General features: G+C 45.1%; 3 protein-coding genes across 10 annotated transcripts; 2 read left to right on the forward strand and 1 right to left on the reverse strand.

The window, feature by feature from the left end:
- Positions 1-8131: 8131 nt before the first annotated feature.
- TBCC (tubulin folding cofactor C) lies at positions 8132-14569 on the reverse strand. Its single transcript, XM_048219703.2, has one exon. The coding sequence runs from the start codon at positions 9475-9477 to the stop codon at positions 8314-8316; it is 1164 nt and encodes a 387-aa protein (XP_048075660.1). The 5' UTR covers positions 9478-14569; the 3' UTR covers positions 8132-8313.
- On the forward strand, positions 9560-106323 carry BICRAL (BICRA like chromatin remodeling complex associated protein). Of its 5 annotated transcripts, none has more exons than XM_044387220.3 (13): positions 9560-9634; positions 19188-19275; positions 70756-70801; positions 71339-71387; positions 71478-71546; positions 74202-75881; positions 91712-91817; positions 92639-92739; positions 94208-94269; positions 95326-95471; positions 96754-96848; positions 98457-98559; positions 102429-106323. In XM_044387220.3, exons 3-13 carry the CDS (start codon positions 70761-70763, stop codon positions 103214-103216), a joined length of 3240 nt encoding a protein of 1079 aa, XP_044243155.2. In that variant the 5' UTR covers positions 9560-9634; positions 19188-19275; positions 70756-70760; the 3' UTR covers positions 103217-106323. The 5 variants fall into 5 exon arrangements, with proteins under 5 accessions (XP_044243155.2, XP_048075659.1, XP_044243156.2 ...); XM_048219702.2 differs by lacking the exon at positions 92639-92739 and adding an exon at positions 92515-92582 and having other exon boundaries at positions 9581-9634; XM_044387221.3 differs by lacking the exons at positions 9560-9634; positions 19188-19275; positions 92639-92739 and adding exons at positions 33983-34089; positions 92515-92582.
- A 6175-nt stretch (positions 106324-112498) lies between these two features.
- Positions 112499-119336, forward strand: RPL7L1 (ribosomal protein L7 like 1). Of its 4 annotated transcripts, none has more exons than XM_026507429.4 (7): positions 112499-113055; positions 113683-113791; positions 114463-114626; positions 115692-115829; positions 116732-116841; positions 117038-117252; positions 117685-119336. In XM_026507429.4, exons 1-6 carry the CDS (start codon positions 113015-113017, stop codon positions 117244-117246), a joined length of 771 nt encoding a protein of 256 aa, XP_026363214.1. In that variant the 5' UTR covers positions 112499-113014; the 3' UTR covers positions 117247-117252; positions 117685-119336. The 4 variants fall into 4 exon arrangements, with proteins under 4 accessions (XP_026363214.1, XP_026363215.1, XP_048075657.1 ...); XM_026507430.4 differs by having other exon boundaries at positions 112671-113055; positions 117781-119336; XM_048219700.2 differs by having other exon boundaries at positions 112786-113055; positions 114466-114626; positions 117781-119336.
- Positions 119337-124309: the final 4973 nt, after the last annotated feature.

Here is a 124309-nt window from a genome sequence, read left to right on the forward strand (position 1 = left end):
ATCTCTGTCAAATAAATAAATAAAATCTTAAAAAAAAAAAAAAGAAATTCAAGGGCAAAAGAGAAGTCTCACTTTTATGGATAAAGCACAGATATACATAATAAATGGTAAAGCACAGCACGGAACAAATCTACAGTGGTCTATCTGTGGTCTTAAAATTATATAGACGGGATTTTATAGGGGATTAGGGAAAAAAGTGTCTAAAAAGTTTCCTTAAGGGGAAAGAAACGCTGAGAAACACCACCTTAAAGCCAAGATCTGAGAGAAAGTTCACGTGACACCAGTGGGAAGGGGAAGACGTGATACGGGAGGGAAGGCCGCCGATAGGGAGTGTGCTGTCAGCCAGCTTCCACGGGGAAATCCGGAGGGCGACACCTCTGAGTCATCCCGTCTACGCTGAGGGAGCCCAGGCAACTACTGAGTAACTCCTGGCCAGCTTTCATGGAGGACAGCTCCCAGGGAGTAGCTCCTCGGCTCCTCTGGCTCGCCACGCAAGACAGCCACGTGGCTCTGAACAGTCTTGGGAACCAGAACCCTGGGACACCAACGATTGGCAACATCCTGCAGCAGTCCCCTGGGGCACAAGACAAAGTCCAAGAGATATGGGTGGCCAGTGCCCCCTGTTACACTATTGTCACTTCAAATAATAGGAAGTGCTATTAGGAGGAAATTTCTGGTATGAATAATCAGAAGCAGCACTTTTTATAAAGCCCCCGGGGGCATATCTGTCAGGTAGGTGCTGCCGGATCGAACAAGTCAGTTCCGTATTGTCAGTCACACATCATCAGGCCGCTTCGAGTCTAACCCATCTTTCCTAGAGATGCGATGTTATAAATTAGGTTTCCTTTTTTTTTCTTTTAAGATTTTATCTAAAGTAATCCCTGCAGCCAATGTGGGACTCGAACTCACAACCCTGAGATCAAGAGTAGCATGCTCTACCCACAGAGCCCGCCAGGTGCCCCGTAAATTGTGTTTTCAATGCAGGAAACACATTTAATACCATAAAAACACCAAAATTGCAGATGAAGAGAAATGAAAATCAAGTAGGCTGCAAATATATAATAAAGATAAACTAAATATGTATGCGGCCAAAAAGCTAAATTGTCACTGTTTTTGTGGGGGAAACTTCGTGCACAAGCTGAATTTACTAAGGGTTCTTGTCCTATAGCTTCGGGGCGCCTGGGTGGCTCAGATGGTTAAGCGTCTGCCTTCGGCTCAGGTCATGATCTTCAGGTCATGGGATCGAGCCCCCACGTCCGCCTCCCAGCTCAGCGGGGAGTCTGCTTCTCCCTCTCCCTCTGCCTCACCCCTGCTCATGCTCTCTTTCTCTCTGTCTCAAATGAATAAATAAAATCTTTAAGGAAAAAAAAAAAGCAACTACAGCTTCAGTGGAATGTTCTTGGTAAATGTCCATAAGCATTCTCATTGCTCAATGACCTTAAAAGTCATCGACATTCCCGTCATCTTTGTCAGAAATTTCCAACTGATGGCATGTACACGAATGCCTCTCCTCTCCTTTCCTGTAAGCTCTACGTCCAATGTCGGGCTTCAACTCACGGGCCCGGAGGTCAAGAGTCACTCGCTCCGACTGAGCCAGCCGGACGCCCCACCGGCTCTTTTCTTGTAGAGCTCATTCTGTGGTCTCTCTGAGAAGCGTTGCCTCTGACGTCTCATCTTTTCTTGAACGTTTCCAAAGGACAATGACTTTGCAGAAATCATTTCTGGAGTTGGAGGCATACTGGATTCTCTGTGTCTGATCATGTGACACGCATTCGGAAGTGTTCCCATCACAGGAATGTTGGCTGAATTGGCCTACACTCCCCACTCCCCACTTTCTTCGAATCTTTCTTTCCCTCAAAACGTGTGCCCACCAGAGAATGCAACCTGACCTCAGGAAGTTAGCTCATTCACTGTTTTTTGCCCTATAATCTTAAAATATCATGCTTCCTTTTCAAAGAAACTGGGAAATCCCGGAAAGCTTCCCAAAGGAGGTGACCTTTGGCTTGTGCAAAATTTTGGCAAGTGTACATGGACTCAGGCGTGGGAACTGCTTGAGAAAAGGCCAGGAAGTATGGCAGGTGTTTGGACTGAATATCTTCCATTGGTTCCTCCAAATCCATTCTTCACTTTTCTCCACCCTGCTCTGCGTCCTGGGAGATGACCGTTAGGGACTGCTCCAGAGACTTCCTTGCCTGACAGTTTCCGGTTGGGCTCAGCCAATGGAAGGCACCGGCAGAAGAGAGTGGCATTTTTTCATTCCCACTGTGGCGGCATCCCTCCACCAAAGGCCACAGCTCCTGTCGGGTAGCGTTCTCTCCCTCTGGGTTCCGGTCGCTAGTTTTGTCCCTTGAGCCCTAGCAGTGCTAACAGGTATCACACCATCTCTTACTGCTCTTCCTAAACTCTACCCACAGCTTTGAAACAGCTCCCGTATTAAGCTCTTCTCAAATTATCCATTTGAGTGTGCCATCTGTTTCCTGCCAGGTCCCTGATTGATACAGTGTGTTTGATTAATGGGTATTAGTTCAGACTAGTTGGAGCATGAAGTGCGTGGGATGAAACAGCAAAACATCATGTAGGAACAGGAAGCCGAGAGCAGAGGGTGAAGGGGCTTGCCTCCCAGGCCGGGGAGTGCAGCGGACGATGGGAACCTCAGAGGTTTTAGACCAGAAGGGACATGCTTTAAGAAAACTAATTTGGCAGCTGCATGTAGGAGGATTCAGCAATCAGAGATGGGAAGACAAGTTAGGAGATGATTACAACTGCTATCACTTTGTAATTATCAGATTGGCAAAGTGCCAAAGATCTGATAGCACAGCACGTTGATAAGGATGTGGAGCCACAGCGTTCTCAGACATCGCTAGTGAGGGCACCGATTGAAACACCTCTCCGAAAGGCGATTGGATAGTATCTCTCAATATTGTCAATGATCATAAGCTATCGATCCAGCAAGTCCTCATCTAGGTACTTAACCTACAGATAATATTGCACGTATGCTAAATAATTTATGTGTGACATTTTTCTAATGGCTCAGTATTGGAACAACCTAAATGTCCATCAATTAGAGACTGTAAACAAGTATAGCCCAGTCCATGGAATGCAATACTATGCAGCAGTTAAAGAACAAAATGACTGTATGTACTCACATGGGAAGATCTCCAAGGATAATGTTAATGACAAAGGTAAGGTGCCTAACAGTTTACATAATATGCTTCTATTTGGGTGGGAGGATAAAAGGATATTTTGCACTTAAGTTTGTAAATGCAAAAACCAGAAGAAAGGAAACAAGGACAGGATTGTTGCTTTCTGAAGAGAACTGAATGGCTGGGATCAAAGGAAGGGAGATATACTTTTTATTCTAATCGTTTTGTACCTGTGCATAAATTATCTATGTTTAAAAAATCCACTGCACTGCAGTCTCAGACTTCTACCTTGATGTCAGTTTTTTGTGTTTTTTTTAAGATTTTATTTATTTGACAGAGAGAGAGACAGCCAGCGAGAGAGGGAACACAAGCAGGGGGAGTGGGAGAGGAAGAAGCAGGCTCCCAGCGGAGGAGCCCGATGTGGGGCTCGATCCCAGAACGCCGGGATCACGCCCTGAGCCGAAGGCAGACACTCAATGACTGCGCCACCCAGGCGCCCCCTCGATGTCAGTATAGCTTTCTTGGTGAACTAACACAACTGAAAGATATTCAACTAAAAAAAAAAAAAAAAAATCTTCATAATAAAGCATTTGAATTCCTGAGCAGAATGTTGAGCTTGTGGGGCGCCTGGGTAGCGCAGTCGTTAAAGCGTCTGCCTTCGGCTCAGGGCGTGATCCCGGCGTTCTGGGATCGAGCCCCACATCGGGCTCCTCCGCTAGGAGCCTGCTTCTTCCTCTCTCACTCCCCCTGCTGTGTTCCCTCTCTCGCTGGCTGTCTCTCTGTCACATAAATAAATAAAATCTTTAAAAAAAAAAAAAAGAATGTTGAGCTTGTTTACCAGGTAAGTAAATGGCCTTGAGTTGTCTTGCTCAGTCTTGTCAGTTCTTCAAGTTCAGAGTAAATGCAGGATCTGAAAAATTGGAAGGCAGGTCTTAGAAGCGTCACTGCATCCTCCTGGGCCTGTTGCTAATCCAAGTAGGTGGTGGGTAGAGCCGTCATTCAGGGAGTTCAGCCCCTGGGTGGGTGGTTAGTACAGATGCCTTACTTAACGTCTTTTCTAACCGGGAGAAGGTTATAAGGCAGCGGCCCTTTCAGAGCTCTCGGAATTTCTCTATCGGGATTGTTCTTTCATTCATGTTCATCTAGACTGTACCGTCCATAAAGGAAGACCACATGCTTGCTTGTCATCCCGTTCTTAGTGCCCAGCACTGAACAGGTGCATGTAGGTGCTCAAATATTTGCTCAGCTGAATTGAACATGGCTTTCTAGGTCAGATGGCACCTGCGCTTCCTGAAACTTACGCTTGGTAAATAATTGGCCCTTCATCTCCCTTCATCTTTTTTTTTTTTTTTTAAGATTTTATTTATTTATTTGACAGAGAGAGACAGCAAGAGAGGGAACAGAAGCAGGGGGAGTGTGAGAGGGAGAAGCAGGCTTCCCGCCGAGCAGGGAGCCCGATGCGGGGCTCGATCCTAGGACCCTGGGATCATGACCTGAGCCGAAGGCAGACGCTTAACAGCTCAGCCACCCAGGCACTGCTTCATCTTAATTGCAATGGCCAATTTATTTTCTTGGTAAGAGAAGAAAATAGTCAAGTAGTGTGACCAAGTTTTCAAGTTGGTGATGAGACTTTTGAATTAAATGCAATTTAGTCGTCTAATTTCTGTGATACTAGAGTAATTGCATGATGTTTTCTAAAACGCTGTATTACCTTGTAACATTACCCACAGAAAGTTCAGTCTTCACATCTTGCTGCTTTAGTTCATTTCCTAGTTAATACAATTAAAACTTTTTTTTTGGCGGGGTGCCTGGGTGGCTCAGTCGTTGGGCGTCTGCCTTCAGTTCAGGGCGTGATCCCAGGGTTCTGGGATCAAGCCCCGCATCAGGCTCTTCCGCTGGGAGCCTGCTTCTTTCTCTCCCACTCCCCCCGCTTGTGTTCCCTCTCTCGCTGGCTGTCTCTCTCTCTGTTAAAATAAATAAATAAAAAATCTTAAAAAAAAAAAAACTTTTTGGCAATAACTCTTGCATTGCAATCAGAACTTCAGGATTAAAATTTATATGTAAATTGGCCATTTCTCTTATTCATATGGGGTTGAGACTCTGGAGTGATGCTTTACAATTATGTGATACTGTACTTGTGTCTAACATAGCCAATCCTAAATGAAGTTTAATAAACTGCTTGACTAATGTGCAATTTTATTGCTTCCCTACAGTTGATTTTTAATTCTTGAAAATTTATTTATTTTAGAGAGAGATAGCGGGGGGGGGGGGTGGCAGAGGGAGAGGGAGAGAGAGAGAATCTCAAGCTGACTCCCTGCTGAGCGAGAAGCCTGACATGTAGCTCCATCCCAAGACCCTGAGATCATGACCTGAGCCAAAATCAAGAGTCGGAGCTTAACCCACTGAATCACCCATGCACCTCCCAGTGTTGATTTTTTGTGAAAATATATGGTTATTACATTTATTGGTACAATATGCTCTCATTGTAATGAGCATTATTATTAAATTTGCTTAATAAAAACTTACTAAAATAACTCTAATCAGTGCTTTTTAAAGTTATCTCTATGCAGGGGTCTTAAACTCACAACCTGAGATCAAGAGCGGCATGAGCCAGCCAGGCTCCCCTCCAATCAATGCTTTTAATTCAGGGGTGTGACTTTATTTTCCCCAAAAAATTCCCATCACAATTTAGGTCTAGGGAAAACATAATAATGTCTAAATTTCTGAAATGGCAGAAAGACTTGAGAGGACAGGAGGAAGAGGCAAGATCTGCTGAGGGCAGAACTGACGTGATTTGGAAGTCTGAGGTTACAAACTGGCCGGCTCAGGGACCAGATGCAGACCGCAAAAAAACGTTTTGCCAGGCTTGTACGTTTTTAAAATGCTTAAATTTGGGGGCTCCTGGGTGGCTCAGTTGTTAAGAGTCTGCCTTTGGCTCAGGGCGTGATCCCGGAGTCCTGGGATCGAGCCCCACATCGGGCTCCTCCGCTGGGAGGCTGCTTCTTCCTCTCCCACTCCCCCTGCTTGTGTTCCCTCTCTCGCTGTCAAATAAATAAAATCTTTTAAAAAAAAATGCTTAAATTTGTCTGCCAAGTCACCTGGTCCCCCACTCCCTAACGACTTTCTCCCAACAGCCTAACTGATGTTACCTGCTTGGCCATCGTAAGCATCAAATGCCTGGAGAAGACTGACAGCATTGAAAGAAATATGGAAGTTGGGAGGGAAAGAAGTGAAATGGAGATTTTACGAATACGTGAACTTGACAGGCAGGTGAGCCCACTGACCTAGGACTGGACACCGAGGTTCAGAGTTATGGCTCTGGAGAACATGTATACGAAGAAGCTTGGGCATCACGCACATTTAATTGCTGTTGAGTCACTGGAATCATTAACGAAAGGGGAAAAACTGTCCTAAGAGAAACAGGATAGAGCAAGGCTATGGAGGTCGGGAAGAGAAAACTTCAAGATAGAGGAGAGCTCAGCTGAGATTAGCATCAACTGTGGTGCAAACTGCCATGATTTTGTGGTTTTATTAGCTACTACAAATTGTAGGGATTCTTTTGGACGCAACTACTTAACTGTCCTGTGAAAGCTCAGTCCACAAAGAGGAATTGCAAGCCTAGCAGTGCCATAGGCATGGTTTTTCCTGAAGTGTTTTTCCTGGGTGTTAAGCTATCAGTCTTCAGGAGCCCAACCTTACAATACTAGTCCTGGTTTCTTATGTGAACACATGGTTGAGAATTGCATTACATGTTGTCTCTTTTTATTACCAGAATTCATTCTCCTAAGCAATAGATTTTTACCCCTTTTCTTTGTAGATGTTGCAAACTGTGAAATGATTAGGATTGTTTCAAGTCAGCCAACAGCTGAGGGGAAAAAATTCCAGATTCACCTCCAGCTAAGGAATAGAGTTTGGCACGCCACATTTTTTACTGGCCTCTATGCCTGGGTGACTCCACCCTTGTTCACATATCCTAAAAGCCCAATTACGTGGTTTTTGGAACAAGATAGAACATAGAAATACTTAGGGTACCACAAGCACTTTAATTCTTGTGGTCATTATTAAAATCATGTCTGCAGATACAAGGTCACTAGACCCAAATTTGAAACTCTTAGAACTTTCCATTTAAGAATAATGGGTGGTAACAGAGCAGAACGCCAAATTTGTAATAGTAGAAAATTACAGCAAAATGAGTGGAAAAAACTAAGATTCAGCTAGATGTCTTTGTGTGAGGATATGTAGCATATTTATTCCTGAGAATTTAGGAAAAGCAATTTGCCCTCTTCAATGACTTTGGACGCTCTCTGTCCAACTCAACTAACACTATTCGAAATCACTACGTTATAGTGGTTACGAAGGTGGGCCCTGGAGCCAGACTACCTGGTTGCAAATCCCAGCCCTCTTTAGCTGTGTGACTCAGGTGACTCACCTCCCTCACCTGAAAAATGGTGCTAACAGAATCTACCTCATAAGATTTTTCTGGACTTAGTCATGTTTACATGAGTAAGGTGCTTAGAACAGTGTCTATGACCTTTTAAGGGCACAAAAAACTGGTACCTATAATTATTTTGGCTTTACAGTAGGTAAGACTCATGAGCCTCCTGGGGTCGATGCCAAAACTTTGGATCCAAACAAGTCGATGAGTAGCTGGATTCCAGAAGCCTAAGCTAACGTGTACCTGAAGACCAGAGTCTTTCCACGGCCCTGCTGAGTAATACCTATGGAGTCAAACCTTCAATTCACGAGCTCTCAATTCCTAGTGTTTTGACAGGTCTGAGACCGTACTTCATATTAACTGGCTCCTACCAGAGCACTACTAAATTCACTTATTAAATATTTACTGAGGGCCTACTTTATCATTAAGTTTTAAATACCACAAATCACTAATAACCAACACACACACCCACACTTTTCCTCTTACTGCTTCAAACTATCATAGTGGAATCAAAGCTACTACACGTTACCAAAATAGCAAAAATGCTTCAAAGTGTTAGACCTGCCGTGAATTTAATGGAAATCACAAGTAGGAGCCTATCACAATCTCATCTTAAAATACTGAAACCATACATACAAGGTATGAAAACAGTAAGTAAACTTTGAGGTCCCATTAGCAGGAGTCGGTCCCACATGGACAGTATTTGGTAAGAGTGAAGAACACAGTAACAACTGCTTAGTCCCAATGGATCATTCGCTCTTCTTCAGGAAGAATACTCCAGTTTGGGGAGGCCATATCCCGGGCCAGCCAGTTGAAATCGTCGACGTTGTTCCAGTTATTTTTGCTCCTATCTAAACCAGAGCCCTCGAAGTCCTTGTCGATGCCCGGGTAGCTCCAGGTATAAGGGGCGAACTGGATCCCGCTGCAGTCCTCCACGATGGCCCTGCTAGTCACGTGCAAGAAGATGCGGGTGTCTCTCGTAGTGTGTACGCGGAGCTGTTGGCAGGCCACGGCCAGCACGCAATCACTGCAGTCCTCCAGGAATACAGAGGTGGACACAGGGCCGCAAAGCAGCGTGCAACTTCGGGCTTTGGCCAGCCGCAGGGTGTTGGGATTGCCATACAGTTTGATCGTGCATTTGCTCAGTTCGGTCAAAAGGACATCGCGCTGGTGCAGCTCCTCCGCTCGCTTCTCCAAGACTTGGGACTCTACATTGGAGAAGCCGAAGACAAAGCTGGAGCCGATGCCTCCCTCCTCCTTCGGTGGCGGCGGAGAGGGCAGGATGCCTTCCGCGGCCGGGGCGCCAGGGGCTGCGTCGACTTTGGTGGCCGAAGCAGCGTCCTTCCTCCGGGTCTTGAAAGCGAAACGCTTCTTGGGCTGCAGCTCCTGGCGCCGCTCGGCCAGTGTCGCCTGCAGCCGCGTCAGCGCCTCCTGTCCCTGCCGCAGGTCGTAGGCGGCCAGGAACAAAACCGAGTCGTTGAGAAGTTTCTGCAGGCCCTGGAGCCGAGCGGCCGCCTCCTCCAGCTGCTCCATGGATTCCCCGCTCTCCAGAAGCTCTTCCACGGCCGCTCGCTCCCGAGCGAAGGCGGCGGCGAAAAAGTCGCTCTTCTCCTCCTCCACCTCCTGGTCCTGCCGCTTTTGCTTCCGCCTTTCCACCTCCAGTTGCCGCTCTTGTTCTCGTCTCTGAAGCCGTTCAGGCACCAGACTCCGGTCCCGCTGCGAACCCACGGCCCCATTTGCCGCAGCGGCAGAGCAATTAGCACTCTCCATCTTGACTTCAAGCTTCCTTTCTCCTACCTTGCTTCCTCCGGGCGCGCCCTCCGTGAGGCCTCCCACCAACGCGTCCTCTGATTGGCCGGACACGCTTACGTCAGCCCCGGCCTTATTTTCTTCGCCCATTGGTTCCTCCGTGTTGGAGAGGGCGGGGATATGAGGCGGGGCCGACTGACAAGGGGGGTGGGGAGACAAAGGTCCTTGTGGATGGGTGGGGTGGGAGACAGGAGGGGGAAGCTTTTTTTCCTCTTAAAGGGGCAGGACTTATATCCGGGATTGTGGGGTGAGTTGCAGCAGCGGCAGCTGCACATGTGGGTTTGTTTATAAGAACAAGGTTAGAAACTCGCAGGCCTCCCCCTCCCCCCCAGCTCCTCCCTACTACCCCCTTACAGGCCGGAGATCCCTTACTGGTGGGGGGAATGTGTGCGTATGGTGGGTGGGGGGACAGGTAGTGGTGAGAAAGATGGAGGGGGGGAATGTTGCACCGCCCGGCCCGCGCCGGAGGAAGCGGCAGCTGGAACAGCTGGCTAGGGAGCCGCTTGCATGCCTCTGGTTTTTTCTTTTCCCTTCCACCACCCCCTCCCCCAGCCCATTCCTGCCGCCCCCAAACCCTCTTTCTACCCGCCATCCCCTCTCAGCCACTGCAGTTCGGCGTGGCCTGGGGTCTCCTGGATTCCCGCAGGCACTTACGGGGGCGGGAGTAGGCGAGGGGCACGGTTGTGGGAGAGACTGAGTTTCTCACTGCAACCGGGTTCCGGGGGCCCAGGGGCAGTCTAAAAACGGATTATTTTTTTGGCCAATTGCTGCAGTCGGAGGGGTGGGGGCGGGGGAGGGTGAGATTCCACACCCCCTTCCTCTTCCTCCCACGTCCTCTCCCCCCTTCGCGGTCACTCCCTCCGCAGCTGCGCGCCGCTGGCGGGGTGAGACCCCAGCCCCGGGCTCTGCGGCTCTCCGTGGGGCCGTCGGTCTTTAGGAAAGCCTTGGGGAAAATGTTACATTATTTCTAGAGGTGGTGGGAGGGATTTGTCACCGGAAGTGAATGAGTCTAGCCTAAAGTCGGGACCAGCCGGAGGTGTGAGTGGGCAGCCAAGTCGGCGCAGTCACTAGCAAAACGCCGGGCAAGCGGCCGGCCCAGAGCCGAGACGCCGCCGGCTGCGGGCGCGCGACAACCTCGCGTGCTCGGTGCAGCCGGCCGAGCGCGGGGCGCGTCTTTGACCCCGCCCGCCCTGCCAGGCTTCGGTTTCACCCTGCTCCGCACCCCGTGCCCAGCCTCCACCGTTTCTAATTGGGGTATTTGCCCAAGAAACTGTCACTTGAAATTTCACTCATACATCTGCATTTTGGTGCAGAGAAAGATGGGAGGAAACGAGAGAATGAAGACTCCTTTCCGGTTTTTCACGCCCCACTCTCCTCCTCTTCCCATTTAAAACAACGAAACACAACACATAAATTCCTGTATTTCGCCGCTGAAAGCAAGCACACATCACACCGCTCGGCAAATTGCGCTGGGGTGGGGGTCCTGTGTGTATGTGTGTGCCGCGAATGGGAACCGGGAACTGGGTGGTGAAAATTTTCTGTGCTTATACTTGTAGTAATATTCTTCGTTTTTGTTCACTTTGTTTCATCTGCAAGCTGGATGAGGCTTTTTGCTTTTTGTGAGGTTGGGTTCTGAGGCTGGAGAAGGAAATATGGGTGGTTATCTTGTCTAAGTCATATGGGGGAATGCAATAGCTGCTTTATTTTACTAAGTTGATTTAACCAAGGAAGTGTTTAAAGAAGATTTATTTTGCTAGGGAAACAAAAAACAAAAACCTGACCTGTCTGCCCTAAGTTTTTCAGCAATTGAACCTGTCCCACTCAAAATTAGGAAAGTTTGCAGCCAAACGAGATGTACTGGAGCTGCAGGTGCGGGGGAGGCAACATTTCTGTATTAGCCATAGTGAATCTATGGGTGGCAGTTAGTGTCTGTATCAGAAGCGGAATGGAACGTCGTTAAACCTTCCCAAGAACTTCATTTCTTCCCCAAAACAGGTTTTGGCATACAGGCCAGGAGACTTTGGAAGTTTCTGAATATTTTAAGTTGGGTGGTTCAAACTTGTATGAGAAAGAAGAGGTAAAGGACAGAAACAGCAGGTCAACCTGTTGACCCCGTGTGTTGAAGGCAGCGTCAAAGACTGATGTGGAGCTTGAGTGGGAATGGGCAGGGGTCAGTGACGTGGTCCTCATGAAGCGTTGGCTTGACAGTTCTCCACAGCCCCCAGCACAGCCACAAGCCAAGGTGGGTGGTCAGGCTATGAATGTAAAGTTACCTTTCTACGTTCAAGAGCAATAGGAGGGCTGGAAAGCCTCTAGCAGCGCCAGACTGTATTTGTGTCTTTTCTCTGACATTTGAGGGCAGTCAATTCAGTGTGCATCCTTGAGAGGGATCGGCTCCTGGGAGGGAAGCACCTTTTCCAATGCAAGGAGAGAGGGTGACAACAATGTGACCTGTGGCAAAAGGCAAGCAGTGCGAGAGCTCTGAATTTCAAAGAGCTCGTGAGTCAAGTACTCCTGCTCTCTTTTAGACATCTTGAAAGAATTCTAAGGTGTTCCAGACTTTAAAAATTATTTAACAAACAGGTACGGCTTATGGTTCTGTTTGTGAGACTGACTTTTGAACATCTTCAAAATTTCAAACATAGTAAAGGGGACGGTGAAGGCGATGGGTACTCCTCACCCAAGCTTCAACAGTTACCAACTGACAGTCTGGTTTCTTCTGAAACTCTGGCCACTTACACACCCCATCACCCTGATTGTTTTACAGCAAGTCCAGACATTGCATTATTTCATGTTTTACAATCTATACATATTTCAATATGTCTCAAAAGGATGAAGACTGCCTTTTTAAAACAGGACCACGTCCTATTACCACATTCTAAAAAAGTAGTGAGACTTCCTTATTATCATCAGAGTTCCAGTCTATCTTCATATTTCTTTGATTATCCTTTAATTTCCTCCCTTTTTAAGTTATTTATTAAGGATCCAAAAAATTTCCACACGATGTGTCTAGTTGATCTGTTCCTTCAATGGCTTTAATCACTTTTAAGTCCACCCCACCCCCGCCCCGGCAATTGTTTAGTTGGCGAAACCTGACCATTTGTTCGGGAGATGTTTCCCACAGTCTGGATTTTGCTGGTCGCATCTCCATACTGTATCAGATGTTAACGATTTGTTGTATTCATTTGATCTTTTAATGTCATAAGTGAATGTTTATGTATTAGTATGCCACAGGAAATGAAAGCATTTCAGCACAGAAAACAGTCTTTGGGTATGGCCAGACAGCCAGGAATAAGGCCTTTTGCCGTTCTGTGGAGTTTATCAGAGACCCTGTGTGGATGGGCGATACCAGGCAAATACGGAGGTCCAGGCCCCTGTTTTCTAGTAGCTCCGTTCCAAAAAGGAGGTGGCGTCTTTCAGCAAACATTGACTATAGAGTGGATTTAAAGCATTCATTAAAGAGCTCTACATGCCAAGTATCTAACGTTAGGCAAATTTTCCAACTTAGTTGCTGACTTTTCTGACCCCCGAAAGATGAAGCGTGAAGGCATGCGCCGTCCTTGCAAAGGCTCCAGGTTGGTCTGGCAAGCAGGACGGGAGCAGCCCCTTCCTTCCACCTTTGCCCCCGGCTCTCCTCCCCTTAAACCCCCTTCAACTTTCTGGAATGATTTTCATCATTGTACACCTAATGCCATTTATGAATCTAGCATCAGTTTATGAAGCACTGGCTGTGCCCCCCACTGAGCCCACAGACGCCCACAGGCTGCCAAAGTGAATAAAGACAGTATCCCTTTCCTCCTTGGGGAGGGCTAACTGGGACAGTAATGGCACAAACACGTAAAATTGTAACAGTGACGACTTCAATAGTACAGAAGGAAGAGGAACCGTGAGTGCCGCCAGGGGGAGGTTTGACCTTCTTGGGGAGGTCAGTGAAGACTTCCGTGGGGGTTGAGCCGAGGCTGGAAGGGTGAGTAAGAATCAGTAAGGAGAAGTGAGTGAACACTGACAAGTGTGTTCTAGGTGTATGGGCTCGTGGAGTCACTGATGACTTTCTGGAGAAAATGCCAGAGGACTGCTGTGGGCAGGAGGCAGACAGCTGGGGTGTGAGGAAGATAGGGCTGGAGTGGGGTAATGGAGCCAGTGACAGACACAGATAACTCTTTGGAGAAGTTTGACTGTGAAGGGGAAGGGATAGCAACTGGGGGATAGGAAGAGGCCGGTGAGAGGTTTTCATTTTTTACGAAGAAACATAAGGTTCCTAGTAGAAGGGTCCTGAAAAGGCTGGGGGGAGTTGGCCCCAAAGCACAGGTGCAAGGATCAGCCTTAGAGCAGTTCTCTATTGCGATGTTGTTGTTTAAACTTTTTATTGTGCACGTTTTCCACATACACAAACTTTTCGACCTCTCCCCACAGTAACAGATGCATGGGAATTGAAACAGAAGCTGTCAGAAACAGTAAATACTCTTACGATGTGCACTAGATCCTATTTTCTGTTCTACTTACTGCAGTTCAGAAATACTGACCAAGGGCCCTAAATTAACCTGCGGCTTAAAAATGCCAGGTGTAGGTAAGTTTGTACATTTGGTAATTGGCGGATGAGTCGGATGGTTTCTGTTCTCTGTAAAGTAGGCGGCGAGGTCTTCTGCTGGGTTTGGGAGGAAGGGATGGGGTTGTCTGCAAGTGTGGGAAGGTTTGAAAGCTCTGTGGGAAGAGGAGCAAACGGTACGTTGCCCAGAGAAGTGGGGCTGGGTGGTGCGGATGTTCAGCACACACTTGGAGAGTGAGAACCTCCCAGAGACCAGCTCAGGGGAGGGTCGGGGTCTGGGGCAGGCCGGAGGAAAGAAGCTGCAGTTGAGAGCCTGACCCTCAGAAGGCAGGGAGTCCGCATGAGGCAAGCTCTCCAGAAGAGTCCGAGGCTTGCGGCCTGCAGTCCCTCGTGCATTTCCTACAGGACTCTTCAGAAACTTCTATCATGGGGCGCCTGGGTGGCTCCGCTGGTTAAGTGTCTGATTTCAGCTAAGGTCTTGACCAGGGGTCCCAGGATCCAGCCTGCCTCAGGCTCCCTGCTCAGCGAGGAATCGGCTTCTCGCTCTCCCTCTGCCCCCTTCCCGTGCTCGTGTGCGCTCACTCTCTCTCTCTCTCTCCCTCTCTCAAATAAATGACATCTTAAAAAAAAGAAAAAGAAAGTTCTGTCATTTCCCAGGAGCCCGACTGCCTGTCAGCACATGAGCTGATGTCCTCTTCACCGAGGACAAGCCCCCCAAGGGGAACCTGAACTTGCCCCCCACCTCACTTAGTTTGTGAACATCCACCTCTTTGTCTTTCCTTCCTCGCCCAAAGCGGAGCTGTGCACCTGAGTTCTGTGTCCCTTCCCTCTCCTGTTCCTAGGACCTCCAGCCGCACGCATCCTCTCTTCCTTCAGGATCTTTCCTCTTCTTCAGCATCTCCTCCCAGCAAGTAGGTTCCCTCAAAACAACGTTCCCTTTGTCCCATGATCCACCTAGGTGCACGCTCTAACTTTCCTCCTTAACAGACCTTTTACACTATTCTGTTTTTTTAGTGTTTTCTTTTTTTAGAGAGAGCGTGCGAGAGCGAGCGCGTGCGCACAAGGTTGGGGGGAGGGGCAGAGGGAGAGAGAGGCTCTTAAGCAGGCTCCACACCCAGCTCAGAGCCTGAGGCGGGGCTCAATCTCATGACCCTGAGATCGTGACCTGAGCTGATCAAGAGTTGGGTGCTTAACCAACTGAGCCACCCAGGCGACCCTACACTATTCTATTTTTTAAAAATAATTTTAGGGGTATAGGTAATTAGGTTTATTCCCCCCCCAGCTTTATTGACGTTTAATTCGATATATAACACTGCGTGAGTTTAAGATCTACAACGTGATAGTTTGATATACATGTATGTGTCTTGCAAAGTGACCGCCACAAGAGTTAGTTAATATATCCAGGTTAGTTAATATATCCAGGTTAGTTAATATATCCAGGTTAGTTAATATATCCATCACCTCGCATAGTTACCTTTTGTGTTTGTGTCTGGCGAGAACTTTTAAGATCTGCTCTCATAGTGACTTTCAATACACAATACCGTATTGTTAACTATAGTCACCGTGCAGTATATCACATCTCCAGAACCTATTCGTCTTATAACCGGAAGTTTGTACCCTTTGACCACCTTCACCCATCCGTCTGCCTCCCCGCCCCTGGCAGCCACCAGTCTACTCCCCGTTTCTATGAATTTGGTTTTAACCGCAGACTTTTTAAACCGTAATCTACATTTGCTATGTCTCGTTTCTCAATTATCATCCCTCCTTAGCCCCTTCTCCTATGACTTCTGCCTCTGCCACTTTATTTGAAAGTGAGATTGCTGTCTTCCCTCCTAACTTCAAACTCGTTGCTGTTTGTAGCTCGAAGAGCTTGAGTACCCCTTCTCGAAGCACAGCTCCCTGGTTCTTAGTTCTCTGTCCATCCCTGGTCATCACTGCTTCTTGTCTCCTTCCCAGACTTCTCTCTGCCCACCCCTTAAATACCCGTGAGGCCAGGATTCTGTCCCAGTACCTCTCTTCTCATTCCTCTCGCCTTCTTGGCCAGCTTACCTTCTCCTGGGACTCCTGCCCGTGTGCTGACCACCTCTCCAATCCCTGCCTCCTCCTCCACCTCTCTCCTGAGCACGACCCTGAACTGCCCACACCTCTCTAGCTATTGCCAAGTAACTCTTTACTATCCTTGGAACTATCTTCTATCTAAAATACCTCATCTTAAAAACACAAAAATACCCCATCTGAAGTAGATGGCCTAAAATGAAATCCTTATGAAATGAATGAAATCCTTATGAAATGAAATGAAATCCAGTGATGTCCTTTTTCTCCTATATGTAAGTTTCAATCCTTTGTTGCTGCATAACCATCCCAAAACTTACCGGTTTAAAATAGCAATAATTTATTATGTCTCACAATTCTGTGAGCTCCGCTGGGGCTGGAGCCTCCAAGACGCCTCACTCACATGTCTGGGGCCTTCGTGCTGGCTGTTGCCTGGTGCAGCTAGCTTCTCCTCCTGGTGGCCTCTCTCATGCTTGGTCTCCTAGCTTGTGGCGCTTGAACTTAAGCTCTGCATGGTGCATGGTTTCCAAAGGGGCATAAGCAGAATTTGCTATGTGCATTATGACCTTCTCGGAAAGGGCCCTTTAATGTCCAGCCTTTCTGCAATTCTGGGGGATATCTGGGCAAATTATACGTGTAAGTAGTGCTGCAAAAGAAAACCAGAGAATCCTAGAAAGAGACCTGGGCAAGCTCTGACGAACCCTGTAATACCAGGACAAAACCTGGCTTATAGTTTAAGGAAAAAATAAGGATATGTGGTGAATTTTTTTTTTCATGACAATTTTCAGCTCAAAGAATTCTATTAAGAAATCATATTTTTCTTTTCCTTTTTTTTAAGTGTTTTTTTAATGACAGCCTTTCTATCTGTGAAATCTTAACCTTGGGGAACCACTGATCTAATCTTACCTGACTTTACAGATAAGGGAGTGTAAAACAGTGGTATGTTATGTAATATTATGGAATGTGCCATATTTTCTCAAAGACTAAGCTCTTTGACTGTGGACACCATAAGGGCTGTGGTTGTGTCTACTATTTTTTGGACCCCATAATCCCAGAATCTGGCATCATGCCTGGCATGGGAGGCTCACATAATTATCCGTTGGAGGAATAAATGACTTGTTCAGCCCAGGCACTCTAGAATTCTAGGGTTTTTTTGTTTTTTTTCAAGGTCCAAAAACCAATTTATTTGTTTTTATTGTATATGTATATAAAGTTACAATTTAAATTCTATTTAGTTAGCATATAGTGTAATATTAGTTTCAAGTGTACCATATAGTGATTCAACACTTCCGTACAACAGCGGACACCCAGCACTCATCACAACACATGCCCTCCTTAATCCCCATCACCTGTTTCCCCCATCCCCCCACCCACCTCCCCTCTGGTGGCCATCAGTGTGTTCTCTGTAGTTAAGAGTCCATTTCTTGGTTTGCCTCTCTGTCTCTCTCTTTTTTTATTTTTCGTCCCTTTGCTCATTCATTTTGTTTCTTAAATTCCACATATGAGCGAAATCATGTAGTATTTGCCTTTCTCTGCCTGACTTACGTCACTTAGCATAATACTCTCTAGCTCCATCCATGCCGCTGCAAATGGCAAGATTACATTTTTTTTGGCTGAGTAATATTCCATTGTATATACACCACATCTTCCATTCATCAATTGACGTACACGTGGGCTATTCCCGTAAATTTGGCTGTCGTAGATAACGCTGCTACAAATGTCAGCGTGCACGTATCCCTTTGAATTAGTATTTTTGTATCTTTGGGTAAATACCTAGTAGTGCAACTGCTGGATCACAGTGTAGTTCTATTTTTAACTTTTTAAAAAAAGATTTATTTGTTCATTTTAGAGAGAGAGAAAGGGGGAGCGCACATGAGAGGGAGGGTCAGAAGGAGAGGGAGAGAGAATCTCAAGCTGACTCCCCACTGAGCATGGAACCCAACTCGAGGCTCTGTCCCACGACCCTGAGATCATGACCTGAGCCCAAATCAAGAGTTGGGAGCTTAACCCACTGGGCCACCCAGGCGTCCCTTTATTTTTAACTTTTTGAGAAGCCTCCATCCTGTTTTCCAGAATGGCTGCACCAGTTTGCATAGAATCCTAGTTGTTAATGATATTTGCTTTTATTAACGGAGGCAGTAGACTCCTTGAGGGACTCTCTTCTCTACTGCCCAGCAGGGCAGGTGCTCAGCGCGTGAGCCCGCTGGCCATGCAGAGATCAGACATATCCAAGAAAAGATAACCCAAGAACCTGAATGATAGCAAGAGCCACCATGTACTTCTCTTCTATTACCTCCTTTAATCTCCATGGTAACTTTGCCAGGCCCCAGTTGTGCTGCATGTTATAATTTGAAACAACAACAATTTTAAGATTCTTTAAAAGATATTGCTGAATTTTAATTCCCGAACAGGTGTGAGTTTTTAATACAGACTTGCCGGGGAGGGGGGGAGGCTGTGGAGGTAACTTTTCTGCTTCAGTTTCTTCTTCAGTGTAAAGGGAATAGTGTGACCCACAGGGTTTTGAGGTCATTTAAAGGCTTTTGTTGAAATGCTCATTTATTAAGATCAAATGCTTTTAAAGTGTCCTGGCAGTTGAAAGTTAAATAAGAAGCAAAAATTTACTCCTTTTCAGCTCTTCTGCCTAAAATTTTTAAGGTCCTCTTCTTTAGGTAGGATTTCATTATTTGCCGTAAAATGCCACTTTTCTGTGAAATACTATAAACTACTGTTTTCACGCCATAAGTTCCAATGGAATAAGGTCATGAAATCCATTTAGTGGATGGCAGTCTTTTAAAAATGGCAAAAAAGGGGCGCCCGCCTGGCTCAGTTGGTAGACCTTGTGACTCTTGATCTTGGGTTATAAGATCGAGCCCCATGTTGGGTGTAGAGATGACTAAAAAAATAAAATCTTTTAAAAAAATGTTAGGTACTTGGGTGGCTCAGTTGGTTAAGCGTCTGCCTTCAGCTCAGGTCATGATCCTGGGATCGAATCCCGTGTCAGGCTCTCTGCTGATCAGGGAGTGTGCTTCTCCCTCTACCCCTCCCCCCTGCTTATGGTCTCTCAAATAAATAAATAAATAATCTTTAAAAAAAATGTCAAAAAGATGTCAGAATACATTGTGTTGCATAAATGAGCTTATATGTATATGTTTTATGGAGACACATACATGACTTACAAGATAAAAGGTATTTCTTTTTATAGGTTACGGCCAAAAAGTTTGGAAAGATGGTTTTGTTGGGGCACCTGGCTGACTCAGTTGGTAGACCTTGCGACCCCTGATCTTGCGGTGGTGAGTTCAAGCCCCATGTTGGGTGTGGAGCCTTTAAAAGAAAACAAATTTTAAAAAAAGAAAAGAAAAAATGGTTTTGTGAATGATGCCTTGACATTATGGTATTCAAATTATACACCGGCATGGATGAAGGGACGTTTTTTGTGTCATTATGAAGAGAGAGCAGTAAGGAAAAGTGGATGCAGAGCTAATTCCTGCGAAACGTCAGGTGGGAACGTGTTTGTGCTGCCCCACACTTTTCTACTCCTGTTTCATTTGTGACAATACTGCAAGGCTCGCTCATAAGAAGTGAAAAATTTGGGGTGCCTGGGTGGCTTAGTCGGTTAAGCGTCTGCCTTCGGCTCGGGTCATGATCCCAGGGTCCTGGGATCGAGCCCCGCATTGGGCTCCTTGCTCAGTGGGGAGCCTGCTTCTCCCTCTGCCTCTGTCTGCCTCTCTGCCTGCTTGTGCTCTCTCTCTCTGTCAAATAAGTAAATTAAATCTTTTTTTAAAAAAATGAAAATTTGGAGAAGGAAACAATGGCACATAAAATTTAGGAATGTGCGTGTGTAACAGGCTACAGTGTGAAGCATTTATGCCTCTAACAGTTGTGGGTTCTGCTTTCTGGAAGGCGCCCCAGTAGTCCTAGTCGTGTAGTAACTTGAAATGTGCTGAGGCACAAATCTGAGTACATCCTAGTTGGCCTGTGAGTAGGGAAACAGTCCTTTAGCTCATGAGTGAGCCATGCCCCCCCTGCCATCCATCTCCATTTTTTCTATACTTTGGGTTTTTGTTTTTGTTTTTTTTTTAAAGATTTTATTTATTTATTTGTCAGAGAGAGAGCACAAGCAAGAGGAGCAGCAGGCAGAGGGAGAAGCAGGCTTCCCGCTGAGTGGGGAGCCCGATGTGGGACTCGATTCCAGGACCCTGGGATCATGACATGAGCTGAAGGCAGATGCTTAGCTGCCTGAGCCACCCAGGTGTCCCTACACTTTGGGTTTTTTTTTTTAAGATTTATTTTTATTTTATGGGGGGAAAGACAGAAGGAGAGAATCTAAAGCAGACTCCCCACTGAGCGAGAAGCCTAACGTGGGACTCGAACCCGATACCCTGAGATCATGATCTGAGCCGAAACGAGAGTCAGACGCTTCACCGACTGAGCCATCCAGGTGCCCCTCTATTCTTTGTTTTAAGAGCATATCTCCCGTAAGGCAATAAAAAGTTCGTTCCCATCTGAAGAATGACCATGAAGTAAGAGGTAAAGCTTGGGTATAACTGGTGATGTGAAGACACGCCAGGAAAGACAGCTTCTTGGCAAAGGTGTGATTCCCCAGAAAGCCAAAGTCGCTGCAGGTACCCTTATGTTCCACAAGCTGGCGATTCCTAGAGGTCTCTGAAGGTCGCTCTGGCGGTGGTCAGGGGTCTGTGCCCTATGCTTTGCTGCCTTTTTAGAGCCTGTGGGGTGAGCTTTGATTTGAGGCAGTATTCATTTACTGTATACCCTCTGAAAGACAGAAACTTAGTGTGTAGACATTTTCATTGCTTGTTTAAAAAGCGGAGAAATGATACGTTCTATCTACGGGCTGTGTTTTGTTTTTTTGTTTGTTTGTTTTTAAAGATTTTTTATTTATTTGACAGAGATAGAGACAGCCAGCGAGAGAGGGAACACAAGCAGGGGGAGTGGGAGAGGAAGAAGCAGGCTCATAGCGGAAGAGCCTGATGTGGGGCTCGATCCCACAATGCCAGGATCACGCCCTGAGCCGAAGGCAGACGCTTAACCGCTGTGCCACCCAGGCGCCCCTGTGTTTTGGTTTTTGCTTATGGATTAGTGCTTCTTCACCGGCGGCTTTGGGCATGACTGTGTAAAGTTCTCTGAGATTACCTGAAGTGCTTCTGCTCTTTAGGATTCCGTGTTGTCCGTCTCCAGTTTGCTGGGAGCTGAGGCCTTCGCACAACTCTGGAGGGGAGAGGAACAGTTGGGGACAGGACAGGGGTTGTCAATGGACAAATCAGGACCAGAATCTGCTTCCACTTTCACATGTGGATGCTGACTCTTTTGAAAGGATTACAATAAAGTCACTGATGGATTGACTCATGTGCCCTTTCTCTAAAACACATAAACTGGATAGCTGGACGGGGAAGGGTTCACCCCTCCCCATTCTCCAGTGCTTTTGACCTGAAGCGAGCATTTTGTAACAGGCCTGCGAGTCACAGTTGCCATGTAGAAACAGGAGGAAAAGGGGAGAAGCATGTTAGCTTATCAGGGTATGCGAAATTGTGCCTCGGTTTTATTTCACAAAAAAGTTGGGCTGGGATTCATGCATTGATTGCTGCACCCCAGATGTCACCAGGAGCCTGCCTCTGCTTTCTCAGCTCTGCACAGCCGGGGCTAGGTGGGCGCCTCACCTAAATGTGATTAGGTCCAGGGAGAACTTGTCCATACTACCCCGACCAACTGTGATCAATTTGGTGGCCATTCGTCGAGTGTCTGCTCCCTCCCGACACCAGCCAGGCGCCTTGATACAGTAAACAGTAAATATTCCTTTGGCATATCAGTGCAAGATGCTATGTTGGTCCTGGGGTGAGGGGGGCTATAAAAATGAACGAAGCATAGTCCTCGCCTCCTTGAGGCTCATGACCCAGGGATAGAAATGCAGATGACTAATTATAAGTCAAGCCCTGCGGTGTGTGTTACAAAGGAGGGAGCAAGTTCTTTGGATGTACAAGGGGAAAAGGGAATGGGCCAAAGAGGGTGCTGAGGGAAAGTGAGCAGGAAGGGGAGGTACCCGGGGAAAGGAATGCTGGGCCCTGGCAAGAACATGAGCAGAGCTGGGGAGGCACCAGTAGAATTTGAGGAACTTGGAGTAACACCATGTGGGAAGAGCGCAACAGAAAGGGATGAGGTAGGCAATGGGCTGGAGCCCACCGTCGTCGTTCCGAAGGCACTGGGGCCCCATCAAAGGTTTTGAGCAGGGAGCGAGGCACTGGATTCGTGTATTGGAAGAGGAGTTGAAGAGAATGGATTGGAGCCGGGGAGGTTCCCTTCCGGAGGCCGCCGCCATGGTTCATTGGCTAAGTGACAGGGCTTGACCGAGGCCAGTGGAAATGAAGTGGAGGTTACTCAAGAATGATTTGTACCGAGAGCCAGTCTGTGAATTTATAATAGGCATGAACCTACCCAACCACTGGAGTGATGAGGTCAGCTGGCCAGAACATAACTTTTAAAATTGACGCACATTAATAATCAAAGGATTACTTGGTGAAAATTGAGCTAAGGCAAAAGGAGTTGGATGGGCGGGAAGTACCTTTTACTCAATCTGTGGCTTTATTGTGCGGCAGTAATAATAAGGCTTCGTCTCTGGTGGGATACTTGGCCTGCCGCAGCCGCTCCCCTGGCCAGTGCTATAGAGGCTGGTGGGCAACATATTCGAGGCTCTTTTGGTTGCAAGAGAGAGAACTCACTCATAGGAGAGCGAGTAAAATGGGGAATCATTCTAAGGAAGGAGAGTCTTCCAATCCAAGTGCTAGAAAGGCAGCCAGGCCTCATGGGGCTTAGAATATCATCAGGCACTTTCTCCACCCCTCTTCCCTCCCTCCGCACCCAATGAGAATCTCTTCTCCCTGACACACTGCCTTCTTGTTCCTACCCACTTGCATGGGCCCCATTATAACTGCTCCAAAATGGCAGCCTTCACCCTTAATCTTTGCAGCCATACTGTCTGCTCCCCACAGCTGAGCCAGTGTCTGTGGCCCAAGTGCTAACATGAGCAGAGAGGATCCGATTGGTCCAGGTTGGGTCATTGGCCTTTCCATAATCTAGTTAGGCTGAAGATGTGAGGTGATAGATTGTTTGAGAAAAAACGAAATGATGGTAAGCAACGGATAACTCTAGTATGCTGGTATTAATGGTCAGCTCTTCCAGACTTTATGAATAACCCAGTGTATTAGTCGTGCATGGCTGTATAACAAAGTGCCTCAAAATTTAGCAGTTTGAGACACCTGGGTGGCTCAGTCTGTTAAGTGTCTGCCTTAGGCTCAGGTCATGATCCCTGGGGTCCTCAGATCGAGTCCCATATTGGGCTCGTTGCTCAGCAGGGAGTCTGCTTCTCCCTCTGCCTGCTGCTCCCGCTGCTTGTGCTACTCACTCTTGCGTGCTGTCTCTGACAAATAAATAAAGAAGATCTTTTTTTAAAAAAGTTAACAGTTTAATTTTTTAAAAAAGATCTTATTTATTTAATTGGCAGAGAGAGAGCACGCCTGCACGAGCAAGGGGAGGGGCAGAGGGAGAGGGAGAAGCAGACTTCCCCTGAGCAGGGACTCGATATGGGACTCGATTCCGGGACCTTGGGTCCTGGGATCATGACCCGAGCTGAAGGAAGATGCTTAACTGACTAGGCCACCCAGGTGCCCCTAGCAGTTGAATTTTTATTTATTTTTTAAGTAATCTCTACACCCAATGTGGGGCTCAAACTCACAACCCTTAGATCAAGAGTCACACACTCTACCTGCTGAACCAGCCAGGACGCCCAAAATTTAGCAGTTTAAAGCAACAAGCAGTTATGTGGGTCGGGAACCCAGGAACAGTTTAGCTGGGAGTTTCTGCCTTGGGGTCTCTCAGGAGGTTGTAATCCAGCTGTTCTCTGGGTTTGCAGGTGATGTGCTTACACAATAGGCAGAAAGGCTCAGGGCCTCTCTGACCGTTGGCTAGAGACCTCAGTTCCTGGCCTCACGGGTCTCTGTACAGACCCAGTGTCCTTAGGTCGGGGCAGCTGGCTTCCCCCAGAGTGAGTGATCCAGAGACAGCCCCTCAGATAGAATCTGCAGCCTTTATAGACTACCCTCAGAAGTGGTCGGCAATCACTTCTGCCATGTTCTGTTAGCCACAGACCACCCGTGGTACCCGGTGGGAGAGGGGTAAACAGAGGTGAATACGAAGGGGTGAGGCTCCTGGGAGTCATCTCGAAGATTAGCCATACTCGGGACTCACCATACTCAGTCAAGCATTTGTTTAGTGCCTACTTGTGTGCGGGTGCTAGGAATTCAGAGCTATGTGACCGGGTTTCTGTCCTTGAGGGGCTCCCTGTCTAGTGAGGGGAAGCCTTACAAAAACACACCGCCATGTGTCCCCTGAGCTTTCTTTCACCTCTGTGCAGCCATCTTTCACACTACCACCACACTTATCCTCGTAAAATTCGAATCTGTTCGTAGCAGTCTTTTATTTAAAATGGCACCCTGGGGCGCCTGGGTGGCTCAGTCGTTAAAAGTCTGCCTTCGGCTCAGGGCGTCATCCCGGCGTTCCGGGGTCGAGCCCCACATCAGGCTCCTCCGCTATGAGCCTGCTTCTTCCTCTCCCACTCCCCCTGCTTGTGTTCCCTCTCTCGCTGGCTGTCTCTATCTCTGTCAAATAAATAAATAAAATCTTTAAAAAAAATAAAAAATAATATAATAAAATAATAAAATGGCACCCCTTTTTTGCCTAGACAGGTGTTTGGGGGGGTTGTTTGTTTTTGTTTCTTAAGATTTTACTTATTTATTTGAGAAAGAGAGAGAGACAGAGAAAGAGAAAGAGAAGGAATAGGGGGAGGGGCAGAGGGAGAGGGAGAGGGAGAAGCAGACTCCCCACTGAGACTCCTCCCCATCCCAGGACCCTAAGATCATGACCTGAGCCGAAGGCAGACACTCAACCAACTGAGCCTCCCAGGCTCCCCTGTTTGTTTGTTTTTTAATTTTAATCGCCACCACAGGAAGAAATACATTTTTTTTTTTACTTAAGCGTAGACAAAATACCATATGATTTCACTTATGTGTGGAATCTAAAAAAATGAAACAAATGAATAAACAAACAAAAAGCAGAAACAGAACCCTAAATACAGAGAACAAACCAGTGGTTGCAGAGGGGAGGAGGTGGGGGATGGGCAAAATGGGTGAAGAAGAACAGGAGATACTGGCTTCCAGGGGTGCCTGGGTGGCTCAGTCATTAAGCGTCTGCCTTCGGGTCAGGGCGTGATCCCAGAGTCCTGGGATCGAGCCCCACATCAGGCTCCTCCGCTGGGAGCCTGCTTCTTCCTCTCCCACTCCCCCTGCTTGTGTTCCCTCTCTTACTGGCTGTATCTCTCTCTCTCAAAAAAATAAGTAAAATCTTAAAAAAAAAAAAAAAAAAAAAAAAGGAGATACTGGCTTCCAGTTATGGAAAGACTTAGTCACAGGGATGAAAGGCGCAGCGTAGGGCATATAGTCAGTGGTATTGTGCTAATAGAGTGTGGTGACAGATGGCAGCTACACTTGTGGTGAGCACAGCATAACATAGACGGTTGTTGAATCACGGTGGTGTACACCTAAAATTAATGTAACATTGTGTGTCAATCATATTGCGATAAAAATAATGAAAAATTTTTAAAAATTTAATCACCACCGCAGTAAGAAATACACACACACACACACACACATTTAATTGAAGTGTAGTTGACATATGGTATTATATTAGTTTCAGGTGTACAAGACAATGATTCAACATTTATATACATTATGAAGCGATCACCAGCATAAATCTCGCTACAATCTGCCAGCAGAGAAGGTTGTTACATAGTATTAATTATATTCCTATGCTGTACATTGTATCCTCCTGTCTTATTTATCTTACATCACAAACCAGCACACAGGTATAGACACGTTTATAATGAAAACAAATTTCACAAAAAAGTTTACACTACCTTACTACCTGTGATATAGTCAGATATTTTCTGTTCTAGGCTCTTTCATTTTTTGTGAAAGCTGTTCACAATCTCAGGAATTTTACAACCTATTGAATTGTGACCTATAGTATGAAAAGCAACAGCCTAAAGAATCATCCAGACTCCCTGCCATGCGCTACAAAGCCCCACATAAAGTTCCTCTACCTGGAGCTCTCTCCTCTCTTTCCCCACATTATTTAAAGAACTCTTATGCGTCCTTTAAAGCCCAGCTTTAAAGTGTCTCCTCTTCCCCTCTCTTCTGGCATAGAATTACCCGCCTTCTCTTGGCCCTCAGAGCATTTCACTTGGTGACTGTCCCTCCTCCTTCCAGCCTGCTCTAGGGCCAGCTCCCGGAGTCCCCAGTACATTTTCATCAAGTCTCTCCAAATATGTTTACCAAGACGTGGAGCAAATTGGCATCACACACATGACAGGTGCTGCAAACCAGCGGTGTGTAGGTGGGGGGTGTCCTTGCACGTGGGTTTCCTGTTGCTGGAGCCACGTGCTGCAGAAACAGGATCCCTCCCCCTGCGGGCCACTGTCTCACCCCTGCATGCAGCTCAGGTACTCTTCGCCCTGGAACTCATCACCCAGGTTCTTTCCCGCCGTTCGTTGTAGCTGTTCTGGTTTCTTTCTTTCTTTCTTTCTTTTTTTTTTTTCTACTTTTGTCATTCGTTCGTTTTGTTGGGGACATCCTAGTGAGAAACGGAAAGCTTCGGGCAGCACAGATAGAAAGGTCTGTGGGTCCCGCCCCCGGGAGGGGGGGTTCCTTTCTGAAGTGGTATGGAAGGAGGGTTTTGAGGTTTTTGAATATTTGCTGCTAAGTATCTAAGAAAGAGATTTGTTTGCCCACATTTGCACTATCTTGGCAGGCTAGCAACCTGACAAAATATTTTCTGGTTTTCTGCCTCTCTGTGGTTTTTATTTTTCAGGGGGAGAAGAAGTGACACCTTGGTTCAATGGTGCTGAAATACAATGGCTGTTTCCTTTTAACTTAAGAATTGATGCTAATGTGATTCCTAGGCCCAGCCTCTTGGGAGTTGCTGATAGACTATGCTGTGAGCCCTAACCAGAAAATGGGAGGGAAAAAAAAACAATTAAATTATTCCTTCTCCAGTATGCTCATTTCTGCATCTGTCAACGGCTGTGTCACTGCCCAAGGATATGTTGACTTGGTTGTGGTGTGTGCATATTTGGGGGAGGAAAAGGAGGGGTGAAGACAGACTGTAAACAGATAATTACTGCGGAATATGATAAATAGTATGATAGAGGTATGTATTGCATGCATAGAGAAAGGAGGCATTCATTCCCTTCAAGCGGTATTTTTCAAATGAGGGTCACCCCCATTAGTGGATCATGAAATCCATTTACAAGGTGGCTTAATAGCACTTCTGAAAGTGAGATAGAATAGACAGAAATACAGTTGCCCCTTGAACAACATGGGGGTTAGGGACCTCAACTCCCCCACACCCTCTACTGCTTAGTCAAAAATCCATGCATAACTCGACTCCCCCAAAACTAAGAGCCTACTGTTGACTGGAAGCCTTACTGATAACATAAACAGTCGATTAGCACATGATATGTCATATGTATTATATGCTGTATTCTTTTTCTTTTTTTAAGCCTTTATTTATTTATTTATTTATTTGAGAGAGGGAGAGAGAGAGAGCGAGCACAAGCAGGGGGAGGGGCAGAGGGAGAGAGAGAAGCAGACTCCGCGCTGAGCGGGGAACCTGACGATGGGGGGCTCGATCCCGGAACCCTGAGATCATGACCTGAGCCAAAGGTAGACGCTTAACCGACCGAGCCACCCAGGTGCCCGTATATGCTGTGTTCTTACAATAAAGTAAACTTGAGAAAAGAAAATGTTACTAAGAAATTCATAAGGAAGAGAAAATACATTTAAAGTGTTATAAGAAAATCTGCATGTAGGAGACCCTCGCAGTTCAAACCCATGTTGTTCAGGGGTCAGGTGGATCTCAAGTTGCAACCTCCATAGTAAGTGTAGGTATCGTTTTCTGAAACCTTTGTTTTAGTTGTATATTTGTTGTATGGTAATGTGAAATCTGTTTCTTGGGAGTGAGTCTCAGGCAAAGTTGTCTGAAAGCCACTTGTAGGGGATGGAGGAAGGCACCCCAGAGGAGGTGGCATTTGAGCTGGGTTTTGGAGAATGGTGAACTTGCCCCAGAGAAGGAAGGGCATTCAAAGCAGAGGGAAAATCTTATGCCTGCATTGGGCAGGTTTGTTCAGGGGCAGGCTGTCCTCCGTGATTTCACTGCAGGGTACTGGGAGAGGAGCCACTGGAGGTGCTCCTGGGGGAGGGGGCAGGTGGAGTAATTCATGGGCCATTTGAAAATATAAGTGTTGGCACCTCAGCTCTCCGCAGAAATGCCAAGCCTCCGGTAATGGGTTTGGCATTGGGAATCTGTATTTCTGATAAGCTTCCCTGGGCAGTGAGGTGCTAACGGAGGTGTGACACAACTAGCTGCTGGGGTTGTGCAAGGTGATTTTTGCAGTAATTTAGATAGAAGATGGAATGGGGAGGCCAGGCAAGAGAGAGATGAGGACCTGAAGTGAGGGGAAGGCAGTTGGAGAAGAGGGACTGGATTTGAGGGAGGTTTGGGAGGTGGGCTGTGTGGGCTAAGGGAAGTAAGAGAATGAGAAGGAATTGTAGAGGACCCTAAAATATCTAGGGGGTTGGTCTGTGAACACAGAGACTAGAGGGAAGACCAAAGTCCGAAGGGGAGAGGATTACTTGAGTTTGGGTTTTTACCCTAGGACAGGGCAGGAATAACTCCTCAAGCTTTCACCATGCCCCACGTGAACGATACCTCCAGAGCGTACGTTTCCTTTGCTCAGATTGCCCATCTCTGAACCACCTCCTAATTGTCTTAGACCTGACTGCAGTTCATCTAACTCCCAAGAGATTGATTCATACACCCACCTGCTAGCTGACTGGTGTGTGAGGGGATACACAGTGAGGGGATAGAGAAACCTTTTCAGGTGCAAGAGTACTTACCTCTTCGCTCAGGGTGTCACCTTCTTGGTATCAGAATCCCTGGGAATGGAAGCGGTCGTAGGAAGACGTAGGTGAGAGAGAATTGTATGGTCTGAGGGGTGTCGCATGTGGGCTCTAAACATGCCTGATTAGCTTTCCTGTGTTCAAATAAGAATGTGGCTCTTCAATGATCAGAATACTTGTGGAGGTTACAGTGTCTACACTCCCTCGGTATTTTCTTCCACGTTGAGGACGTATCTCAGTGCCTGTTGAGTGCCTCCTGATTTCTTTGTCTTCAGCTGGTATATACAAGTCATCTTTTAGGGGTGGTTCCTTATCAGATGTCTGACCTCTTAGTAGTTTCATTTTCAGAAAGGACGCTGACCTTTATTGGACGCTTTACATGGGACTCCTATCTTAGAGGCTGACTTTCTCAGCAAAGCCTGAGGGCGCTTTATACTAGCAGCCTGAAGCCTAGGAGAGCCCGGTTCTGCTCCTGGGCATGGTGGTGGGGAAGGCGTGCTCTGTGTGGGACAGGTTAGGAGTTCTGGCAGAGCATCAGAGGGGCTGGGGAGTTGGTGAGTGACACCTCCCAGCCGTGCCTTCCAGCCTCGCTGACATGTGGTGTCATGATAACCTGATGACTGTCCTCCCCCTCTCATACTCGGTGGGGAAGCAGGCTAGACGTGTAAGACAGCAAGGCCGGTGGGAGTGCTGACTGCCTCTTTTTTTTTTTTTTTCTTTTTTTCTTTCTTTTCTTTTCTTTTTTTTTTTTTTTTAACAGTTCTGTTATACTCTTTATCCTTGTACTAGAAGCTTGTGGGAGTTCAGACTTTTTTAAAATCTGTCAAGGAAAATAACCAACTTGAAATATGTCATGACTAGAATAGCCTTAGTCTCTACAAAGATGATTTAAAGTGTTTCTATTCATCTATCAAATAATGGAGGCAAGGTTTTGAAAACAGTTGTAATCACTCCAATAAACTGCTTGTTTACCATTGGTTTGAAAACAAGTACTTCTAATGATAGTATTAACAGTCACAACAGCAAGGGTAACTATTATTGGATATTTACTATATATCCGGTTCTAAAGCAAGGATTTTGTATACTTAATGTCATTTAACTCTCCCTCCACCAACCTGAGATACAGGTATTATTACCTTTGTGTTACAGATAAGGAAACAGAGGTGAGAGAAGTTTGAAAAGTGGGCAAAGAGACCACAGGGCTAAAAAATGGCAAGGACAGAACTCTGGCGAGAGAGGGTGGGGCGTAGGGGGAGGGGGAGGAAGAACTCCAAACCATGAGCCTCTTGTGCCGGCTATCCATTGGGCAATGGTTTTATGTGGTTCTGGGAGACTTACTGCACTCCCTTCATGTACAGGGCTCTAGATATAGGTTGATTTCTTGTGTTCTCATGCATCTTGTGGACTGGGCTGTTTTTCTTTTATCCCACAAGTACTGACTGAGAGCTAACTCTATACAGAGTACTCTGCTAGGCCCGGAGAGAATAGAAAGCCCTTGAGGAGCTCTCTATCTGGGAGGGAACATAAGAGAGAGATAATTAGGTTGAATCATATGAGATTGCCATTGGGAAATTACAAGGGACATGCTAAAATAAATTACTGATGCATAACTAAAATAAGACAATATAATATTAGCTAAATACTGTGACCTGTCCTGTTTCAGGTACCTTGCTAAACATTTTGCATGCACTAGTTCCTGAATCCTTAAAATAACTCAAGCATAATTATAATTACCCCGATTTATAGATGAGGAAGTTGAGGCTCTGAAGGGTAAAGTGAGTTGCCCAAAGCCACACACCTGGTTGTGACAAAGATGGGATTTGAACCCAGGTCAGCCTGCGTACAGAGCTAGTGCACTTAAACCCCAGAGTGTAAGTACCTCCAGAGTACGAATAAAGGTATATACCTTCTTTATGCACATTGGCGATTTTTCCATTTTTATTTCACATACACTATACAGAGCATTTACTAACTCATCTGGTATATTTTGGTGTTTCTGTGATGGGGGCACATCTGGTCACGTGCATCACCACTTAATCTCAGCATCTGCTTTCCTCCCTGTCCGAGAATGGCCCACCAACCAAGGGGAACTTACGGAGGGAAAAGACAGAAAACAGATATATTTCGACTGGTGTTATGTAGTCATTGGGCCTGTTTATTTGGACGCCCAAACACATGCTAGAACATTTCAATTATAATTTAATTACTTCCTTTTTTGTGTGTATGTGTGTCCGCTTGCCCTTCTTTCGTTCTGAGTCACACACGCAGATGGGAACCATAGGAATGACCATTTCAATCGTACATAATTAAATTACAGGCAATACTATTAAAGTTACTTGTGTACAATCAAACCATTTTAAGACGTTTCCTCTTAAAAAGTTTCCTGATCTCGTATTCGGATACCAAAATCCTGTTTAGGTAAACCATAATTTTAAATTTTATGTACAAAGGCATATCCCTTATTTAAAAAATTTTTTTAATCACATGGGAAAAAATAAAGCAGCTTTTGTTTTGTTATAGTATTAAGTAATGTCAGTTTTGATGGTGTCTGGTGAATCTGCGGTTCTCCCCACTGCTGTCCCAGGATTTTGCAACACGCCCCAAAATTTAAAATTAGATTCGGCAGCTGGCATTCTCAAAGTAGGTCGTCACAAATTAGACAGTTGTCCCGTCTGCCTAGCCACAGTACTGAACTCTGTTTATATTAAAACAGGGAGGACTGCTTGTTCCCAAGATCCTTTTCAGGCCTTGAAGAGGGTGAGTTTTAGCATCAACCTGACTTGGGCTCCCTCACCACCCCGTATTAGACTGATGACATCAGGCAAATTACCGAAACCATGGGGAGCCTCAGCTGCAAAGTCAGTCTGATTAAACCTTATTCTACCGGTTTGTGGGAAGGTTCATCCGATAACATATATAAGCACCTAGGTGGTTAGTAGGCATCCAGGAAATGTCAGTGCTCTTATATTTGGACATTCTTTTAAAAATCCTGCAATGCCCTATACTCTTTATTATAAGTATATAAATTCAGTTTTGTTTGGTGATCTGTCAAAGTCAAATTTGTGTGTCTTTGGGGTTTTGGGTGACTTGGGAGAATAGCTTTCTGAAAACCATTAATATTTCATTGGAGCTGTGAAACAACAGCTGTATAACTTGCTTGGTAGGTCCTAATTGCAATGAATAATCCATGAACTCTTTTGAAATGTAATTCTTCGAAATGGGTATTATAATTAAATTTCAGCCAATCCAAGAGCACTTTAAAACATGTTTAAAAATTTCCCAAGCCAATTAGAAAACTGGTTGGTCCAACTGTCAAGTGTGGAGAAATATGTTAATTTATGCAAAGACTACTGTTCCAGGAAGGCCTTGGCTGAATGTGAAGCACATTTTCTGAGAAAACACCTCGATGATACTATGTGATACTAAATCACTGAATATATTTTTAAGGCATGTCCAAATACAAAGCGTACATTGTGAATGACAGAGCAGCTGTTACTAGAGCAAGATATGGTTTGTTTTTTAAAAAGATTTTCTATCTTGAATATGACAACATTGTATGCCAACCTTGACATACTTATCTTGGGCAATACAGTATAGTTACAGTATCCTTATAAAAGCAAACAAGGTGTACCACTATTGTGTTTTTTAGATCTAAGGGGATATAGAAACTAAACAATTTCACTTTAATAATTTAAATCTAGAGATAATTTGATTTAAAACTCACCAAATACCTGGGGGACATGGGTCTGAACATGCTGTTTATCAGCAGGACTCCCACTGCTGTATGTATTACAAACTAATTTAAAATAATTTTAGAAGATTTCTGGAGCTTACATATGTAGTTTTTTAAAATCTGAGTCACATTCTTATACAATTCATCTTTTACCTGCCCTTGGTGTTTATTTAAAAGATAACAAGACCCTCACTATATTTTCTTGGGCATTTACAGGAAAAGTAAATACAATTAACCTAGACACAAAGGCACCCCTCCCAATCCACACTATGGTAATTAACGTTTACATAAGCGCTCTGAGGGCTAGATGGTTTATGGAGACCTCTCAACAATTTGAGATTTGAGATTAAAACCGGGTGGTAATTATATGCTTGCATCAAAGAGTGTTAAAAGATTGGGTAGCTCCCTTTTTGAGACTGGGGATCACGTGATGAAATTCCACATATTTGGAATATTGGTGGTGATAAAGGATATCTACATAAAGAGAAGGCAATAGGAATTGGATGTTTCCAGTGACTTAATCAGCTCCTCACCTTCATCTTGGCCGCTAAAGTTGTGTTTTGTTTTGTTTTCTGTTCTTTTTAGTGCTGACTTACAGATGTCACAGATAAGGTTTCACAGCATTCTGGAATGGAAAGAGAGGGTGTTGCAAAGGAAAGCCTAGTACATTTAAAAGTTAGCATGAATCAGTTATTTGCCAAATAACTAAGTAAAAGTGTTGTTTTACTTTTAAAAAAAGCATATGCAAAAAAGGTATTTACTGATTCTAATCAGAGTTCTAAACAAATACTGTGTTTTTTGTTTTTAACCCCCGGCGCCCCATCCCCCGTCGAGATAAAACTGGAGTGTGTGTGTGTGTGTGTGTGTGTGTATACAGGGCGCCTGCAGAGAATAGAACGCATCTTGTAGACCTTAAAAAAAAAAAAAAAAAGCCAAATAAACCTGTTTCTTGAATAAACCAGTACATTTCTGAAGTTAAAAAGAATCCCAAAGGAAACAGAATTGACAGCTTGGGAGCTTGATTTTTGAAAAAAAAAATTTTTTTTTTAATTAAAAAAACCCTAATCTCCACATTTTTTGCTAGGCGAGAACCGAAGTTTGGAGGTAGACGAGCAGGCGAGCGGTTTGCCCGGGCGCAGAGCATGAAGGCCGGGCGGGCGCGGGGAGCGGGCGCCCGCCGCCCGGCGCGGGGGTGAGCGAGAGAGAGAGCGGAGCGCGTGTGGCCGGCGCCGCTCGGCCGGGAGCTCCCGCGCCCGCGCCCCGCGCCCCGCGCCCGCCGCCGCCGCCGCCGCCGCCCCTGGTGCGATGGCGCAGAAACCCCGTTGACAAGGCACTGCTTTTTCATGACGGTGAGTTTCCCTTTGAGTGTATTATAATTTTGTGATAAAAATTTCAAGGAGAAAAAAAAAACACACACAACCTCCTTCCTCTGCCTCTTTCCTTCGGGGAGGGGAAAAGCGAGGGAGGGGGGGCTGGAGATCTATCTCCAGACAGACAGAAAAGAAAGAGGAGCAAATTAAACACCGAGTTGCCAAAACCAGGATATTAGGTTTCAGCCCAGAGAGCTATTGGCTAAGGCTGTGTTTTTTTTTGGGGGGGGGGTGGGTTTGTGGGTGGGTGATGGTGGTGGTGGGTGGATGTTTAATGGACACGGAGAAAAGGGGAATCGAGTGTTTATGCCTTTCCCAGCGCCGCCCGGGCCCCGGGAAGACCAAGTTCAGTGTCTGGGGCGGGGGCGCGGGCGGGCAGGGGGCGGCGGGGCCGGGCTGGGGGCGCCTCGGCGGGGTGGGGGCCCCGGCGCCTTTTTTTTTTTTTTTTTTTTTTCCCTTTTCCGCGGATGCAAATTTCTGGAGCGGGGAGAGGGAGAGCCTGGGAAGGGGGGTGGCGTGGCGGTGGGTGGTGGGGAGGAGAGGGGAGGGAAGCCTTTTAATGACTCATTGATTGAGCCGGTTTAAAATTAGTTGTGTGAGCGAGTGTGAGTGTGTTTTCCGCCCCCCGGAGCCGCCGGGAGCCGGGAAGGAGGGAGCGGGGCTCGGCGAGGGGAGGACGGCGCGGCAAGGCCGCGAGCAGGGGGCAGGGAGGGCCAGGAGTGACGGCGGGCGAGGAAGAAAAATAAGCTTTTCCAATCTCCTCCCCTCGGTTTTCCCCTCCTCATTTCTTTTCTCTCTCGGCAGCTCTTGGGTGTGAATCGCATTTTCTTTCTTCTCGGCAAAATGGACCCCGCGTCTCGGGAGGGGGAGGGGAGAGGGTGGGGAGAGAGGCGGCGGCGGAGACCGGGTTTCTTTTTTCATCCTGGCTTCCTCCTTCCCGCCGCTCCTGCGGGCGGCCGCGGCGAGAGCTCGGAGCCGGCCGCCCGCCCCAGCCGGGCCCGGTCCGGCCGGGCGACCGGCGCGCGCCCGCCGGCAGACTGGCCCTTCCCTCGCCTCGCCGCCTGGCTCCGAAGCTCCGCCGACGACCCGCGGCCGGGCCGGACGAGCTCTCGCGCCGCGCCGAGGACCCGCGGCCCAGCCAGGGGCCTCTTGCCAGGCCCGCGCGGCCGAGCCGAAGAGACTAGAGGCCGTAGCGGCACTATTTTGGCCGAGAGCGCGCGGGCCCGACGCGGTTCGCGCCCCCCCGAGTCGCCCCGAATGCGGGATCTTTGGGGGGGGGGTGCGGCTGGAAGGCGCTAAGATGGCGCTGGGCCTGGCCCGTCGCCAGGGCTGGTGGCGCAGTTGCTCCGCGGGCGCCATCTTCCCTGGCGGCGCGGGCGGCGCCCTTCGTGGACGTTTCGCCGGCCGGGGCGCGGGGAGGTTGGGGGCAACCGGGAGCTACGCTCAGGGTGTGGGATTCTGTAAATGGGGCCGGGCTGCCGAGCCCGCGTAGCCTTGGTCTTCCCCAGGCCCCCAGACCCAAAGGACGAGGCGGCCGGGTCCGAGCGGGAAGGGGCCGGGGCGGCGGTGCCTTGCTCCGCAGCTCTTGTGTTCGCGGGAAGAAGTGGGCTGGGGGTCGGGCCTTGCAGCTGGTGGGTTCCCTCTCTGAGCCCGCATCCCCCTTCGGTCAAAACTGGAGGTGAGGGGGTTCTGGTCCTCTCTCCTAGGGTCTAAAACTGGACGGCTTTGTCTTCCCCGACCTGGCTGGGGGCAGGGCATGGAGGCTTTCGCTTCATCCTCTTCCAATTAGTTTTCAAGAGTAGAGTCAAACCAGGGTACAAATTTGCAAGAAAAAGTCGAGGACAGTGTCTGCCTTCTAGTGACACGGTTCTCTGTAGGCACCCTACCTTAGTTTTCTTTCTTTAGTTGCTTTATTATAAAACAACTTTGGGGAGACATTGATATGGTCAAACTGTGGGAAGCTTATGGGTTCCAGTGATTTGAAACATCTTGTTGGCTTTCATCTTAATTATTCCAAGTAGTAGCGACTTAGAACAGTTTGTTAGAACTCTGATCTGAAAAATTAAACTCGCTTTGAAACTGAGACTTTTTTCCCCTTTCCCTTTCTAAAAAAGCCCTGTATTGTTTTGTGTCTGCTCTGTCTCAACATAATAAGGCTTCTCAGTTCCCTGACTCCCTAAAGTGTTTCCTTAAAATCACCCATACAAGTATGTATCTGTCCTATTGGAGCTCTGTATGAGGACATGTGGGGGGGGTTTAACTGTTTTCAGTTGTTACTGAAAAGATTATTGGGAGGAGGAAACAAGTCCCTAAAACTGAGCTCTCTAGTCCACAGAGATGGAAAGTAAGTAGTTAATTTCCAGTGGCTAAAAGTAACATAGTGGCACCAGTAGGTGTGTCCTTGTGCTTATAAACACAATATATATAGTGGCTGTTTTAGATGCCTTAATAAGACCTACCGTATATTGGACACTGTTGTATGTATGTGCCTGGTGCTTTATTTAACTCCTATGTATATCAGTCTTGCAATATTGATTTTATTATCTGTTTATACCAGAGGAGGAACTAGTTCGCCCAGATACACAAATTGTTCTAGGTCTTGCTGTTTTAAATGGTAGAATTGACATTGGATCCCAAAAGCCGTGTTCTTGGCTCCACGGCTGTGGTGTCCAAATCTGAGTTTCAGAAGCAAACGGGGGGGAGATACTTTTAAACATAGATTTGTAACATCCCTTTTTTCCCCATTATCTGTTAAGGCCGGTTGGGTGTGTGTGTGTGTGTGTGTGTGTGTGTGTGTGTGTGTGTGTTCAACACATCTAGTGTGTTAGGCAATCTCACTTTCAAGCTTCTGACTTTCAACTTTCCGATTCCCCTAACTCCCAGTTTTGAAGTTCTGGCCCACCCTGCATCCCCTAAATCTGACTGTGGGAGTTGTTATTCTAAATCTCTCCAGGTGATTCCACTGTGACAGATGCACATTTGGAATATCGCTGTATTACACTACGTGTTGTGCTGCTGGCTCTTTTTTGAATTGGAGTGTGAGACTTGAGGCCCATATCATTTTGAGTTTCAGCAGTTTATTGCTCATTCTCACATTTATTTTTCTCCTCTAGCTGCCATTTATCAAATTACTAAAACTATTTTCTTACAGAGAGAAGGTTTAGCTATTCTAAGACTTTAAAATCTCTGCATATTCACAAGTACATCTCATTCTGCTGAGAAGTTATATAACACACAGGCGTCTAGGTCCAGCTGGGCCATCTAGTTTAGTCCAGACAGCTGTGCAACAAAAATAGAATCGAATCTAGGATTGAGATAGAAATTAGGAATAGGGTAGAAAAGACCCTGGGGGAAAAAAAACTAGAGGTAAATCCTTGAAAGAAAGGATTCTTTTCAGAATTTTGAATTGTGACGGTATCTTTTGTGTTTTGGGAAGTAAGATGGTGAAATCATTCTAAACATGAGACACTTTCAAGAACAGAGTATGCATACAGGACACAGACGGTCAGAAAGAAACATCCAGAGCACTTGATGAATAGCTGACCTGACCAAAAAGAACCAAGTCAGTGATGAAATCATTAACTTCTCAGGAGCAAGAACCATATCTTTTGTGCTTTCCTTTCTTTATTCTCAAATCACTGTTGTGTTTAGTAATTGCTAGGGGGAATGGTTAAAAACTTTGGTTTTTGATGCAGATGACGAAATTATATTATCTTTGCATATGTCTACATTTCTCTTCCCTTCCACATTTGAAAATTTTTATAAAGAACAGCTGTTGACGGTGATGGGTAGTAAGGAGGGCACGTATTGCATGGTGCACTGGGTGTTATACACAACTAATGAATCATCGAGCCTTACATCGGAAACCGGGGATGTACTGTATGGTGACTAACATAATATAATAAAAAATCATTAAAAAAAAAAAAAAAACAGCTGTTGAATACCTGTGTGCAGTCCACGTCCAGTCTAGATCAGTAGGCAGGTGGAGGTCTAGGCTTTGACTGTCCTGTGTGTTTTCTCTCCCTTTGTGTTTCACGGTAAATGCCAAAGCAATTATATTCTTGAACTAAAATCCAATAAAGCTTGAAAGGAGGGGAAATCTAAAATAAACCTGGCTTAGACAGGAGGTATAGCTTCTGTATTTTAAAGTAGCCTTTAATGGGGGCACCTGGCTGGCTCAGTCGGTAGAGCATGCGACTCTTGGTCTTGGGGTCGTGAGTTTAAGCCTCTCATTGGATGTAGAGTTTACGTTAAAAATAAATAAATAAATAAATAAATAAATAAATAAATAAATAAATAAAGCCTTTGGTGGAATTCAAAACAGGCAAGATCTCTGCCTTCATGGAATTTATAGTGGGGAAGATAGGAAATAAGTTAAACACCAATAATCAAGATAATTACAGATTAAGAAAAATTGTAAAAAGCTAATAAGTTGGTAGATCTAAAAGGGCGTGCTATGGGGCATGGCTGTTTTGGCTAGTGAGAGTCAAGGCACATCCCTTTGAAGAGGTGATATTTGAACTGAGGCTTGAAACATGAGCTTGTGCTAGCTGTGTGAGAAGCTGGGGAGACAACGCTAGCCTGTGAACAAATGCAAAGACCTGGAAGGCCCGGAAGGGCATGAGTGTTGGAACAGAGAGAGGCAAGAGGAGAATGGAATGAGACGGAAGTTGAGAGATCCTCTGGGGCTTCCTGTATTAGGCTGTACCAGGAGTTTGGGGTCTTATTTTATTCAAAGTGACAAGGTATTAAAGGGCTTTCATCAGGGCAGTGATGTTTTGGGTTTTAAAGATCACTGCCGTTCTGTGGAGCAAGGAAGGAAGCAGAGAGGGGAGTTAGGCTCTTGCAGTGGCCAGCTCAAGATTGATGGTATCTTAGGCAAAAACAGTGGCAGTGGGGATGGAGCAAAGTGGATGGTGGGTTCCAGATATGTTTTGGAGGTGGAATCAGAAGTATTTACTAAATGGTTTGGCTGTGGAGACAGGAAGGAGTCAAGAGAGCCTTCAGGGTTCTAGCCTAAGCCTTAGTGGCTGACGGCGCCATTTGCTGGTTGGAGAAGACTGGAAGAACAGGTAGGGAGGGGTGGGTAACGAGCTCCATGTGGAACCTGTTACGTTTTTGAAACACTTGCAAGACATCCAAATGAAAAGTCAGGTAGGCAGTGGGTATTCAAATTGGACTGATAGAAGTGACTTCAATTGTGGGAGTCACTAGCAATACAGATGGTATGCGCGGAACTGGTCGAGATCATTTGTGATCCTAGAAGCCTTAAATCAAACCATAAAACACTTCTAGTGGCTCAGAATTGGGCAAAAGAGACAGAAGTTTTAGCCATGAAAGTGGAAGAGTGGATTATTCTTTTCAAGAAGGAGGGAATGGTCTCTGCCAAATGCTGCTGAGAACATGAGGATAAAGAAGTGACCACTAGGATTTGGCAACATGGAGGTGGCTGTTTGACAAGTAGTTTCTGTGGCAAATGGGGTTGGAAGCCAAATTGGAATGCACTAAGAATGGGATGAGGTGAGGTGAATGGACCCCACTTGTTGGGGAAGTTTCGCTGTGAAAAGAACGACAGCACAGCAGTGGCTGGAGAGTGAGGTGGGGTCAAAGACGTGCTTTTTAAATGATGGGGAATAGAAGAGCATTTTATTTTATTTTATTTTTTTAAAGATTTGTATTTATTTATTTGACAGAGAGAGACAGCCAGCGAGAGAGGGGACACAAGCAGGGGGAGAGGGAGAGGAAGAAGCAGGCTCCTAGTGGAGGAGCCTGATGTGGGGCTCGATCCCAGAACGTCAGGATCACGCCCTGAGCTGAAGGCAGACGCTTAACAACTGCACGACCCAGGTGCCCCTAGAAGAGCGTTTTTAAATAGACTAATCAGAATATCTAATAGGGAGGGAGAGACTAACGCAGAAGAGAGAGAATACTACCAAAGGAATTCTTAAGATGAGAAGCTCTTCAAAACACAAGAAGAGGATTTGCCTTTGGTGGGAGCAAAACAACTTTCTGAGTAGCAGGAGAGAAGGCAGAGAATATGGGCACAGTGCAAGGACGTGTTGAGGTGGGGGTAGAAGACAGAGCTTTACGTTCTGTGTTCTCAGTGAAGTCTTAGGCAAGGCCAGCAGTTAAGGGAGGAGGGGTGGGGATGGTTTGAGGTGAGAAGGACTTCTCACCTTGGACAGCAGAACTGTGAAGTAAGTCAATGGGAAACGAGGTAGGGATTGCTGCTTACAGGACTGTCTGTGAATTCAGACTCCCGGGTCTGAATTTGAAACCAGTCGATCCAGTTAGTTGAGTGGTTTTCTGCCAGTGACATCCACCTTTTACAAGGGAAGCCAAAAGCAGGCAGGGCAAGATTGGTTTGACCAGAATTGGAGTCGCGCCCCACCCCCACCCCAGTGTGACAGAAGAAAAGAGAAGATAGGGACCTGAAGGTGGTTGCAGGGGGCAAATAAAATGAGGAACCTTGGAGTGTCCGCTGGGTACCAGGAAAGCAAGAGAAGAGAATGGGGGTGGGGGCCATGAGGTTAACCATGAAGATCATTCTTGGTTAATAAAAAATGAGTTAATGAGTACAGAATCTCAGTGTGAGCTGATGAAAAATCCTGGAGTCGGGTAGTGGCTGCAGCCGCTTAGCAGTGTGAATGGACGGAAGGCCCCCTAGCCGCACACTTAAAGATGGTACATCGTGTATTTTACCGCAATAAAAATGAGTTGACTTCGAAACATTTGTAGCAGGTACAGATGTTATTTGTACACTGCCTTGGACTATTTGCAGAGTACTGTATTTTCTGTGGAAGAAAGTAACTTTAAAAATCAAATCTTAAATTCCTGAGGCTGAGAGCATCTCCACTTACCATGGTCCCAATCTTGTGTGTGCAGAAGTCACCTAGAAATTCTGGAGTGGGACCAACAAACCTTATATTTTTTCTTTCCCTGTTCACCGACTTGTTCTGACCCTTCAGCGTAGCATTTAAAACAAGCCAGGCGCTCGATAAACATTTGCTGACTAGTTCGACAACCCAGGTAGAGTAAAATGATAGGAACCAAAGGGGAGGTTTTTTCAGATAGGTTGAGACCTACAGTGCCTTATACATTCTCATCTCTGTGGGTGATGAGTAGATTACGGGCAAGGAGGGAGAAAATAAGTACTGGGGAAATCATTTTTTAAAGATTTTTATTCGTTTTGAGAGAGCATGCACATAGCGTGAGGGAGAGGGAAGGGGAGAGGGTCTCAAGCAGAGGAGCACAGAGCTGGAGCCTGAGTTGGGGCTCAATCTCATGACCCTGGGATCATGACCTGAGCCAAAACCAAGAGTCAGATGCTTAACCGACTGATCTACCCAGGCGCCCCATGGAAAATAATTTTTTAAAGACTCAAACCTGGGTGGCTCAGTCATTAAGCATCTGCCTTCGGCTCAGGTCATGATCCCAGCGTCCTGGGATCCAGCCCCGCATCGGGCTCCCTGCTCTGCTGGGAGGCTGCTTCTCCCTCTCCCACTGCCCCTGCTGGTGTTCCCTCTCTCGCTGTGTCTCTCTCTGTCCAATAAGTAAACAAAATCTTTAAAATAAAATAAAGATTCAGACAATACCAGGGCGCCTGGGTGGCTCAGTTGGTGAAGCGCCAGCTTTCGGCTCAGGTCATGATCTCAGGGTCCTGGGATTGAGCCCCACATCGGGCTCCCTGCTCAGCGGGGAGCCTGCTTCTCCCTCTCCCTCTGCCTGCTTCTCCCCCTGCTCGTTCTCTCTTTCTCTGTCAAATAAATAAAATCTTAAAAAAAAAAGATTCGAACAATACCAAGTGGAAGTGTGTAGTGCTCCCCTCAACCTCCGTCTGCATTCTTTCCTCTGAGTGATGTCATTCACCTTTTCATAAGGTCCTCTGTTCCCCAACGCACCTACAGAGTAACAGTGAAGTGAAATTAGAGAAAAGGAGAACAGGGTTAATGATAGGGTTCAAAATAGATGTCTGTGGTCTTCACCAAGAAGATAGCAAGGTCATTGTCAGGGGCAGAGACAAAAGGCTTTGAATCTAAGGAGAGAGGAGTAAATTTGTGGAATGTATCAGCTGTGGGGGGAAATGGACAAAAGAAATGGTGCTTGGTTGCCATGAGGCAACGTGAATTCAGTAACATACCAGATCTGTCTGCAAGGAGTGGTTCTCTCCGTGGTCCATAATGTTCTAGAGTAGAAGTGGAATTTACAGTAAGTGAGGGGTCTGGCAGAAAGGGAGGGGTTGTTAAATGAGTGTGGGGAAGTGGGAGAGCTGACAGAAAAGGAGTGGGATGTGGACTTTAAAGGAAGGCCTTACAATGGAAACCTTGTATGTGGTACCTTGCTTCGTGGAGGTGGGAGCCCAGCCTGTGGCTCTGTTGGGGATGGCTTGCAGTTCAGGAGAGCTCAGGGGGTGGTCCACATGTTGTATGGGAAAGTGGAAGAAAGAGGTCTTGGGGACAAGCAGCTGGGGGCTTTGTGCTTGCGCTCAGGAAAAGATCCTGAGACCTCACTGTACCAGATCTTAAACCCAGGTTCCCCTTCCTCTTAATCCTCATCGACTCTAATTTATCTGGTTGTGACTTAATGATAAATTTCTTTTTAATAAAGTTGTAAAGTTGAACATTTTCTGGTTTTGTGGGTTCTTTGGCTGTCTTGCAAACACATTAAACACTTGTATTACCTGAAATTTAAACCCCGAATGTGAGAATGTGAGGGAATGAGGTGTGCAACGTGTTGTCTTTTTAGAAAGGGCTTGTCTCAATTCAACCAAAATCCAGGATGCTTCCTTGTATCATCAGAAATTATGTTTTATGTCCTGAGCTGTAGTTGAAACATTTTCACAAGGAAGAAAATGGGGGGAAAGAGAAATAGTATTTGTTAAACCTTAACATTATTTCAGGCCCTAAGGGGTGTTTAATATTATTAAATTCTCATAATAACCCCGGAGGTAGTTTTTGTCTCTACTTTACAGATAATGAAACAGGTTTACCGAGGATAAATAACTTATCCAAGGTTGCTTTACTAAGGGTCGGAGGCGGGATCAGAATATATACTGTAGGTCCCTGCATCAGACGTTTTGCCATTGGTATTAAGCCTGTGTATAAATTTAATCTACAGATGATTGCCTGCTGAACATTTTATCTTAAAATTGGATGACCATTATTTCAATAGGAGGAGAAGGAAAAAGTAGTGTTTTAATGGATAAATAAAACTTGTGATTTAAAAAAACCCCCAAAACCAAGAGTCTCTTCTGGTGATAGTTATCTGGGTCAAAGCAATTATTCTCTTTCTGCAGATAATTCAGTTTTTATTTGCATAGTATGGTGAGTCAAACATGGGGACCATTTTAGCTCTATATTTGGTAGCAATCAGAGATTATGAATCATATCTTTCACTTGAAAAAAAGTCCTAATCAGAAAAGAGAACACTTAGGACCTTAATTAAAGATGATATGGTGCAGCTCAAGTTGTTCCCTTGCTTGGAATGTCAATGTAAGCACAGTAATTAGAAGTACAGATTTGGGGAAGAAAGTATTTAAGACGCGCAAAGTGTGGTTCACTTTAAGGAGACGTTCTTTTAAAGAGGCCATACTGTAGATCAGGACGTAGGCCGTATTTACTAAGTGTGGCCAGTAAGATAACGTGTCAGAAGTAAATTTTTTTTCTTTTTGGCTGTACGAGAAAGCACGAGAAAGCTGAGCCCTGAGAGGCAGCAGTAGTAAAAGATCATGAGGCGTTCTCACTGTAGATTTGAGCTCACCGGGGCTGGCCTGCAGCTCTTGAACCTCGTGGGGCTCACCCAGCGGTTGGAGGTAGCGCGTGAGTTCTCCATGCAAGGCTGCGAGTACTAACTAGAACTGTCCTCCTCGCCCAATGAGAACCAGCGTGTTAGCACTGCGTATTAGTGGGAAGCCTCAGCTGGGGAGATGAAGAATTTCAAAATCTTGTGGTAAGTGTCACGTCAGAGAGAATTTCAAAATTCGTTATGTGGACTGAAATATTGTGACCATAACTAAGGAGTAAGAAGATGGCTATTATATGTCTCAGAATCAACCATCCTTAAAAGTTGCTTGCAGTATATTTCAGATATGACTCTTGTAATTTTTTAAAAGATAAATCAGCTTTTGTGGTTAAATTTTTATTTTAGAATTATTTAGTGCTCCTAGGAAATTTTTTACAACGTTAGGGCCACTCCCATCAGTGTATTTTTAGCAATAAGTTTTAAAGCCCTAATCATTTCCCCTGAATTTAAAGAAAAAGTCAGACTTGTTGAACAAGTGTAGTTTCAGTGAAGTATAACTGATAGTTTTATGAATATAAAATAAATTAGGGTGGTTTATAGGGTTTTTGTTTTTCCCCCCAAAAATCATTTCTCAGGGCTCCTGGCTGGCTCAGTCAGTAGAGCATGTGACTTTTGATCTCAGGGTCGTGAGTTCAAGCCCACATTGGGCGTAGAAGTACTTAAAAATAAAATCTTCTAGGGGCGCCTGGGTGGCACAGCGGTTAAGCGTCTGCCTTCGGCTCAGGGCATGATCCCGGCGTTAAGGGATCGAGCCCCGCATCAGGCTCTTCCGCTATGAGCCTGCTTCTTCCTCTCCCACTCCCCCTGCTTGTGTTCCCTCTCTCGCTGGCTGTCTCTATCTCTGTCGAATAAATAAATAAAATCTTTAAAAAAAATAAATAAAAATAAAATCTTCTAAAAAAATTATTTTTCAGTAAACGGTAGAATTGGAGAAACCTGGATGCCATTTTGGGAGATTAAATTTTTTTAAAAGAGTTTTTATTTATTTTATCAGAGAGAGAGCATGAGCAGTGGGAGTGGCAGGCAGAGGGAGAAGCAGGCCTTCCCGCTGAGCAAGGAGCCGGATGCGGGTCTCGATCTCAGAACCCTGGGATCATGACCTGAGCCAAAGGCAGGTGCCTAACTGACTGAGCCACCTAGGTGTCCCTTGAGAAATTAAATTTAAAATCTTCGTGTTTGACAAACACATTTGTTACATACAAAGTTAGAATTCACATCAAAGAAAAGTTTTCTAGAGCAAGTTTTAGTTTTTTAAACTGGAAGTAACCTAAGAAGTAGAATACTAGATGATTTTTTTAATGTGAAGATATGTCTTAAAATTTAGAAGTAACTCTTTCCATGTAGAGACTGTTACCCACACACAAAAAAAATCAGATTTTTTTTTCTCCTGATTACTGAGAGTAAAAGTGATTTTTGTGTGGTTTTGATTTGGAAGTATTTCTTCTAGGACTTAAAATAAAAATGAATGCTGCTATATTTAGATTTGTTTTAACTCTGGCATTTCCTAGAAGTGCAAAGAAATATATTTAGAAATAGGTCACTTTTTTCTTCCTATTTGTATTCTGATTCTCCAGATCTGTGAGAATCTCAGGATTGGAGAAATCCATGGGAGCCCTTTTCTCTAGTAGTGATCACACTTATAAAATGAGTATTTACAACTCGATATGTTTGGAGTTGCTTCCCTCCAAGATGGCTTTTTTTATTTTCAAATTTTAAAACTGTTTTACTTATTCATCTGACTTTATGCGGCACATGATATTATTTTCTGTTACGGCATATATTGTTTAGATAAGACAATCTGAAAGTAGATGTCCAGAGAGAATAATACAAAGAGAAATAAAATTTAGGTAACCATGGTGTTGGAAAGAAAGGGGGTGGGGAGGACCTTTAAATCCTTAGATATGTAAAGTTGACATTATGCCATGTGAAACACCTAATGCGCCCCAAAGAAAATTTGCTTATGTTTTTGGTGGTATCTTCCGAGCACTAGTATATTACTGTATATGCTTTTTTCATTTGCACGGCCATATTCAAGTTTTACAGTTAAATTAGACATATATAATCAATTAAGAAATTACTGCACGTCCTGCAAAAGTCTGTTTACAGAGCTTCCCCACCAACCCTCACAGAAGGAATTGTGCAAGTGCTGCAGTCAAGATGAGAAAAAGATCTTTAGCTAATGTTACAAAGTTGTCTCGACAGGTTTCCAGAAACACACATGTTGTGTATGTAACACAACATGCACAATATAGAGAGTGTTCATGTAAGTGAATACTTCAGTTCTCTAAGTACCTGCATAATATAAATTTAGACAAGTTATTTTATAGAGCACATTTTCTTCATTACAGTTAAGTACTCCCAGCTAGAACTTCTACTATCATTAGATTTTTAAAATGACATAAAACCTGTTTGACACTAACCTTTTATTTTTGTCACATGTTACGTAATTTCCCAACTCATAATTCTCACTTAAAATATGTTCTGTGTTTCATATTGCCTAACTCTGAAAACATTACCTTGAGCTTGACTCTCAAGAATGTCTTCAGGTTTTAAGATGCTGTGAAAGTCACAAAGCAAGTATTTTCCTTTCAGAGCATGACATGGATTTGCTAGTGTGTGTGTGTGTGTGTGTGTGTGTGTGTAAAATACTTATATCCTTCTAAGATTAATTTAAAAGTATATATTCTAAATTTTTCTTATACTGCTTTCCAGAATGTTTCTTTTCCAAATGGAATGTCAAAAATGAATCTTTTGAAAAAATATTACTGTATCTCCTCTGAAAGAAAAAAAGCGCTGCACTGATATTTCATCATCAAATATTTGTTAAATGCTCATTTTATAGAGGGCACTTAGAGGTTACAGGAACACATTATCTAGCTAGGTGAATCGTAGGTGCACCCAGAAAAAGACACAACAGTATATGGTAAGTGCCAAGTGAGTGGTACAAGTGAGAGCAAAGGAGAGCCTTTGAAGTGTGTGAGAGCATCCATGCATTCATTCATTCAGCAATTACTGAGCACGTAATTTGGGCCAGGTGCCATTCTGGGCTCCCAGATCCCTCAGTGAACAAAAGACCAAGGCCCTGCTCTCATGGGAAGACAGACAATAAGCCCAGGTAAACACTGTAGTAAGTTATAGGAGAGAAAATAAAGCTAGATAAGGAAAATATAGAGTGCTGGGGAATGGGAAGGTGGTCATGGATCATCTGAGCAGAGGCTTGAAGTAAGGGGCAAGTCTGGGGATAGCCGAAAGAACGGCGTTCCAGGCAGAGAGCAGCCAGTGCAAAGGGCCTGAGACATGAGCATCCCTGGTGAGGTCAGGGCATGGCAAGTCAGCAAGGGATAGAATCAGGGAGGGCAGAGGGGTTGGGGGCAGAAAGAGCAGTTGTATAGGGCATTGCAGGCATTCATGGTTGAGCGTAGAAAAGGACTTGTTTTTACAGTGAAGAAAGTGGGGATTCATTGGAGGGCTTTGGCTTATGTTATATTTTGTTGTTTTTTTTTTTAAGATTTATTTATTTTAGAGAAAGAGCACAAATGAGCACGGGTTGGTGCAGAGGGAGAGGGGGAGAGAGAAACCTTAGTAGACTCCGTGCTGAGCTCAGAGCCTGATGTGGAGCCCCATCCCATGATCCTGAGATCATGACCTGAGCCAAAACCAAGAGTCAGACACTTAGTGGTCTGTGCTACCCAGGGGCCCCTTGGCTTATGTTTTAAAGGGATTACTCAGGAGGTTGGGATGAGAATAGATTGTAGGGGGTAAAAGAATGGAAGCAGAGAGACCAGGTGGGATATGATGATGGCTGGGATTGGGGAGATGGCAGTGGAGTTGGCACATGGTTGGACTTTGGATCTACTTCGGAGGTGTAGCCAAGGGGCTTTCTTGATGTATGTGGAGCATAAGGGAATGAGCAGTCAAGGGTTACATACAGGAAATGGAACTTGAACTGGAGCCTGGAGGAATTTGTGGACGATGAAAAGATGGCATAAGCGGAGGAATTTAGGTGGGAAAGAACTGAATTAGGTGAGGAGTGTAAGAAAGGGGCAAGACAGTGAGGAAAGTTCTCTGATGGAGTGAGAAGTTTGTAAAAGAGAAAGGAAAGGGGGGGTGGGGAAAGGAAGCCTGGGAAGGGACTTTGGGATCAGTTTGTGAAATGCACTAAATGCAAAGTCACAGTATGAAGTTTTCTCTTACGTGTTAAAAAAAAATCAAAAGTTTTCAAACAAGGCAGTGACGCGACTTAAAGGAGCATTGTAGCTAATAATAGCTTTGGAACCAGACAGATCGGGGTTCCACCCCTTGCTGTTTTCCTTTGTGTGCTGTCTTTGAGTAAATTACATAACCTCCCTGAGGGAATGTGCCCAGTTTCTCCCTCTGGATTCCAAGAAAGTTTGTATAGATCCAGTGAGATCATGCATATAAAGATTTACACAGTGCCTGACCCATGTGGGTCTCAGCTATCACTGCTGTTTAAAATTATCATTGCTATAAAAAGTAACATTAAAGCAGTGTTTCATTACATATGTCTGCTACCAGTGAATGAATGGTTCCTTTAGGAAATGAAATGGACTTTTTGTCTAACGTGAATTATTCCTGTCAGCCAGTATTTCCTTCCAAGACTGGGCATTACCCCTTGAAATTCCTATTAAGTTGTCCAGTAGTGTGCTTTTATCAGAACAGCAGGGGATGTAATGCAGAGTTTCCCCCCAAACATCTAGAGATCAAATCCAACAGGTTCCCATCTTGATATTCCCAGTTTAGTACAGAAAAGCCTCTGAGAAATTTAGCAGCAGAAACCTGATGTCACTTTAAAACCCAGCTGCCAAAAATTAAGGTCCTGCTGAACGCTATTCTGCAGAACACAGATTTAGAAAATGCTGGGAAAGTGAAAAAAAGCATATGGGCTTTGATTTCATTTACATATAAAAATATACCTTAAATATAAAAATGTAAGACTGAAAAAGCATGCTCCATGGTATTAGCTCAGGACGCCATAACAAAATACCATAGGTTTATGGGTGGCTTAAACAACCGAAATTTATTTTCTCACAGGCTGGGTAGTCCAAGATCTGGGTCCCAGCCAATTTGGTGGCTGGGCAGGGCCCCCTTCCTTGTTTGCAGACAGCTGTTTTCTCCCTGTGTCCTCACGTGAGCTCTAATGTCTCTTATTCTCATAAAAGCACCAGCCTTGGGGCACCTGGGTAGCTCGGTCAGTTAAGCATCCCATTCTTGATTTAGGCTCAGGCGATGATCTCAGGGTCCTGGGACGAGCCCCGAATTGGGCTCCGCATTGGGCAAGCAAGTCTGCTTAAGATTCTCTCTCTTTCTCCCTCTGCCCCACCCCCGTGACCTCCTCTCCCTCCCTCTCTTTAAAAAAAAAAAAAAAAGCACCAGCCTTATCCTATTAGGGCCCTACCATTATGACCTCGGTTAACCCCAGTTACCTCCTAAAGACCCAGTCCCCAAATACAGTCATATTGGGGTTAGGGTTTCGAACATGAGTTTTGGAAGGGACACAGTTCAGTCCATAGCAGTCACCTCTAGGCAGTGGAGTCATAAGTTATCTTCTTTTTCCTCTTTATACACTTCTGTACTTTCCAAACTTTCTGTGGTCGTAGGGGTTGAGTGAAACTAGATTCTATTTCTAGCTTCCGTTTATATGAGGTACTTAGGGGAGTCAGATTCATAGAGACAGAAAGTACAGTGGTGGTTGCCAGGCGCTGGGAGGAGAGCGGAACGGAGAATTCGTGTTGAATGTGTACGGAGTTTCAGGTTTTCCAGATGAAGACTTCTGGAGATGGATGGTGGAGGCAGTTGCACAGCAACGTGAATGTACTTAATACCGCTGAACTGTACACAAAAATAGTTAAGATGGGGGCGCCTGGGCGGCTCAGTTGGTTCAGTGTCTGCCTTCAGTTCAGGTCATGATCTCAGGGTCCTGGGATTGAGCCCTGTGTCGAGCTCCCTGCTCAGCGGGGGTCTGCTTCTCCCTCTGCCTCTGCCCCTCCCTCCTCCCTCCTCCCTCCTCATGCTCACTCCGTCTCTCTCTCAAATAAATAAAATCTTAAAAAAATAGTTAAGATGGTAGATTTTATGTTATGTGTACTTTACACACACACACACACACACACACACACACACACAGATATTCCCAAGACACCCCCCCCCATCAGAAAAAAACCAAAAAACTTCTTAAAAAAGATATACAGCTTTTGGAGTTAAACAGATGATTAAGTACTAGTTCTGTGTTGGTCTAGTGGTTCTCAAACCGGAGTGAACATGAGAATTACACAGACGGCTTGGTGAACACCCCCCGAGTTTCCGATCCAATAAGTCTGGATGGGCGTGAGAATTTGCGTTTTAAACAAGCCCCCAGGTGGTTGAGAACCACTGGCTAAGAGCAAGTCTTCGTGCCCCATTTATAAAAATGGGGATGAGTCAGATGTGAGGCTTCTGTGAGAACTGATCCGGAAGCTCTCAGCATCGGCTTTAGTTTCTTTTTAACAAATCGTTTGCTTGCTTTTATTTTCAAATAATTTATATTTGGATTTTCCCCCCATGGAATAGTTATGGTCATTTTACATAAACAGAAAGAAATAACTTATTTTTATTTTACTTTATTTTTTTTAGTTAGCTCTACGTGGCGCTTGAACTCACCCCCACCCCCTCCCCCCACCCCAGATCGAGTCACGTGCTCTACCCGCCGAGCCAGAAATCACTTACTTTTAGAAACATATATTAAAGTATTTAAATATGTGACAGGCGTGTAACATTAATTTTGTTTCTTAGATTAGGATTAGTTCAATGGCTAGACTACGGTTATCTAATGATCAACTTTTTTTCTTATTTCAAACTAAAATCTGTACATGTACGTATGGCGGGCAGGGTTATATTCTGGTGAAAATTAGGGTTATGGCCACTCCCCTCCTTCCATTCCCTTCTGTTAAAAAAAAAAAAAAACACCAACAAAACTTCTGGGAAACCCTATGTAAATAATTAGGGTAAATATTCATACCACTTTAGCTGTTCTTAATTCTCAAAGATTTCCACTTTGTGGCTATCCATAAGAGCTAACAAGGGGAAGTGACCCCCTAAGCCAGTGTTGTACCTGTACCAAATTCTGTGAACATCTCTAGGGCTGGACTGTCCAACCTGGTGGCTGCTAGCCATATATGGCCATCAGCACTTGAAGTGTGACTAGCATCAGTTGTGATATGCTCTAAGTGTAAAGTCCACGTCAGATTTTAAAGACTTTGTATGAAAAAAAGGATGTAAACTACTCATTAGTTTTATACTAATTACATGTTGGAATGATTAAATAAATATTAAATTAAAATTTTAATATATTTATATTAATATTTTTCATTTAGTCCAAAATATTGTTTGGATATTCTGGACTAAATAAAATATATTAAAGTTAATTACACTTAAAAAGTTTTGGCTACTATGGGGCGCCTGGGTAGCGCAGTCGTTAAAGCGTCTGCCTTCGGCTCAGGGCGTGATCCCGGCGTACCGGGATCGAGTCCCACATCGGGCTCCTCTGCTATGAGCCTGCTTCTTCCTCTCCCACTCCCCCTGCTGTGTTCCCTCTCTCGCTGGCTGTCTCTCTGTCACATAAATAAATAAAAAATCTTAAAAAAAAAAAAAAAAAAGTTTTGGCTACTAGAAAATTTTAAATCAGATATGTGGTTCTCACTGACTCATTTCTGTCGGACAGCTGAGCTACTCCAGACCTTTCGGGAGTTAAGAAGTGTTGGGGGTGGAGTTGGGGGAGAAAGGAGGGCTCTGTGGTAAAGTTAACATGTGAAACACTGGGTTTTAAAAAGCAAGAGGTCTGATATGCATTGTGAATTACCAAGAAATATATATAATATGTAGCATTTCCCAAAGTAGTTTCCTCATGGAACCCTGCCATCCTTTTTTGTTTAAAGCACTCCTTTACCTGCAGTCCTACACGGAAAAGATTATAAAATGCTACTCTCAGCCCGTGTTCCCAAAGCTCCTTTCTACAGGCCAGGGCCAATATATTTCTCCCTACTCATGCATACCTTTTTCTAGTGATCGGTTTAGAATAATATGCTTCATTTTTCTCAGCAAATATACCATATAACTAGTTGATTTAAAATTGTAGAATTTTAATTGATGGAATAGTGAGGTTTTTTGCTGTGGGAGAAAATGTTTTAAGATTCTCAATTGCTGTCTTTTGGCATGGGAAACGTTTCTAGAAATCGAACCTTCCAAAAATCATGATGTTTCTACCCACAGAGATGAGAAGCAGCACAAGCTTGGGAATTAGAGATTTGAGTTCAAACCTCTGTCTTGCTACTTACAAACTCTGTAATGTTGGACAAGCATCTCACATTCTCTGTAAAAATTGGGATAGTAGTGCATTCCTGCCAGGATTGTGTTAGAAGGGTTAGAACTGCGTGAAGTGCCTGGCAGAGGGAAGGCACTTAGTAAATGTTAGCTATGACAATTTTTAAAAAGATTTTATTTACTTGAGAGAGTGAGCAAGCAAGAGAGAGCACGAGTGGGGGAGGAGCAGAGGAAGAAGCAGACTCCCCGCTGAGCTGGGAGCCCGACATGGGGCTCAATTCCAGGACTCTGGGATCATGACTTGAGCCAAAGGCAGACGCTTGACTGACTGAGCCCCCCAGGTGCCCCTGCTTTACCAATTTTTATTACCTCATGTGCCTTGGTATATCGATTAATAGTAAAAGGGGGTTAATATTACTATAAATATCCATACTAGGATATGTTTATTTTCATGCATACTGTTAATGCTTTCTATGGTTTGGAAAGTTATTTCAGGTGTAGGTCTTGCCTTTCTAGTAAGATTATCAGCTACCTCAGAGCTGGGACATATTATTATATTTGTTTAGCCCTCCAGGACAAGGCTTACCTAATAAATAAATAATCATTTAATCCAGTCCTCATTATCATTAATAAGATAAATTATAATGGTACTGCTTAATATATTATGCTATATTAATGTGCTTTCTTAAAGAAAAATTATATGCATGTTAAGAGAATCATTAACAGAAGTTGCATAAGCTATCATTAGAAGTTTAAAAAAAAGTTAAATAATGACAAACCTTCATAGAGAAATGATTTTACTCAGTGAGGCAAAATCTAAGGACTTAAATATTTAGAGAGGGAAATAGGGTGTTCTTTAGGCAAGATTATGAAGACATAACGAAGCAAGAAAAAATTATTCTAATTTGTCCAAAAGAATGATACTGAATAATGGCAAGAATGGAACTATGGTTCTGTCCTATCTTTTTTTATTGAAGTATAACTGACACTGTTGCATTGGTCTCAGGTGTACAACATAGTGATTCAACAACTCTATTCATTATACTAAGTTCATCACAAGTGTAGCTACCATTCATCACCAGCCAGCACTATTACAGTACCACTGACTATATTCCCAATGCTGTACCTTTTACTCCTGTGACTTATTTCATAATCTGGAAGCCTGTATCCCCCACTTCCCTTCACCCATCTTGCCCATCCTCCCCACTCACGCCCCTTTAGCACCCACCAGTTTGTTCTCTGTATTTATGGGTCTGTTGCTGGCTTTTTGTTTATTCGTTTGCTTTTTTAGAGTCCACATATAAGTGAAATCATATGGTATTTTTCTTTGTCTGACTTCATTTAGCATACTACCTTCTAGGTTCATCCGTGTTGTTGTCACAAATGGCAGGAGCTCAGTAATATTCCATCATGTATGCATGTGTGTGTGTGTTTATATATCACATCATCATTCATCTATCAGTGAGCATTTTTTTTTTAAGATTTTATTTATTCATTTGACAGAGAGAGAGAGAGAGAGAGAGAGACAGCCAGCGAGAGAGGGAACACAAGCAGGGGGAGTGGGAGAGGAAGAAGCAGGCTCCCAGCGGAGGAGCCTGATGTGGGGCTCGATCCCAGGACCCTGGAATCACGCCCTGAGCCAAAGGCAGACGCTTAACAACTGAGCCACCCAGGCGCCCCTATCAGTGAGCATTTAGATTGCTTCCATATCTTGGTTATTGCAGATAATGCTGCAATAAAGATAGGTGTGTTTTCATTTTCTTTGGGTAAATACCCAGTAGCGGAATTACTGGATTGTGTGGTATTTCTATTTCTTTTTTTTTTTTTTTGAGGAACCTCTGTACTGTTTTCTGTAGTGGTTGTACCCGTTCACATTCCCACAAACATTTCCTGAGAGTTCCCTTTTCCCCACCTTGCCAGCACTTGTTATTTCTTGCCTGTTTTATACTAGCCGTCAGCTCTTGGGCAGTGATCTCTCATGGTGGTTCTGATTTGTGTTTACCTGGTGACCAGTGATGTTGAGCATCTCTCCATGTGTCTGTTGGCAAGCTGTATGTCTTCTTTGGAAAAATGTCTATTTGGATGGGTCTGTCCTATTTTAAATGACCCAGAAGTGATATAAGATAGGGTCAAACTAAATGAAAAGTTTTTATCTCTTTCCTAAGAAAAGGGTTGTGTTGTAGGCAGATGTCTCAGAAGATGGAACTGGGTTCTAAATCATTAGATGGTTTCTCCTAACATCATTCAGTTCTGGCACATGTGACTGCCACCTTGAGAATGATGTGGTTTTAAGTAAATAATAATGATAATGATAATTATTTTATTAAAGAATTATTACTTATTATTATTAACCACAATGAGTTGTCCTTAAAAATAAATTTAGTCTTTTATTCTTAGACCACTGGAGGCTATCTATAAGTTACTTAACTCCCTTGTTTAAGGGTCAGTAATCTCTAGCTGGATAGCCCAGAAGTGAGCGTAGAAAAAGATGTTAATTCAGATGTCATTCAATTCCAAGCACTCATATAAACACTAGAAAAGTACATGATTTATTTGTGTACCTGTCTTCCACTTTGGATGTTTGGGAGAATGAAGATGTGAATTTTGACTAAGCTTTCCAGAAGATTGTTACATATTTATCGGATGAAATTTGCCTTTGTGTCTCACTCTGGTCCAAAGTTGAGAATTTTGATGAGCTTTTCCACTGCAGTCTTGGGCTTTTTAAGTTATAAAATGTATTCTGTTGCTCTCCACTGGGCATACAAAAAATTAGCTTTACTTGATCTTTCTTACCCAGGGAATTTTTTGATAACTTTGGTGATACTGAGGAGTGTCCTTCTGCACTGTTGAATTGACAGCTTGCTGCTACCATCCTGTGTATGTGGCAGCACCTTCAACATCTTTGCATTGCAAAAGTTTTATCAGTGTTTAGAAATGACCAGTCTGTGCTTAGCAAGTATAAACATAGCTTGTGGATTATATTCAGATATTTAGAATCCCCTTGTTTGTTACTGCATTGAGTTTATTTTCTTCTCATGTTGAACAACTGCCCTGGGCCCCAGCAGTGTGCAAGGGCTCTATGGACTGACCCCTAACAGACTGTGGATAGAACTGTGGGGAGGGGGGCGCCTGGGTGGCGCAGTCGTTAAGCGTCTGCCTTCGGCTCAGGGCGTGATCCCGGCGTTCTGGGATCGAGCCCCGCATTGGGCTCCTCCGCTGGGAGCCTGCTTCTTCCTCTCCCACTCCCCCTGCTGTGTTCCCTCTCTCGCTGGCTGTCTCTATCTCTGTCAAATAAATAAATAAAATCTTTAAAAAAAAAAAAAAAAAGAACTGTGGGGAGGGTAGACCATGAACTTGGATATGAAAAAAATTGCATGTTATTTTCTCTAGACTGCAGTTGAAATTTATCATTTCCTAAATCTATGAATGAAGGCCACAAACCATAGTGGTATTAACAGTGCCTGGGAATTTGTCACTAGTGGAAATATTTTTTTATCCCCTTATGTTTGCAGATATCTAGAAAGATACTGTCTTCTAAATGACAGTAGTTACTAGACTCACCACTAAATCTTATATACTAACGCATTGACAAAGAATCACATATACAACTATATCACAATTTTAAAATATTTTTTATAAATGGATTTTTTTAAATAAATCATTTTTTAAAATCCTACATATATTATGCACCTGGAAATACTACTCCACAAAGAGACCCATAGGCTTCACCAGACAGCCAAGAGGCACACAAAGGGTCAAGAACCTTCCTCCTTCCTTTGCAAGATTTCTTCGTGCAGCCACATCTGGTACCTGGCAGTAGTTGTGGGGTAAACTGCCTCAACTTCTCTCATCCCATTGCTACCTGGGGTTCGTTTTAACTGATGAGCCCTGGGTCCTTCATCTCACTTCAGTGAGTGTCTGTCCTAAAACTGCCAGCTTGGAGAATACTTTTCCGGAAATAGAAAGGTTTTTTGATCATGGACCTACAACTAGTTATGGTCTTTTTTTTTTTTTTTTTTTTTGGTAAGAATATTAATAAATGCTTTATTTTTTATTGTTTTTATTTAAAATTCTTTTTCATAATAAAGTTTCCATTTTAGCCATTTCAACTACAGTTCTGTGGCATGAAGTACATTCACCATGTTGTGCAACCATCACCACCATCCCTCCCCAGAACTTTCTCATCTTCTCCAGCTAAAACACTGTTCCTTATGGTCTTTTGATAGAAATAAGTATAAATTCTCTTCACATGGCATTTCTTAGGCTTTATCAAAGATTTTACACCAGATAGAAGTTTATATCTCTTAAATGGAATATAGAAAGAGGAGATTAATTCAGCTTCTTTAAAATTCTTTTAGAAACTGAAATCTTGTTTGCAGTAATATGCTCCATGTATTTGTTCGTATTCTTTCTTATGTCATTTTAAAAAAAATATTTCTTCATTTTGGGGGTTTTTATTATTTTTTAAAATTAGGCTCCATACCCAACATAGGACTTAAACTCGGGATCCTGAGATCAAGAGTCCCGTGCTCTACCGGCTGAGCCAGCCAGGCGCCCCTCAAATCATTTTTATGCTTAAAAAATGTTTCTCTCGTTTTCCTCTCCTTAAATAATTGCTTTTGTGTGCACGTCTTCCTTGTGAGTCCACTTTTACAAGAGGGGACCCTGGACATCTCTTGCTTGGTATCATCATTGACTTCGTAAAATGGAATTTTGTTTGTTAATGTTGTTAGTTGTTTTTATAGGGCTTGTTTTTCTTGGAACATACCATAAACCCAAAATATTTTGAATGTTACTCATTGAGAGAGAGAGAGAGCAATGAGAGTCAAGAGTTTGCATAATAACTTTAACCAGATTGCTAATAAATATTTTTTGCTTATAACTACTGCCATTTCAAAGTATCTTTTAAAAGCAGTTCCATACATAGGGACAATAATATATACAAACTACACTGACAGCAATAGTGTCCTGTTATATTTGAGGAAATAGAGAAAGATTCATTAGTTTTTATTTTAGTAGCGTAATTATTACCATGCTGTATTATAGTGAATTCTTGACTGTGGGATGGGAAGGCAAACAGCAGTCCCTTTTACTATTTGTTGTGACTGGTACTGTATAGTAATACCCATTGTTTTTCAAAAGTAGAAAATGTCACATTGATAGGGTTTTTGCTTTTACTTCATTTAAAATGTTCTCTGGAAGAAAACCCCTTTCCCGAGGAAGAACACAAATGACTTAGATACATTTCCATTTCATTTAATAAAAGATACCGTATTTTTCTGAATAAAACTAAAGTCAGGAAAAAATGTCAGCGCAGTTTCTGTTTACCATTCAGGTATTTTGTTTTTATGGAGAGGATGCAAGTATGACTTGCTTTTGGTGCTTCTAGTTTTTAATTCCTATTCCTAAAAGTTTTGCTAATGTGTTTTTGGCTGATCCATGTTCATCTTTACGGGTGGTTAGTTTCAACATTGGCGTTGCTTCCTCTTACTAAGTCAGCTGGTCGTGGAAGCTGAGTCCCTAAATGACCTTTTTTAGTGGAAGAAAGTAATAAATGTGGCAATCGATGATTAAAACAGAAACTCACCTTTTATTTGGAAGTAAAATACAGGAATTCTTTAACTGAAACAGTAGTGTATCCGAAGAGAACTGACTCATCTTTTTAATACATACTATTCTATGTACTGAAGTACTGTGATTTATCACAAAGATAGTTTCAATTTCATTTTACTTAATATTTAATAGCAATCAGGATAGCAGCATTTCTTTGTATCATTTCTCAATCATTTCATGTATATTGTTTTCCATAGTCATTAAAATGCTCAGTCACTCTTAAAACACAGTAAATTATAAAAATGTTTTTGGCAAGGCATCTGTTTTTTTCCTGTATTATAGAGTTGTTTTTCTTTCCTGTAAAGTCCAGTGTTGGTGCCCTCAAAAAGCCAAACGTGGCCGTGCCAGAGACTCTTCGACTTAGACTCTTACTTCTGAGTCTTTTAATGAACGCAACTGTAATTAATGTAATAAATCACTGTCCTAAAGATTTGGGGACTCCAAGGGATTATTTTATATTTATGTTTAGTACATAAATCCCTGTTCGAGAGAGGTTTATTTAATCCTGAATGGATTATTATGGGAGGATACACAGTCTTTTGCCCTATGAATCTTAAAAAATGACACTTTCTTATGCCTGGGGATGGAGTCATCTGATCTGGAGCAGAGATGGGGAGTCAGTTGACTTCTCATGGCTTTTTTACACAGCAGGAATGCCTGGCTAGATACATAAGGGCCCAGCATAAGCCAGCAGATCCTGGGTGATGGACGCCCAGCCCTGCATCCCAAATCCTGTGCTTTATGATGTGAAAAAGTGCTCGTGTGTAGCCTAGCTGCATATTTTTGGAAACTAAATAATCAGGAACTGACATCACCCCTAGAAAATTTAGACCAAAATCTTAATAAAGTAATTCAATAGAGTAAAAACATTTACTAGGCACGTTTACATCAGGCGTTGCACTAAACTCTAGTAATACAAAGATGGAATGAAACTGCCTCAGCTTTCGTGGAACTTGTAAGCTAACGAGGGGATCAGAAAAACAAAGTTTTGTCACACACCTGTCAGATGCTAGTAACACATCAGACGTGCTCTGGGGATACAAATGAGTGAACAATTAAATTTTGCTTGGGATTTAAAAAAAAAATAGAGGCAGTGCAGTTTTACTCAAAGCCTTAAAAAATAAGCAGGCATCGTCAGTTAACTACTTGGAGGTGGGTGGGAGGGTCTTTTCAAAAGATAGGTGCAAAGCCAAAGAATTTAAGAAGTGATGTAGTAAGTTCCAGAATGGTCAAAATGGCAAAGAGCCAAGGGGTGGGTTAGAGGTTCAGAATGAAGCTAGATCCTATTATAATGAGCCAGTATTTCCAGTTCACTGATGTCAAAAAAACATGCAGTGTAAGTCGCTCAGCTTTGGGATGGTTGACTTACTTATATTTACATTCAAATACATTGCTCTTCCTCAGTATTCTCAAAGCACTCTAGACTCTTTTTGCTTAAATTTGGGCCGTTCTTTAGATGAGAGCAAAAGATCAGCATAATGAAGATAATCAGAGCAATGACTGATCACTATCAAAAGACATGGTTATGGCTTTTAGAATTCTTGCTAGAGCCGCCCGAAGACCGCCCAAAGGTTGTCAGGGAAGAATTCACAGAGGTAGACTCAAGCTAAATTTTGAATAATGGATGGGATTTGAATAGATATGGAAGAGGAAGAAGAGCATTTCAGGTAAGAAGATTGTCTGCTGGGGGCAGGAGAGTGGCAGTTGGGCTAGAATAGAGTGTAGGGAAATAGCGGGAAATGACTTTAGCCCCATTGTGCATTCTAGGCTTAAACAGAACTATTTTCCACTTTAGATTGTTCTTGCATAGGAATAACCTAGTCTCCAAAATAAGCATACTTTCTTGGAAAACTGAAGTAGGTTTCAGGGAAAAGGGAACGAGCACACTTTCCCTGGTGTGCCTGATCCTATTGGAGGTTTTGCCATCTTGTGGCCTACATATTGGAAAGGGTAATAGATTTAGAAAAATGTTCACTGACAACAACGAGATATCACCTCATACCTGTTAGAATGGCGATTATAAAAAGACAAGGGGCGCCTGGCTGGCTCAGTCAGTAGAGCATGTGACTCTTAATATCGGGGTTGTGATTTCGGGCCCCATGTTGGGTGTAGAGATTACTGAAAAGAAAAATCTTTAAAAAAAAAAAAAAAGAGTTGGCATGGATGTGGACAAAGGGAATCCTGGTGCACTTCGGTGGAAACGTAAATTGGTGCAGCCAATATGGACAACAGTATGGAGGATGCTCAAAAAATTAAAAATAGAGCCACTATATGACCCAGCAATCCCAATTCTAGAAATATATCTGAAGGAAATGAAATCACTTCTCTCTCTCTCTCTCTCTCTCTCTCTCTTTTTAAGATTTTATTTATTTATTTGACAGAGAGAGTAAGAGAGCACAAGCACGGGGAGTAGTAGAGGGAGAGGGAGAAGCAGGCTCCCCGCTGGGTGGGAGCCCAATGCGGAGCTTGATCTTAGGACCCTGGGATCATGACCTGAGCCGAAGGCAGACACATAACCATCTGAGCCACCCAGGCGCCCCTGAAATCACTGTCTCAAAGAGATATCTGCATCCCCCCTGTTCATTGCAGCATTATTCACAATAGCCAAGATATAGAAACAACCCAAGTGTCTGTCAATGGATAAATGGATAAAAAAATTGTTTTACACACACACACACACACACACACACACACACATACATGCAATAGAATATTATTCAACCATAAGAAAGAAAGACACCCGGATGAACATTGAGGGCATAAGCATAAGCCAAGTGAAATAAGTCAGACAAAGATCAGCAAGTACTGTGGTCTCACTTATAGGCAGAATCTAAGAGTCAGACTTGGGGAAACATAGTCAGCTGGTGGTTGCCAGAGGCTGGGGGCTGGGAAATGGGGAGAGGTTGGTCAATGGGTACAGACTTTCAGTTATAAGATGAATAAGTTCTGGGGACCTAATGCATAACATGGTGACCGTAGTGTATTATATACTTGAAATTTGTTAAGACAGTAGATTTTGAGTATTCTCACCACATAAAAAAAAATTGGTAACTATGTGAGGTGATGGAAATGTTAACTAACCTTATTGTGATAATCATTTCACAATATACACGTATATCAAATCATCACACCACACATTAAACTTACACTTATATCTCAGTGAAGCTGGGGGTAAGAAAGAAAAAATTTTTTAAGATTTTATTTATTTATTTATTTATTTATTTATTTATTTATTTGACAGAGAGAGACAGTGAGAGAGGGAACACCAGCAGGGGGAGTGGGAGAGAGAGAAGCAGGCTTCCCGCCGAGCAGGGAGCCCGATGCGGGGCTCAGTCCCAGGACCCTGGGATCATGACCTGAGCCGAAGGCAGATGCTTAACGGATGAGCCACCCAAGTGCCCCAACATCTGAAAAATCTTGATAGAATATATATATATTCTAGAACATATATCCCATTAGGAATTATGAAATTTCAGTGTTGACTGTCTCTGGGAAATTGTAAATTTGTCAGGATTAATCTAGAATTTTGTGAGTTTTTGCAAGGTCTTTGGGAACACAATCCTTGCATAAAATGCAGCTGTGCTGTATTTAAAACCTGGATATTTATTCACTATTTCTTATACTTATGTGCTATTTGCTGGGGATATGCAAATGAATCTGACAAGATCCCTGCTTCTGAGGGTAGCACAGTAATACTCTTATACTGTTAATTTCTAGATGACGGTCTATTAGTAACATTTAAATTTGAAGTCCGTCTAGTCCGTTAGTCCACTATAACTGAGCCATAACATAATACTCACAGACTTTCCCACCCCGAGCTATGCAGTGTGCATTAAGAGCAGCCTGCATTGCTGCGGGGTTTCATTACTCTCAGAGTTAGGTGCCTCTTGAACCACCCGGGCTCTGAATCTAAATTCAGCAAATACTTTTGGGACCCCGCCAACACTCTCTTTTGACGTCCTCCTTTGTTTAGACCTGGGACCCCCAAGCCAGCCACACAATTGGCAACTCAGATTGAAGGAAGATGTAGAAGAGAGGTCTGGAAAGGTTTTCCCCAGGACCATCTTTGCATCAGTCAGACAATGTGTGCACACGTCTTCTGTCTATTGATTCCTAGTGGATCTTAAGATCTTGAGAGGTTTTTTGTTGTTCTTTGTTTTTTTGTGTTTTTTTTTTATATTTTTTAAAGATTTTATTTATTTGAGAGAGAGAATGAAAGAGAGAACATGAGAGGGGGGAGGGTCAGAGGGAGAAGCAGACCCCCTGCTGAGCGGGGAGCCCAATGTGGGACTTGATCCTGGGACTCCAAGATCATGACCTGAGCCAAAGGTAGACACTTAACCAACTGAGCCACCCAGGCGCCCCGATTTTGAAAAGTTTTTAGCAAATATGTTTAGCACAATTTTTATGAGCCCTGAAGTTTTTCAGTGTGTTTATTTCTGGACGATTTTAGAATCTGTTCACCCGATTTTAGAATCAGACCACCCGAGATTATTTTCTCAGACCCCAGTTTGAGAAACACTCATTTGTATGGTTAATGATTCTATAGTCAGTAAACGTAAGGTTATCGTCACTGTGTTGGAATTTATCTTAAAGAAGTTTGATATTTTTTTTAAGCTTTTTTTATGTATTTGAGAGAGAGAGAGGCAGATAGTGACAGAGATAGTGAAAGAGAGAGCAGGAGTGGGGAGGAGAGGGATAAGCAGCACCCCCTCTGCCCCGAGCAGGGAGCCCGATGCGGACTTGGTCCTGGGACTCCAGGATCATGACCTGAGCCGAAGGCAGACGCTTAACTGACTGAGCCCCCCAGGATCTACGGATCCTCGGGTTTTCATTTTCAGATTGGCCACCGTTGGTGATCGTTCTGTCACCACACACAGCAAACCATTGCATTCTGGGGGGCGCCTGGGTGGCATAGCGGTTAAGCGTCTGCCTTTGGCTCAGGGCGTGATCCAGGCGTTATGGGATCGAGCCCCACATCAGGCTCCTCTGCTATGAGCCTGCTTCTTCCTCTCCCACTCCCCCTGCTTGTGCTCCCTCTCTCGTTGGCTGTCTCTATCTCTGTCGAATAAATAAAAAAAATAAAAAAAAAAAAAACCATTGCATTCTGGAAGTTGGATAAGTTAAATAGTTTTCAAACTTTTTTCTCCTAGTTGAATAAGAATTGAGTCACTCACATGAAAGGGAGCAGTGGGTGTATCAGAGTGTCTCCACCACCACCATTTAGGCCTTCAAGAAAGCTCCTGGACACCTTAGAGAATCCTAGGTCTCCAGGGAACAAAGTTTAACAAATCATAGCTGTGGCTGTTAACTTTCATTTAGGGATGGAAAAATGGGCCCTGAGAGATTGGAGCTTGTCGGTAGTCACACAGTAGTTATTGTCAGATATCTAAAACAAGTCGTTTGACTTCCAGATTCAGTGTTCTCTCCCATATGTCCCCCGCCTCTGTAAAGCCTTGCCAGACTTGGCCCTGACCCCCCGAGGTGAGCCACTCTTCCCCCCATGGCATAGCACATTTTGTAGCTAGCTGGATTGCTATTATGTGAGGTTGGTTTCTGCCCTACCTTATTCTAAGTAGGAGTTAAAGCAGCTTTAAGGCCTTCAAATTCTGCATTTCATGAGCTGAAGCAAGGCCAAATATTGCCTACAGTAATGATCATCTTTTCTGATGGACGAGTTTTTCAGTTCCCAAGTTTTTCTTCTAATAATATTTCTTAGTCTTTTCTACCTTCTCTTCATTGCTGCTAAAAGGCTAAAGCCAGTGATAAAATGCAGGAAGTTCTTTGTTGAAGAATAACTGAAAAACTTAGAGCCCATCTGTGAAGTTTGACCGCTTCTTCTTATTGCAAAATGGGTATAATTGTGAAAATACCGTCATGGTTTTTTTCTAGTAAAGTGTTCTGTTATTTCACCCAAAAAAAGCCCAAGGTCTTCACCTGAAGAAGCTTGAAACCCCTGCCAAAAACTCTTAGCATTTGTCACATTACATTGTAATAAACTATTGAATGTCTCTCTTTCAGAAGAAAGTGAAGTCAGGAACCATGCCAGAAGGTTTCACAATGTCTTGCGATTATAAAATTTAATAGCCCCTAACAATTACAGTAGAGTAAAAGGAGGAAGGTGAGAATACTTTTTATCTTAGTTGACGAACAGCCTGGCTAAGTGGCTGTTTTATGGCATAGCTTTTTCTCATGACGCTCATTGGAAAATCATTTGCTAAAACACAATAATTCACTTTTCAGCGTTGCTTTTACAGTCCTACAAAAATATTAAGTGTGTTTACATTTATTGTTACATTTTATGTCACGGTCATTTGATGTTCCCAGCCTTAACACAGTACCTGGCACATAGGACGTGCTAAATGTTTACTAAATGAGTCATGAGTATTGTTTTCATCCACTGACCAACTTTATTAAAGATTGGAATTAAAGAAGAAGCTTTCCTCCTTCCCTAAGCTGTTCTTTGGGGTAAAAAACAAAAGGAGGCATAGATAAAACTGTACAGTCCTCTCCCCACCCCCCCTTTCAGTATACTCTGATCTCATAATTCATGCCAACTAACTCATATAAACTGTTGTTACCTCCTAAAGTGATTTTTTTCAAATCTTAAACATGACCGTAGGGCCAAGATGGAGGGATGGGAACTGGATTTACCTTCCTGCATGAAAAAAAGTTAAAAATAAGATAAAATGTATTAAACAGTGGCTTTGAGACATGGGAAATCAGGCAGCATGGACAGGGACTCCTGAGAAATGGCAATGGATGAGGTGAGCCCTATTTATAATTGCCCCAGCACACTGTCTGGAGAGAGCTGCCAGATCACAGCATAGGGAATGGGACGCCAGATGGAGTCTGACCATCTTCCAGGGTTGAGCTGATGGAGTTGGTAGGTGAAAGTGGCTAAAACACGTGGCAGAGTACCGGAGACGAGAGCACTGCCCACAGAAAAAACCCCTGAGTCCTCAGCTGATGACTGGTCAGTACGTGGGGTGTGGGGGAGAGACCCAAGTCCTGGGAGAGAACCACCCAAAAAGGTTAGAGGAAACAACACTCGGAGCACAATTGCTATGAGTCCTGAAGTTTTTCAGTGTGTATATTTCTGGATAACTTTAGAATCTGTTAATGTTTCTTAAACTTGGGAACTCAGACCACCCAAGATTATTTTCTCAGACCCGAGTTTGAGAAACATTACTTTGTATGGTTAATGATTCTATAGTCAGTAAACCTAAGGTTATTGTCACTGTGTTGGAAGTTTTTTTAGACTTTACCTATTTATTTGAGAGAGGGGCGGGGGGCATGAGTGGGGTTGAGGGCGGGGGGGAGGGCAGAGGGAGAGGAAGAAGCAGACAGTCCGATGAGTGGTGAGCAGGGAGGCCCACGTGGGGCTCGACCCCAGGACCCCGAGACCACAACCCGAGCTGAAGGCAGACACCCAACCAACTGAGCCACCCAGGTACCCCTTACAGAAGTTTGATATGTTTATCAAACAATATTTATCCAGGGCAGAAAATGGTTTGTGTTCCTACCCGTGAGAGTGCAACAATCCTTGTAATTCATGAGACATCAAGTGAAGTACTCATCAGGTGAAGAGTATTGCCTCGGGATAGGGCAAAATTAGTCCTAGAGATTGACAAAACTTAAAAGCAAGCCTCAAGAGGCTCAAATGATTTATAAGTAACTTAATTGAGGGGCGCCTGGCTCAGTCAGTTAAGCATTCAACTCTTGCTTTCAGCTCAGGTCATGATCTCAGGGTCGTGGTGGTATCGAGCCGGCACTGGGGTGCGGAATCTGCTTGGGATTTTCTCTCTCTCCCACTGCCTCTGCCCCTCCCCCCATTCCCTCTTTCTCTAAAATAAATAAATAAATCTTTAAAAAAATGTAAGTAAGTTAATTGTGTCCTAGACAAAATTCAAAAATATCTATAGGGATGCAAAAATATCCAGTACTCAATAACATAAAATTAACAATGTCTGGCATCCAATAAAAATTTCTCGGGTATGTAAAGCAGCAGGAAAATACCACCAATAATGAAGACCAAAAAAAAAAAAAATCAATCAATAGAAACAGACCCAGACATGATAAAAATGATAGAATTAGCGGAGAAGGACATTAAATATTTATCACTATTTTTCTTAAGTTCAAGAAGGTAGAGAAAAGTTTGAACATACTGTAATGTACACACTGTTCTGTACCTTTTTCCTTTCTTTAAATTATAATTTTTTTAAGAATTTTTATTTATTTGAGAGAGAGAGAGCACAAGCGGGAAGGAGGGACAGAGAGAGAGGGAGAAGCAGGCTCCCCAGGGAGCCCGATGCAGGGCTCCATCCCAGGACCCTGGGATCATGACCTGAGGCCAAGGCAGATGCTTGACTGACTGAGCCCCCGAGGTGCCCCTGTACCTTTTTCCTTTGACAATGTGTCTGTCCTAGTCAGTTTGTATAACGCTTCCCCATTGATTTTAACGGCTGTGTAGTATTCCACTATGTGGGTAAACCAAACTGATTGAACAATTCTCTCATCAAGGACATCTAGGGTTTTTTTTTTTTAATATTTTAAATCAAGTTATAATTTATATACCATAAAATTCACCCTTTTAAAGTGTACAGTTCAATGATTTAATTCCAGAACATTTTCATCATCCCAAAAAAGAAACCCCGTGCCCGTGACATCTAGGTTTTTTACAGTCTTTTATTAAAAGCAGGAATGCTGCACTGGATATTCTCATACACATAGACTTTCATACATGTGCAAGAATATCTGTAGGACAAATACCTGGAAATAATTTGCTAAGTAGAGGGTTTGGGCACCTAAAATTTTGAAAGATACTACTAAATTGTCCTCCCCGGAGGTTATGGAGTTTACACTCTCACTAGCAAGGCATAAAAGTTCCCATTTCCCCACTTACCAGTCAGCATAGTCCTTCACCGAACCTTTTTATCTTTGCCAGTCTGATAAGTAATAGTATCTCACTGAAATTTTAATTTATATTTCTCTTATTCAAACTGAGATTGATTATTTTTATATGTTTAAGGGCTACTTTCCTTTTTTAATGAACTTATCATTATGTTCATTTAAGGAACTTATCCTTTTTTGGGATGATGATAATGTTCATACCCATTGATTTTCTGCAGCGTCACTATTTTTCTTGGTTATAGGAGCTCTTTATGTATTAGGGAGAAAAACTCTCTGTGATATGAATTGGGAGTATTTTTCTCACTTAGGTTTTTTGGAGTTTTTTTAGTCTTTGACTTTGTTTACAGTTTTTTTTTTCCTTTATCATGCAGAATTTAAAAATTTTACGTCATCAAATTTGTCAATGTTTTATACTTCTGTATCTTGTGAAAGACTTTCCATACTCCAAGATTATTAAAAAACAGGGGCACCTGGGTGGCTCAGTCATTTAAGCATCTGCCTTCGACTCAGGTCATGATCCTGGGGTCCTGGGATCGAGCCCCGCATCAGACTCCCTGCTCAGCAGAGAGCCTGCTTCTCCCTCTTCCTGTGACTGCTGCTCCCCCTGCTTGTGCTCTCTCACTCTCGCTTGCTCGCTCTCAAAGAAATAAATACATAAATAATTTTTTTAAAAACGGTTATAAAAAACAATACCTCAGGGCGCCTGGCTGGCTCAGTTGGAGGAGTGTGTGACTCTTGATCTCAGGGTTGTGAGTTTGAGCCCCATGTTGGGTGTAGAGATTAAACTTCTTTTAAAAATTTATCCCGTGTGTTATGCTAGTATTTGAAGGTTCTCCTCCCCTCGCTACCCCCATTTAACTGTTTGATCCATCTAGAATTTATTTTTGTGTAAGATATAAAGTATGGATCCACCATCTTCTCTCCATACAGCTAACATCTTTCCCCCACTGTTTTAAAATGTCACTTTTATACTGTGTCCTCTTGATTAAAAGCTGTTATTCAAAGTGTTGACTCAGATAAGGACAATTTTAATAGTAGCTTTAATTTTTTAAGATTGGTAATCAGAGGGCACCAGGGTGACTCAATCAGTTAAACGTCCAACTCTTGATCTCTGCTTAAGTCTTGATCTCAGGGTCATGAGTTCAAGCTCCATGTTGGGCTCCACCCTGGGCATGGAGCCTACTTTAAAAAAAAAAAAAAAAGAAGTGGTAATCAGGTGTCTGGGGTAGTGATTTCTGACCTCTTGGGATGCCTGCCAGGATTCTGTAAGAACTACAGTCTCCTTCTCTCTGTGACAAATCCTACTGTCATAAGCTGCTGTCATGGAGGGGAATGTGTCTTGCTCACGTGTGTTGAGCCAAGTAGTTTTTAACCATTGATCTAGGGGTTTTCCCTAAGAGGGGGACTCCTCTTTCCACGTTATCAATTTCACTTGTGGCCAGAGGCCCACTTAGTGATTCCAGGGTTGTTACTTTAAGGAGGAAAGAGTCTCAGAAAGGAAAGGGAGAACCTTTCCAAAGAGAACCGAACTCTTCACTTTTGAAGTGGTTAGTTTCTGATGCTCAGGTTGTCTTCCCACTTCCGAGTTATTGTCAGTTCTTGCACCCCTCCTTTGGTAAATTTACAACTTTGGCGGGCCGTGTGTCCTCCTGGGGGAAAGAACTGCTGGATTAGGCGGAGGATGACTGTGTTTTGGCCGTACATAGAGCTGGAGACATGGGGATAGGATTCATCTCTTTTAATTTGAAACTGTTTAAAGTCAGAAAAGAGTGTGGCCCTTTAAAAAGTAGAATTCTCAGGGTACCTCTGACTATAAAGGCTCATGGAGTTCTAACCAAAGGAGGCTAGAGGCAGAGGCCTGTCTGGTAGGACAGATGCCACTGATTGGGACAGATATCCCTGGGGAGCGGTCTGTTTGAGCAGCCCGTACGGTTTGATAGGGGAGGGTCCACAATGGCTGTTAATTTCATCCAGTATTATAAAATTGTTCTCTTATTTGTGCTACTCAAAGAGTAGCTTGTCACTTCAAACATTGGCAAATGTTCTTTGCCTGAAAGTCCCAGTGGCGGTGACACCTTGGTAGAGTGACTGATGCTGACTTCCTTTCTCAGTTTGTTACCCTTAGGGGTCTCCTCTGCTGGGAGCTTGTACAGGTATAAAATAGTGAGGGAAGCGGGGATAGTTGTGAAAGGTGGTTTTGGTAGTTTTCACTTACATTTTTCATAGTTTGTTCCAGAAACTGTTAAACACTGTAAAAAATAATTTACAAAGGGTATAGTGGGACACCATTTAAAAAGTCATGTTGAAGTAAAGAAATAATATCACTTTATAGGCTTAATGATATGTCGAAATTCCCTCATTTATTTCGTGTGATCGTGATATATGGGAGACAGGCTCGTGGCACAATAATGGGCTATGGCCGGTGCGATTCTGCCATATTAAGTGTCAGCATTTAAGGGAAGCTCTTCCCACAGACTTCTGTATATCTGTTTGATGATAGTTTCCTCGCTTTTCCTTCCTGTGACATTTTCCCTGCTCAGAAGTACGGTCGGGCTAGCATGTTCCTTTGTAACCCCACGTCTGAGTCCTCAAAGCAGATTTCACCTGGCCTGCTGTCCCTTTCACAGTTTTAGCCTGGAGGTTACCCTTGGATCAGCTTTCCCCCCTCTTCTTCCTCCTGTCTCACTGGTCATCTCGCCTCTCCACCAGAGTTCCACTCATATGGCTTCTGATCACCCCAGGCCATTCAGCAACTGAACGAATTCACACACACACCCGCGCCCCCGCCCAACGGGAAGGTCTCACATCGGGGGGATACTTACCCCTTCCAGACCCTTCCTGGAGGAAGCAAGTTTCCGTCCATATGGCAGGAGCCAGTTTTATACTTGTTTGGCCTTGTGACCGATAGGATGGGGAGTTTGGGGGAACTGGAGAAGAGATGACACTTTTAACCAAGAAAAAACATTGAGTAGAAATTATCCCTTCTGCCTGCTTCGGGCGTGTCCCTCTTCTGGGCATCTCTTCAGGATTTCATTCCTCCGTCCAACTGCCGTTCACAACTGCCCTTTCCAACTGCTCCAGAACTCTTGGCCCCGGCATTCCGTGATGTAAATTATTCCACGCATGGCTCGAAATGGGTGCGAAGCAGTGTTGCCAGGTGTCGGATCGCTAGTGTAAGTTTACCGGATCTCGGGGGAGGGAGGAGAAAGGGGGAGAACTGCTCTTGGAACTCGTCCAGCTGTTATTGTTTCAGCCAGAGCACAGTAATCGCGCTGGCCGCTGGCCGAGCTCGGTGCTGTCGGTGGCTGGGGAGAGCGGGAGCGTGGGGTTCGGCGCTGGGGGCTGTTGGGGGTTGAAGATTTTCTGCTTTAAAGATTCTAGCGATGGGGTATAGATTGTCTGGAGTCAAACAGTTGGCCGTGCTGCTGCCCCGGGGAGGAGCCTGGGACCTCGGGCCGAGCGTGGGGCAATCCTGCTTGGGGCTATGGTGTCTCCTCTGTCTCAAAATGTAGGGAGAACCGGCTTTTCTGTTTTTGTAAAGAGAGCCAGAATATGGCAAGAAATCTAGATTGCTCGCCGTGTTTGGAAACAGTCAGTCATAAAACGCAACAGGCCTCTGAATACATGAGATTTTTTTTTCTAAAACAAAAATATTACTTCTCCCCTTTTTCATGATACATTTTGAGGAAGTTGCTGTTCCTGGTTTACAGTCCCTTTGGGGAGTCTGTGTGGGCTGCCAGCTACCTTGGATTTATCTAGATTCCTTTTTGACTTGTAAGTTAAGGGTTTGCGTTCAATAAAAACAATTTAAAGTGAATATTTAGTCTCCCGAATGACCACAAAATTTTAAAAATCCCATTAAAAACAAGCAGTTAGAGAAAAAAACATACATGAATCACACAGTTACTTGCTAGGAAAGTAAAGAGTGTATTTTGATGTATCGATGCTCCTGGCTTTCATCTGCTTTGCTAACCAGCACTTTCTTTATTCCTGTTCTTATAGTTGTCATGGATGATGATGATGACTCGTGTCTCCTTGATCTTATCGGGTAAGATGCTCATTCCAAAATCAGGGTAAATCAAACGTGTGAGGTTTGCTGTACTAAAACAACCTAATAAGCATATGAAAAACTGGATAGGTTTTTGGGGTGCCGGCTGGCTCAGTCGGTGGAGCATGTGACTCTTGATCTCGGGGTCATGAGTTCAAGCCCCATGTTGGCAGTAGAGATTTTTTTTAATTAAAAAAAAAAAAAAGGTGGGTTTTTAAAATGAAAATCAACAAGAATATGGATTAGCAAATAAAGAGACAAAAATATTTGGATAGGATAGGATTCATAATATATTAAATTTACCTTCTAACAAATCCCAGGAGGCAGACATGAGTGATAATAGGAAATGGAACATCATGAAGAAATCAGTAATAAAACAACAACAACAAAAAACCCTATTAATAAAATTGTTTAAAAATAGGGAGAGAATTTTATTCAAGCTAATACGTCATTTTCTTCTTACCCTAGTGAAAATGAATCCCAAATATAGGTCACGTATTTATTTGCTGCTTTCCTTTCTTTGTTGCTGTTTTCCAGAGACCCACAAGCATTGAACTATTTTCTACATGGACCTAGTAATAAATCTGTAAGTCATACTTAGAACATCACAGATATAAATTTTGTCTCTTCTTTACAGTTAAAGTAATCTCACCTTATCGAATTTGTACCTTTGCAGAGCAATGATGACTTGACTAATGCAGGATATTCTGCAGCCAATTCAAATTCGATTTTCGCCAACTCCAGTGTGAGTATTGGAAACGGAATCTAGCGATAAAGTGTTTGTGTCTCATTGGTGGCTTGTGAATCGAGGCTTTCATTGCCTTTGGATCTTGATGAGAGTTACTGCCTTGTCTTCTGTAATTGACACGGAGGGAGGATCTGCTGAATGATGTTGGCATTGTCTCCTTTCACTTCGTCGATTCCGATAAGCTATATATGAGATTTCCTTTGCCATTTGACTCCAAAATGTGATAACCTAAGAAAGTCACATTAGAAAGTTTTAGACCTTTCACAAAGCTTTAACTAAATTATTAATTGTAGTCACTTACTAATCATACTAATCATCTGATCACGTTAGCGTGGTTAACCACATCGATCCGCCGGTAACCCCGTGGAGTGGGTTCTGTTACGATCTGCATTTGCACCTGAAGGAGCTAGAGCACAGAGAGGGTAGTAGCCACTCACAAGTCTGCAGCCGGGGGTTGCAGAGCTAGGATTCGCCCTCGGGTGGCCCACTCTTGATCCCATATTCTCAAGCTCTAGGAGCATCTAGACAAGAAACCTGACCTCTGGGGGATAGGGAAGTCCTGCTTGCAGACTACATGCGGATACCTGTGGCTAAGCCTGTGTTCCTTTCATCTTTTCAAGTGCCTTCTTCTATCGCAGACGGTAGCCCAGAGTCAGACTGCCCAGGTTTGAGTCTTCACTCTACCGCTTACTAGCCATGTAACCTTGGATCTATCACTCCGTCTCTGTAAGGTTCAGAAACCAGGAGAATAATAGAACTACCTCCTAGGTTGGTTAACATTAATTGACTAGTCCGTGGAAACCACTTGGTGCAGTGCTCAATAAATGTTAACTTACCAGAAGGGCCTTAATTTTCTTCATCTATAACACAGAGTAGTATTCGGAAGGTCCTTGGGAGTGCACAGTTCTTTCAAGTACTTGAGTGTGTGTAAGGTAGGTCGGATCGTATCATGCGAGACACCTCCACATGCTAGGGGAGGCTTTAAAGTCACAACACCGATCTCCTATAAGGCTTGTGAACCAGGAGCATTTCTGAAATTCATTCTGAATAATAACTTCATGTGGTACCATTAAGCCCATAAAGTAGATATTTAGCCTGTCCCTCAACGTTAATGATTTTTATTTACCAACCCTTCCCCTTCCATGTGAGTATTAATTCTAACTTTTCAGACTGCTTCATTCAGTATGTATGTATTGGGTATTTTTATTACATCATGTCAGGTATAGTAGAAATATTTTTAAAGCTCTGAAAAACATGGCTGATCAAACTTATGGTCTGTTAGTTTGCATGTTATAAAAACACTAAACTGTGTATGACCACTGTGGAGATGCCCATGGTTGTCTAGGTACTGAACTGTAAAACAAAAAACAAAAAACAAAAACAAAAACACACCACCTTGCTTTCAGTTGCTTTCCCCACACCCTTTCAAATGACTGTTTAAGTCCTGCCACGTTGGTCCCACTTCAACTGATGGTTGATTGAGGGTCAAATGAACTAGTCTTGGCTTTTCTACCAAGTTCTTCCCATCATCTGGCCCCCAACACCTTATTTGCCAAGAGCTCAGAATCTCTACAGTTTTACAAGTTGGAACTCTTATTCTTCACTGACCTGTTTTTGATTTTTTTCTCTTCTTTTTTTAAATTTTCAATTGTGTTTAAACATTTACGAAATACACCAGATCATCACCATTTTAAGCATACAGTCCAGTAGTGTGAAGTACATTCATATCACCTCCACCTTATCTTAAATAGCTGTTGATTCCATATATTTCCTTTTATAATCTTGACCTGTCCCCCCAAAACCAGCTGGACGGTGGAGTGTATCTTATTTATCACGTTCAGTTCTCTTCATATGCCTGTGTTGTCCCTAGTTGGAATGCCCATTCCTAAGGGCTCCTTTAAGGACAGAAACTCACACAGAAGTGGGTGCTTGATAAATAAACTATTGATGGACTTTTATTTTTGAATAGAACACTGAAGTAGTTTTGAAAGCGTCATGATAGGCTGATTCCTTCTAAGAAATCAAACGACCATTCACTCATTTTATGTGGGAAGCTTGTTTTTGTCTCGACTAGTCTTGCCTGGGGTGTTAGGGGTTAGAACTAGGGGTGGGGGTCTGAGAAGCCTCGAAAGAGAGGGCTAACTCTGGGCTACCTTCTAGACCTCTAACAGAACAATACCCAGAACGCCCAAAACTCACTCGGACTCCCATCGTACAGAGGACCAGCCATGGCCATCTCCTGGATACACACGCACCCTGGGCTGAGTCCCACTCAAGCCCTGGACTGGGGGCAGTTCTGAAAAATCAAATGTGTGCCAGTATCTCAAAAAATGAAGCTAAACTCCAGGTAGTCATCAGTATGTTCCTGCTATTTATGTATTTTCAATAAAATATTTTACCAGAGCAATGAATGCGTACACTTAACAGAAGCAATGTCAGACATTACTGAGGAAATAGAAATAGCAGAATAAGCGGAGCACTTTGGAGAGTCGTGCCTGAAAAGCAGACTGTTAGGCTTTATCCTATTCAAAAGGGAGGTGCTTTTTACTATTATTGTTTGTTTGCTTGGTTTTTGGTTTTATCGCTTGTTTGTTTTTAAGAATCTCTTTCGAAGGTTCGCTATGCCAGGTAACACACTGCTTATTGTTGTAGAATGCTGATCCTAAGTCATCCCTCAAAGCTGTAAGCAACCAGCTTGGAGAAGGGCCCAGTGATGGACTGCCACTCTCAAGTAGCCTTCAGTTTCTGGAAGATGAACTTGAGTCTTCTCCTCTTCCTGATCTCAGTGAGGACCAACCTTTCGACATTCTTCAGAAATCCTTGCAGGAGGCCAATATCACTGAACAGACGTTGGCCGAAGAGGCATATTTGGACGCCAGCGTAGGGTCAAGCCAGCAGTTCGCACAAGCTCAGCTTCATCCTTCTTCATCAGCATCCTTTACTCAGGCTTCTAATGTTTCAAATTACTCAGGTCAGACGTTGCAGCCTATAGGGGTGACTCACGTGCCTGTGGGAGCATCGTTTGCAAGCAATACGGTGGGTGTGCAACATGGCTTTATGCAACACGTGGGGATCAGTGTTCCCAGCCAGCATCTGTCTAACAGCAGTCAGATTAGCGGCTCTGGTCAAATACAGCTAATTGGGTCATTTGGTAATCAACCTTCCATGATGACTATTAATAACCTAGATGGATCCCAAATCATACTGAAGGGCAGCGGGCAGCAAGCCCCCTCAAATGTGAGTGGAGGGCTCCTGGTCCATAGACAGACTCCTAACGGCAACTCGTTGTTTGGGAACTCCGGTTCCAGCCCGGTGGCACAGCCTGTCACCGTTCCGTTTAACAGCACAAACTTTCAGACATCTTTGCCCGTGCATAACATCATCATTCAGAGGGGTCTTGCGCCTAATTCAAATAAAGTCCCAATTAATATCCAGCCAAAGCCTATCCAGATGGGTCAGCAGAATACGTACAATGTAAACAATTTGGGAATACAGCAGCACCACGTTCAACAAGGGATCTCTTTTGCCTCTGCCAGCTCACCCCAGGGCTCCGTAGTTGGTCCGCACATGTCTGTGAACATTGTAAACCAACAGAACACAAGAAAACCAGTCACCTCACAGGCAGTGAGCAGTGCCGGGGGTAGTATCGTTATTCATTCTCCCATGGGCCAGCCTCATACACCCCAAAGTCAGTTCCTCATACCCACAAGCCTTTCCGTCAGTTCCAACTCGGTACACCACGTCCAGACCATAAATGGGCAACTGCTTCAGACTCAACCTTCTCAGCTCATCTCCGGCCAAGTGGCCTCAGAGCATGTCATGTTGAACAGAAACTCTTCCAACATGCTCAGGACCAACCAACCGTATTCTGGGCAGATGCTGACCAACCAGAATGCCGCCGTCCAGTTAGTGTCTGGGCAGACGTTTGCCGCCTCTGGAAGCCCAGTGATAGTCAATCACGCCTCTCCTCAGATCGTCGGTGGACAGATGCCCTTGCAGCAGGCGTCGCCAACCGTGTTACACCTGTCCCCCGGGCAGAGCAGCGTCTCCCAAGGAAGACCTGGCTTCACCCCCATGCCCTCGGTGACCAGCATGGCAGGACCTAGTCGGTTCCCTGTTGTCAGCTCCTCCAGCACTGCCCATCCCAGTCTTGGGTCTGTGGTTCAGTCGGGCACATCAGGATCAAACTTTACGGGAGATCAGCTGACCCAGCCAAACAGGACTCCAGTACCGGTCAGTGTGTCTCATCGTCTTCCAGTTTCTTCTTCCAAATCTACCAGCACCTTCAGTAACACACCTGGATCAGGAAGCCAGCAGCAGTTCTTCTGTCAGGTATGTTTGCTTTATCACGCGCGTGTTTGGAGGATTACGGAGCAGAACAAATGGAATGTGTATTTCACAGAATATCGTTTTCATTCTAGGCTCCCAGTTTATTAACTTCCAGTTTTCACCCTATGATTGGTTACCTTTACTCTTCCTAATTAAAATGCTTTATCTATCCTAGCATTGTGTTTTGGAGTGGGGACTCGAGTCAGACTCGGATTTGACTCTAAGCTTTATGACATAGAGCAAGTCTTAACTTACCTCACTAGACCTAGTTTTCCTCATCAGTGAAATAGACATATACTAGTACCATTCCATGGGGTAATTGGGGCGATTAAATGAGGTAATCCAAATAAAGCGCTTAGTGGAGTCCCTAACAGCAAATAGCAAATACTCAATGAGAGCCCACTGATACATATACTTGAGGAAATGTATTATGGGCATTTAAAATGAAAGCTTAGTGTAGATTATGTACTTACATCATGGAGTAAGCCACTAGGTCATATAACTGTGGGCTGGGCCAAGAACTTGGGGCTGCTTCTTAGGTGCCAACGGGAAAGGCCCAGGGACTCAGTGTGACTCATCAGTGGGTAACTGGCCTGCGCCAGAGGGATGCATATAGAGGGAAGAATCCCAAATTACCATGGGCAACTGGTAAACCCACAGAAGGATTATGTTTCTGAAAAGCATCTCAAATGTCATCAGCTTTCGTTCCCACTGCCCTGCCCCCATCTGCCCGCCGATCCTTGAACTCCTCTAGCTTCTGCTTCCTATTCCTCCTGAGCACGGCCCATCGTTCCAGCTCCACACCCTGCCTTCACCCCTGTGGTTGACCTTCCTTTGTCCTCCTTTTCCACTGCCTTGCTCCTCCACATTTACAAGTATTCAAAAACCTCTCTGTGCCAAGTACATCAGTATATCCTAAGGAAACAAAGATTATTTATGATCAAGGATATCCAATGCATTACTTTCAGTGTCAAAGGTGTATTGTGTGTGTGTTACGAAATAATGCCAGACTTCTAGGAAAGTTAAAGTTGCAAGAATAGTATAAGGAATTTCATATACCCTTCACCAAGATTCCCCAAATGTTAATGTTTTACTACCATTCGTTTTATCCTTCTCTTCCTCTCCCCCTGAACTCACTCTCTATCTCTCACACACACACACACACACACACACACACACACACACACACAATTTTGAGAGTAAATTGCAGGCAGAATGCCTCTTTACCCCTAAATATTTTGGACTTCAGTATGTATTTCCTAAAAACGGAGACAGGACTTCGGTGTGTATTTTCTAAAAATGGAGACATTCTTCCATATAACCATAGATTATACAGTTATCAAAATCAAGAAATTAGCATGATTACAATATTATCACCTTATCTACAGACCTTATCCAAATTTAGTCCGTTTTCCCAAGAACAGTCCTTACGGCAAGAAGGGAAAAAAATTACATTGTTTTGTGTTTATGCTCCAGGATCACTGTCTAATTTTGTCGTCATGTCTTTGAATCTGGAACAGGTTCTCCATCTTTCTTTGTCTTTTATGACCTTAATATTTTCGAACAGTACAAACCAGTTATTTTGTAGAATGTCCCTCGATCCAGGTTTCTGTGCTGTTTCCTCATGATTAGATTCAGGTCATACATTTTTGATATTATTGACGTATATGTTTACATCAGAAGTGGCATGTCCTCACAATACGGACTTGTCCCATTACTGGTGGCGTAAACTTTGAACACTTGCTTGAGATGGTATCTGATGCTTCTTAATAAGTTTCTTCTAGGGGATACGTTGACTCTGTTTAGGTATCCAGCTGCTCAAACTTGCACACGCTATGTTAAGCTTCCATTGATAAATCCTGACCGAATCCGTTATTGCGGAATCAGCTATTACTGTGATGGCCACCAAATAGAGATGGTCTAATTCCGTCAGTTGTTCTACATTAATTGTTGGCATTATTACTCTAAGAAAGTTTTCCTTTTCCCCTTTTACTTATGTGTTTGTCTATATCAGTATGGACTCACAGATTCTTTTTTTTTTTTTTTTAAGATTTTATTTATTTGGTTAGTTATTTGAGGGAGAGCACAAGCAGGGGGAGGGGGCAAAGGGAGAGGGAGAAGCAGACTTCCGCTGAGCAGGAAGCCCCAGTGCGGGCCTCGATCCCGGGACTCTGAGATCATGACCTGAGCCAAAGGCAGACACGTAACCGACTGAGTCACCCAGGTGCCCCCTCATAAATTCTTATTTTATTCAGTCAGTTATAAATTGTTGTAGTCACTTATCTTGATGCTCGTGCCTTTGATGGCCATTGGGCACCCCTCCAAATTGGCTACTGGTCCTTCTGACACGTTTCCATCATGCCTTGAGCACTTTCTTTAATTTCTGGCAAAACAAGATGTTCCATGTTCATTTTTTACTTTCCCGCCTCTGCCCTGGAATCAGCCATTTCTTTAAGGAGATTTATTCCTTCTAGTGGAGAACAGTTTTTAAAAACCAAGATCTGAGCACTGCATGTTCATTGCAACTGGCCTACATATCTTTATACACACCCAACATCTGTAGCTATTTATAGATCAGTCCATATTAAAAACAGTGAGTTCAGGGGCGCCTGGGTGGCTCAGTTGGTTAAGTATCCCACTCTCGGTTTTGGCTCAGGTCATGATCTCAGGGTAGTGAGATGGAGCCCCATGTTGGGATCCGCGCTGGGCACGGAGTGTGCCAAAGATTCTCTCTCTCTCTCTCCCTCTGCCCCTTCCCCCTGTAAATAAATAAATAAAAGGAAGAAAGGAAGAAAGAAAGGAAGGAAGGAAGGAAGGAAGGAAGGAAGGAAGGAAGGAAGGAAGGAGAGAGAGAGGAAAGAGAGAGAGAGAGGAAGGAAGGAAGGAAGGAAGGAAGGAAGGAAGGAAGGAAGAAAAAGAAAAGAAGAAAAGGAAAGAAAAGAAAAGAAAAGAAAAGGAAAGGGAAGAAAGAAAGAAAGAAAGAAAGAAAGAAAGAAAGAAAGAAAGAAAGAAAGAAAGAGAAAAAAAAGAGTTCATATTGATACTTCGAATTCTAATCCAGGACCACTGGGTTCATTATTCAAGACTCCTTCTTTTCCATTTCCAAACATCTTCCATGTTTCCTCTTTTCTAACCGTGAGAAAGCAACTCCACAATATATTTACTTATTTGCTCAATCCCAGAATACACAGAAAATAGTTTCAGAATTGCTCATCCATACCACTATGAAAAACAAACCTACTGATGAGACATCAGCACCAGTTTGCAGTTCTGTCTTTAGCCTAAAGGTATATCATCAAAATACTGTGTTCATGGGGCACCGCAGTGGCTCAGTCGGTTAAGCATCCGACTCTTGGTTTCACCTCAGGTCGTGATCTCAGGCCATGAGATCGAGCTCCACATTGGGCTCTGCGGTGAGCAGGGAGTCTGCTTAAGTGTCTCTCTCCCTCTCCATCTGCCCCTCCCTGCCCCGTGCATGTGTGCTCGCTCTCTCTCTAAAATAAATAAATAAATCTCTTTTTTTTTTTAAAGATTTTATTTATTTGTCAGAGAGAGCACAAGCAGGGTGAGCGGCAGGCAGAGGGAGAAGCAGACTCCCCGCTGAGCAGGGAGCCCAACGCGGGACTCGATCCCAGGACCCTGGGATCATGACCTGAGCCGAAGGCAGGCACTTAACCTGCTGAACAACCCAGGCGTCCCTAAATAAATAAATCTTTCAAAGTACTGCATTTGACAGTTACTCGTCTTAGTACTCCCCCCCTTGGTGTAGTTATGCTATTCATTTGAAATGTAGTTCTGCTTAGTTGCTTCTGTTCATATTTCATTGTAGGCGTCTTTCCCCACTATGCTTGTTGATTTTGCCTATTTAATTTCTTTTGAAAGTGTGACCCATTAGCATGGTTCCAAAAGCCAGGGCTCTGCAGAAAGTGTACCTGGAGCACCTCACTCTACCCTTCTCCCACCCTTCCATCTTTCCCTGCCAGTTCTCAGCCGCCTCTGTCGTCACCGATCTCATTCATCTCTAGTTGCATTATCCTATGTTTATTTTCACACACATGAGCAGACGCATGTATGGTTTCTTACTTCCCTTGTTTTCTTATTCAAAGTATAGGGTGCTGTAGATACTCTTCTACACTTTGGTTCCTAAAAAGTTTTCTAAAAAACTTTTAGGGGCGCCTGGGTGGCTCCGTTGGTTTAGCGTCTGCCTTCGGCTCAGGTCATGATCTCTGGGTCCTGGGATCAAGCCCCACATCAGGCTCCTTGCTCAGCAGGGAATCTGCTTCTCCCTCTGCCTGCTGCTCCCTCTGCTTGTGCTCTCCCTCTTTCTCTCTCTGACAAATACATATATTAAACATTTTTAAAAATTAAAAAAACATAATATAAATTAAAAAAATAAAAGCCCAAATGTCTAATAATAGAATCATCAGCTGTGATGAATGGTATGCAGCTATTTAAAATGTTTTTTGGGGAAAAAAAATGTTTTCAAAGGGTGCCTGGCTATCTTAGTCAGTGGAGTGTGGGACCCTTGATCTTGGGGTTGTAGGTTCAAGCCCCACATTGGGCACAGAAATTACTTTTTAAAAAAAATAAAATCTTGGGTCACCTGGATGACTCAGTTGGTGAAGTGTCCAACTCAATCTCAGCTCAGGTCTTAATCTCAAGGTCGTGAATTCAAGCCCCCTGTTGGGCTCCACACTGGGCATGGAATAAATAAAATCTTTGTATATGAAAGTAAGTAAATAAATAATAAATTAAATAAAATAAAATATTTTCAAAAAATAACTTGGTCAGTTGAGCCTCCAGCTCTTGGTTGTGGCTGGGTAGTGACCTCAGGGTCGTGAGATCGAGCCCCACGTTGGGCTCCGCATTCAGTGCAGAGTCTGCTTGGGATCCTCTCTCCCTCTCCCTGCCCCTCCTGCTTGTGCTCTCTCTCTCTAAAATAAATAAATAAATCTTTAAAAAAATAACTTAAAGATTTGGGGAAAGGCTTACAAAATATTTTAAATGTACATTTAAATTTGAAATATTTAAAATGTGCTTTTAAATGTTTAATGAAGAGGGGTGCCTGAGTGGCTCAGTCAGTAGAGCATAGGACTCTTTAACTCAGGTCGTGGGTTGAAGCATAGAGCTTACTTAAAAAAATAAATGTAGGGGTGCCTGGGTAGCTCAGTCAGTTGAGCGACTGACTCTTTTTTTTTTTTTTAAAGATTTTATTTATTTATTCGACAGAGATAGAGACAGCCAGCGAGAGAGGGAACACAAGCAGGGGGAGTGGGAGAGGAAGAAGCAGGCTCCTAGCAGAGGAGCCCGATGTGGGGCTCCATCCCAGAACTCCAGGATCACACCCTGAGCCGAAGGCAGACGCTTAACGACTGCGCCACCTAGGCGCCCCCTGAGCGACTGACTCTTGGTCTCAGCTCAAGTCTTGATCTTGGTGGTTGAGAGTTCAAGCCCCGCATCGGGCTCCATGGTTGGTATGGAGACTACTTTTTTTAAAAAAATGTATGTTTAATAAACAATTTGTTTTCACTTTAGAAAAATGATAGAGAGAGACAGTATGTTGAATTAGAAAACAGAAAACGTTTTTGCTTAAAAAACACCCAGAAATTTCATTAGAAAGAAATGCAATATAACATAAATAGAAATGCAATATAACATTAATAGCAGTTCTCTGGATAGTATAATTAGATTATTCTCATTTTCTTCTAGTTTTGAAAATTTGTCCCACATAGAAGGGATGATACCTGGACAGCGTTTATCAAAACATGTTTACGTATTTTTTAAAAATAAGTAAAACATGCAGTTGGTAAAAACTTAAAACAGTTCCAGCATAGTTTACGGTGAAAAATAAGTCTTCCTGCCAGTGCCCACGTTTTCCTCCCAGAGGCCGCCACCGTTTCTCGGTTCTTCATATTCTCCCAGAGATGTCCTCTGCGTACACAGTAACGAATATCACATAGCCCTACTTACGTCTGCAGTGCACTGCCGATGTTTTTACGTAACTACATAAATTGAGGATCATTTTATATCAGCATCTGTTGATCTGCTTTATGTTTGTTGTTATAATTAATTATATATAATCAGCCACAGCATGATCTTTTTCTCTTGTTTATTTTCTGTATATAAGTAATGGCTTGATGAAGGAGAAAAATCTGACTCCCAAAAGTTTCAATATCCAAAGGTAATAAGAAGCCTCTACTGGCAGCTCCTACGTAATTTTTTGTGACTTTTAATGCCAGAGGGAATTGGGAACTGGGTCATTTGTATTATGTCAAGTGTGTTACTGTTGTAGGTTTTCTGGAACAATTAAGGTGTCAGGTGTATTGGAATAAGGAGGATACAGCCTTGGGGGCAGCATGAGTTAGAAAAGTAGTACTGAGGTGTTATCTAACATTTAAAGCCTCGGGACATCCAGAAACACTTATAGCGACTCTATTTTACTTTATAATTTTTGTGTAAAATTTCTGTACAAATTACTTTATAGAATGCCATAATAAACAAAAACACAGTCACAGGGACTTTCCATGTTTGTCTATTTGGGAAAATTTAACACAGCAAGTTTTGATCCTGAGGCAAGGTAAAGGGGTTAAATCTAGTGAGAAATAAGTTTCTAAATATAAATTTTGGTTTCAATATAGAAAATACATTTATTTGGTTCAAAATTCAAAAGGTACAGAAAGGTATATATAATAGTGAAAATTTCCCTCCTTCTATCCCCCAGCCACCCAGTTCTCTGCAGGCAACCAATGTAGTCAGCTTCTTACAGAGTGAATATAAGTCCTCACCCCATTTTTTGTAGTGTGAAAACTTCCCAAACCATAGAAAAATTGGAAGAGTACAGTGAACCCATTCATCTAGATTTACCATTGTTTTTTTGCAACATTGGCTTAAACTGTGTGTCTCTTTTCTGTCCCTCTCTCTGTCTCTACACACACACACACACACACACACACACACACACACACACCTTTTTTCTCTGAACCATCTCGAAAGTAAGTTACCAATGTCATGACCCCTTAGCCCTAAACACTTCGCGAGCCATCTCATAAGAACAAGGATCTTCTTCAATACATCCACAATATCACTATCACACCCCAAAAAATTAATATTAATACAGTAAAGTTGTATCAGATGTCTTCTGATTGACCCAGTAATGGCCTTTACAACAATGTTTCACTCCAGAATCCAGTCAAAGAGCACTGCTTTCACCTGTTGTCACATCTCTGGTCTAGAGCAGCCCAGGTCATTTGTCCTGTAGAGTGGCCTCAGTGTGGAGTCGTCTGATTGTGTCTTCGCGAGCAGAGGCAAGCTGAACAGTTGCGGCAGACACAAAGTGCTGGCTGGGCCTGTCGTTGGTGCTTCTGGGTGTGGTCGCTTGGTGCAGGTGGCTTCTACCAGGTTTCTCCTCCAGGTTCTCAGAGGTACCTTTTCCCCTTTGTAAAGTGGAAATGACCTCTAAGATGGTGCTTTGGGACCATGTGACTGTCCTGTTTCCCCATCTCTCACCGGTGATTTGAGACTCCATCAGGGAGCCTCACCTGAATATTACATTGGTGGTTGCAAAATAATTTCCTAACTCTATGATCCTATCTAGAGTTTTTGGCTGGGACTGTTCCGTTAAGAAGAGCTTTTTCTTCTTCTCCCTCTGACTTTCCCTCTCTCTCTTTTTGGGGGTGTCACCTTCAGTGCTTACCAACTCATGGCTGTGCTTATTCCACACATCCCCAGCTAACTCTCCCTCTTCCTCTGCCCAAAGTCATTTGAGGCTAAGCCAGTGACACTAAGATATTTTAGATCTCTAAAAGATCATGTCTTCATTTTGTAGTTAATGTTGCAGTCTGCTGCTTCATTATTCATTTTAATGCCTACAGTGTCCCAAATGTCGTCAGTGGAGGCCTGCTTAAGCTGGCTTCTATACCTTTGACGCGGCCCCATCTGCTTTGAGCGCTTTGTGGCCTGAGATACTGTGCACATGTCTTCCGATTACCTTGCCTCAGACCTAGAATCAACCATTCCTCCAGAGAGCCCTATGAACTTAAATCCCTTAATGCAGAGAATAGTTTGCAGGATTTAAACTTTCTTGGAAATAGATTCATATTCAAAAGTCGGCGATTAAAGGAGGCGATTTACAAGAGTTTAGCCTATTAAACAAAAGTAAATTATTTTAAGTCCAAATCTCCTTAGATCACTAGAAGATTTAGTCAGTCGATTGTAAATCCCTTGAGAGCAGCACCCACCATGGCTGTCGCCAGAGTGATCACAGCCGGTCTCCAGCCCCTCCCTGCCCCTTCCTCCTTCCCTTCCTCCCTCTAGCTCAGCCTGACAACCTTACTATGGAGCCACTGGATTTTCAGACACCCAGACTTCAAAATCTAGGTGGTGTTTGTTCTCTCCTTCTATACTTTTAGTAAGTTACTAAATTCTACAGATTTGTCTTTGACTGTCTCACACCTGTTCTTTCCAAAATAATAAAAGTAATGATCATATTATTAACAACTGGTACAGTACCCAGGGCTCTCCATATTATTGCTAACCCTTACCTTGGGGCTACAAGTAGTGACTATTTCCATTTCCCAGTCAAGGAGATGGAGGTTCAGAGCATGGCCAAATTGCTCAGAAAGGCAGACTTCACCTGCTAGCTGGCTCTGCTGTACTCTTTCCCATTTCTCTCCTCTTCTGCATCCTTACCTTGAGCTAGACTTTAAGAGGGACTGCAGGGGCGCCTGGGTGGCACAGCGGTTAGGCGTCTGCCTTCGGCTCAGGGCGTGATCCCGGCGTTATGGGATCGAGCCCCACATCGGGCTCCTCCACTGGGAGCCTGCTTCCTCCTCTCCCACTCCCCCTGCTTGTGTTCCCTCTCTCGCTGGCTGTCTCTATCTCTGTCAAATAAATAAATAAAATCTTTAAAAAAAAAAAAAAGAGGGACTGCAGTGTAATGGGAAACACAAGGGTTGGGTTAGGAATCAGAGCTCGCTTGTAGGTCCCGCTCTGCCAGGGACTGGTTTGGTGATCTAAGTGTGTATCTTAAACTCTCTGAGCCCTGATTTTCTCTTCTCTAAAATGAGGAACCCTAGCTATGCAATTGAACCACCTGGGGAGCTTTTTAAAAATATGGATGCCTGGGCCTCTCCTCCATAAATGCTGATTTAAATGGTCTGGAGAATGGGCTCTAAGCATCAGCATTTTTCAAGAGCTCCCCAAGTGATTCTAAAGAGTAACCAGGATAGAGAAGCGCTGGGCTAGATGATTCCCAAGGCCCATTCTGACCCTCACATCAACATATGTAGCAATTACCTGGGTGATTGATTTGCCTCTGGCCTCTTTCTAAGGGCAGATGTCCACCGCATTAAAATCTTCCTAAAACATTTGCTTAGTGACCTGAACCAAATCATCTGAGACTCCCCATTGCCACAGGAGAAAAGTACAAACACCTGCCTGGCAGTTAAGCCTCTCTGGTTGGAAACCCTCCATTTTAGCTGGGCTAACCCCTCCTCCTCACCTCCCTGACTAGGCCAGACTCATTGTGAGCCCCATGTCATTACTGACATGGGTATTCATTAAACTTCCTTTCCTAGCAGGTAGAAATGCTTCCCATCGTTCAGCGCCCCCGCAAAGCCCCTAAAAGAAAGAAGTCTTTTCCAGTCACCCAGCTATCTTCTCTGTACTTGTCGTTCATAGTGCTCACTAGGTGCAGAACCACTGACAGTGCTCCCTCCCTCCCTCCTTCCCTCCCTCCTTCCCTCCCTCCTTCCCTCCTTCCCTCCCTCCTTCCCTCCTTCCCTCCCTCCTTCCCTCCCTCCTTCCCTCCCTCCTTCCCTCCCTCCTTCCCTCCCTCCTTCCCTCCTTCCCTCCCTCCTTCCCTCCTTCCCTCCTTCCCTCCTTCCCTCCCTCCTTCCCTCCCTCCTTCCCTCCCTCCTTCCCTCCCTCCTTCCCTCCTTCCCTCCCTCCTTCCCTCCTTCCCTCCTTCCCTCCTTCCCTCCCTCCTTCCCTCCTTCCCTCCCTCCTTCCCTCCCTCCTTCCCTCCCTCCTTCCCTCCCTCCTTCCCTCCCTCCTTCCCTCCTTCCCTCCCTCCTTCCCTCCTTCCCTCCCTCCTTCCCTCCTTCCCTCCCTCCTTCCCTCCTTCCCTCCCTCCTTCCCTCCTTCCCTCCCTCCTTCCCTCCTTCCCTCCCTCCTTCCCTCCCTCCTTCCCTCCCTCCTTCCCTCCCTCCTTCCCTCCTTCCCTCCCTCCTTCCCTCCCTCCTTCCCTCCTTCCCTCCCTCCTTCCCTCCCTCCTTCCCTCCTTCCCTCCCTCCTTCCCTCCCTCCTTCCCTCCCTCCTTCCCTCCCTCCTTCCCTCCTTCCCTCCCTCCTTCCCTCCTTCCCTCCCTCCTTCCCTCCCTCCTTCCCTCCTTCCCTCCCTCCTTCCCTCCCTCCTTCCCTCCTTCCCTCCCTCCTTCCCTCCTTCCCTCCTTCCCTCCCTCCTTCCCTCCCTCCCTCCCTCCTTCCCTCCCTCCTTCCCTCCCTCCTTCCCTCCCTCCCTCCCTCCTTCCCTCCTTCCCTCCCTCCTTCCCTCCCTCCTTCCCTCCTTCCCTCCCTCCTTCCCTCCTTCCCTCCCTCCTTCCCTCCTTCCTTCCATCCTTCCCTCCCTCCTTCCCTCCCTCCTTCCCTCCTTCCCTCCCTCCTTCCCTCCTTCCCTCCCTCCTTCCCTCCTTCCCTCCCTCCTTCCCTCCCTCCTTCCCTCCCTCCTTCCCTCCCTCCTTCCCTCCCTCCTTCCCTCCCTCCTTCCCTCCCTCCTTCCCTCCCTCCTTCCCTCCCTCCTTCCCTCCCTCCTTCCCTCCCTCCTTCCCTCCCTCCTTCCCTCCCTCCTTCCCTCCTTCCTTCCCTCCCTCCTTCCCTCCTTCCTTCCCTCCTTCCCTCCTTCCCTCCCTCCTTCCTTCCCTCCTTCCCTCCTTCCCTCCCTCCTTCCCTCCCTCCTTCCCTCCCTCCTTCCCTCCTTCCCTCCCTCCTTCCCTCCTTCCCTCCCTCCTTCCCTCCCTCCTTCCCTCCCTCCTTCCTTCCCTCCTTCCCTCCTTCCCTCCCTCCTTCCCTCCCTCCTTCCCTCCTTCCCTCCCTCCTTCCCTCCCTCCTTCCATCCTTCCCTCCTTCCCTCCTTCCCTCCTTCTCTCCTTCCCTCCTTCCTCCCGCAGTATGTCAGTACCTGCCACAGCCAGCCCTGGGCCAAGTCCCAAGGAGACAACAGTCTGTTGCAGGGCAGGAGGCAGACAGATAAACTGGCAATCACAGTGCACTGTTTTCCGATGCTCTGGGAGAAGTAATCCGGAGTGCCAGGCTCAGAAAGGAAGCCTCTGGGGGCGCCTGGGTGGCGCAGTCGTTAAGCATCTGCCTTCGGCTCAGGGCGTGATCCCGGCATTATGGGATCGAGCCCCACATTGGGCTTCTCCGCTAGGAGCCTGCTTCTTCCTCTCCCACTCCCCCTGCTTGTGTTCCCTCTCTCGCTGGCTGTCTCTCTCTGTCAGATACATAAATAAAACCTTAAAAAAAAAAAAAAAGGAAGGAAGGAAGCCTCTGACTCAGATGGGACGGTTGGGGAAGGTTTCCTTGAGATAGTGGTTTCTGACTGAGACCTACTAGGGGAGGGAAGAGTTAGTTACCCAGGTAGCAAGGGCCTGAGCAAAGAACTTTCCAGCAGTAGGAACAGCCGTGCAAAAGCCTGGTGAGAGAAGAGACCGTGATAGCGAGGGGACAGGAAAACCGGTTCAGGTGAGGTGCAGAAGATTTAGGCGGGAAAGGTGAGCAAGGACCACATCACACAGGACCTTGTATGTCATGTTAAGGAGCCGGTGTCATAATCGAAGCATGAAATGCTGAAGCCTAACACCAGCCTGGTGGCACGAGAGATGGTGAGAATGGAATGGATTTGAGACAGTTAGGTTAGATAGAACTTGCGATGATTGGCTGTAATGAAGACATAAGGATGACACATAAACTCGACCGTGACACCAGCTTCACTGAGCTAGAGAACGTGAAAAGAAACTGTGGTTTGAAGGGAAGTTAGGAGTTTAGTTTAGGATTTGTTCGCAAGTCTAACAACCCGTGGGGCAGCCATGCTGTATGATGGCAGCTGTAGACCCCGAACAATAGGACCGAACTGTGGACTCAATGGGACTGACCAGCCTCTTGTAACTGAAGTGGCAGAAATGGATGAAATGGATCAGGGAGAGCGTATGAGTAGAAAGAAAAAAAAATAAGTGGCCAGAAGAGAATTCCAGAGCACCTCAATATCTAGGGGACGGACACAGAAAGAAGAGTCCACAAGTGAGACTCAGAAGGTTCCAGAGAGGAGGAACTGATAGGGTTCAGCATTTTGGAGGCTGAGACAAGAGAATGTGACAGGCAGGAGGGCAGAGGCCTGCAGAGTGAGTGCCGGTGGAGGTGAGGATCGGGGTGTCTCACAGGTTTCACAACGCGGACGCAGCTGTCGACCTCGGTAAGACTTGTTTCCCTGGAGCGCTAGGTGCAGAAGCCAGACTGGAGTAGACCAAGGAGAGAGTGGGAGGTGTGGTAAGAGTACAGCCAATATTCAGAAAAATGAAGGTACCTGATAGCCACAGGATGGCTGGGGTCAAAGGAATTCGTTTTCAAGATATGGGAAAAGCTTGAGCCTTTTTTTCAGAGCTGATGGCAAGGAGATGGATGTGAATTCCAGAGCACTGGTGGGATTCTTTGTAGAAGAGAGGAGGGGTGCGCCTGCCGTTGTAGCGGGAGAAGCCAGGGAAGGTCGCCTGGGGATGCGGGGAGGTTGTGGCTGTGGTGGGAGAGAGTTGAGTGAGCTCTCCCCTGGCCTACAGGTTTGACGATGATGAAATAGCATTCAGTGGAAAATGGGCAAAGGAGCTGGCTAGAGGAAAGAAAGGATTGCTGGGCAGGCACGAGGGCCCAGTGGAGGTTGGAGGCTAGAATGGCGGTGCACTGGGTCATTGCGTTTGGGTGGCCTGGTGAGCTTTCAGAGGCCGGACACAGTGTTGGTGCCCTCAGCTGCCTTCTCTGTGATTCCCACAGTGCTGGGTACACATGCCTCAGTCAAGGGCTTTGGGCCGCAACTCTCGGAAACGTACCCTAACACGCTTAGCATCAAGGGAGAATGTCCAGGAAGTATAGTGTCCCTCCTTATAAGGTTGAAATCAGGCTGTCTGCTCTTCTTTTGGCCTATTCAAGCTTCTTTTGGCCTATTCAAGATCGCATGGCCTTCTATCTGTCTTCGCTCTCTTTCACTCTTCTCCACCAAAATGGCCAGTCCAGCTGTACATTATTACCCAAGCACTTAACAGAAACTGGCAAACGCAGCGGTTTCCAAAACGTAGCAACACATCAGAATCAACTGGAGAGCTTTTTAGGATTGTGGATTCCTAAGTGCCACATCGGATTTCTGAATCTTAAGGATGGAACCGGAAACTTGGTATTTCAGAAGCTCCCCAGGTGATCTTGATGCAGCTAGTCTATAAAAACCTGCATCTGAGTACCAGTGCCCTTGGTACCCACTCCCCAGCACCACCCTAAATTCCCAGGAGAGTCTGGATGGTGGTGCGGTAAGGCGTGGCCAGGCGAGCCGGGGCTTGGGTGACGTGAGGAAGTAGCCAGACAGAGCCTCTGCTGCTCTCTACAAGGCCTTTGTTCCAATTAAGAAAAAGTGCCCCCCTGGGTAGAGAAACTGCTCCACTGGCAGCCTTGGCACTTTGATTGATGATTGATTGACTGATTGATTGATTGATGGGGGGGTTGAGGGACAAAAGGAGAGGGAGAGGGAGAATCTCAAGCAGACTGCCTGCTGAGCACGGAGCCCAGTGATCCTGAGATCACGATCAAGAGTCGGATGCTTACCCCGCTGAGCGTCCCTAGGCGCCCCAGGCCTGGCACTTTTAGATGGAAGAGAAAGAGTTCCTTCCCTTCCGGAAGTTTAGCTCTTGGTGCCTGTGGCAGGTCACACACCTTTGTGTGTTCTCCAGCCTTGCTGGCTCCAGCCCGTTTCTGTGGCAGCGCAGCAATTCCCAGATGAGAGTGTGGCTGGGCAGACCCAACGTCTCCCCCATTCGGTAAATGCCTATTGTTGGATGAATACCGTCTTGCTAGGTTGGAATTGGTTTCTTGAAGAGCGCAGCCAGGTGAGGCGTGTGGCACAGCCAGTCGCAGGGCCTGGGAGCCTGAGGGCCAAGCTGCGGACAAACTGGTTTCTTTCAAAGTGTACCACAGAAGGGGAAATTGACATACTAAATATTTTGATTTGTTGGGGTTTTTCTATATGTTTACATGGTATCTAGATAATCCATAGGATCTAATCCATAGACATCTTTAGATGTCTACTGATGTCTACTGATATTAGCAGAGTTCTTAGAGCCAAGTTCTCAACAAAGTATCCTTAAATAGTCCATTTGTGAAGTGTATATATTATATATAATATATATTTTATACATGTATATATAAAATTATTTTTTCCCTTGTGGTTTTGTTACTAAGAATGTTTTACCTGTCTGCCTAGAAAGGTGCAGGTCTGACCTTCCCTGCTAATGGAAGGACGAGCAAGGTGACCATTTCCAACTTTGTAATGACCTCCTCCAGTCTTTCTTGGGTAGTGTCAAGTCCTTCTCCACTTTTATATTAGAAAAGAGAACCAAATAATTAATTGTTTCAAATAATTGTGTAGAATAGAAATGGTAACAGGAGCTTACTTGGCCAATGGTCAGGTACTGCCAGGGTCTCACATAAATGGTTGGTGGGAACATTTTCATCGGGCCAAGGTCATAGTTTAAGTCCCCCATGGGGATGGTTGGACTAAATTCTAAATCTACGATTGGTATACAAAATATAAAACTAGAGAAACAGCTCTGAAAACTTGCTGCACTATGAAGTGGTAATGACATAGAAGGTTAAAAATTGAGAGTAATTTAAAAGCCCTTTATCATCTTTATTTTTTTAAGATTTTATTTACTAGAGAGAGAGGGCAAGTGCGCATGTGCACGAGCAGGGGAGGGGCACAGGGAGAGGGAGAAGCAGACTGCCCGCTGAGCAGGGAGCCCCACGCAGGACTCTGGGATCATGACCTGAGCCACCCGGGTGCTCCTGTCATCTTACTTTAAATGAATAACAGATTTTTTAAGAGCTAAAAGGAACTCGCCAATCCTCAAACATCATCTAATTCATCTTCCTCATTTATAGAAAAGAAGCACACACCCATTAAAACATCAGATTACTTTTTCTAATAATATTTTCCTCAGGCTAATATTCAGCTGAATTTACATTTCCCAGTTACACCTGATGTTGACATGACATGAACGAGAGACATACCAGTGGCAGGGGGTGACACATACTTTAGATTGTCTACACAGCGAACAGTGAGTGCTGACAGAAGGTTTGGAGTTGGCACTTGGGTCCTGACCAGGTGCTCAGAGTCCGTGGAGACCCCACGTAGGATCCGGTAGTCGGGGTCGTAATCCCTGCAGGCATGATAGAAAATTACTGGGGCTAGAAACTGTTAGGGATAGAAACTGAGTTTGGGGCTCAGCCTTTGCCTCTGAGCACCACAAACACAGTGGTTCCAGGGGCAAGAAAGCAGTCCGGCATCAACTCAGCATCCCTGTGAATGGCGTCCAGAAAATTCAACATGCCCATAGATTTTTAAAGGGTGCTCTTTGCAATCCTCCCAGTGTGATAGGAGAGTAAAGTTAAATTCTTGTTTTGCTTTGTAGTCCAACCTAAAGTCGATGCCACGTAGGCATTAACAGGCTTGATTGGTTTTTTGGGTAATCTATTAAAGATTTTAGTCATGAAGTTAACTTTTCCTCTTGGCAATATTTTTCACAGGCTCAGAAAAAAGGTTTGAATCAGACTTCCCCCATTGCTGCTTCCAAGACCACAGATGGCCTGAGGCAGGCGCAGATCCCTGGCCTCCTGAACACCGCACTGCCAGGTCAGGAGCCTTTGTAGTAAGCTCCCCTCTGCTGTCCCCTGTCTCCCCAAAACCAGAGGACATCTTCTGCCATCCCTCCTCTTGCCTGCAGCCTTTCCCGTTCCACCTCGTCCACACTCTGACCATGCCTCCTGTACCCCTTCCCCCCAAAAGAGACCATGTTGCGTCTGAACCTTCCTTTTATGTACTACTAAGAAAGAAAAAAAGCACTTTGAATTAAATTATGACACACTAAATTATATGGAAAAAATGTGCTGCTCAGAAACAATAAAATCTCGTACGATATGACACAGGTGACTTTGTAACTATCCTCATGTCGCTTTATTTATCTGTATTTGGAATTCCCCCCCAAGACTAAAAATACTGTGGGCTGTGTCTTCCATTTCTTCTAAAGCTTCGAATATCTGCACGGCTCAGTAAATACTAGCAAAGACAAAAGCAGGAGCGCTCCTAGTCAGCCCCCTGTTTAGGCCTCCATCCCTTACTTTGTGAGGGGGTTCGGTAATCCTGACAGATTACTGGTTTGAGGCCTACTCCTGAGACCTTAGATAATTTGAAACTGTAGTATTGACCGCTTTTATTTCCTACCATTTATTTATGTATTTGTTTCTATTTACTACCTAAATAGGCTTTACTAATCCTGACCTCTGCCTCTAGAGCTTTGGAGATAAATGTACTTCCTGTTCTCCTTCCTCAGAGCAAGCAGCCATGATAAAGAAATCCCTTTCCGCATGGTCAGTGAGCCATACACATTGGACTGTACAGGTTAGATAAGGGGCTTGATTGACTGTTTCTGTTGTCTTATGTGTTCATTCTAACAGGGCAGGATTCTGGAAGCAAAGTTATGCCAGTGTCCTTAGGGACCACACAGCCACAGCAGGAGAAAGTAGCTGGATCATCTCCTGGCCAGCCAGCTGTGCAGGTAGAAGACCGTTTGCGTCGCTACTTCTTAATACCGAGCATAACTGAGAGAAGATGTAGTCATGTCATCTCCAGCTTGGTAGTAGCTGCCTGCCGTCGTCTGCCCACAGAAGCGTGCTCGCTGAAGACCTTCCCCGCAGGCCAGGCCGTGTTATGTTAATGTTTATGGGATTAATGTGTCTATTCTAGTTCTCAAATTACAACACTGTCGTTTCCTCACGAATTAATAATATACTAGCAGCCAATACATAGTAGGTACTCAAAAAAATGTAGTTTACTAATGAATGGTCACTCATTCAAAGTGGATTGTTCCCCCCTTTTTTTTTTAATTTATTTATTTGAGAGGCAGCGAGAGAGCACACACCTGCAAGCGGAGGGTGGGTAGCAGATTAAAAGAATCTCAAGCAGACTCCCCACTGAGCACCGAGCCCTACGTGGGGCTCGATCTCACAACCCTGAGATCATGACCTTAGAACAGAAATTAAGAGTTGGCTGCTTAACTGACTGGGCCACCCAGGGGCCCCTGGGTCTGTTCATCCTAGTTATAGAAGAGATTTTTTTTTTTTAAGATTTCATTTATTTGAGAGAGAGAGAGAGAGAAAGCGAGTGTATGGTGGGGTGGCGGGGTGTGGGGGTAGAGGGACAAGCAGACTCCCCGACTCTCCATTGAGCACAAGCCCAATGCAGGGCTCCATCCCAGCACCCCAAGATTATGACTGGAGTGAAGTCAGACACTCAAACCACTGAGCTACCCAGGCGCCCCTATACTGAGTGTGTTTTATGTTTCTGCTGTAGCAACCAGGATCGTGTTTTCAGCTTACTGAGCCCTTAGTTTCTTCTCCATCAAACACCAATTAATAGTTTCATGAAGCTTGTCATAGTGCGGGCCTGCCTAGAATACTCAGTGAAGGATCTGGTTCAGTTCTCAGGTTCTGACATAAGTCTTATTTGTTTCCTTAACGTGGATATAAGAAGTGCTACTAGGGGCGCCCGGCTGGCTCGGTCGGTAGAGCATGTGACTCTTGATCTCAGGGTTGTAAGTTCGAGCCGCAGGTTGGGTGTAGAGATTACCTAAAGGGAAAAAGAGAAAAAGATGCCCTACTAGGGTCACACACCCAGACTATAGCAGCCACTGAATTCTCAGATGTTTGTGGAGTTCGTACCCACAAGATATACTTCTCCAAAAATCTAATGGTACGTTTAGAGAGTTGGGGATTCAGGCTTTAAATACAAGCTGAGTCCTTCCAAGGAGCTGATAGTACAGCTTTCCGTGATCTTGACACAGTGTGCCTTTGTGACGTGGGTCTGTGGCCTTGCTTCTTTTATTTCTTAGCAGGGTACCTTCTACATTCTTAGAATATGCCCTTGATAAGGAGTTGAAAGTGTTCACAGCACAGCGTCCTTCATGTGTGACTGTATTCGGCGTAGTTTCTACAGAGGGAGTGATAAGCGGTGTGTTTTGTCTTTAGGTGGACGGCCACTCAGGAGGACAAAAGCGACCTGCTGCGAAACAGCTAACTAAAGGAGCTTTGTGAGTGACCCTTGGAAATGACTCATTTTGAACATTTCTCTAGGTTCCTAACCTTCAATAACTATACAACAGAAGTCAGGTTATAATAATATAGAGCTAATATTTCTTAAAATACACTTTGAGCGTGGAGCGCTGGGTGTTATACGCCAAGTAATGAATCGTGGAACTTTACATCAAAAACTAGGGATGTACTGTATGGTGACTAACATAACATAAGAAAAAATTATTATAAAAAAATACACTTTGAAAATAACTTCCTGCAGTTTGCTTCTGTTAGGACCCGTAAATACAGTGACCCCTGAACAACACGGATTTGCACTTTGCAGGTCTGCTTATATGCAGACGCTTTCCGATAAAAATACAGTGCAGCACTGCAAATGTATTTTCTCTTCCTTACAAGGTTCTTAATAACGTTTTTCTTAGCTTCCTTTTTTGTAAGCATACAGTATATAATACATGTACTGTTCAAAATATGTATTAGTCAACTATGTAATCAGCAAGGCTTCTGGTCAACAGGAGACTCTTAGTAAAGCTTTGGAGAAGTCAGGTTATATACTGATACCTGATTATGCAGGGGGTCAGCACCCCAAACCCCCTCATGTTGTTAAAGGGTCAGCTGTGTACCAAATATAGTTTGAGTCTTCTGTTTGCTCTTTTGTTCTCAAGGAGACTAGTTCTCTGTCTTTTTAGCAGTCCACATACCCTTTGATTGGCCAAAGGGTCTCTGAGAAGCGTGGTTTGAAAAACTCGTGTGTTTGGAACAGAAATACTAGCATAAGCTTAGTTGGCCAAGATCTGTGTGAGCACCCCCGTGTGAGGAGTTGGTGGGAACACCGTGGTTTTGAGGACGGGGTCATGGTGTGAGTCCCCTGTGGAGACAGACCAAACTGTACTCCCAGCATGGTGTACAAAGTAGGAAACTGAAGAAAACACGGAACTGCTGTCCTACGAGTAATAACGTTCCTGTAGGTCTTATTTTCTTTGCATGCAAATAGCCATCACGATTAGATTTCCTGCCGTGGATCTCCACTGATGTCAGCCATTTCTCTTTTAAAGCATTCTCCAGCAGTTACAGAGGGACCAAGCCCATGCCGTGACGCCTGATAAAAGTCAGTTCCGATCACTAAGTGACGCGGTGCAGAGGCTCCTCTCCTACCACGTGTGCCAGGGCTCCATGCCCACAGAGGAAGACTTGAGGAAAGGTAAACGGGCTGTCACCCCCGAGCGCCCCTGTGACACCAGGCACCGTCCTGTGGATGCCCCACAGGAGAGCAAGAGCCCTGTGGCTCCCAGAGAGTGGTCGTCTTTGTATTTTTCATCGTAGACCTAACTTGTTCCCGATTTACTCAATGTCCTGGTCCCTGTTTAGGGTTGTGACTTCCTCTTCTCAATATTCCGTGAAGGGACACACAAATGTCAGAGCATTTTATTGACCAATTTGGGGGGGCAGTGAACCCAGAGCTTTGTTTGGGCTGCCGGCCGCAGATGGGATGGCTCTGAAGTCGGTAGTCTACACAGTGATTTCTCGTGTTTAGGCAGAACGCAACCCCTTAGCTGCTACCAGCAGTTTTATGAATGAGGTAGATACTTCAGCCCCCCAAAAGCGTTCTTCGAGTTCCACAGTGAGCCTAGGGCATTGCTGTATGTCAAGAAACTGGCGAAGATGGTGAGGATAAAGGCCCCTTCGTGCCAGCCCGGAACCCCGTCCATCCTGATGCCTGGCCCTGCTGTGCCGCTTCGTTCTCCCCTCCTTCCCGACACCGTTCCCAAGCCTGGGCTCCATCAGTGCCCCTCCGCTGCTTACCCCTCCCTCACCTAGCCACCGGTCTTGCTTACCTGGCTGAGGTCTCTGATCTGAGCACAGATCGGTCCCCAGTCAGTCCCCTGGGAGCTTTCCTGGCCGGTCCAGGGAATAGGGGCCAGGTCCAGCATGACACAGGGATGCAAAGACTCGGAGTGGTTAGAAAATGTGAAGTCTTTGGAGACAGGCAGGCAAAGGACAGTGCCACAGCACCGTGACCTGTCATGAACTAGTTTGTGTCCTTACGTAAAACCGGTCTGCCCAGCCCAGACTGTAGGACCTCCTTGTTCAGCTCCTTTCTCGTTTTTCATACCATTGGAAGGGAGTGGAGCTTTGACCATCTAGACCAACAGATCCTTCTCTATTCATTGATATTTATTGCATGTCTGTGCTGTATGGTTTTCTTTTATAGGTGATGTTAAAAGTATTCTGGTTTTGGCCCCTAATTAAAGTTAAAATAAGCTAGTACTGCAGTGAGTTGCCCAGTCACCTAACAGTGGACAGCGAGGGAAAGTGCGAAAGCACGTTTAAACAAGGAACGCTAATCTAAGAAGTGAAGACTGGCACAGGCAAGCCGTGTTGGAGGGATGGAAGAGTAATACATTTTGGTCCTGAGAAAGAAAAGACCTAGTGAGTGATTTGCACTCTCTTACCATTTTCTCTCTCTCTCTCTTTTTTTAAAGTCGACAATGAATTTGAAACAGTTGCCACTCAGCTCCTAAAAAGGACCCAAGCTATGCTTAACAAATACAGATGCCTGCTTCTAGAAGATGCCATGGTAAAATTCATGCTACCAAGCATATTTGTTTTTTAAAACCCCACAGGTCACAGCTAGTAATTCAGAGAGAAAAAAGCTTCAGGAAATTACATTGTCCCAACATAATTGCAAAGGCACAGATGCTGAAGATTGTAGAAAACCTTCCACCTGACTGGTGCTCCTGACACTTGACATTTGCTGCTCTTGACATGCTTGCTCACACCTGATGAGTGCTATGGTTCTGCTGGTTCCAAATGAGGAAACCAGGGCTTTGGTTAAATAATTTGCCTAACATCCTACGGCTCATGAGTTTCAGAGCAATTAGCAGAGCTAGGGAACAGACCAGGACCATCTGAGACCCCGGCCCCCATGCACACTCTGATGCTGTCAGCTGCCTCTCACCAGCCCAGAGATGTGGGGAAAATTGTTCACAGTAACATCTGAAAAGACCAGGTGATGACAGATGTTAAAATAGCTGTATCTTGTGTTTAACGGAGTGGTCAGTAACATGCCATAAAGCTCATGCATGATTTAAAAATGTACAACTTGATGGGTTTTAGTATGTTCCTAAGTTTGTGCAGCCATCAGCCACTGCCTAATTCCAGAACGTTAAATGTAGTTTTAATGTGCCAGTTCATTAGAGAAAGAAGATACCTCAGGAAATGATAGAAAGACCAAAGCTATTCTGAGATTTTAGAAGCAATCTGAAATCATACAGTCTTTCACCTATAAATTGGCCTCTTAGAAGCAGTTTCCAGTTTAAGATCAACTTTGAAATGTACCTGGCGAGCTTAGTTGAACTGCATTATTACATATACAATAACGTGTAAATATATGTGTGTCTGTGTGTGTGTTTACATATATATATATATAATTTTTTACATATATTTACATATATATAATTTATATTTACTTAAAATTGTGCCTCCAAAGTGTGAAATAGTTGTTCTTATACTGACAACCATTTTAGAAAAAAAATGCTGAGATATCAAAAAGACTTAACTCTTATCATTTTTGAGGAGAGGACCACTTATTTGGTCAAGTTATCTTATGTCTGCTATGAATTTTCATGTTAAATAAGACTCACAAATATAATTTAAGCTTTGATTCTGTAGAGCAAAAAAAAATTTTAAGGAAAGCCTTACTAAAAAAACACAATGAAAGCACAGTGAGAATAGGAAGAAAAATGTCATCCTAATGAAAAGATTTCTAACATATTATTAAGCAGAGGGGGAAATAAGAAAGATACAGGCCAGTGTGTATAGTTGCTGCCATTTGCTTGCAGAAATAAACAGAGAAGAACGTCAATGCATGTGTGTGCATAAAATCAGTCTGCATAGTATGACACTGCTAGGTGCGGTTCCTGCAGAGAGAGGCGGGGGAAGCAAGGAAGGCAGGCTTAGTTTTCACATCCTCTCTAGAAATCAATGGAAATCACCTTTTCCCCAAAAATACAATTTAAAAAAAAATGCATCCCTATGTGACAAGGATAAATGGGACTCCATGGGACGTGACTAGAACCTAGACACCAAGTCTTCACATCCGGTTGCTTCGTTTGTCTCAGAGATTCAGTGGGATGTTTGCACTTGGGAAAAGGCATCTGAAGTGACCAGACTCTCTCGTTTTCAGCGGATCAACCCGTCTGCTGAGATGGTGATGATCGATAGAATGTTCAACCAGGAGGAAAGAGCTTCTCTGTCGCGAGACAAGCGTCTGGCACTTGTAGATCCTGGTAAGACACGTCAGCGGAAAAGTAGAGGAGAGGTGCTGCCGGGGTTCCGGGCCGTGGGCCTGTGGGGAGTCTGTCCGAACCACCTGTGGGTACGAACCCTGAAGGTACAAAATGCATTCTGGGGACAAAAACCCAGAGCAAGGACAGTGCGTGGATACTCTGTGAGAAGGTCCGTAGTCAGCGTTCCTTATGTGATTGTGTTTCCCCATTATAAACGTAAAAGTCTCATTCCTTCTCTGGTTCTTGAGAACTCAGTTGAAGTCAGAAGCCTTCCCAGAAGCGTTTAAGCCTCAGCGAATTATCGAGTTGTCTTACCGTGTGCAAGGCGCCGGTAGGGGCCCTGCCCGCGAGCTCATCAGTTAAGATGCTCCGTTCAGTCCTTTGCTCTTACCCGCCGGTTTCCCACGGACAGCGCCGAAGGGCAGGAAGACATTCTCCTCCAGCCAAGGTTTTTCTAGCTGGACGAATTAAATTTACGTGAGGCGCATTAACAGGAGGGAAAAAAACTTCTATTACATGTGTACAGAGGCCCAGTAACGAAATTGAGACACAAAGAATGACCAAGGCAGGCAGTTGGTGTACTTTTTAGACAAACAATAAATCTATGAGGAATCGACGGGATAAAGAAGACTTAACTCTGGGAGCTTCAATTAGTAAGGAATTCTAAACAGAATTTGGGCTGGAGTAGTAAATTAGTGAAAAGTAACAAGGGCTCTTCCTACGCCTTCTGGGCCCTGAATTCCCCATTGCTGGTGATGAGGATGTCTCTCTGTCTCCTCGTCCAGGGTGGGCTCTTTTCAGGTGGAAGATTTATTTCCTGCTCTCGGGGACAGAGGAGGGTCTAAGTGTCCTTCTTGAATGGGCTCGGGTTTTGTTTGTTTGTTTGTTTATGTGGTGTGGGTTTTTTTGTTTTGTTTTGTTTTTTTCCCCCGAGAGAGAGAGTGTGTGGCTAGAGGGGGCGGCGGGCAGAGGAGAAAGAATTCTAAGCAGGCTCCACGCTCAGCACACCGCAACACAGTCTGCCTTTTAAAAATGAATCCTCGGGGCGCCTGGGTGGCACAGTCCTTTGAGCATCTGCCTTCGGCTTGGGGTCATGATCTTGGGGTCCTGGGATCAAGCCCCATATTGGCTCCCTGCTCAGTGGGGAATCTGCTTCTCCCTCTCCCTCTGCCCCCGACTCATGCTTGTTCTCTCTCTCTCAAATAAATAAAGTCTTTAAAAATAAAAAAATAAAAGGGCCGCCTGGGTGGCTTAATGGGTTAAGCATCTGCCTTCAGCTTGGGTCATGATCTCGGGGTCCTAGGATCAAGCCCCACGTCAGGTTTTGCTCAGTGGGGAGTCTGCTTCTCCCTCTCCGTCTGTCCCTTTGCGCCCCCCCACACTCATGCTCGTGCACACACTCTCTCTCCAATAAATAAATAAAATCTTTAAAAAATAAATTAAAAATTAAAAATTAAAATAAAATAAAAATTAATCCTCCTGGGGCGGCATCTGGGTGGCTCAGATCAAGCCCTGCATAGGGCTCCCCACTTAGCAGGGAATCCGCTTCTCCCTATGTCCCTTCTCCCACTCGTGCTCTCTCTCTCAAATAAATAAATAAAATCTTTTAAAAAATAAATAAATAAGTGAATTAAAATGAGCCCTCCTGTGAGCACCTGGGTAGCTCAGTTGATTAAGTGTCCAACTCCTGGTTTTGGCGTAGGTCACAATCTCAGGGTGGTTAGATCGAGCCCCAAGTAGGGCTCCCACACTCAGCAGGGAGTCTGCTTGAAGATTTTCTCCCTCTGCTTCTCCCCCCACTTGCTCGATCGCTATCTTCCTCAAATAAATAAATCTTTCAAAAATAAAAATAGGGGTGCTTGGGTGGCTCGGTCAGTTGAGCGTCTGCCTTCGGCTCAGGTCATGATCCTGGGGTCCTGGGATTGAGTTCCGCATGGGGCTCCCTGCTTAGTGGGGCGTCTGCTTCTCCCTCTGACCCTCCCCCTGCTCATGCTCTCTCTCTCTCTCTCTCAAATAAATAAATAAAAAGCTTTAAAAAAAAAGTCCTCCTTGGGACGCCTGGGTGGCTCAGTCAGTTGAGCGTCTGTCTTCAGCTCAGGTCATGACCCCAGGGTCCTGGGATCGAGTCCCACGTCGGGCTCCCTGCTCAGCGGGGAGCCTGCTTCTCCCTCTGCCTGTCATTCTCCCTGCTTGTGCTCTCTCTCTCTCTGACAAATAACTAAAAAAAACTTCGAAAAAAAATCCTCCTTACTTTTTTCTGGCCTCTAAAATTTTTTAAATCAAATAACAGTATAACAATTCATGGAGTATAAATCTTACCCATACTTGCACCATCCTATAAAAGAAAAGTTCTTATTTCTCCCAGTTTTCTTCCGGTTCTGATTCCATTTGCATACATCATTTATGTATAGTTATAATCATATGCTAGATATGATTTTGTTATTCTGATTTTCTTCCATTTAACACGTCTGAAGTTCTTATCATTTGCTAGAGTCTTAAATAATATTTCATCAATTTTTAATACATTAATTAACCATTCCCCTACTGTTGTACTATTATTTTCCAGTGGCTTTATTTCCATTCCCCTAACTTCTTTTCTGATTCTTAAATATCAAGATTCTGCCTTATGTTTGGTGTGGCTCATGAAATCCCTAAAGAGAATAAATGATCCTTACACTTAGTCAAAAGGGAGAGTCTGAAAGAAATGCTATGTAGACAGGAGAATCCTCAATCTTTCCAAAAAGGAAGAGAATGATGGAGGATATATTTCTGTCCTTTTTTCCTAGAACCGGCCATCTCCTATTGCCTTATCTTGAATTGGGCTTATGGATAAGCCCTCCCACTTTGTCACAGCTCCGCAGACACGAGTGTCCCGAGGACACGGATGTGCTCCATCCCCCGTGTATTTGCCTACACAGCCTGTGTTTGTTGAATGGAGTCTTCTTTTTAGATGTCAAGGCTGTGTCCCCTACATCTCACATTTTGTGATTTGGCGAAGAAATTGACATTTTGGCTTTACAGATGTCATCAGAGCCCTGTTTCACCTTTTCTGCCCTTCTGTGACAGCGGGCTGCCTCTGTGCCCTCAACCTCCCAGATCCTCCTAACATTTCTCTTGCATCCTGGGCCCCTCAAGCCTGGTGCCGGGCAGTGCTCACTCACAGACCTAGTTAACCCACACGCCATTGTCCTTCCAAGCAGATACCATTTCGAATGCGTGTTGACCATTTGTTTGTTGCTCCTGGCAAAGTGCAGCTTTATAAAGCCTGGTCCCTTCACACATGTCTACAGGGACCGAAGTGCCATCACCCAAAGACAAGCTGTTTTGTCCACTCCCGCCCCCACCCTAAAGCCTCATTCCAGGGCCCTCTGCTCCAAGGGAGAACCCAAGCTGATACTAGCGTCGAATTTCTGTTTTCAGACTGTTTCAAAGCAGCCATTAATAAAAAACTAGCTAAAGAGAACACTAAGAGGGGCCCCTGGCTGGCCTAGTTGATAGCGCATGCGACTCTTGATCTCAAGGTTGTGGGTTCAAGCCCCAGGTTGGGTGGAGCGATTACCTAAATAAATAAGTAAATAAACTTTAAAAAAAGAGAACACTAAGAGATCAAGACAAGTAGAGCTTTTTGCCCACCCTGGTTTCCCATTTGTCACCAAGCAGCTACCTTTTCAAACAGGTTTGACTTTCTTGTCTGGAAGCCACGGCTGCTGTTACGGGAAGGCCCCTCGAGTGTCACGCCCCTGCACGTTCGTAGACACGCAAGACTGGCTCACGGGGCTGGGCTGGGCTTGCACCTGACCCACCGGGGGGTCTGCTGCAGTGTCCTTCCTCTCGCGTTCATTCAGTGTTCTTTTTGTTCCCATTTCCAGAGGGTTTTCAGGCTGATTTCTGTTGTTCCTTCCAACTTGATAAAGCTGCTCACGAGACGCAGTTTGGCCGCAGTGACCAGCACGGCAGTAAAGCAGCCAGCTCTCTACACCTGACGGCCAAGGCCCAGAGCCGAGACCGAGCCAAACCAGGCCTGGCAGAACCAACGAATCATGACCAGTTTCATCTAGTGCCTAATCACATCGTGGTCTCCGCAGAAGGAAACATTTCTAAAAAAACTGAATGCCTCGGCAGAGCACTGAAATTTGACAAGGCGGGCTTAGCTCAGTACCGGAGCGCATCCGAAGAGAAGAGCAGCCGGAGAGAGTCCGTGAAGGCCGGCGAGTGCTCCCCCGGCCCCGAAGGGCACCGGAAAACCTCATCCCGAGGGGATCATGGTACTGAGAGCAAACTCTCCAGTATCCTAGTAGATTCTCACTTGGAGATGACGTGTAACAATTCCTTCCAGGACAAAACTCTGAGGAATTCTCCAAAGAATGAAGTTTTACACAGAGACATCATGAAAGGGTCGGGCGAGCCCCAGCCAGATCTGCAGCTCACTAAGAGTTTAGAAACAACGTTTAAGAACATCTTAGAACTTAAAAGGGCCGGGCGGCAGCCCCAGAGTGACCCCACGGTTAGCGGCTCTGTTGAGTTAGACTTCCCCAACTTTTCTCCAATGGCTTCGCAGGAAAACTGCCTGGAAAAGTTCATCCCGGACCACAGCGAAGGCATTGTAGAAACTGACTCCATTTTAGAAGCAGCTGTAAATAGTATCCTAGAGTGTTAATAGCAGCAGCCCTTCCCCACCCCGCCCCGAAACCCCGCCCCGGACAAGTTACATTCTTTCCTGGCAAAAGCAAATGGAAGTGGTCTCCTGTCTCCAGCCTGCTGGATCTTTCATCACAGGTTGTTCTTTCTGATCTCGATCCCATTCTTTGTTTCAGAGCAATACTCGTCGTGGTTACAGGGAGATCCTTTCGCGAAACGATTCCTTGTTAGAAAGCAGTCTGATAGGCCCGACACATTTCAAGTGTTAGGAAAGTGCTTATAGTCATTTCTGTGTTTGTTTACTTGTTTTAATTTAAAACAAAACACCGTATAACTCGCTGAGATCACAGTACACTTGGCCCTGGGTAAAATTCTGACAATCATAAGTCATTTGAAAAGAACAGACTTATTAAAGAAAATCAAACAGGACTGATAGAAGCTACTTTTTAAAGAATATCCCAGTGCATCTCCAGATTTTGCTGTTTGGGGTTTGTTGTCGTGGTCGTTGGGAGGGCGGACCGCCGGGTCGCGCCCCCTCAGCCTTCTCTGAGCGGTGAGTTGCCGGCTGCTCTACCAGGGATGCCACAGCCCCCGGAAGCAGCCGGTAGCGCACAAACAGGGCATTTGTAGGGTTTCCTTGCTCATCGTTCAAGTTCAAGTGCTTTTCTGATGCTCCCGGAGCAAAGCCTCATGCTTTTCAGCCGATGCGCGTTGAGTTTCATCTAGGGAATGCTCTGTTCTTAGTTGCAACAGCATGGCTTGAGATCATTTCACCAGGCCAAATAAAGGAAAACGGAAACCAGTTAAGTGGCACAGTGTACAGGGGAGGCCGGGATAGATAGAGCCTTGAGGAATATAATATGTATATATGTAAAAGCATATATATGTGAACTATTGAGGAAAAAAAAAAAAACAAGCGTTTTGCATTTTCTAATTGGATATAGTCAACATATGCTGTATGTTTTTGTTTGTTGCTGGGTTTCCTTTCATTTAATCTCTCCACCCCCTCTCCCACAAATAGCCAAGCGTCCAAAGCACTTTCGTTCGAAAACTATGTTGTAATTTTTCAGTTTAAACTTTAAGGGGACTTTGGCCTTGTTTTTGCTTCTTGTCTGAGAACAGTAGTCACCCCCCCGCCCCGGCAGCAATCATTACCAAAACACAGACAAACCAAAGTAACCAGCCAGCCCCCCCACTGAAAGAAAAGATCTGAGACACGGGATTCCCACTTGAGAGCCAAAGGACATTGCCCTGTCGTGGTCTGTGTGCGGCCCGTGTTCGTATTAGTGAACATGACTTATTGCTTTATTTATTTATATTTCTTTTCAGGGAGATTTCCCCGGTTTCCTTCCTTGTGTTCCTGCCCCAGGCCATCCCATCTCTGCTCTTCCCTTCATCCTCGGTGTCATTATGACCAGCCAGTCTCTCCCATCATTGGGAAGGCGACATAACGGTGTTTCATACCCGCCCTCCCCCACATGTGCCTGCATGTACCTGAGCTGTTCAGATCCCGAGGCCACTCTGGTGACAGCATGGACACACCCACTCTTCCTCCCCTGTGTGCGCACTCTCTCATTTATTCTGATCTCTCTGGCTTTAGAGGTGCGCCCACTCGTCTCCACTCCCACACAGTGCCAGCATCTGTTTCTGGCTGTTGCCAGAACGGGGATGGACCCCCATTGTCATCATGTTGGGCGCTTCTTCTCCAGATTGGCCTGTGATGGAAAGGAAGGCTTCTGGTTATTCAAAACACGGCAACAGAAGACCCAGTCTCTCCCTGTCCCTCTCTGTCCCCACACTGCCTTCAAAGGAGCCCCCTCAGACAGCCAGTCTTCATAAAAGCAAAGTACCTTCTCCCCAGCCCCAGCCCCACCCCGGCCAATAGAACTTGGAAAATCTGGGCCATTTTAGGGTTCCCATTTTTTCCTTATTTGTGCCAATGTCCAAGTTGCAGATTTCCCCTTTTCCCTGTATTGTAACATATTAGAAGATAAGTTGGTATTGCCAGTTGGAACTTTCTGTTTGGGCAGCCCTGGGGTAACACCCTGCCCTGAACCCTGTGATTTCATAGGCTCTTCTCTTAGGACTCATGCTTCCCTCATTCCTAGCAAGACTTAAAAATGGCCCCTCCTAATCAAATTCTTCTCATTGTGGAACTCTCTACCCGGAAGCCTTCATGTAGGCTACTTAATGGGTTACATTAATTACTGCCAATCAGTGGAATTCTTAAGAAAAAGATAAACTTCATGTACATTTGTCACCTCCCTTTCTTCCCTGTCCTGCCCTGCTACCCCAACCCCCGCCTTTCTAAGCACCATCTCAAAGGGTCTTTTCAGCCCTGACACTTGTCTAGCAAACTGAGAGCCTAATTTACCAAAATGAAACTTGTAAATTCTTGTGTCTTTGTATGTAAGTTTACTTTCTATGGAGGAAAGATTCTAGATAATGACAAATGAAGATTACGAAATGTATTTTACTCCTGTGATTAGGTTAAGCGCACATGGGTCCTAACTCGCATGTCGAGCCCCCTCTGGCGAAGGGTAAGAGAGCTCCACCTCGGACGGCCAACTTTCAGTTGTTCAGGTTCATTAGTCAAGGTTAAGTTTTAGAACTACTTGTACTCAGTAACAAAAATCATTTACTTCCCTTTTTTTTTTCCGTTGTTGTTGTGAAAAAGTGTGTATTTGTTATTAAGCATTTGATTTTCTGTGTCCTTAAGTACTGCCTAAAGATAAAGCAAATTTTAAACTGGCAATTACGAAAAAGAACTATTTTAGCTCTGAAGAATTGAGTAGATTTTGTTAGATTAGGGAGGCCTTACAGACTGACTTGACTTACAGAGGACGCGTCACTCACTGTCAGCGTGGTGTGGGCTTTATTTGCTTAAATACCTTCATTTGTATAGTACGTCTCACTTGAAATTGCTTTGTATACATTTTGTAAAAATATTTATAAAATGTTTTGTAAAAAAAAGTATAACAAATTGCAGTTTATTTTGTTATGTTGGATAAATACTGTTAAAAGAAACCAGTCAGTAATTATATTGTTAATCCATGGTTAGGAAATGTTTAGTTGGAGATTACGAAATGAAACAACCATTGCAATACAGCCAAAGATTTGGGAAAATGTGCAACTGTGATTGTCTTGATTTTGCAAATAGGAATGGCTCTTTCCCCAGAAGAAAAGGGTAAGTAAGTGTTCAGTGGGAGTTCAACCGAAATAGATTTACCATCCCAAACAGGAGACGAACTAGTGAGGGAATAGGATTGTAATTGATCGGCCTTTCCAAATGATTTCAAATTCAACAGGGTGGGTGGGTGAGAAAGTTTAGTCGCGTCTGTCTCCGGCCTCCGTCCTGGCTCTTGTTACATGGGTCCTTAACTGAGGAAGGAAAAAGAAGGAAAAATGGGGTCATTTGAGAAGTTACATAAATGAGCCTCGATCTGCAGGAGGTTTTCTTCAGTATATTTATTTTGTTTCAGTTAAGGACAAGAAGGCTAAGGGATAGGGACAGAAAACTATTTTACAGAAGACTTATGCCAGAATTAACATGCTTCTCTCTGGATTCACACATTTGAGCCATTGAGAAATACCTCTGTAACCTTATCTGTAAAATCAGCCCCCTTGAGGCCCTTCTGAATTCCTGCCCTCATAAGTGGGACTCTGTCCCAATTGTTAGGGAAACTACCATAGGGTGAAATGTATTTCTGGGGGTGAAGGTAGAAGGCTCCTTAAATTTTTCTTTGGGGCCTAGGATTTACACTAACATTCCTTATGGTTTAATTATGCCGCCCTCACACACACACACACACACACACACACACACCTTAAAGCAGTAGCAGTTAGGAAATCAGGATTCTGCAGTAATCAATATATAAACAGGAAGTTGTTCTCCTATAACTAACAGCAGTCAGAGTCATTACTGATAGAATAGTTACATCAGTCGATGGATCCCTTAATGTCTTTTGCAGTGTTGCCCTGATGTCAAGATTCTCTTGCTAAGGACAAATGTGTACCCAACATGACCTTCCTTACCCCCTTCAGGCGATTTGCAATGGGAGTGCCCCATGAATGAAGAAGGAAGGATGATCTGGCTGCTTGATTAGGACCAGTGTCTGTTCCCCAGGGCCATGCCCAGAGGAAAAACCAGGCATCGTCTCTAAGGATGGTTAAAGCCCTCAGTCCTGTGTATGGGGGGGGGGGGTTCCAGGAAGGGGGCCAGTGGATTATTTGGGGACAAAGAGAAAAGGAAGAAACCACAGTCTGGGGGCGCTGAGACACCACTGCTCAGGCTGGACGGCTGTGCTGTCCTCCAGGGGCTGGCTGGTTGCAGGCTCTGACTTTCAGCCTTGTGTATGTTCTCCGAGACGGAGTGAGAGTCCTGGGTGTCCAGCTGCAGGTGGAGAGCATCAGCCGCCATACGTTGCTTGAGCGCTTGACAGGCACCGTGCTAGGCACTAGGGACACGTGGATAATTCAGGTCTGACTTCTACTTGCGAGGAGCTCACAGTTTAGAGAGGGAACAAGCACACGAATAACTGCATTACATTTGGGAATTGACTGGAGTTCGGGAGAGAAGGCAGTAGGGCTAAAATTCTTCCAGCCTCTCACTTCGGTAGAGTTGCAGTCTGTATTCCAGCGTCCTGCTTCTTGGTACATCCTGAGTCACATTTGAGAAAAATGTACGATACTTTGTGCAGGAGTAAAGGTAAAGGCATTTTGTTATCAGAGTGTTAAATATATGGAGAAGTCTGGTTCACACAAATGGCAGGGGCACCTTTGTGCTCGAGTGGATTCTGTAATATGGATAGCCTGTGTCTATGTTGCTGCCCGTAAAAGGCCTTGAAGCCCTACTCTACATTCCCCATGGGCATGTGCTGGAGCCCGGCCTTTGAACACACTTGCAGAGGCAAGAAGATCCTCAGGGGGGAAAATCAGTTCTGTGAGGGTCCAGGGAAGCAGTGCAACAGGACGGGCAGAAGTGCTTCTGGCCGCAGAACCTAGAAATGGGTTCTAGGACCTTATCTAACACGTAATTAGAGATCTTAGTTTAAGTTCCTCTCAGCCTCGACTTCCTTGCCTATAAACTAGGAAGATTTGTCCCGGCCCCCCACTCCTTAAGGTGTAAAATGAGGTGTTACTAAAGTGTGGAAGGTGGAAGAAGCTAAGGGCCATCATCCCTGAAATAATTCCGGGGAGGTTTGAGTTTTTGTTTTGCCTTTGGTCATACCTCCCGCACACAGTCTGCTTCCTGCTCTAGCTTTCCTGGGTCTAACCTGGCCCCTCAAACGGCTGCTGCCCTTCACAGGTTCTCTCCTTTTTCCTTCACACTTCTGCCCCCGTCTGCTTGTCTTTCATCAGAATCAAAAGCTGTTGGCCACGCTGTCTTCCCCAACTCTAGGCTCGGCTGGCTGCTCTCACCCTAACCCCTTTCCCTCCTCATTCCTCCTAACCCCGTGTCACTCTCTGAGGAAGCAACAAGGAAAACGAAACAAAAGAAGTCAGCTTCCAGAAGGCTCCTTAGACAAGAAAGAGGTTTGGGGCTGATGGGAAATTGCAGATGGCGCCCCCTTTTGGGTGCGGTGGGTGTGGTGGTTTTACCTCACTGAGAAGGCACTGCTTAATTATCTCTTAAATGATTCCAAATAATCCCAAAGTGCAGACGATATAGAAGTAACCTGTGGTGGAATATGCTAGGAAAGGAACCCTGGAGTCAAGCCAGAGAGCCAGAAAATGTCCTGAAAGGACTCTTAAAAAAAAAAGAGTCAAGTGGTATCTAAAACAGACAAATCAAAATAATAAGCAAGTAGATAAATAAAACAGGCAAATCACAAGAACCTGATTCCCTAGACAGTTGTTTTTTTTTTAAGATTTTATTTATTTATTTATTTGACAGACTGAGAGAGAGGGAACACAAGCAGGGGGAGTGGGAGGGGGAGAAGCAGGCTCCCCACTGAGCAGGGAGCCCGATGTGGGGCTGGATCCCAGGACCCCAGGATCATGACCTGAGCCGAAGGCAGACACTTAATGACAGAACTACCCAGGCACCCCACCTAGACAGTTTTCTCTTTCTTTTTTTTTAAGATTTTTTTTTTTTTTTTTTTTTGGCTTACTTGTGAGAGAGAGCAAGAGACCACAAGCAGGGGGAACAGCAGAGGGAGAGGGAAAAGCAGACTCCCCGCTGAACAGAGAGCCAGACTGGGGCCTAAATCCCAGGACCCCGAGATCCTGACCTGAGCCTAAGGCAGATGCTTAACCAACTGAGCCACCCAGGTGCCCCGACAGGTTTTTTTTCTTAAACCAATACACACGGAATAAATGAAAAACATAGCACAAAATGTAAGTCTTCCTATTTCAGGCCCCACTCCCATTTCCCAAAAATAACCCCCATCAACACTTTCTTGTATATACTGCCAAAATTGTTACATACAAATACATCTATAGCCAAAAAACAAAAACCACAAAACAACAAGGGACCACTCTCTTACACCCTAGTCTGTATCTTGCTTTTTCAAATGTAACCAAATATCTGAGAGTATTCTTTGGTTGCAAGAAACCGATCTCCTTGGTTAACCAGCATAATGGAGTTTTATAGGAAAGATAAGGATTGACCAGACAGGAACTTCCTGTCTTCCCCAGACAGGAACAAGGAAACTCCAGGTTTTCGTACGTAGAAATTCTTAAAAGACTTGCCCCAAACCTCCTTTGTTTCTTCCATCGTCACCCTGCTCAAGATTCAAAACCCAGAGGGGGGGAGTTTTTTGGTTTTTGTTTTTTAAGATGATTTATTTATTAGAGAGAGGGAGGGGGAGAAAGCTCGAGCAGGGGCAGGAGCAGAGGGAGAGGAGAATCTCCAGCAGGCTCCCTGCTGAGTGTGGCGCCAACTCGGGCTCAACCTCACCACCCTGAGATCGTGACCTGAGCTGAAACCAAGAGTCAGACGTATAACTGACTGAGCCACCCAGGCGCCCCCCCCCCCCCCCCCCCCGCCCAGAAGAAAGAAGTTTATAGCATTTCATGCCTCCTCCTACTGAGGAGATGGAAGGAGTTGAAAAGATCTTCCAGAAACCCCTTCAACTTATGTATTGGGAGGACAAACATTTAGATTTGGCACCCCACTCCACTCCGCAATTGTACATGAGGAAGGAGAGACCAGTCCACAAGAGAAATAAGATACTGTTAGGAAGTGGAAATGGAGACCAGCAGGCCAAAAAATGAAAAACACCATTAAGATTTTGGGACGTGAAGATCTACCTCATTGCATATAATCGTATAGTCTTCCATAATTTATTTAATCATTCCCTCAAGATGGACAACTAAAGCGGTCAAGAAAAGAGGCCTATGACAACAGGCTAAAAAGAATAAGATTCTTGGGGCACCTGGGTGGCTCAGTCGGTTAAGCGTCCAACTTAGTTTCAGCTCAAGTCATGATCTCAGGGTGGTGAGATCAAGCCTGTGTGGGGCTCTGCACTCAGCGGGGAGTCTGCTTGAGATTCTCTGCCTCTCCCTCTCCCTCTCCCCCCACTCTCTCTCCCTCTCTCTAAAATAAATAAAATCTTAAGAAAAAAAAAAAAAGTGGGGCACCTGGGTGGCTCAGTCAGTTGAGCATCTGACTCGACCCCAGCTCAGGTCGTGATAGCAGGGTTGTGGGATGGAGACCGTGTGGGGCTCCGCCCTCAGCGCAGAGCCGGCTTGTCCCTCTCCCTCTGCTCCTCCCCCTGCCCTTGCGCATGCACTAAATAAATAAAATCTTAAAAAAAAAAAAAAAAAGATTCTTGAGGCTGTAAACAGTTATTCCTCATACTCACTACCCCCACTTTGAAATAAAGTCTTGTATCTTGCCTAGTGTGGAGCATATGGTCAATGCTCAGTAAACAACATGTATTAAGTTGGTGAATAATTTGGGGTTGAAGATGTCTGGATGTCTTTTCCTCTGGATCTTTGTGGAACGAGGGCTTAGGCACTGAGAATAAGTACTCTCCTAGCACCATCTGCTGGCATTGGAAAACCTTTCCTGAATCATGGCCTCCACCTCCCTTTCGGCCAATATTGTTAATAGCCATGAAATTCCTCTTCTTAAGACCTTCAGTACCGCAGAACTTTCCTTTTATCTGTACATAGAAACACTTATAAAATAGTGACTTATTTTTGTTCCTTGTTTACTATCTAATAAATGTTTTACACTTTGGTGATCTTCGTTTTTGCCTTTTTACAAAGTAAGACACATGTGAGATGCTAAGTGAATGAGAAGGAGCCTCACACCGTCTTTGACTCCAAAGACTGTGTTGTCCTTTGACATTTGCTCCTCAGGTAATGAGCTCTGTGTATGGCACTATCCTTCTGGTGGAACTAGTTACATATCACATTCCAATATGATGCTTTGAGCTTAGTTAAAAAGCCCCGCAGGTGCCCACTATGGGGGCAGGAGCTGTAGAAGACAAAGAAGTGTAAGTTCCCTGCAGAGCACCCCATCTAATCAGGGAAGCAGTATGTCAAACAGTATAGGATAAAGTCTGTGGTGATGCCTGTAGGTGCCCAGCGCCGGGTGATGACATTGGGATACATACTGTGCTAGACATCCAATGCCTGGAGATATTTTTGTTTGCCACATTTGGGGTGGGGACGCTACTGGCATGTAGTTGGCAGAAGCCTGGGATGCTGCTAAATATCCCACAATGCACGGGGCGACCCTCCATAATAAAGAACTATCTGGCCCAAAAAAAGCCGATAGTGCCGAGATTGAGAAGCCCGCGCTGGACCTTTAGCAACTGCCATGAGTGAGGCAGGCATGATCCCTGCCCTCCTAGTATCATGGAGAAATGTTAAAAATATAATGTGTTGACGGAATTCAGAGAAAGGAAAGAGACTACCCTATAGTCTTGCTAAAGTTCAGTCCATAGACCTGAAGCATGGCATCACTTTGAAGCAAGCAAAAAAAGCGGAATATCAACCCCTCCCCCATCTCACTGAAGGAAAATCTGCATTTTAACAAGACTGCATATTAGTGCTGGAGACAGCGCTGCGCTGGAGGTTTCCAGAACACAGGACGTGGGTTATTTTTCATTGTTTTATGAAGACCAGGAAAGAAGGAAGCAAATTCCAGGTGGTGAGAGCTATATGAGGGAAGATTCTGAGATGGCGAGGAGGAATTTCTAGTTTTCCATCCAGCACTCATAACTAACATAGTGTCGCCCCCTTACAGTCAGACATTGTGCTAAGCGCTTTATTTGGACTATTTCACGTAATCTTCGTAACGCTCTGGGTAGGTCCATTTGAGGGGTAAAGCAAACCAAGGTACAGAGGAGTTAAAACTGGGACCTAGTGACGGCAGATGGAATCGAAGCTGCATTCTCTCCCACCCGAAATCCTCCACAAACACCTCCACCCACACGTGAGAGCCGAAGTCACGGCCCCAGCTCTCCCCACCCAGCAAAAAGCCAACAAGCAAGCCAGCCAGCCCTCCTTCCCGGACTCGCGCCGCCGAAGAGGAGCCGGAGGAGCGGCGCGCCCTCCACACCGGAAGTCGTAGTGCAACGTGGGAAGCGTCTTTGCTTATTAGCCCGGCCACCGGCATTAAACGAATATAGCGTAAAGGAAGACAGCGGGATCTTGAAGATGACACAGACCCTAAAGTGCTTGGAAGCAGTGCGAAGAAAGTTTTGTGCAACATTCGGCAGGCATCTGTGTTAGCGAGACCTCAGCCGTTCACTGCAGTTCCCTGGCTGCCGGGGTGGTACGACCGGGAGCTAGAAAACACATCTCTATGGTCAAGTGAATATAGAGCGGTCCTCTCTTCCCCCACGTGGTGGGGCTGCGCATGAGCAGTAGCCGCAGCTTCGGAAACATGGCGGAGCAAGAGTGAGTGTCTGGGCTTTGAATCTCTCGAGTGGGGTCTTGAGCATCTGGTGCCATCCACGGTGTTTATTCTTCGGCGGCGCAAAATAAGGCTACTTGGGGACTTATGGAAGAGAACAGAAAAGACTCCAGATTACAGAGGGTGGGATGAGGAGGAAGGAGCCGTAGGGCTCGGGCTGACGGTCAGACGGAGGGAGCCGCCGTCAAGTTCGGGTTACCTGGAGCGGCGAGGATTGAGTTTCTGGCGGCGGGCTGAAGAGTGCCAGTCTTGGGTTCACTCAGCCTGACTTAAGTATTACTCCTGCCGATGGGTCTGCACCCGTCCCAACCCCACGGGGCTTTACTAGAATCACGTAGCTGCTAGTGTTTTTACAAGGCTGTGGCAGTAAAAGCTCCATGGAGGCATACGAGGGCCAGGGGCCAAGGGGTTCATGACTTTTTACTGCTTTAGGAAAGAGTGAACGTTAAGGGGTCCATTTTGAGGACTGAAGTCAGAAACCACAGGTTTCAAGGAAGTCTGTCTTTAGGAATTTGAAGAGAGTGATGTTTGTCGAAGCCCAAGAGGTGGTTTAGAAATTCATTGAGATTTGTTTTTTAAACACTATCGCTGATTCCAATTTTCTGTATCAGGCAAAGAAAAAAGATTCCATTGGTTCCAGAAAATCTCCTGAAAAAGAGGAAGGCCTATCAGGCCCTTAAAGCCACTCAAGCAAAGCAGGCACTTTTGGACAAGAAGGAGGTAATGATGGGGAACCAGAAGAAGGGACTTAGAATGTGTATTTGGTGAGTTATATCTAGCATATGTTGAACTGGATTTGGTATCGACAGTCCTTTCCCCATCGATTCCAACAGGTATAGGGTTCATGTGTTCATTTAACAGGTATTTATTAAACGCTTTCTGCAGGTAAAATACTGAAGTAGAGTTTGTAAAGGAAAAAGTGGAGAAGAGATTGTACTATTTAGGTTCATACCAAGTGATTTGATAGACCAAACTTGCTTGTGTACCTGGAAGAAAACATATTTTTTTAAAAATACACCAGTTTTTGCTATTTGCTAAACATTTTTGGAAAATACATATTTTGGAGTCAGGAAAATGAAACAAGCTAATGCTTATTCTGTACTTTATGATACTTAACTACAGTGTTAGGTTCCATAAACGTGTGTTGGTAAACATTGGCTAACAGCATGTAAACTAACTTGTTTATTCATCAGAGGCTTTTCCTAGTAGTTTCTGAGTTTTCACCACTCCACCTTTACTTGGGTGTCTCATTTTTCCCTTATATAGAAGATGTGCTTCCGTTTGCGGAACCCAGTGGGAAATACACTTAATCGATAGTGACTAATGAATTACTGTTGTAGAAATAAAAAGTAGAGGCGCAAAATGGTGACGATGGTCTGCCTTCTCTGTAGCAGAAGAAAGGAAAACAGCTCAAGTTTAAGCGACTGGAATGGTTCCTACACGATTCCTGGCGGCAGCAACGTGACAGGGTGCGCCTCAGACGGCTGGAAGTGAAACCTCATGGCCTGGAAGTGCCAGATAAACATTCCTTGGCCTTTGTTGTCCGCATCCAAAGGTGGGGAGCTTGCCAGATTCCATAGGCCGGATCAGACTATTGGTTGCGCTTTAGACCCCTTCCTAGGGAGATGAACTACAGTAGGCTTTAAGCCACTAAGGCAAGTTGTGCTGGGAATTCAGGGCTGAGCACCACATAGTTTTCGTTCTCAAGATTAAGGAGGCTGATCTTAGACAGACATGAAAATGTACCCTGTGCTCTGTGAGGGTCCACTGCTGCTGGGGCATTACTGGTTCAGGACATGCTCTAAAGCAGAAACTTAAAGCTGAGACCCGCACACATGGTAGGAATTCACGAGCGTTAGGGGAAGGCTTTCCGGGCATGAGAGAGCAGAGAGCTGGGGGGCTCAATCCCAGGACTCTGGGATCATGACCTGAGTCGAAGGCAGACACTTAACCAACTGAGGTGCCCCTCAAGGAGTCTTTCTAGGAACTGAACCAAGGTCAAGTAGATGGAGCATATTCAGTGCTGGAGAGAGTTCATAAAGCTTTTTCTTCCTTTAGTTGTACTTCACCTGGTCTGCCTGCATGCACAGCTGCCTCTTCCTGTTTCCCGCACCCAGTCACCCAAACCAGAAACCCGTGGGCTTTAAATATTTTTGAGCCCTCGTTATTAACCTTCCTGGCACTTCCCATAATCTCTTTCCTGGACTAGCGCATTAGCTTTCCCACTGGTTGCCCTGCCTCTGGTGTCACACTTCCACATCTATCCTGTATGCTCTTGGTGAGTGTCAAAAAGAAAGTGGATTGTGTCGCCTTTACCTAAAATCTTTCCTGCTTTTACTGCCCACAGACGCGAGTCCAGCTGCTTTTGCTTGATATGCACAGCCTTACACACACACTCACACACACACCCCCAAACCCACACACAGAATCAGGGCCCGTCTCTATTCCTGTAGCACCGCAGGCATTGCTCCACGTCAGTCTGTTGTTACAGCTGCCACCTCTTGGCCTCACACATCCATGTCTTGCTTTCTGGATGCCCTGTGGTGGCAGACATGTCGTAGGTGCTTGCTGGACTGACATACACTGACTAAAACCTCCCATCCCCTGCCGTTCGTTTCAGGATTAATGGGGTGAGTTCACTGGTGCAGAGGACCATTGCAAGGCTTCGCCTGAAGAAGATTTTCAGTGGTGTCTTTTTCAGAGTAACCCCGCAGACCATAAAAACGCTGCGTGTAGTGGAACCTTATGTGACCTGGGGGTGAGTAAGTTTTGTGTGTGTGTGTGGATTCATATCAGATTGTATTTGAGCGTGATGAGAACATGAGGATGCACAGGAAATGAGCTTGCGTCGCTGTGTTGAAGAAACACTTTGCTGTGACCACAGTCACCAGAAGGCAGCTGTAGATCCCTGGCACACGGGGCAGGTACCACGAACAGTACCCCACAGGGCTTGTTCCCTTGCACGCTAAGGCTGAGTAAGCGGTAGAAGAGAAATTAATTCTCCGAGTCTTGAAGCAGAGCTGGGGGCCGTGCTTGTGTAAGAGTAGTGTGCCTTCAAACATGAAAACCCAGTAGAGGCCGGGATTTAATTTCAGACTCTAGCACCATCTTGAGTAGAGGGTCGTACAAGACCAGAGTCCTGAACTGTAAGTCAGCATTTGTTTTATTTTTGCCTGGGAAAGTAAAAATTTTTTTGCATGGTGAATGTTTATATCCATGCATTTTCATTTCTTTTCTTTTCTTTTTTTTTTTTTTTTAAGATTTTATTTATTTATTTGATAGAGAGCCAGGGAGAGAGGCGACGCCAGTAGGGGGAGTGGGAGAGGGAGAAGCAGGCTTCCTGCTGAGCAGGGAGCCCTGATGGGGGGCTTGATCCCAGGACCCTGGGATCATGACCTGAGCCAAAGGCAGACACTTAACGACTGAGCCACCCAGGCGCCCCATATTTTAATTTCTGACTCCACAGTCAGGGCCACTCTGGTTTTCTACTCCTTTCACATGTGTACTTCCAAGCATCCCGGCTGCAGCGTGATTGCAGGAGATTTCTTGGTGGGAAGAAGGGGTAGTGGGAGAATCTCTCCTAGCCAGGCTGCAGGACTGATTGGCCAGTGTCATGCAGTGTGCCAGGGGCTGATAAGGCTGTACTTTATTCGGCCATAGATTTCCAAATCTGAAGTCTGTCCGGGAACTCATCTTGAAACGTGGACAAGCCAAGGTCAAGAATAAAACCATCCCTTTGACAGACAACACAGTGATTGAGGAGCACCTGGGTGAGTGTTGCGCCTTAGGGGTCAGTTGGGGCAGAAAGTGAGGATCTCTGGTGGTCTTGATGTGGGATCTAGGTCATATTCTTTTTCTTGGGGTCCCAAGAACCTACCAGAGTGCCCAGCTCTGGCATGTTAGAGCCTTATAGTTTATACTGGGCCAAATGTTGATTGAAGGAATCTGTACCCTTATGTTTCCCAGGGAAGTATGGTGTTATTTGCTTGGAAGACCTCATTCATGAAATTGCCTTTCCGGGGAAGAATTTCCAGGAGATCTCTGCGTTCTTACGTCCTTTCCATCTCTCAGTGGCCCGTCATGCTACCAAGAACAGAGTGGGCTTCCTGAAGGAGGTGGGCTTACCTGGCTATCGAGGTGAAGGCATCAATCAACTCATTCGGCAGCTGAATTAAACCCAGGTGAGGCTGGAAACTGCCCTTGGGCTGACTTGTGATCGGCCATGCCTTGCCAGTTAAAAATCCTTTTGCATTTACCAGTGTCTGAGAGTAACTCTGGTACTGGGGGGAAAGAAGAGAGGGTAGCTACAGGTCTAACAGATAGAAATGTGCTTGGGACGGTGAATGCCTGGTAGGACATGGGGCTATGTGTATTCCAACAGTTACAGGCTAGAAAATGTTGAGTAGCAAAAAAAAAAAAAAAAATCTGTATTGCTGTGGTCATTTACCTAGAAATGGGGAGAGAATATTAAAAACCAATTTCAAAAAGGGTGTGAAGATCTAAACCATCTATTTTGTTGAAAGTATCTTAACTTTTTGAAATTGCTTGTTATTAATTCGAGGTGCCACCTTTCATTAAACTTTTGTTAATGAAGTTGTGTTTTTCTTCCTCAGAATATCTGAAAGCACAACGCATTGGTGGCATGTGTTTTGTCTTTTGGAATTATTACTGGTATCTTCAAAGAAGATTATTTTCTGTTATATCTTCAGAAACTAGAGGGAGGGTCAAGGAAAAGATGATGGTGCTCCCGGCAGGCACTTGTCATCACAGCCCAGTTCCACGGGAAAGTTCCAGTGTGTTTTCCACGTTGGCTGCCTCCACCACCTCTGAACTCAGCAGAGGATTCCTGCCACGGAAGAGGGAGTCCTGCTATGTCACATCTTCTATCCTGGAATTTAAAGGTGGTGAACAAATGCCCAAGCATGAGTACAAGACAGCAGTGGACCAAGCTCAGGGATGTACTTGAACCTGGGGGTTCCTGGGGCCTTGATTTGGTAGGAACTTGAAATACAATTACAAAGAGTCCATGTTCTCACTCTTGGTGACAGCTTGGCAAGTTCTCAGACTCGGCTGGCCCTGAGGTGTATCTGGTGGCTTCCTTAGCCTGGCCTGCGATTGGCTTAGTCCTTTTCTTTAGCTGGGGATCTTAACCTATCCTTGGGTCTGTGAGAAGGGACGGACCTTTTCCCAGGAAAATACTTAACACTCAAATTTTTGCTTAGACATTTCTATGTTCATAGACTCTTCTTAGGGTCCCGTGCACCTTATGTGAGGAAGTCTTGCACTACCTGGATTAGTCACCTGGGCCCAGACCTTGTTAGTCTGCTCTGGTCCCATGTCCTGTGGAAGACCAAAGCTTACCAAGATAGCTTTTCCCCTTGGAGCCAATTGGGTGTTTCCTGTTACGAACAGAGTGGTAGATTCCTGAGCGCTCCCCCCCGCCCCATCTACCTCCAGGAAATGCCCACCATTTCTTTCTGCTGGGCTTCAGGATGGGATTTTCTTGGTTTGGCATGGATGAAAGTAGTACTATTAGGTCTTTTAGGCTCCAGGCAGGCTTAATTGGACCCTCTCCTTGCATAGTCTGGAGTCCAAAAGTATTGCTGTCTACCCTGCTGGTCATGATGTAGTAGACCCAACACTGTGCTTCCAGGGACCTGAGACCTAAAGGGGGATCTGATCTTGCTTGTTTATCATCTGTGTCCCCTTCCTAGGTGGGCCTTCCTCTGCTCCTGTCACTTTGTGGCCTCAATTGCCGTCTGAGTAGTTGGTGAGGATGTGCCAGGTATAGGTTAAGACTTGAAAACATGCTTAACCGTTGTGCGCCCTGGTCCCATAAGATAGCTTTGCTGCACTTTTGGCTCATGGGGCCCTCAGACATACCTGGGAGGTTGGGTTAGACATAGAACAATGCCTTAATATGTGCCATCTTATGAGGTAATTAATTAGGTGGGTTGGCTCAAGAGTTAACCTGCCAGGAATAGATGTTAGAGCTTACACTTATACTTTAAAGCATTGTGAAATCAACTTATTTTAAAGTGACGTATCAAAAAGCCATGGGAAAAGAGCATTTGTGAGTGTGGAAGCCCAGGGTTTCTATCACAGATCTGTTTTATACTAAATACAAGAATAATGTTTCCATTCCTCCCTGCAAAATGGGGCTCTAGTCCAGCACGTGCGCCTCACTCGACACAGTTGTTCAAAGGATTAAGCAAAAGAATGGTTTTTAACTTAGAATTGTATGGAAATAAATAAGTTATAAAAATTAATGTTCTGCTGCATCGTGTACCATGATGCATCATTCCCTAAACAAGTTGTGGAACCATCATCGTTTCTGGGAAAAACGAGTCCTGTCGTGTGATCTGTAGATCGTGTATTTATGTGAATTGTTCGTGGCCACCAGCGTATATTCCCGTCAACATGTACCATCTGTGTATGTGGAAAACAGAAACCTCAGTTTCAGGAAGCAAGAGCAGGGGCAGTGAGCCACGTGGCCTGTTTAAAGAGTCCAACTTAAGAAAGTGGTTGTTGGAGCTTTTCCTTTGTTCTAAACTTAAAGCCTGACCCAACTAGTTCCAGATGGGCTTTTTTAATGCTTTGGCATTTTACTGGCTTAATGTATCTTTGAAGTCATCTGGGGCCAAGTGTAATCATCAAGCCTTGTATTATTAGCTGCTGATCTGGAGAATGGCTAAAATCCACACCGCCGGGATCCCAGATTCATTTCCACAGCCACCAGAATGAGCTGAACCAGGGGATAACCACTGACGTTCTCATTCATTACTAACCAAACTCCCCAGTGGGCCAGACCCCGTTAGTGTGTCCTCAGTATTTTAGAAACGAAAATACGTCCATGCATCTCAGTGAAGGATGAGGCCTGTCAAATACCTATAGGGACTGAAATGGGATTTTAAAAAACATTTCTTTTTAATGAGGACCACGGTCCAGAAATACGGATACAAGACAACCCTGACGGCGCTCGCAGGAGGCTTAAGTCCAGCGGAGACCGGTTGGGGCAAATGCGCAAAAGGTGAAGAACGGTGGCCTGGATCCGGGGTCCGAGTTCATGCAGGACAGTCACTCCTTCCAGGTCTAACAGGCAAAGGACCTCGAGCCTCGGGAGCCCACTCCGTGCCATCAGGAAGGCGCAGTTCCTGCCTCCGCCGAGCAGGGTCCCTCCACGATGTTCTTCCACCGGGACCGAGGGGCGGCGGCATCTGGGGCCCCGGGTCTAGGGCGGCGGCGCGCGGGCCTCGGCCGATTCCCCGGCCTCCCAGGGCTTGGGCCTCCGCGGGAGCCGGGACGCCGTGGGCTCGCCGTGGGTCGCCGCGATGTGGCGCCTCTCCACTCCCGGGAGCTCCCGGCCCTGCAGAACCAGCTGCTGGAGCTGCGCCAGGCTCACCGAGGCGGGGGCTGCCTCCGCAGGCGCGGGGCCCGGGCCCGAGCAGCTCCGACCGCCGGGCCGCTCCATTCCGGCCGGCGCGCTGAGCACACGCTTCCGGGTGGGGCGGGTGCAACCACCGTCGGAGGAGAGGAAGGGGGGTTCTTAGAGCGTACCAAGCCGGCCCGGAAAGGGGGGAGCACTTGAGAACCGCTTCACACACACGGAAAACAGCCAAAACGGAGCCTGCAACGTGCAATGCTTTAGAAGGACCTCGAAGGCTTGCACAGAACAGGCCGTGCATGTGGACACGCTGATGCAGGCAAAAAGACCCAATTTGGCACACATGCATAGGCACCAAGCGCAAACCTCTTTTCTTTCCTTTTTCCCTTTCTTTCTTTTTTTTTTTTAAAGATTTTATTTATTTATTCGACAGAGATAGAGACAGCCAGCGAGAGAGGGAACACAAACAGGGGGAGCGGGAGAGGAAGAAGCAGGCTCATAGCGGAGGAGCCCGATGTGGGGCTCGATCCCCGAATGCCGGGATCACGCCCTGAGCCGAAGGCAGACGCTTAACTGCTGTGCCATCCAGGCGCCCCTTCCCTTTCTTTCTTAATTTCTTTCTTCCTTTTTTCTTTCTTTCTTTTTCTTTTTCTTTCTTCCTTTCTTCTCTCTCTTTCTTTCTTCTTTTTAGAGAGAGTGAGCAAGAGAGAGCAGGAGCAGGGGGAGCGGCAGAGGGAGAGGGAGAAGCAGGCTCCCCGTTGAGCAGGGAGCCCCATACAGGGCTTGACCCAGGATCCTGAGATTACGACCCCAGCGGAAAGCAGACACTAAACCGACGGAGCCACCCAGGTGCCCCACCTTCTTTTCTTTTTAAAGTAATCTCTTGGGGGCCGCCTGGGTGGCTCAGTCAGTTAAGCGTCTCCCTTGGACTCAGGTCATGATCCCAGGGTCCTGGGATCAAGCCCCATGTTGGGCTCTGCTCAGCCCGGGAGTCTGCTTCTTCCTCTCCCTGGTGCTACCCTTGGTTGTGTTCTCTCTCTCTCTAATAAATAGAATCTTTAAAAAAAAAAATTTTTTTTAAGTAAAGTCATTTCTTGGGGCTCAAACTCACAACTCCCGAGATCAAAAGTCGCATGCTTCACCAACTGAGTCAGCCAGGCGCCCCAGGTAGGTACCTATTTTCACACACGCGCGGAAGTGTGCGCCTGCAGGGACACACGTAGGGACACATAGCAAGGGGAACATCTCCAAGGCAGACTCCGCAACTCCACATGGAACATAGCTGTGGAGAGATTGCCAGTGGCCTCAGGAGAACTGGGAATAAGCGACAGCACCGAAGAGCCTGCCACTCTCTCCCCATTTCCTGCCGGCGTGTTTGCAAAGCGGATGAGAAAAGATGAAGACAAGCCAGGTGTGCTACAGTCCCTTTGGCTGCTGGCAAAGTCAGTGCCCGCAATTCTCGGGTTTCTCAGTGTATCAGAAGTTCCCCTGACCCGGCAAACACTGCCCTCACCACGTATCCGAAGCGCAATCACTATTAACGAAGGAACTGGCACTGTGTGTCTCCTGCTGTGACACGCTGGGAAGGGGGCTATAGATGATGGAGGAACACCCCGTCTCCCCTGTAGTATTCCTGCCCAGAGGTTCACTCTGAATCTAAAGGAGATGACCAGACCAAGCAAAGTGAGAGACATTCTGCAAATGACTGGCCTGGGTGCTTTATAAATGTCACTGTCATAAATGTCTTGGGATGCCCACGAAGACGGTTATTAAAATTCTGATCAGATGGGTGACTATGCAGACTGTCTTCTGTGGTCCCTCCAGGTCCTCTCTCCACCTTTATCCACCCAGCTTTCTGCACACTGACATCTACAGACATCGCAATGGGCTCCCTTAACCTCCAGCTTCGGGAGTTGGCTAGTGGAGGCCCCGCAGAAGAAAGAAGGAGAAGAAGGTCAGCGTCTTTATTCCTCAGTTTCCCTCCCTCCAGGATCCCCTCTGGCTGCAGGGTCCCTCCACGAGCTCCCTGGCTTTGGGGCCTTGCCATTGCTCCCTCACCCCTTCAGGCCCGTTACCAGTTCCAGGTACCACATTATCACTTGGGCTCTCCCTTCATCCTGCCACACCTCTATAAATAGTCCCTTTATTAAATTCTCAAATTTCCCGGGATACACGTGTCCTCTGTTTCCTGTCCGCACTCACCAATAACGGAATGGGCTGCAGGAAGGGCCTCATGCAGAATACTGAGACCGGACCGGTCATAAATTCAAAGAGTCCAGGGGAAAGGTCCTGGCTGAGGGGGCGATGCGCCCAGGTAATCCACTGTGTGAAGAAGTATCGCCATTACCCAAATCCTCATTGGGGGTGGCAGGGGTGAAGTGGAGAACACTGCGTTGTTGAGGTAGGGGGATGGCAGGCGAAATGGCTGTGGTTCATATGGCTGAGGACTGGCACCAGGATGTCATCGTAAGGGTTGCCAAGTGTTCGTGCTAATTAAGTGTGCAGCCCTTTAGGGCAGCACAAGAGAGTGTGATGGGGCAGGGGTGGGACTCTGAGATGAGACGGGGACGTGTGGGCAGACATGGGCCTCTGTCTCCCCGGACCTCAGCTTCAGGACTCGCCCCACCTCCAGTCTTCCCTGGCTCTTCTCAAATTGGGTCCCAGAACAGCCTGGGCAGAGAAGCACAAGGCCCACGCTGAGAGCAGAACGCCCAGACGGAAGGAAGTACAGACCTTGCTAAACTGCCTGGGCCGGAGCCCCAGCAGTACGTGTGGGGATGGGCTCTAAGGGAAACAGACCCCGGAGGGCGGAATGTAAGGCTCCATTGGCCAAACTCAAGGCCATGGATGCTCATCCAGGATTTGAGATTTAATGTGTTGGCTCGAGCACCCGGGAGAGGCATTGACAGTCTATGAGGTTGGTTAATTAGGGCCTGGACTTACTGGCAGCCTACGGTTAGTAAACTTGAAATGCCAGAATTTCTCTGGCATACTGGAGAGGAAGGAATCCAAAATCTCAGAGAGCTGGGAATGCTGGATGGGATTCATTATGTGCGACCTGATTAGCCATCCCTCACCACATATTTTAAGGGGGTCTGGAAAACCCTCCCTTCACCAAAGCATTAAGAAATGCTTTGGTGAGGGGCGCCTGGCTGGCTCACTCAGAAGAGAAGACAGCTCTGGTTCTCAGAGTCGAGAGTTTGAGCCCCAGGTTAGGCGCAGAGTTTACGTTTAAAGGAGGAGGAGGAGGAGGAGGGGGAGAAGGAGGAGGAGATGAAGAAGAGGAAGACGGAGAAGAGGAAGAAGGAGAAGGAGAAGAAGGAGGACAAGGAGGAGGAGGAGGAGAAATGCATTGGTGAGAGCCACCTGCGTCCTTGACTTGCTCTGATGGCTGTCCTCTGTAGGCTGGAGGTGCTGGTGGGGGTGCTGGATGGATCAGTGGAACTAGAGTCTACGATCTCAATGCGAATAATGGTACCCTGGTAATGTAAAGGCCAGGTGGTGACGCTCAACAGCCAAAGGCCAGGTAGCTATAATACCTCACATAAAGACGTTGGAAACAGTGGTCACCCACTGGACACAAGGACCGTCCTGTGGACCCTGGTCAGCCTCTTTCCCTAGGCACTGTAGGCCTTGTTCGATGGACCCGCAGCGGCAGCGGTGGGAGCTCTGCTTTGGCTCAGTGACATGGTCTTCCCTCTCTGAGGCTAGCTGGCCGTGGCCGGTGCCGAGCGCGCGTCTTACTTATAGCCCAGGCTGGGTCCCGAGTTGGGCGCCATTCTCACCTGCTCGTAGACTGAGCTGACTGGGCCCTCCTAGCGTGGAAGGGCTGCGCTTTATCCTGAGAACAGACA

This window comes from Ursus arctos, unplaced genomic scaffold (assembly GCF_023065955.2).
Source record: "Ursus arctos isolate Adak ecotype North America unplaced genomic scaffold, UrsArc2.0 scaffold_29, whole genome shotgun sequence".
NCBI lineage: Eukaryota > Metazoa > Chordata > Mammalia > Carnivora > Ursidae > Ursus > Ursus arctos.

What these genes read in the sequence shown, in the direction of transcription:
- RPL7L1 (XM_026507429.4), top strand. Translation starts at nt 113,015, where the DNA reads ATGAGCAGTAGCCGCAGCTTCGGAAACATGGCGGAGCAAGA. An exon ending in GGAAACATGGCGGAGCAAGA is followed by an intron (nt 113,056 to 113,682) that starts GTGAGTGTCTGG and finishes TTTCTGTATCAG; the next exon opens with GCAAAGAAAAAAGATTCCAT. An exon ending in TTTGTTGTCCGCATCCAAAG is followed by an intron (nt 114,627 to 115,691) that starts GTGGGGAGCTTG and finishes CGTTCGTTTCAG; the next exon opens with GATTAATGGGGTGAGTTCAC.
- BICRAL (XM_044387220.3), top strand. Translation starts at nt 70,761, where the DNA reads ATGGATGATGATGATGACTCGTGTCTCCTTGATCTTATCGG. An exon ending in ATGGACCTAGTAATAAATCT is followed by an intron (nt 71,388 to 71,477) that starts GTAAGTCATACT and finishes GTACCTTTGCAG; the next exon opens with AGCAATGATGACTTGACTAA. An exon ending in AGAGGAAGACTTGAGGAAAG is followed by an intron (nt 95,472 to 96,753) that starts GTAAACGGGCTG and finishes CTTTTTTTAAAG; the next exon opens with TCGACAATGAATTTGAAACA.
- TBCC (XM_048219703.2), bottom strand. Translation starts at nt 9,477, where the DNA reads ATGGGCGAAGAAAATAAGGCCGGGGCTGACGTAAGCGTGTCCGGCCAA.